Here is a 144,179-nt window from a genome sequence, read left to right as displayed (position 1 = left end):
TATTTTTTTCTTATTTTTTACATACTGCATATTTCACAAAGAAGCTTATTTGAGCGTTTTATCTCAAGTTAATGAAATATGGACTGCAGTCCACCATCTTCAACTTATCCAATGCCCCAGCAATGCACTTTTGCTATGTGTCACTGCTAAGCTCTTCGATGTGTTTACCTTAACAAGGCCCCAACTTAAGTAGCTATTTTAGAATATTTACTTTAATCTAACTGTACTTATGTAATAGCAGTAGTATATATTTCTTTATACTGTGGTTTTCATGATAACAAGAGGTGTTTATACTGACGTATATTTAAAGTAACACTCTGGGCACTGGGGACAGTAAGCAATGGTGCTGGAGAGCCAACTTTGGAGTTAAACTGTAAGTGAATGGTTTCACCTCTATTGGTAAGGACCTCTATTGGCATAGACCTCCTGGCACCAAAACCTACTTTATTTCTGATTGAAGTTGCTATGGTGCCCTGAAAGTTCCTTTAACTATCCTTTTGTGCATGCACCTGTGACAAGAAACAACTGCTACTCAGTGTGAAAAGAAACCCAGAGCTTTCTTAAAAAAATACACATTGAAGAAATCTGGAGGGTGGTCTGGGTGTGCCGGACTTAAATCTATCTTACAGGGTCACACAGTTGGCCCAATTAATGAAATGGAAGTGGAACTCACACTTTGTACACTGAGAAGGGTTTCATCATTGACCATAAATTGAATAAAAGAACACCTTTTAGGAAAGCTGGATATTTTAGGACAACGATGATACAAAGATTCATCTCTAAACATCTTTAGAAAAGTCTTATAAGTATGGAAACCAGTAGGAGACCTGATTTCTAGAATCGATGCCATGCTGCAAACACAGACACAAATAATGGCTGTGTTTTAGGAATTGTGGGAGAGAGACCCAGGCAAAGCCTTTAAGTAAAACCTTTGAATAAGGTACTTGGCCTAACTATGAATCATGACCATAAGTTTTCCCTCTTAAATGGCGTTTTATCTGTTTTGAGATTGTGTCACAGGTCCCAGGCTTCGATATGTCCTGGGCTGACTACCCTCTCATAATAGGGTTTGGCATTGCTGGGCAGAATACTAAACCCATCAAAGGTCAATTAATAAAGGATGCACCACTTCGTTGTCTCCTTGGTTGTGGACACCTTCTAGCTTATTTTAGATCACTATTTAACTCATTTGCCCCCATCTGTGGTCCCTCTGACCCCTTACCCCACGCTATTTTTTCTTCTTTCCTCATTGTTTTATATTTGCTTATGATATTATTTCCATGCAATTGTCATGTTTGTTTTCTCCAATTGTTTAGCCAAGTGCATTTGAACAGTTTTGTAATTGTGTATGTGTTCTTTTTATGTGTACGTAAGCATTAACTTTTTCATAGTAATTTTTTAAAACCACACCAATAATTGTTTGGTGCATGGCTATTGCCCTTTGAAACATAACATAGAAAGAGGGGGTATGACTCAGTGCTATTATTATTTCTCCGCTACATTTTTGTAAAGTGTTAGTGTTATTATAATTGATTTTATAAGGATTGCTTTGAGACTGCTTTTTAGATTTTTTCTGGATTCTTCATTACATGATTGCCAATTTGTATGACGTTTTTTTTTCCCAATGGAATTGTTTGTCTCCATTTCTCTTTCTTAATAAAATATTTACAACAAAAACAAACATTCTGACGAAGGTCTATTGTCGAAAAACATTGACTATTCTTGATTTGGATTGTACGCAAAAATACCTTTTACTATATAATTGTGTGGCTGTATTTTTTTGTGTTCAGTTAGTCATTTTAATTAATTACCAGGGATGTGCAACGTAGCTTTAAAGGAACACTGTGGGCACCAAACCACTTCAATACATTGTGCCTGGAGTCTGCATGTGAAGTGGTTATGGTGCCTGGGGTCTGCATGTGCTAAACTGTTTACTCACCATTTAGCAGAGCTTACTGGCTCAGTCTCCATTGACGGTATGGCTTGTGCCGTATCAATTCATACAAAGGATTTGGGGGGTGATTATCTGAGAGAGCTCTGCTGACTCTCTAAGCCAATCAGTTGCCACTACCCTTGTTATGGTGAGAAGTGGAGCATTGCTCCACCATTCCACCACTTTGTCACTTCGACCCACTTTGTCACTACCAAGGCAAAGAATCTCTACTAAAAGGTTAGTAATACATTTAGTAGTTATGCAGAACCCAGAATCTGAGGACACCAGGCACTATAACAATTAAATAGCCTGAAGTGGTTATGGTGTCTACGGTATTCCTTTATTATTAGTTATTTTTTGGTACTGACCACAAGAATAAAGCTGGTATTTTTCTAATTACAGGGAGTGCAGAATTATTAGGCAAATGAGTATTTTGACCACATCATCCTCTTTATGCATGTTGTCTTACTCCAAGCTGTATAGGCTCGAAAACCTACTACCAATTAAGCATATTAGGTGATGTGCATCTCTGTAATGAGAAGGGGTGTGGTCTAATGACATCAACACCCTATATCAGGTGTGCATAATTATTAGGCAACTTCCTTTCCTTTGGCAAAATGGGTCAAAAGAAGGACTTGACAGGCTCAGAAAAGTCAAAAATAGTGAGATATCTTGCAGAGGGATGCAGCACTCTTAAAATTGCAAAGCTTCTGAAGCGTGATCATCGAACAATCAAGCGTTTCATTCAAAATAGTCAACAGGGTCGCAAGAAGCGTGTGGAGAAACCAAGGTGCAAAATAACTGCCCATGAACTGAGAAAAGTCAAGCGTGCAGCTGCCAAGATGCCACTTGCCACCAGTTTGGCCATATTTCAGAGCTGCAACATCACTGGAGTGCCCAAAAGCACAAGGTGTGCAATACTCAGAGACATGGCCAAGGTAAGAAAGGCTGAAAGACGACCACCACTGAACAAGACACACAAGCTGAAACGTCACGACTGGGCCAAGAAATATCTCAAGACTGATTTTTCTAAGGTTTTATGGACTGATGAAATGAGAGTGAGTCTTGATGGGCCAGATGGATGGATTGGTAAAGGGCAGAGAGCTCCAGTCCGACTCAGACGCCAGCAAGGTGGAGGTGGAGTACTGGTTTGGGCTGGTATCATCAAAGATGAGCTTGTGGGGCCTTTTCGGGTTGAGGATGGAGTCAAGCTCAACTTCCAGTCCTACTGCCAGTTTCTGGAAGACACCTTCTTCAAGCAGTGGTACAGGAAGAAGTCTGCATCCTTCAAGAAAAACATGATTTTCATGCAGGACAATGCTCCATCACACGCGTCCAAGTACTCCCCAGCGTGGCTGGCAAGAAAGGGTATAAAAGAAGAAAATCTAATGACATGGCCTCCTTGTTCACCTGATCTGAACCCCATTGAGAACCTGTGGTCCATCATCAAATGTGAGATTTACAAGGAGGGAAAACAGTACATCTCTCTGAACAGTGTCTGGGAGGCTGTGGTTGCTTCTGCACGCGATGTTGATGGTGAACAGATCAAAACACTGACAGAATCCATGGATGGCAGGCTTTTGAGTGTCCTTGCAAAGAAAGGTGGCTATATTGGTCACTGATTTGTTTTTGTTTTGTTTTTGAATGTCAGAAATGTATATTTGTGAATGTTGAGATGTTATATTGGTTTCACTGGTAAAAATAAATAATTGAAATGGGTATATATTTGTTTTTTGTTAAGTTGCCTAATAATTATGCACAGTAATAGTCACCTGCACACACAGATATCCCCCTAAAATAGCTAAAACTAAAACCAAACTAAAAACTACTTCCAAAAATATTCAGCTTTGATATTAATGAGTTTTTTGGGTTCATTGAGAACATGGTTGTTGTTCAATAATAAAATTAATCCTCAAAAATACAACTTGCCTAATAATTCTGCACTCCCTGTATGTGTTTGGAGGGGTATTAGACTTCTAAATGAAAAAAAACTTTAAGAAACTTTAAGAAACTATTAAGAAATAAAATCAAACAAAACAATCAATTTAGACTGTCTTTGAAATGGTTGGTTCTGTATAAAAATATATATATAAAAAAAACTACGCTCATAACAATTAAATGAAAAGGTAAAACAGTGGGCAGGTCAAAGCTCCATCTAGAGTTCTCCATCCATCTCTGTCATTCAACTCAAATTGGATATGGCCCACAAAGCAATTACACAAAATATTAGAGATTTATTTTTGTTTTATTTTGAATGTTTTTAACATGACTGTGACTATATGTGGTGCTTGGTTATATAACCCTGCCAGACATTACGCTCTTTTATTCTGCTTAGACCTAAAAATATGGTTGGGGAACAAAAAGTGTTGATACAGAGCACAGAGGCCGGCAAAGGTAGATATCCTCCTTTTCACACTCAGAGTTGTTTACTATACGCTTGATATAGGCCTCTGTGTAGGCCTGAAACGTTGCACTTTTTGTTCCAATCACCCTGCCTTCCTGCAGCAATCCTGACTGCCTAGATATAACTTTTGTTAGCTACTAAACTGGGTTTTGCCGACCCTGGCCCTGATAAGCACCTGGATTCCTAAGTGTGAGTGTGGTATCCGCCGTTTGTGAATAATTAGAGTTATTTACTAAGATTAGAATGGTTGTGAATTCAAAGTTGATTTCACCATGATAGCTGAATTAGACACATTCTCCAAGTCAGGCTTCCAGATCAGTTATTTTGGTGAAAAATGTTACATTCCGAACAATTCTCACTTTAGCAAATAACCCTATAAAACTCTCCCTGATGCTAACTGTGTATTATATAAATACAGAGTATAATTAATAAATAACAAACTGCCAATATATTAGAAGAGCAATATTTTAAATAGTGAAATTATTAAAGATAAAGATGTATTATAAGAATAACAATAACAGATTAATTCTACTACCACGATGTTCATCACTGTCTATGTATTAATACAATCCCTACTTATGGATTGAAAAGATTTATTTGAATTGGCATTATGATGAAAATTTCCATTTTTCATTTTTGTCGGGATACTTCAGCAATGTTTTTTTTTTTTTTGTCAATCTTTGTTTATTAGAATATTTTTCAAAGTATTAAATGGTACAGAAAGTAGAAATAGAATAGCATTTAAACAACACATTAAGGTAAGTACATACATCCTTCAGGCTGCTACCCCCCTCGAAGCGTACACATCAGGGGTTATGTGGCTGGGTATTTACGTGCGTTGGTGGTTGGGCTTCAGTTTGCATGACCCCTAGTTGTCTAATTCGCTAAGGTTTACTGCGCTTCCTTTGGAGGGTCTAGGGGGTATGGAGGTATTACAGTTCTATATTTCATACTTCAGCAATGTTAATGCATTAGAATACAGTGGAACCTCAGAACTCGAATGGTCCCTTACCCAAACAATTCGAAAATGTCTCGGTACACGAACGATCCTCGGTAACTGAACAAAACATGCCACAAACATGTTCAATGATAATGCTATGTCTCACCTTGGACACATTAGAAATGCCAGAAGAACATCTACCTTTCCCCATCCAACCAATAATATTTCTTCTCCTTTCCACTTACACCATCCATTCTCATCATTACAGGTAAAGTGAAGTTAAATATTAATTAAATTTACTGTAAATTGTGTTTATTATTATTATTTTATATATGATTTATGCATATATTATTATTTTTTTTAAATTCTTTATTTTTTCAGTGCATTGAGAGATAACTAGCGGGCATGTGGTACCCCAACGGCAGTCCTCATGCTTTTGGACAAACAGTTATAACATTAGGGTTTAGGTTAGTACTTGCACAATTTTTATATTAAAGGTTAATTTACATCGAAAGCATTGCGTTCTCAGCGCATTTTTATATTTATACAATGGTAAACAAGCTAGGTACATATATCTAACTGCAAATCATTCTTCATGGCTAAGACTTTGTTAATTATTAGTTAAATAGGAACATACGATGTTGCTCTATGCTTGGTACACGTTAAGAAATATGTGATTTAAAGGATACAAGTTTAGTCTAGTTATAGGGTTCAAACATCAGCAATACCGTTTAGTACATGCTTAAATCGTTAACATAGTGAGTGTTAGATATTATAGCGTGGTCAAACTAGTGTGGTTTAGCTCAAAGACATCGGGTAAACTGCATTGCAGAGCATAGTAACCGGTGGCACTAAGGTACAGCCTTCACATTATGTGTTATGGTACGTGTGGGTTGTAGGCTGGCTAGTGTATGTCTAGGGTGAGTGGGTCTTGAGAGTAAGTGTCCATGCAGATGTGGATAGCCGGTGTCCCAGGTAACCTTAGGGTGGGCCTCTTTCCCATAGTGCCGGTCAGCCGATGCCACGTGTGGGCAAAGTATAGTCCTGTGCCAGTTGCTGGAGTTGCTTGCCCCACTTTCTGGGTGTGTAGAGGAGAGGAGCGGCAGAGGCGGTTCCAGGTTCTCCTAGTGAGTATCTGGGGGTCCTGGCAGTGCCTTGTGCTGATCGACGTTGTCGCTGACCTTTGCCGGTTCGCTGTGGCAGTGTTGTGGAATCAGCCTGTGTAGGCTCGGCAATCCACCGTCTACTCGGGCTGTTTGGGTGGGCCATACCCCTCCTGAGTCTGCTTTGGGGTGTTGCTTTCCGACGGGGCTGCCTATAATGTTGTGCCGCGGGAGTCCCCTTATTTTTAGGAGCTTTGTGCAGGCCTTCTGCAGACGCACTGTTGGGTTGGGCCGTGTCGTAGAAGTGGCCATATGGGGAGGGGGGTTTATCCCATCCTTATTTTTGCCTGTATGCTGAGATCCCTGCAGCATACTGCCAGTTGAAGATTCTGCTTGTGGGGGCCACAGTAGAGCCTTTAGCTTCTTCCAGGTGGCCCTGAATATGCGGTCGTACCTGAGCTCCGTCTCTCTCTCGATCGTGTGCACGGCATTATAGCATGGGTCGACCGCCATCTTGCGGGCTCTGGCCGTGGCCCGTGGGCTGTGTGGCCCTGTTGCTTGAGCCTTGCGTGGCCGGTAAGTCACTTGAGCTAGGACCGGGATGTCCCCCACCGGTCCAGAGGAGGGGGGACGGGGGCTCCGAGTCTGTGCTCTCCTTGTCCTCGGCGGCGGGAGAGCGGCCGTCTCCCCCGCGGCCGCCATGCCAGTAGGCCTCAACGGCATGTGGGGGTTTGGTCGGGTCGATCGTCGCTTGGAAGGTACCGTTTTGTGTGTCCCGATTTCCCCCATCGCTTGGGAGCCCCAATCTGGCTGTTAGGTGCCGTTTTAGGAGGGTTATGTCGCTTTGGCTCTGGATGCAGGAGCTGGCAAGGTTTGCTGCTGTTCAGCTCTGCGGTTCGGCCCCCTATGCATATATTATTAAACCGCAAAAATTGTGTTAAAATACTGTAATTTTGGGGGACTGGAACAGATTAATCAAATTTACATTAATTCTTATGTGAAATGTAGATTCGGTTCTCGAACAAATCGGAACTCGAACAGCCTTCTGGAACAGATTAAGTTTGAGTTCCGAGGTTCCACTGTATATGCAGAAAGAAAAAAATTAAATAAGCAAACGTTAAACATACTCACGTTTGAAATTACTGTATTCGCTGTAAAAACCCAGTTGTTGAGGTGGATGTGGCCAAGGTAATTGTGTTGCTCATATACCTTTCTATAGCACGGTTACCCTACCAGAGATGCGATTAATGCTTTGCAGACAAAGAAAGTTAAATTTCTGTTAATTGTAGTTAAATTCCTTCCCATTGTACTGTATAATGCCTTCTACTGTATAAAAGAACTGTAACTGCCACAAGTCATGATATCATGCTTATGTATAAAAAACTCATTAATAAAAATATTGATATAAACTAAATAACATCAATATAATCCCATTAGGTATGCTGCATTGTAATCTAACCTACACAGTGCATCTAACGTGTCGGTGGAATTAACCTGTTTGCACTAAAATCATTTTATTTGATCACCTTGAGATTGTTTCAATGTAAATTTGTAAAAAATACTGTATTATTTATAACTTCTCTGGGGTGTGTTCAATAAATAAGAATAACTTGAAGAATAACTAAATTCCAAATTGTAACAAATTAAAATCTTAATTGTGAAATTGAAGATAACGTAGGTAATCAGTGAATATGGTTAGATACAAGCGCTGCAGAATAAGTATCGGCGCTATTTACATACCGATAATAGTAATAGGAAATGTTTTCAAGATCAGTTATTTTACCCTAAATTTCGCCTTTTGGATTTCATTATCGTTACAAGGCAGAATTTAGTGAATAGCTTTCCACTGTTGCCATTAAATTAAACACTGAGAAATGTTGCTATCTATAACAATAAATTAAAATCCAATGTTGCAAAAGTGGAACAATCACCATAGGAACCAGCGCTGTATTTTGCTCCGTGTCTAAAACTCTCACCAAGAATTGTTCTTTGTACATAACTCTCAGTAACAAATCAACTGAACAGTGAATTGCAAGCCAAATTGTAAAATTCAGATCCACATACAATTCTCCAATTTAACTGGTTTTACAGTTTGACTGTATTAGCCAACATTCTGCATTCTGGTTTTCAATTCACTGTTTAACTAACACATCTTATCATCTTCTTAATTGCTCTTTATTCATCACCTTCAGTAGAATAGGAAAGCAAGGGGGGTTATATCTATTGAAGACTAAATGCTTATTTACTAAATTGAGATTTTTTGTTGGAATTCAAAGTATAGTTCAAATTTAAGGTCAAAGTAGCCGACTTTGAGAATGTGTCCCATTTGGCTATTTTTCTAAATTTCCTTTCATACATAACCTATATGTAGGGGATAATATTCCACATTGTAGCTACAAGTAGCACTGATTGTGCTAAGTCACAATCAGTGATGGGAACCTCTGGGTTCCCGTAGACTGTGAATTATGACTCCATGACCCTCAGCCAACTGGATGGCTGGCTGGATGTCCTCAAGCCATAGTCCACAGCAGCTGGGCAGCTAAACACCATTGATCCCTGCTCTTTCTTCGAAGACAAAAGGTTAAATCTTTATGTTTTTCCCCCCCCTTCTAAAGCAACAGGGCCGTACAATCACATCCCTCCCCCCAATTTAATTTCATTAAAACAAGCCATGAATATTTCTATTAAACCGAAAATGAAATATGAAGCCATTTAGACTCTGCCTGCACCAATCACACAGATTTATGGCTTTTATTCATCACATCAAGAGCTGGGAAAATGAATTTCCCTCACCCAGGAAGGAAATAAAATCCGTGCCTTGGTCATTTCCAGAAAGCTGTTAATTTGATCATGTGGTAATTACTCTCACAATTAAATGAAATACAAATCAACTTGACAAATTGGGCTAGTTTATATATTAATTAGCCGGCCTAAATTTATTCATTATGAAAAGACAATTTAAGAGGACCTTCTGTGTCTGTTTTATTGCAATAAATTATTATTAGAAAATGGGTGTAATAAAATAACTTAATACTTAACCCTTCGAAGAAGGGGAGATGGCCTTCCAAAACACTGCGCACCTCAGAGGCACTTTATGGGTTTCATGGTGTAGTACACGGGATTCTAATTTATACCGATCATATTACACACTTTGTCATAACAGCACAATGTATGAATCATATAACCTCCATGCCGTATCTACCTGTCCGTCTGTCCGTCTGTCCGTCTGTCTGCCCCGTGTAGTCTAGATCTATTTTATCTTAGTAGTGATGCACATTTAGAAATAAAGTGCAGTCACAGCTAAACTCTCTTTATTTCAGCAAAGTAATGCGATCTTGGTAACAATTCCTAGGAGGCCGTGAAATATCCACCTTTTTACTAAATAAATTATACTAATTATACCAACTACAAATGCACCTGATTTTCAGTTGTGTGATACATAAATATACAGATATAGATATATATTAAGACACAATGTTAGAACGATGTTCTTAAGTGGTTGTGAGTGTTATTTTAATGTAACACTTGTTGTAATAATTATGAAATATATTCCAGTCATTTTTACACCGATAGAGTCATTCGCTAAACTGGAAATTGTCAGGAATTAACAAAGGATTAGGAACTTCAAATTTTAAAATAAAAAAAGCTGTTCTGAAACAAATGGTGATATAGTTTGCCTATTCCCATCAGTCCCCGGTTTGATGAATACAACAATGCATTTTATATCAAATAAACTCAGTATTTTGAGATTGCATGAGTTCATCCCAGTCTATATCGTGTAATGAAAGTGACTATCAGACTTAGATCCTTGCACAAAGCTCTTCTCCTGCCTCACTTCAATGCTAGGCCTCACTTACATAGCTCTACACATGTACCAAATCTAGATACGCCCATCATGGTCCTTCTATTTCTATCTGGCTTCCCATCAATGCATCTGTTTATCAGTCTGCCCATCCATTTATTCATCCACACACCATTCCATCCTCTCATCCATCCATCTGTCCGACAATCCGCCAGTCCATCCATAAACCCATCCATCCATCTATCAATTTATCCATCAGTCAGTCCATCCATCTGTCTGTCGGACCATACATCCAGCTATCCATATATACGTCATTTCTCTTTGATAATATGCAGCAATTAAAAAAAAATATTGATAAGTATCAACCTCCAAGCTGGAATCAAAACACGATTTCTCTTGATCCATGTTTATCATATATAAAAGCATTACAATAAACTGATCCACTTCTCCGAACCATATTGTAGGGCCCATGCAAGTTACCGGTTCTCTAGACTGATCCATTTAGGACTGGCTTATTTACACCCCATACAGATCTGAATGTTACCTTTTTACAATTTATATCTGGAGATGATTAGAGAAGGGCATGATCGGACTACTACATGGAGGTGACTAGTACACAAAACTAACTTCTTATGAATTTATTTATTGATGAACAAATGTCACCTAGATCAACAAGTCTAACAACTTGTAATAACAGTGTTTGTTTGTTAATCTATATATAAATAAAAACATATACGAAGGCTAAAGGTTTAATATTGAACAAAAAAAAAAAAGGCAGACGTGTACTATAAAGATATAACATTGCATAAAGTCAACAAGTACATATACTTGTACCTATTAGTAATGCATTTAGCCAACATAGTTACTGAAATTTGTTAATGTCGTCAATGGCCAAATTAAGAAAACGTTGCTCAAACCATTGTTAATTTTGTCAACTAGCAATTTTACTCAAATTTTTGTCGACTAAAATGTTTGAGATTTAGCCAACTAAAACGAAAACAATTCTGATGACAAAATTCAACTAAAATGACATTTTAGTCAAAAGATTATAACTAAAAACTAAATTGAAATTTGCCGCCAAATATTAACACTGCACAGAGGGGCTGTGGAAGGGTTAAAAGAGACAGACCAGGGCTTGGGAGAGAGACACCGAGAGGGGCTGGGAGGACACAAAGAGACACAGAGGGGTTGGGGAAAGGGCAAAAGAGACAGACCAGGGCTTGGGAGAGAAACACCGAGAGGGGCTGGGAGGACACAAAGAGACACAGAGGGGCTGGGGAAAGGGCAAAAGAGACAGACCAGGGCTTGGGAGAGAAACACCGAGAGGGGCTAGGAGGACACAAAGAGACACAGAGGGGCTGGGGAAAGGGCAAAAGAGACAGACCAGGGCTTGGGAGAGAAACACCGAGAGGGGCTAGGAGGACACAAAGAGACACAGAGGGGCTGGGGAAAGGGCAAAAGAGACAGACCAGGGCTTGGGAGAGAAACACCGAGAGGGGCTGGGAGGACACAAAGAGACACAGAGGGGCTGGGGAAAGGGCAAAAGAGACAGACCAGGGCTTGGGAGAGAAACACCGAGAGGGGCTGGGAGGACACAAAGAGACACAGAGGGGCTGGGGAAAGGGCAAAAGAGACAGGTAGAGGCTCTAACTAAACCCATTAGTTTTAAGTCTTGTCGACTAAAGTCTACAGGAGATTTAGTCGACTAAAACTAGACTAAAACAATTCAGATGACTAAAATACAACTAAAACTAAAATGGCTTTTTAGTGAACAGACTACGACTAAAACAAAACTGAAATTTGCTGCCAAAATTAACACTGGCTCAAACAAGATGTCAACACATTTACCAGTAGCTAATATATAAATATATATGTTCATATACAGCCATATCAGAATTTGCTTAAAACATACATGCAATGAGAGATATATATTAAATCTATGAGCTTCGTTTTTATTGGATCAAAGGATTTAAGATTAACTTTGTCATGGATAGCGTCCTTTATATATAATGTTATCACTATTGTCATAAATTAGGCAGCCATTGTGAGCACAGCATTACATTAACCAGTACAGAAAATAGCAGTGGTTATGGTGGCAGGTGACCCTTGGCACTGCCCGACAGTATTCTTTCAAACTGCTTGTGGACATTATGGCACTTATTTTGCTGTGTTTTGCACCTGTAGTCCTTCTAGTCTATATTAAACTAATGAAGTGAAGGTTCGTATTTCCACATTTTCATACCAACTAATATCAACGCTTGGGCTGTCTTCATTAGCTTAGAGTGCTAGTTCTGCTGCCTAAACCTGGTGTAAGGATGTATGATAACGCACAAGTATAGTATCTTTGACTAGAAGGATCCGACACAGCAGGTAAGTGTCAGACCATTTGTTAGCTTACCTATAGACAGGACTTAGGGTGTCCCTTTATGCTTAGACTTTTCCAGTACTGTTTATTCTGCTGAATAAATTGCTGGGGGATTTAGGAAGACGTGAGCAAATTAAATTCCACTTCGATCAACCAGATCCCAGTCATCCACTCTTATTTAGACAGACAGGTTGCACTTGCATCTATTGTTTCCGATTTAAGAAAATGTCGATAGAATCAGTCTATGCCTTTTCAGCTTGCCGTCTTTATGAATGTCTCACTATTAAATTAGAAAATGATTCTCTGCTCATTTAATTGTGTTCTCTCCTTCCTTTCTTCCAATTAATTAGCCCTATCGACGTTGCAATATTTTAGGTGCCTGGAGTCCGTTTACCATTTAAATATATTGGTCAGCTCATCCAGTTTGATACGGCACCACACTGTGTAATGTGGATTTTAAATACTCTTTCTGCTTGTACCAAACACATCAGGCTGGGAAGCTGGATTTTTAAAGGGACAATTTGGGGCCTTCGTTCCATTGTTCTTAAAGGGGATCAGTCACTTCCCAAAATTTGTAACATTATGTTTGCTTATCTCTATATGAAAGAAATATGTATTTCTGAATTGTAAAAAACTAAATTAAATGTAGAAATCAACACCTCCTAATCCTGCAACTGGGCGCCTCCATCTTAGCTCGCCGTCCGTGTTATAATATCTGTATTTTACACCTGGCAGTTAGCATAGAGAAAGCAATTAGAGAAGGGGAGAAATTAAACAATGTATTCTCCTCATTTGCACTTTTTGCCCTCGCTTTGCCTTGTCTGAGCTGGATTATGATATAATTTGCTAATTTTTTAAGACCCTCTACCACACATACTGTGGCGGAGCTCAGACCCCATTAAAGATGGGGTGATAATGTACTCTGTACTCTTAGCACAAATGCCATCAGGATTTTGCTGGTTATAATATTTGGTAATAATGTAATAATTGGCTATATTTCCAGGGACTGTGCTTAACCCCTACTTTGCTGTGCTATATTGAAATTTTAGTAAATAGTGACTTTATTTTGGATATACAATTTCCATTTATTTATTTCCCCTAGAGGTTTTTTCCTCAAGGGAAACTGGCTGATATAATTTGGTGGGCAATAAATTATCATATTAATTAGAAAGCGCCAACATATTTGGTAGCCCCTCCTCCCCATTCTCATCATCGTCTCTATTTCAGTCTGTTGGCAAGTAACATAGAAGGGGCTTTACTGGAGGTGTTAACCACACTGGAGCCCCAAGTGGGGTAGAAAAAAAAGGGTCCCATTTAGACACTCTTTCATTATTAGCCCGGTCATTTTTATTTTTTTCAACTTGAAGTTTATTGTAATTTCAAGATTAGGAGGGAGTGCAAATATTAGGCTTAGGGTGGTTCGTAGAGTAGTGTTGGACAACTTCTGTAGGTCTTTGGGGATCCATATCGTTGCTGCTAAGTCTTTGTTGGTTACCCATTGGTAGACGTATGTTTTGGAGTGCATTCCTATAATGTTTATAAGGTGTGCTGCTTGTAGGTAAGTTTTTAGGTTCGGAAAGTTTAGCCCGCCCTTCTCATTCGCTTTCATAAGTAGGGCTCTTGGCATGCATGGGTGTTTGCCCCCCCAGCTAAATTTGATTAGGATAAATTGGAGTCTTTTGACATAAGTGTGGGGTAGGTGAATGTGTAGCGATCTGAATAGGGAGAGGATTTTAGGTAGTATAGTCATTTTTATCGCCGCAATTCTACTGAACCAGGAGAGGAATTTATTTTGCCAATTGTGTAGTATGTTCTCTATCGCTTTCTGTAATTTGTCATAGTTTTGGCGGTGGAGGTCTTTGTCTTTTTTGGTAATTTTAATCCCTAGAAAGGTGAGGTAGTCGTCCCCAGATGTATCAGAATGTTTATTTTTAGTTCTACTGGTAAGTTTATTCCCATTGCTTGGGTTTTGGTTACGTTCAGTTGGTAGTATAATTGTTTGCCGTCTGCAGTTATTTCACGTTGGAGGTTCGGGAATGAAATCATGGGTTGTGTAAGCGTCAGTAAGATATCATCGGCAAATAAATTTAGTTTGTATTCCTTGTCATTTATTGGTACTCCATGAATATTTGGGTTCTGTCTGATTGCTTCGGCTAGTGGCTCCAAGGCCAGTATATGCAGAAGCGGTGACAGGGGGCAACCCTTGCGGGTTCCGTTCGAGATAGGGAAGGGACCAGAGCAAAACCCTGAATTCAGGACCGTTGCCGTTGGGGCACTGTATAGGGCTTGAATTATGAGATGAAATTTGCGGGGAAGTCCAACTTGGTGAGAACGGATCGTAGGAATTGGCAATTTAGTTTGTCAAACGCTTTTTCAGCATCTAGGGAAAGTAATGTACCCACTTGGATTGGTTGAGAATGTGATGTCTAGGACCATACGTTTATTGCCCTGACCCTGTCTACCCGCCACGAAGCCCACTTGGTCTGTATTGATAAGTGCAGGGAGGATGGATTTCAGTCTTTTTGCATATATTTTTGCATATAATTTTGCATCTGCGTTTAATAGTGAAATGGGATGGAAGTTTTGACATATATTGGGTGGTTTTCCTGGTTTTGGGAGTGTAATTACTTGTGCGGAGAGGAATTCTGTAGTGAAGTAGCCTGCCAGGGTTGCCCCATTAAAGGTCTTCATTAAGTAAGGTGCAATAGCAGTTTTTAAAAGTAGAGTAGTAGAGGTTGATTAAGCCATCTCGCCAGGTGTCTTCTCCTTTGGGCATGGCGTCTATATGTCTTGATTTCGTCCTTTGTGATTGGGCCATTCAGTTGTGTTAAATGTTGTTCACTCAATGTGGGTAGGCGTATGTCGTGCAAGTATGCAGCAATAGAGGCCTGTGTAGGTTGGGTGATGTGTGTCTTTGTTATCTTTTAGATTGTACAATGTGCTATAATAGTGCGCAAACTCATCACATATTTGTTTTGGTTCGTATATTTTTTGTCCTGTTCTGGTTTGGAGGTAAGGAATCCTAGTCTGTGCCTGTCTATCTCTGAGTCTCTGTGCTAGTGTTTTGGTGGCTGTAAGGACCAAGCCAACTTTAGCCGAATTAAGTGGTTTTGGTGTACAGATCATGGCCTTTCAGTCTCACTGCTCCATTATCTGCCATCTAGGAGATAAATCACTTTGTTCATGCAGCCCTCCCCATACTTCCTGAAAAAGAGCTCAATGTTCTAAAACGTCCCATTGTGTTTAATTTGGGAGTTCTTATTTTCTGTAATTGCCTACCAGGGCCTACAGCAGTCACCTGTGTTTGATTAAAGTTCAAGTAACAAAGCAAGAGACAAGAACGTCAGTAGATACATTATGCTGTAAAAATGAAACCTTATATTTTTCATGTAGGCTGCGTGAGTCACCGCAATGGGAGGCGTGGTTAAAATAAGAGTGATTTTAACTCCTAAATGGCAGAGAATTTATCAGTGAGGCTGCAGGGACTTAATCTATACATCAAAATGGCATCAGTAAGCTAAAGTTGTTTTGGTGCTGAATGCTGCGAGTTTTGGGTTAATGCTGTGACTAATACAGCCTGGTGTGAGGTTAATACAGTGGGTGTGAAGTTAATTCATCATGGTGTGGGGTCAATATAGCATCGTGTGGGGGTAATACAGTTGAGTAATCACTACTACAACAGGTGTGGGTTTAATACTCTGATTTAAGTCCATCTTTGGTGTTATGATGTGAATCATAGAACATTAGTGTTTAGAGTAGGACATAGGGTGTAGTTTACGGTGTGGTTTGTGGATGTGGAGGGTCTTATTTCAATGTACATGGTAGGGGCTATAAGAATTACCCTTGGGCTGAAGCCTCTTTTCCATTAGCCATTTAGCATAAGCCCAGTTAATTTCTTACAAAGGAACGGAATTAAATCAGTTACATATTAACAAGCTTCTAGCAATGTATTTAATACACAGTGGATTCCAAGTAGTTTTTTTGCGCTAACATGCATATTAATTACGATCACATTTTATTCTACGACAAGTGAGGCCCCTCGTAAAGCTTCCTATTTGTTTTTATTTTTTATTATGTTTTATTATTTGATTTTACACATAATTTTACTTTGGGGTTTAATCACTAAACACCAAATGTTTTGTGTATTTAAAATTAAATTGAAAACCACGGGCAGCTTGGCTATTCTAGTCTCCATTTTACATTTCACTTAAAATTCACTACAAATTGCTGTTTAGCTAATAAATGTCTTTCTGCTCAGAATGTGCTAGAAAAAGAGGTCTACCTATTGCCCAAATGAATCGCTAGCGGTAAATGATTTCACGTTTATCCCTTCAGTAATGGCCCAAAAGACCTTCTGATGTGCAGTTGTTAAACTATTTTCTACGTTTCCCATCAGTAGATTATTGGAAAGTAAATGAGAAACGGCTCCTTGTTGCTTTTGGCTGCTACGTACAGGCTAATTCTTGGACAACTGGAGATAAGATCACACAAGTGGCTAATTCAGGCTTATTAACCTTCTGAACCCAAAACGGTCCAACATTGGAAGTGGACATGTATAATTATAATAGAAGGAAATCAAACACCTATTCTGAATCCAAATTACAGGCAATAACAAACTGCTATTCACAGAGAAGATGATTCCCCAAGACTGTTTGTTCTTTTGTACAAAATTCCATTTTCTTTTATTGAGTTGTTTCTGACAACAGACCTTTAATATCCTGTCCGATCTCTCCCCAGATTGCATTTTACTAATAGATAAAAAGAGGAGGGGATGCAGAGGGTTTCCCCTTCTTTATGGTATTGAGGGCAAAGGTCCAAATAGGGCAAGTGGCAAATAATGTGGTTTGATTAATTCCTACAAAAATCAGCTAATCAATTTGCTAACACTTGGGTCAGACAGAGCAATCTTTTGTGTTCGTGGGATCTAAGTGTACTGGGCAGAATAGATGGCTTTCCTCGAAAGACATTATCTGCCTCACTGGAAGAGACACATGGCTTTTAATTAGAATTATAAGACAACGCTCGTCAACTAGTGACCCAGATATTAAAGTAAGAGCCATGGGGCATATGTTAGTCAATATTAGATAAATATATATATATATATATATATATATATATATATATATATATATATGTTAACAAACCAAAAACAGAATTCAGTTTCTTGTATAGTTTGTTTACCGGTAGGTTTATTAGGCAAGACATTGAAACTCTGCTACGAAACCTCAAATACAAGAGGTCAATTGATACTTATTGTAGATCTAACAGGGTTGATTCATCAAACACTGAATTGAAGTGATTTGAAATCAGAATTTGAAAATGTAGGCAACAATGGTTGATTTGAAAAGAATCTTCAACCTAGCTATAATCAAAGCAATGGGGTTTAATATCTTAGGAGAAGTGTAGTAGACAGGGCTAACACGTTTCGGAGGATTTGAGATTGGTAAGATTTTAAATTTTACATTTGTTTGGAACAGAGGTGGTTAGGACATGGGGGATTTAAACATTAGAAGACACATCTTGGAGCTAATCGATATAATGGATACATTCTAGAATGGGACACATTTCATCTTCTGTACCCCCCAGTAGTCTCTTTTCAACCAGCAGAATGTGATGTGATTGTATTCTCAGCCTCCAAACCACCAAACAGTTTCCTTCTCTCACTCCAATCTGAATTCTTCATTTCTTGAAGATACAATCTCTTACATACTAAACCATTTACCATGGTGGTCACTAGTCCGTAAACACTTTCTCCTCTACCGTGTGATCGTAAAGATCTTGTTTTTATTACCTGATGAATTTTGCAATCTAAGCCAGTAAAACATTTTGTTTTCTTGCTAGATTGTCTCCAATTACATGAAACCACTCGTACCTTTCACAATTTTACTGTAGTTGCTGTTGGTCTGTCTGCATGCGGCAGTTGGAAATTTAATAGAAAATACATCTCACTATTTAAACTTTTTTATTACTAAACTCACTGTGTCTTTATAAATTGCTAACTTTTCTTTACAATACACATTGTTTTATCAATAAGATTTTTTTTAGACAATTTTCTTGCCTTTCTTCTTCTCAACTATCCTTTTGACAAACAAACCATTTTCTTTCGATGGCTGTTAACATACAAAAACTATGTATAAAGTGAAAAATCTCAACAAGACAAAAATCTCAAAGAAAATATTTGGTGTCTTCCATAGAACAGTCTTGTGGCTCCAATTTTTCTGAATTATTAACTGGAATTCTCAACCACACATCCCAATGTAAAACTGACATAGCTATTTACTAAACTGTGTAAAGTCTGGAAGGTACCAGGGTATTTCAAATTCAGTAAAAGTTTTTGCATCGTCAAAAAAGTGCTTCCATGTCAGTTATTCACCAGAGAAGACCAAAGATAAAATTAAGATCAAAATAATCTAGACTTCTAGATTTTGCCTTTCATTTAGTGAATGCATCTTTAGATTCAGCACAATTCCCTGTTTTGTGAATATACCCCTTACTTTTAGAAAAGATTCAGTTTAGGATTAGACATGAAGAATTCAAATGTATTAATTAGCAGGATTTTAAGTGTTTAAAACATGCATTTATTAGACTTTATTTCTTTTTTTTTTCTTGTGGGATCACATAATGCCTGATATTATTTACTAAGATTTGAGAATGGTTAATAAAAATTGAGAATTGCTTGTTTATGTTCAAAGCCTCACCCATATGGAAAATTGGGGGATTGATGTTTGAACATTTGATGGTAATGGTAAAGTGGTTTAGCTTGGCCCTCTTCATATTGTTAATTGTCACTTATCTGATATTTAAACCATTGAATAAAACATTAAACATTTCCTTTGATTTGTGTTTGCCTTTTTTATGAGATGCTCAATTTTCTTTTAAATTTCTATGAACAATTTGTCAAATTACATTACAATCCATTTCAGACAAGGCACAGACAGGGCACACAATGCAAATGAGGAGAGAAAATAGATACATTGTTTCATTAGTATGCTTTCTCTATGCTGACTGCCAGGTGGTAAGGACAGAGCTTAAAATGGTGCTAAAATGGAGGTATCCTACTTACTGGATAAAGAAATTTTGTTTTCTAAATTTAATTTCATTTAACACACCTCACAAATATATAAATGTTGATTATAGGGAATAAAGAAACATAGTAGGTATAGTATAGCAATTCTGTGACAGTACCCCTTTAAGGTTGGTGCTTGGATTTGAGCCGTAATGGTGGCAAATTTAAGAGATTAAGGTTAGGGTTGAGGTTAAGGTTAGGGTATTGATGATGATGAGGGTCAGGGTTGGGGTTAGGTTTAAAACATTAGTTTGTCTGGTGTATTAATGACTCTTGGGGTTAGTGTTTTAATGACACCAACTAAAAGGGAATAAGGTTAAGTTATTGATGATACTTCAGGTTAAGGTTAGGACATTAATTACACTTCATTTAAGTGACCAAATTTAGGGTTAGGATTAAGCTAATAAGTAATTTTTAAGCTTTTAGGATTTAGGTGAACATTGGGTTTTGGATTAGGGTTAGAATGTGATGTACACCAGATTGACGGAGTTATGGTGGTAAATTTAGTGCACCAAAAGTGCTATGTAGCAGAGTTTAGGGCTTAAACATAATGTTAGAAAGAAACATAATGTTCTGTGCAGTGTGTGGAACTGTGGTAAAATGTATGGGACCTGGTAACATTCAGGCAATGCACTTATTGTGAGATAAATTGTGATACATATCAAGCTCAGTACCAGGTAGCATGCAACAGACCAGATAACATGAAAATGGGGGAGATGCAGGTCTACGGCAAGCATCAGATAACAGGTTAATGATGGAGATGCAGGTCTATGATAAGTGCCAGATAACAGATTAATGGTGGAGATGCAGGTTTATTATAAGTGCCAGATAACAGGTTAATGATGGAGATGCAGGTCTATGGAAAGTACCAGATAACATGTTAATGGTGGAGATGCAGGTCTATGGAAAGTACCAGATAACATGTTAATGGTGGAGATGCAGGTTTATGGTAAATATCAGATAATAGGTTAATGGTGGAGATGCAGGTTTATGGTAAATATCAGATAATAGGTTAATGCTGGAGATGCAGGTCTATGATAAGTGCCAGATAATATGTTAATGGTGGATATGCAGGTCTATGGAAAGTACCAAATAACATGTTAATGGTGGAAATGCAGGTCTATGGTAATTGCCTGATAACAGGCTAATGGTGGCGATGCAGGTTTATGGTAAATACCAGATAATAGGTTAATGGCTGAGATGCAGGTCTATGGTAAATACCAGATTACATGTTAATGGTGGACATGCATGTCTTTGGTAAATACCAGATAATGGGTTAATGGTGTAGGTGCAGGTCTATGCTAAGTATCAGATAACATGTTAATAGTGGATATGCATGTCTTTGGTAAATACCAGATGTAACGGATCACCTGGCACCCTGACTGGGTACCTTCGTTGATGGATGCTCATAGTGCTTCCCGAGGGCTCCAAGCGCTCCACTTGACACCATAAGCACTGCAGACCCCACAAACCGCTGCAGCTTGGTTGGGGTTTCACCCTCTCCTACCCACCCTGGACCTACGACAAGGCTCCAGGCTTCAGGGGGTGAACCTCTCTTCCTTCAGAGAGTGAAGCAGGAACAAGCCAGGGGAGTATACAGCGTGTAGATGCAGCCTTTTCCCCCCACACATGAGACAAGGCTCTATGTTGAGGGTAAAAAAGGAACTCAACAGACTGAGGGTTTATTGTGTCTTTTATACAGGTTTTCCCACAAGGTTACCACCCATGTGGACCTTGTGGAACACAGGATACAAAGTTACAAAAACCAATCAGGACAAGCTTGTACATTTAGACACTCCCAGATAATGCACACAAACCCTCACCTTTGCTTGGGAGATAATTGAGTAAGATACTGTATTAACTCAATTACCCCAAAGCAGAAAAAACACATTTTACACAAAACACATAAAACACCCCAAAACACTACATATCCCCATAAATCCCCGGATAGCCCTGATCTGAGTGAACAACATATCCAAAAATCCCCCATATCGGAGACGGGGGTTCAGGAAATTCCTGGAAGTCATATTTGACCGACCGCAAGCATGGCTTTCATGCCCAAAACAGTTCCACGGATTTAGGCTGTGCGGCCAATCTAGTTCACATAGTTCAAATGCACGAAAGAGGCGTTCATGTAAATATCCAATGTTAAAGTGGCGTTCGAATTGTCGAACACCGTTCGACTCTCGCTGAAGTGTCGAAGTTCCAGTGAAGGTAAGGTTTAGCGGTGTTCGTGCCGTCGTGTGTCTGATTTTAGTTCCATGAGCTCGACGGCAAAACACCGCTGACCGCGTTCGACTAAACAAGATGGCCGCCGCCACGTGTTCGACTATACGAACAGCGACCACCCAGCTGTTCATCAATTAGGTTGCTGTTAACCACCAGCCTGGGAGATAAATTGGCTGTATACTCCACTTATGTGCAGTCCGACTGTTCGTTAATTTGTTTGGTAAATGCCATTTACCGAACCACATAGTAAAAAGGCACGAACAAGGCTTTTTACAGGGAGAAACAAAGTGTTAGCATATGGGCCATAATCCTGGGACAAAAGGCTGCCAAACAGGCCCCTTCTAAACCCAGTGGCGAGGTTATTTTCACCACACCAGATAATAGGTTAACGGTGAAGATGCAGGTCTATGTTAATTACCAGATAACAGGTTATTGGTGGAGATGCAGGTCTATGCTAAGTAGCAAATAACATGTTATTGGTAGAGATGAAGGTCTATAGTAAGTAGCTAATAGCATGACAATGTGTTGAGGTATATCTATATATTATATTTAAATGGGCAGGATGTTATACCTGGAAATGATGTATTAAATAAAGTATCGATAATGCAAATTATAGTCTTTTCTAAAATGTATTTAAACATTGTGATGTTGTTTCCATAAGAAAAACGGGATGAAATTGGAGGATACATTTAATAAGCTGCGATCTCCTTCAGCCTGGTGTGATTACACTGATTATTTTATTAATGTTATTATTCTAAATATCATCGTATAATGTATACGGCTAGCACTTTACATATTTTTCCTTGAAACATTCCTCGACAAATGTAGTGATTTATACTTTGTGATAGTTTATCTTTCACGCCCCAGTAAAGAGCAACCCTTGGATTTGCATGAAATGTGCAGGGGATGGCTGATTTAGGAGATGATTAGATGCTGACACAGAATGTGGACGATCTATGATGTAATGTGAAACGTCTGCTCTAGTTCTGCATATAAATGAGTGAGCGCAAGTGATTTCATTTCATGAAGTACTAGTGATTACAATATTAAAACCTGTGACAAAGTGGCTCATATCCTGATATTTTACATTAAATATGTCACAGGGTAACAAGCCATGAACAATAACACTATATTTTTAGGAGCCAGTGGGTATCCCTTTGGTGACATACCGATTACAGAATTAATTAAACCAATTTTTTTTTTTTATTATAAATATTTTTAAGGAATGCCAACCTTTTATCAGAGAGTGACTCATAAATGGGGCAAAGGTGTGTGAATTCTTTGGTACACTGACAGCCAGGGTTGCCGAAAACAATTGTGGGGCCGATAGCATGGCCCCCTTACAAAAAACATTTTGCAGCCCCCCACCGGCACACACTTCTAGACGTGCACACAAATGCAAACTCACAGACACATTCTAAGGCATAAGTACACAGAGATACACACTTTTAGATAAACATATGCATTTCTCTACAAAGACAGAAACATTTGCAGACAAACATACTGACACACAATTACTCATTGGTAGATACACACAAAGATATATACACGCATTATCAGATATACAAAGCCTCACAGATGCACACTGCCACAGACACACTACCATCTATCACACACACCCTGCTACACACTCACATTGACACACAAACATACATTGTCATACACACTGTGCTACACACATTAACATATACACAATAATTTAATACTTGCATCATATTTTTGCTACCTCCTCTTTCCTTATCTTTTTGGGGGGCAAGTGGAGGGCTCCTGATCTAGTGCAGCTCCTTTACACGGTCTGGTTTTGGGGGATATTTCTATCTCTACAACCAGACCACATAGCGTTAAAAGGCCCAGTGAGTGCTTCTGCACTTGTTCAGGTCCCTAAACACAGTGTGAGTTTTCCCGCACTGATGTCAGCCCTGATGACACCATTGGGTTCATCAAGTTTATTCTTTTGACAGCTATAGCAAAGTGCATCTATGTAATCAATACACGAGATAGCTGCACAAATAGAGCTAACAGATAAGGGAATCCACCGTACGCAAGAAGCCATAAGTTTAACTCCAAACTTCAAATGGATTGAAACCAATTGCATAGTCCAAGGCAGTTCCACTAACCAAAATTTACCATGGATGTTTTCAGTGTTGGTTCCCCAAACCACTTCACTTGCAGCACATAGAAATATAAATTACTAATAGAAAAATAAGAAGAAAAAAAATTGGCTTCTGCAAGTCTCTTTATCAAAGTATTAATACCTGTTAAGACTTCAATAAATGCGCTTGAGTTAGCCACAAGTTTTCACCTTTTACTATCTTTTTTCTGTTTGCAATTTGGGTACAAAAATCGGACTAAATTATAATTTACCAGAGATATACTTATTTCTTACAAAAATATTACAGTTAAAACAAGGAGTTATTAGATTGAGTGCATCATTACAGCAATGTTATATAGGAGAAATATGGAAATGGCGGGATAAATCAGGTAAATATGCCAATATTACGATATTTAGGGAACTAAGGAAATGGTGGGATGAATTGGGAAAAAGGGACAATGTTAGAATGAATATGGTAAATATGTATGTGGTGATATAAATTGGAAGAATATTAAAGCGGTGGGTTTAATTGGAAAAAGTGGGTAAATTTTTAATTTGTCCGGTGTTGACAGTCTTTCTCTAAATTACTCTTAAAAGTTTTCCTAATAAATTAGAGGATGCCGGGCACAAGTGAATGAGTTCAAAATGTACTCAGGTTCACTTACCTCCCAAGGCAACCATTGAAGATCTTCTACTGGCCAAAACTACTCGGGAGTCCCAAAAAATTTAAGATCTTCTACTGGCCAAAACTACTCGGATATCCAAGAAATGTAAGATCTTCTACTGGCCGAAACTAATAGGGAGTCCAAGGATTGTAACCTGTATTTTTTCAAATACTAGCGTCTCCCCAAGGGTACAGGGAAGCAGCGCCTTCTGGTCGTCCTCAAACTTGTATGGTGGTAAGTATGGAAAATATGAGCACAAAAAACAGAATATAGTGTAGTATATTCTATATGTGGTGAGGTAAAATAAGAAAAATGCCACTTACAATTTTCTTTAGCATATGTTCAGCTCCAGACATATGTGCCTGGGCGGTAAGATCACCGCCTGTGGATATGTCGCTCAGCTTGGTTCCTTGTAGATGGCAGGTCAGGATCAAGCGTCAGACTGTTGAGCGTTCACAGGTATTTCCCTCCAAATTGCAGTGTCACAGATATTGAGGTAAGATGAGAAAAATGCCACTTACAATTTTCTGGAGCATAAATTCAGCTCCAGATATATGCGCCTGAGCGGTATGATCCCCGCCTGCGGATATGTCACTCACCTTGGTTCCTTGTAGATGGTAGGTCAAGATCAAGTGTCAGAATGTCACCCACATATAGAATATACTACACTATATTCTGCTTTTTTGTCCTCAGATTTTCCATACCATATATAGAATATACTACACTATATTCAGTTTTTTGTCCTCAGGACACCCAGAAAGCGCTGCTTTCCTGTACCTTTCCTGACCTATACCTAGTTACTGCCAGATAGAAGAGACTCTGGTTTGGGAAGTACCAGCTGCCATACTTGGATCTAACAAGCGCTAGGAACCTCACCATCGAACACAATTGATTTTACAGAGTTAAGATTCTTCCTGATCAGAAATAAAATGATTCAACAGCTATAAAAGAACTGGAGATTTACTGTACGAAGCAGTACTTCATTGAAATAATATTGATAGTACAATGTTTCTGCGGAAAATGTGAGCAAGATCATAAGGTGATTAAAACTGTAAGTGATTTTTTTGGTTTAATTAATAATTTTAGAATTAGTTGATTAAATTCCAGGCTTCTTTAATGATATCCTGTTATTAATGTCCATCTTGCTAAGTTAAGAGCTTTGCAAAATATATGTTAAGATGTTCAGCAATAAAATAACCTATCTGTCCTTTACTATAGCTGTATTAACCTTTACATTAAACTGTATTTCAAATTGTAGACACCGGGAAAATAAAAAGAATAGGGAAAAAAAAATGAAAGAAAAGATGTTCTGACGTCTCACTGACATTTAATATCCCAAAAATGTCATGATGTTGAAATTCTCTTTCCTAAGCAATTTAGATCATTTTTTTTTTCTTTTGAAGAGAAGGGAGATATTTAATATATCTGGTGTATGTGGCCTTGCCACTGTTTAATGTAACAATTTGTTACAGATGTGCAAAAGCCTGAATCGTTCACAACGCAAGAACTGGAGAAGTTATAGGTCTTATGCCACAAGGGTTACTATGATTATGAGATTTTCTAAATTATCTGATAGAGGTTGGATTATCAACTTAATATCATGCAAAAAGAAGGTGATAAAAGGTTGATACTACGACTGTAATTTTTAGCTGTGCTTTTCCAAAGGCGCTGCGCAGCTGCTGCTTATAAATTAGTTTTTAGGCTAATAATTTACAAGGCAATTTAGCATCCCTGTCTCTCCTCGACAAAGGCCAATGATGTCTCCCCTGCAATGCTTGTGAACACATTTAACCATGATGCTCTGCGAGACTCCGGTCCTCCTTTGTCTTATGTCCAACCAAAAGCCCATATTCCTCCTGCTTATTCCATATTGTCATATTTCCCCTAGTCGACTTGTGATGCTTATATCCTCCTGCTTAACGTAACTCCCATTGTTATATTCTACCACACCATTATTGTCATATCACCCATGTTTACCCCACAATTGGCATATTTTCACAAATAATGCCCCAATAATATATTGCTCCATTGCCGTATTCCTCCATTTTAAATATTGGCAGTATAGCGAATATAGTAAAGCGGGTGTTACCTTACCAAAAATGCTTTTTTTATGCATAAAAATGGGGGTCATCTCCAGTGTGGAATGTGCCCTACACACTTAAAGTGGGTGACTGATGCCTTCGGAATCCTACACACAAGGGTAGACATGGGGTTAATACATAGTTTATTGTGTGAAACCCTTCTCTAATTGTCAAAGTCAGAGCATGCAGTCAAAAGGTCATTGGCCCCTTGGCCTCCTTTCACCTCAATCTACTTATATGGTTTGTTTTTTTATTCAGAAATAGAAATGCTTTTACTATATTACCCAAAAGCAATACATTAATCGTATAAATCTAAATCTGCATTCCTGGATACTTTTTGGTGATAATTTAATGATCTCGGGTTAGCAGTGAACTTGTTTTATTTCTCTCCATTCCATTGAACTTTGATCTGGTTGATTGAGGCATCCAATTTAGTGTATGCACATCTCGTGCATGCAAGTCCATTTACTGTGTGAGATTTGCAAACTATTGTATTATCGATGGCTACACAAAGATATGTATATACAGCCACTTTGGTGACATCTTATGGTAAGCCTGACTGTACTACGGACTTGTCATATTTTTTTTATTTTGGAGAGAAGGGCGGCATTTAATGTTATGTTAATACGGACTTGTAATAATATCTTATCCATCCCATCTCTTCGGCCTGATATCAAGCATTGTATCTCCCACATTTCTTTTATTGAAGTCTATCAGCTTTACGTACAGTGACACCTAATGAAGGCATCCCATGATGCTCTTGGTTAGCCACCACTCTCCCTCCCCATCAATCTGTGCACTGGCTCGCATTAGTGTTTAGAGTTTAATTTAGAAAAAGTCTTCATAAACATACTGTAATTCACTTGTCTTCCCAACCAGGCCTCTCCACTCTTCCAAAAATATTCAGTTGGCCTCTATTCTACTCGTACCTCCTACGTTCACCTACAGTATTTCTCAAGAGCTACACAGAATTGTCTCCCACAGCCACAGGCAACTAGACACCCCCAGGCAACCCTTCATAATCCCTTATAACAATTACGGTAGTTACAATCGTCCCCCTTGATCTTCACCAAACCCTGTTTTTTTCTTCTCTTTTTATATAATACTTACAGGCGTATTTATACACTTTTATTCAATTTTTAGTTCAATTAGATTATTAGAATATACTTAACACTACCTTTTATGTGGTTTACCTTCCCTTCTATAACCCAGGAAGTTCTGCTTGCCATATTCAAATTACATGTTTGTCTTGTCCGTCCATCGTACAGAGCTATGAGATATGTAGATGTTTTATAAAGGACAATATCAACAGTAATGTTCCTATTTGTTCTATGTAAAGAATGTTTACTTTATCTTTAGAATTTTAGTCCTTGTACAATAACGTAGCATATAATGGTTTTCTTTCACCAATACTGGGTGCAATGAAATCCTTTCAGGTCAAGTATCGTTTATTATTTTTTCTATGTTTGTAATATTATTGTGCATTTATTGACATAATTAAATGGATTATATTAAAAATAATAATAATTAAAAAAAAACTACAAAACCTCTGGATACTGTGTAGCAAATGTGAGGTTCAGAAAATGATATATAAAGGGATACTATGTAGGTGTTGTTTTTAAATTAGTTATTTTCCACCCTCTTCTTGCAACGGGCAAAGCTTAAGCAAAGTTCCAGCTAATTTGTCCACAATTCATTAGTCAAAAGAATCCTGTAGAAGGGCAAACTGCAGGCATCATGGGCAGAGGATAACAAAATAGAAGCACCCGGGTATTAAGAACCTGTAAACGCTCTTAATCTCATCTTCACTAATCTCGGTACGGCCTCTAATTGCTCTGATATTCAATTTCCAAAGACTACCTAGACCTTTAGTATCAGCATAACCCATACCCAGCTTTTAATGCCTAATGCACATCAGTCTCAGAAAAACCTCCTCTATCTTATCTCCAAACTCTCCTTCTAGCCATCTCAAACCTTATCTGCCCTAGCTTTGCAACCTTCCTCTACAACTCCATCCTCTCCTCTGAATTAGACAACATGGCACTTCTTACATTTAAACACCTTAAGACACCCCAATTACAACCTTGGCATACTACGCTAACCTGATACCTCCAAGTATTCCCCAGAACTGCTAAACCTGGCTGTAGAAAGTCTCATTCCGCATCTTATTTTCTCCACTATAAATTTATGCTAAGCTCCTACAGATTGGCTCTTTCCTCTGTTAATATTGGGAATTGACCATGAAATTGCAAATGTTTGTAGCCAAGATGGAAAATTTCTAATTTTCAACTATTTTGCTATTTGGTTAAGTTATCTGAAATTTCATGGTTTCCACAATTCCAAATGTAGCGAATTACCTTGAAGAAACATTACCCTCACCCATAAGATTCCCTAGTCTAACCTAAAATAAATATATACGTGTACGTGTACGTGAGGGTCAGAGCTGCTTATAGTTTTTGTATTTCGCAGTGCAGTTCAGAATTTAGTCTCAATGCTGAAATCTCTGTAGAAATTTGTATTCACCGCAATGTCTCCAAATCATACGTGTACCGTATTTGCAGTCAAACTAAGGCAAGGCAAAGTCTAGGTATTAAACTGCAAAGAAGTCAACCAAATGTCATTTTAGCAATAAAACATCCTGTCTAAACATTTCTGCATAATTAATTCCTCTGATGCATTAAGGGACATTATACACAATATTCATCAAGTGTAGTGCCAATAAAATTGTTATTTATGTGTGGGTATTAGTTAATTCATTCCATAGGTTTGTTGAAAGTCTTTACAAGTTTTTCGCTGGACGTAAAATAGATGACTTTGCTTTCCAGAATGGCTCCGAGATTAATATATGGCCTCAAAGCAAACACGTCAAGATGTCACAGTAGATCAAATCCTGGCTTTCAAATATACCCTGGAGGTACCCCCAAATGTCAACCCTTATAACTTGGTGTAAGTGTTGTAAATGACATATTTAACTGTGTTGTTCAGACACTTTAGCTTTGTTTTTACAGTAACGCTTCTATCAAGACACAACTATTGAGTGATAAAGAATGCTCAAAATATATCACCTCTCACTAAATCACCGGTTAAGTGAGAAACTAAGGGATGATTTAAAGAAAGACTTCGTCTTCATACAACATGGCTGCTTTAGTGGTTTTGACCTTGAGTGATACTGAACATATCTTAAATGTAATTTAAAAAAATAATAATAAATATATATATAGAGAGAGAGAGAAAATGAAATCGAGCTTGAATTGCATTTTTGTAACATGTTCAAGTCATTCATTATTGTTATTGCTCTGAGAACAATAAAGATTTGGAATTCAATGCCTAAAGAGGTTGTGCTGTACTGTCTAAGAAGTGCCAGATGCTTTTTAAGCAAAACACAGAAGGGACAAAATAATCAAAGAAACAGTGCAAGCATCATAACCACTACAATTTACTATAGTGGATCTGGAGCTAGCAATGCCCTAGAACACCCCCCCTCATCCCCCCCCCCTATTGTAAGTAATCAAACTGGATCTCACTCCCCACCTCTACTATGATCTCCCAAGAGATCAGTAGATGCCCTCAGCCAATGAGCTAAGCCCTGCATTAAAAATAAATATTGGAATTACACCTCCGACAGCAATATAAAATGTCTCATACTCAATATGCAATACTGAAACATTACACATACAGAGGCCTTGCGCCATAATCCATTCAAAACACCAAACCCACGATGGTCCATGACATTTGATTAGTTGTACAACCTCCTATTCAATCCAAATTTACTTGAGAATATTTGGAAATATTGGTTGACAGCAGAAATAGAGATATGTGGAACTTGACAGACATGAGTCCATATTTAGTGGTTATAGTGTCTGGAGTCCCCTGGTGTCATCCTTCCATTCAGTCTTTTTTTAAATGTTTTAATACTAAATGAGAGTCTCCAGCAGCCTATCCCCTCCGTGCTGTTTTGGCTGATGAGGAAGCATTCGCCTAAGAAGCAACGGCTGGCTGTCATTGACTGAGAGTGCCAGCTGACTGCTTTCAGCCTATCACAGTGCCCACTGCATGTATTAATTGGTATGGCATAAAGGAAGTGTGTAAATTCTGCCGTAGCCAGACCTCTAGTAGGGGCCGGGCTGTGGATGGCCAGAAACCCTTATTTAGTTGAAACTGCTTGAAAATAATTCAAACACTGAATGGAGGGAGAGTGCAGGGGACTCCAGGCACTAAAATGAATTCAATGAGACATGTTTACAGTGTCTACAGTGCCTACAGCGTCCCTTTAATCTTTTATCATAATACTATACAATGTATCCCTAGACCAAGTCTGAGAAATCTTGCTACAATGAGTCATACATATTCATTTTCTGTTTTATATATAGTTTATATCAGTAAATAATATTTAAACGAGCAGTCATCATCTCATTAAAAATTAATCTGATATGTACTAAGCTTCGATCCTGTGTGATAAGCTCATAAAACCATACTTATCGTCTTACAAATGTCACCTGCTGGCAGATTGCGTTATGTGTGTCTTAGTGGCCAATAAAAAAACTAAATGGAACGCTTCCGTCTTGCCAACATAGATCCTGCCATTTTTTTATTGCACCTCAATGCTGTGTAAGAGGAAATGGTTGATTGACAAAAAAAAGGATGATTGCTGCGGAGTGCAGTAAGTCAGTGGTTATTCAGAACGCCTGATCCTCTATATGTATATTAATTGGATTTGTACTTGAAGGAACTCGTTATTGATGAGATCAGCAGTCGCTTTGTGATTGCTTGTTTAATAACTTTAACCTTAAACTGCCACATTGGTGTCTACACAGTTCCAGCGCAATTAGGATGCTTAGAGTAATTAACTTAACTCGGGTATTCAACGCCTCCCTACATATAAAAATCCAGGCAATCGTTAAATCCTGGATCCAAAGAGCTTCCACTTCTTCAAACTGTTAGACTGGGCTGTTTTTTAAAATCTTTATACATATTGAACTTTATATCCCAGAGATACCACTGGGTATCTCATCCATGATCAGGGACGTTCCTTTATCGAGAATTCACCATCTACTACTATTCTCACATTTCACTGACTGATAAAATATATTTCCACCTTGTTTGGTGGCTGTCACCCTTGCTTCCCTGTTGTGTATTTGTACCCCACCTCCTCTAGACTGTAAGCTAGTTTGAGCAGGGCCCTCATCTACCTATTGTTATGTGACACTGTGTAATTGTCTTTATTGTAAATTTACCCCCATTTCATAATAATGTAAAGTGCTGCGGAATTAGTTGGTGCTATATAAATACCAATAATAATAATAATAATAATCCCCATTCACAGTTGTCAGGAATAGTCTGGTTCCCAGTGGATATAAACTCAGGTGGCAATATTTATTTTCTCTTCTCCCCCTTGCACACTCCAGTTTAGATGGTGCGAGTCATTAATCTGTCAAGGTAAAGACGTAAAATGTATCCAAAGTGAAATATATTCTTATTTACTCATTTTTGGATTTATGTTAACATATAACATAGACTGCCTCTCTTGGAAAACGTATTACCTCTTTTGGATTCCACTACCACCGGGATGCTGATGACACCCAGATATACCTCTCCCCTGCCGTCCTGCAACGTGTCACTGCTTGCCTTTCTTCCATCTATGACTGGATGTCCTCCCGCTTTCTGAAACTCAGTCTCTCAAAAACTGAGCTCCTTGTCTTTCCTCCTCAAAATACTGATCCTCCTCTCTCGCTCTCTCTTCAAATTAGTAACATCCACATCAGCCCATCCTTGAAAGCGCGCTGTCTTGGCGACTTGATTCTGGCCTCACCTTTGAGCCTCACATCCAGTATGTTGCCAAATCCTGTAGATTCCACCTTACAAACATAGCCCGCATCCGCCCCTTTCTTACGCAAGATGCTACCAAGGAGCTTGTCCATGCTCTAGTAATTTCCAGCATGGGCTATTGTAACCCTCTCCTAATTGGTCTTCCCAAAAAACGTATTGACCCGCTACAGTCTGTAATGAATGCTGCCGCCAGACTGATTTTCCTTTCCTGTCGGTCCTCTCACACCTCACCCCTCTGTTAGTCCTTACATTTGCTTCCTGTATTCTATAGGAGTCAATTCAAGGTACTAACCCACATCTATAAAGCACTGAACAATTCTAGCCCCTCTTATATCTCCTCACAGATCCATAGGTCTGCCCCTTCTCGGTCTCTCCACTCTGCCCGTGACCTTCTCCTGACCGCTGCTCGCACCCGTACGGCCAACTCACGCTTGCAGGACTTCTCGCCGGCGGCTCCCTTCCTATGGAATAGCCTGCCTACCGCCATCAGACTCTCCCTTAGTCTTCAATCATTTAAGAAGTGCCTTAAAACCCATCTCTTTAGGATAGCTTATGGCCTCCCACAGTAACCTCTACCTCACATACCTGTCTCTTGCTCTCTCCTAAAGGGCAGCACTCTACTCTTGTCAGGGTCCCGCGGGCGGCTGTGAGGGGAGGCTGCAAGCCGCTCGCAGCACTCACCCTTGGTTCTTCGCCGCCCGCGGTCTCCCCTTCCTATGCCTGTTGGCAAGCGGCGTCCTCACAGCCTCGGACGCCGCTCGCATCCTCCTTCTCATCTCCCGGCGGCAGCGTGTATAATGCTGCACGCTGGGAGACCGCACATTTATGCAAACGCCGGGGTCAGCCACGTGACCCGGCGTTAAAGTCACAGTATGACAATCACAGTGGGAGGTATAGATATCTCTCACGTGTGATTGTTAATTCTGATTGGAAGTTATCCAATCAGAATTAACCACAGGGTTTAAATACTTACCTTTCCTGTCCCTCAGTGCCCTGTTGTGGTCTTTGGTTACCTGTATTGATGTTTGCTTGTGTTTCTCTCTGGTTACCGATTATTTGGCTTGTTCCTCCGACTCTCCTGTATTCTCCATCCCTTTGACCTCGGCTTGTTTCACGTTCTGCTGTTTTCTGGCTCCCCTTACTTGGCTTGTCTCCTGACTATTCTTGGTGTGCTTAACCCGGCCATTCTAAGGACCGGTACTGCACCTTTTCCTCTTTGTGACCTGTTAGTGTGTTAGGTTCCCCGAATCGTGACAACTCTCTCCTCCAGCTCTGCTTCACTCCCACCTTATTTGGTTGCTATTTCCTGTCCTAATGTGTTTTATTCCCCACCTCCCATAGACTGTCAGCTCGTTTGAGCAGTGTCCTCTTCAACCCATCGTTCCTGTAAGTTTTCTTGTAATTGTCCTATTTATAGTTAAATCCCCCCTCTTAAAATATTGTAAAGCGCTACGGAATCTGTTGGCGGTATATAAATGGCAATAATAATAACAACAATAAGTAAACCTCAATTGTAATCTCTATAGCTTTACACTGAAATAGCACTTCTTCTTTAGCTAATAAAATTATCATGTGTCTTTGAGAGTATGACAGACTGCTCATCACGCCACTGACCCTGTCCTGTAAGTAAGTGCCACAGTGGCTAAATATATAAAAAACTATTGAGCCCAGGAATCCATAGTTTTATCCACAGATAAGTTCCATCAACGTGGATAAAAGCAGCCCTAGCCAAGCAGCTGATGATGTTTCTGGTATTTGCTGATCACTAAAATGTCGGTTTCATATTAAAATGTAAGCTATATATTGTGCTAGAAAACCTACAGCCATATATACAGTATATAAACTATACTTATCTGAAGTTGTCTTTGCAATATTACTGAGATGGCTGCCATTGGAATTGCTACATCTTATCACTCACAAATGCTTAATGTAGCATTCTCTAGAGCCAAGGTAGGAAACCTTCGTCACTCCAGATGTTGTAGAGACGACATCTCCCATAAGGCCCTTACAGTCATAATGCTGGCAAAGCATCAATGACGATGTAGTCCACAATCTCTTGATTGTTAAAGGTTGCCAACCCCTGTTCAAGGACAAAGGGGTACCAATTGGGACTAAGGCACACCATATTTATCATTACAGGAGGAAGTAGATGCATTCACATCGGCTGTAGTGACATTCGTAGTTTATCTAAGTATTTGCTAGTAATTTGTCTAGCACAATTAATACATTTCATGTCGCGCTTTATGTCATAGTTGCCATTAAAGCCTGTTTTATAAAACCCAAGTTTGAGGAGATATTTGAATAGCTAATTTGTGCAATTTAAATTCCCATCATGCTTTGCCATGGTTGCCATTTTGAATTGCAACCATTGGACTGCTCCAGAGACTGCAGACCAAAATGGAACCTACAGGATTAAACGCAGTAAAACGTTGTAATTTGAAAATAATAATAAATGAATAATAACCGGATATGAAAATTTATGTTATAGGAATAAAATTGCAAATGACATCCATCTGTGTTCCATAAAGAAATCACAGCTAAATGCAATTTTTAAAAGAATAATGCAACTTTTATGACTTACTTCACTTAAAGCCAACATTAACTAATGGCAATAATATGTACCATGTCAGGGCTTTTGAATAATGTCTTAGAGAAAAAAAAAATCACATAAGATTAAGTACTTTGAAACTACAGTCCCTTCTGATAGGAAAAGTGAATTCAGGGCAGAGATATTTGAATAGGTTGTGTGAAATTGATGTATGGCTTTTAGTTAATAAGGCAGGTCTAAGTGTGTTTGAATACTTATTTGTACAATTAGGCAAAGATTCAATGCACAAAGACACATATATACTTTGAACCCCACTCAGCTATTTGTGTCCCTTTCTTTGTATTTAAAATTATCTAGTCATAAAATAAGAATAACAGACATGGAAAAGGCGATTTGCACAGAAAATATATATACTTGATGAATCTCATTTTTTTTTTCAACTTAATCTGTCATAAGAATATATGAGTGTTTATTTAAAGCATAATTTTAATTTATAAGTAATTGCATAATTAATTTACATAATTGCATATTCTACATTGTTACATCAGTCTGAGCGAGTATGTTGTAGCTATGGTACCTTACGCAGATTATCGTGACGTGACAATGACAAATTATGACGGTTATTCAGTAAAGCATTGTCAGGAATTCAAAGTGGAAAAAAATTAAGAAAAATAAACTCCAAGTCAATGTTTTCAGTTCATTTAGCCTACATTTTAAAATAACTTTCGATTCACTTTGAATTTCTGACAATTCTGTGTGTAAATTAAATTGTGCCACTGGCTCATTATGTAAATTAGCATATTGTTGCTGTGGCACATTATATCAATTAACAAGTTGTGAGTCACAGCCAAGAGAGGTGTGTCTAGGACTGCAAAAACAGAGTGAGTTAAAAAGACACGACAATGCCCAAATAAAATAGATGTAAAAGCACCATTTAGTAGATACACCCCACTGGTATAGCTACAAGCAGCTTGCAAATCTGCAGATGTCTTGTCTGCAGCCTTTGCAAACCCTCCCCTTCTGACTCAGCTCAGACTTCCTGTGGCTGTCCAATCACAGACTGCCCAATGCAGCTCAATGAGAAGTCTTTGCAAGGCAGGTGCTCTGAGCAATTGTTGCCTCTTGAGACTTGCTCGATTGAGTAACAGAATCAATTGTATGAGTGATAACCAGACCTTGGGTAAATTATTTCTACAAAAATCTGCACTTTTTACAAAATAAAAAAAGTGGTAATTCTCTTCACACAAAAAAAAAAATTCAGCAAGTTGAAGTGCTTTAGAGGCTAGGAGTATCCCTTTAGCTCCTAAATGGAAGAGAATTAGAAAATTGAGCAATGAGACTGACGGAGCTACACACCAAAACTGCTGAATTAAAGGGAAAATACAGGGCCAAACTGGCTGCTGTACAAATACCAGCCAAATAAACCTGATGCATTGGAAGTTCTTGACGTGGCAGGTAAGCTTCACTGAGGAAGCTCAAGATGTGCCCACAAATTCATGGATATTACGATGGATCTATGACAACCCGGCAACACTTTATTTTCCTGGTGGTCAAGTGAGGGATCTACCAACCTCACATGTGTAACTCCCTCAGTCATGCCTAGTGCACGTTTCCAGCATTCCTAGGAATAGTACACTGATTGGCTAGATCAGTCTCTCCCTGGAGTTGGCGTGGAAAACCTATAAATGAAGAAGAAACAGGTACATATACGAAAAAAATATACATATAAAAAAACAAAAACATATTTACCTGCTTTTTCAGAAGTGAGGCATCTCTTTCATTCAAGGTTAAAGCTTTTGAATAAGACAGTTGTTACAAAGTGATGCATGTCCCTTTAAGCAGGAAAGAGATAACTGTAACACACTGCAGGACTTTTAATATTCGACCTCTATGTAGGGAACTCTCTATCTCTCCTACAAAGATACATAACAGGGTAGGAATGGGGAAATATGAGGTGGTGGAAGGGCCCCAAAAATGGTCATGCTTTGTTTTGTTCCTTTTTATTGCACGTACTTGCTCACAATACTCTACTGCAACCTCTTATTAATTTGTTTGTAGCTTTGGAATGATGCACAGGTAGTTTTTTGTGGTTTTTTTCTGTTTCTGTTTGTTAATGTAGATACAGATTAAAGGATTAACACATCCATAAAAGCAAACAATGCTCCTGATAGATGATAAACTGACCTTATCCCTGGCGGGTTACCGAGCCAAGAGTCCTTCATCATATCAGCCTGACTGATCAATACCTATAAGTTAATTCTGAAATGTTAACGAAAGCATCAGTGGTAGATTGACCTAACAAATCAACACCTAATTAACCCACAATGACAGCAGTGTCGTGCCTTTCAGTCACTTCTAAAAGTGTTGCCGACATTTAGAGGAACCAGAGATAATGGATGGAATAAAAGGATGTAATATATGTGGCATTCTTTGTACTGGGCTTTAATATGTTTACAGATTGTTTCCCAACATTGGTATTTGTTCAAAGCACAGAGAGCTCTTTAACTAGTCAAGATATTGTCTAAACTGTATCGAGCATTGGTAGTTTGCTGGCTCTCCTGTTCAGAGAAGACCTGTTTAACAGTATGTTAAAATCCTACTTGACTTCAGTGTTCTATGCAATTTTGATGGGGGGAACTATTGAGGTTCCCGGTAACAAAGCTGAACACTGAAGAGTGGGAGTAAGAGAAAAGATTGGAAGGGTAAGGAGAACAAGACGTATAAGTAGAATGAAAGAGAATTATTGTAGGATATGTACAGTAAAAGAGAATTAGCTTGTGAGGGACACAATGTGACATTGAGAAGGGAATAAAATAAGACCATTAAATGGACAAGAAGACAGGAAGGAAAGAGAAGACTGAGATGTATAATGTAGCAGAACAATGGATACCAGAATATTTAGCACCACATAAATCTCTTTTCTATTATATCAACACCTTGTCTTTGAATGCCTGTGGCTTAAACTGTCAAATGTCATCTGCTCTTAGAGAAGAACCCAACCCAAAAAGTCCAGGAACTGGGGGGGGGGAGGAGTGCCAAAAGACAGTTGGACAGATGGTGACAGGCAAGATGTATTAGGGGATTGCACACAAGTTGGACCAATTGGAACGTTTGCATGCTAGGAAGGCAAACAGAGGCAGCATGAAGACAAAAATGTGCAACTTGCAAAAATGACTATGGAACCCCTGACTTATTTAGCTTTTAGAACATATGAAACATTGGCAGATGTTTACCAGACCAGTACTAAGACATGCTATGGTCTTTGTGGATTCAAACTAATATCCATTATTTATTTATTTGATGTATGACATCAATTTCATTAAAGGATCCCATTGCAGGTCAGGACTTGGACTGAGAAGTCATCCGATTTCCTTTAAACACTGTGACATGCGGTGCCCACAGAGGTTTTACAGAAATTCAACAAATAACTGATCTGTTAGAGCCTCTATTGTAAAAAGTTACACAAGCTTACGTAACAATGAGAGCTGAACAAGGAGAGCTGAAGTGTTTAGGACATAATAAGAATGTATTCTTGGTGGCAAAACTCACTACTGAATGTCAAGCTGGAAGCAACCTTAGCATTTGGCAGGAATTTCATGAAATGGATTTCCATATCTGAGCAACAACAAAATGTAGCACAAACAGCATTACTTTTATTAATTTGTTTGTAGCTTTGGAATGGTGGACAGGTAGTTTTTTTTCCCTTCATATTTCTGTTTGTTATTTGCAGACACAGATTAAAGGATTAACAGATTCATAAAAGCAAACCAGTCTCCCGGTAGATGATAAACTGACCCTATCCCAGCCGGGTGTCCCTCACACCCAACTTACACGTGCCTTTTCCTGCCATCCTGATTGTGGCGAAACCAACTTCGCCACTGTGAACTGGAGAAGCCTGGTTGCTAGCCTCCTGCCCTGCGACTATGGCCCCTGGACATATTGTACTGGAAAAACTATATTTGGGCATGTAATAATGTATATTACTGCTACTGGGCCTTTAAGGGCCATCCGTGGATCTATGGGGACTTTTGGGATACTGTACCTTTAAGACTGTGGAGCGTAGTACAGTAATCCTGCCTTTAATACTTTAATGTCATGTATGTATTTTTGTATGCAGTTAACCTGGGTTATATATATATATATGCAGCATTCATCTGATTGTTCGGTAGAATCACTCCATTCATTGTATTGAGGAAACTACCGAACAACCAGACCACCCAGGACTAAGTGTGCCTCCAATTACCGTTTGCAACAATGTTGCAAACGGGTAATTGGCAATCAGTGTAGTGTGGTCTTTGTCCTCTGGGTGGCCGCCATTCGGGAAACAAACACGTGGCGGCGGCCATCTTAAACTACCGAACAGCGGTGTTTTGCCGTCGAGTGTCTGGAACTAAAATCGGACACTTGACTAGGCAAACACCGCTGAGACCTCCATACTTCCAGAAATTCGTATAGGAACTACCGAATGACCCGCCGTTCGGTAGAAAGAAAAATACGAACTAGGGGATTCATGCGAATCCCCCTTAGTCTCTATAACCCAAGTAATTCGTCTGTTTCATTCACTTGTTTGTGACCGACCGCAGGGCCAAAATGCATGGAAGTGTTTTCGGATACTTTACCCATGCGGTCGGTCAAATCTTTGGAACCTCATATCTCCCGAACCATTCATCCGAATGACCTGATTCTTGAATATGTTGTCCCCCTGAATAAGGGCTATCAGGGGATACCTGTTTTGGAGGTGTAGCATATGTATTTGGGGTACATCCAGGAATTGGGGAAAAGGGTGTACGGTATAATTATATTAAGTGCTAATCTAAGGGGAGGAAATGTGTGGGAGGTACATCCCTGTGATTGGTTAATTTCATCCTCCCCCTGGGAGTGTCCTGTATGTACTTGTTTGTAATAAAAGCCAGACTGGGTGTCCCAGTCCAGAGTTCCTGCTTAACCCTCAAAATGAAGTGTCGTCTCGTTCTTGGGGGGAATTGGATTGTAAGCTGACTGCCAAGAGTGTAAGCGGATTGTATGCTTTTCTTGTTCAGCTGTTCCAGTTCGGAGTGTTATTTCGTATCCAGATCGGAAGTTTGGTGTTCTGCAGTAGCTGTGCCTGTCGCTAGAAAAGGGGATTATCGCCTAAACTGGGTTTTACCCTCGTGTAAGTGAAACGGTCCGTTACAATTGGTGGCAAGCGGCGGGATCGTTCCTACAACCAGAGGGACAGCTACAGACAACACCATTCCTGGATTACAAAGTGAGGGCAACGCCAGTACTCGTACAGCGCCCCTATCTACAAAGGAAACCAACTTCAGCAGAGCAAGCATGGCACCCAGCTACACTCAGGAGGCGTTTGACAAAGAGTATGCCTCGCGGATGGCTTTCGTTACATTTGTCCCCTCTGAGAAATTCATGCAGTGGGTAAGGAGCCAGGTCGACGAGTACCTGCGGTTCATGGCAGATCCAGCCAAAGGTATTGGTCGCCCTATACAGCGGCAGTGTATACCCCAGGGAGCTGATGGTGTCGTCCATCCTCCCCAGCGGCAGTGTGTGTCCCAGGGAGCAGAAGGTGCAGTCCTTCCTCCCCAGCGGCAGGCTGAGTTACAGGGGGCAGAGGTAGTTGTTCCTGCCCCCCAGCAGCAAAGTGATATGCCAAGAAGGCAGTGTGAAGTGAAGGGAGAGGAGAGCAGCGTCCTCCCTCCCCAGCGGCAGTGTGTACCCCAGGGAGCTGATGGTGTCGTCCATCCTCCCCAGCGGCCGTGTGTGTCCCAGGGAGCCGAAGGTGCAGTCCTTCCTCCCCAGTGGCAGGCTGAGTTACAGGGGGCAGAGGTAGTTGTTCCTGCCCCCCAGCAGCAAAGTGATATGCCAAGAAGGCAGTGTGAAGTGAAGGGAGAGGAGAGCAGCGTCCTCCCTCCCCAGCGGCAGTGTGTACCCCAGGGAGCTGATGGTGTCGTCCATCCTCCCCAGCGGCCGTGTGTGTCCCAGGGAGCCGAAGGTGCAGTCCTTCCTCCCCAGCGGCAGGCTGAGTTACAGGGGGCAGAGGTAGTTGTTCCTGCCCCCCAGCAGCAAAGTGATATGCCAAGAAGGCAGTGCGAAGTGAAGGGAGAGGAGAGCAGCGTCCTCCCTCCCCAGCGGCAGTGTGTACCCCAGGGAGCTGATGGTGTCGTACATCCTCCCCAGCGGCAGTGTGTCCTGCAGGGAGCAGAGACAGTCAGTCTCGCACCCCAGCAGCCGGACAAGAGAATGAAAGGGGAGACAGCTGGTTCCCCTTTCCACCAGCAGAGAGAGTGCCAGGGAGAGGAGCCTGCTAACCCCTCTCCCCAGCGGCAGTTTACCATCCAGAGAGAGGAGCTTGTTACACCCTCTCTCCAGCGGCAGCCTAACCCACCAAGGGGAGATGTTAAGCCCCACAGCTGTGCAGATGGGACCGTAGTCTCTGCACTTACAGCACCAGGGGTAGGGACGGTCGGTCCTGTTCCCCAGCCACAGAGCGATATATCCAAAGGGGAGACAGTCGGTCTCCAGCAACCAGGCTCCAACCAGACTACTCCCGTGGTAGTGCTGGCAACAGGACAGAGTACCGCTGGTCTCTGCCCCCTCAGCAACCCACCAAGGCAGCCTACCAGCCCCCCACACAGCCGTGGTGAGGCACCTGAACCCAGACAAGATCCTCCCTCACCCAGGTGTAGTAACTATTTATTGTGGGTGGGCTGCTCTACTATTTCTGTTTTGTGGGTGGGTTGCTGGACTAACCAGGGCACTGACCGGCAGGAGGTCAGATACCCTGTTAGTCTAATTGGAAAAGGGGAGAATTGTGGCGAAACCAACTTCGCCACTGTGAACTGGAGAAGCCTGGTTGCTAGCCTCCTGCCCTGCGACTATGGCCCCTGGACATATTGTACTGGAAAAACTATATTTGGGCATGTAATAATGTATATTACTGCTACTGGGCCTTTAAGGGCCATCCGTGGATCTATGGGGACTTTTGGGATACTGTACCTTTAAGACTGTGGAGCGTAGTACAGTAATCCTGCCTTTAATACTTTAATGTCATGTATGTATTTTTGTATGCAGTTAACCTGGGTTATATATATATATATGCAGCATTCATCTGATTGTTCGGTAGAATCACTCCATTCATTGTATTGAGGAAACTACCGAACAACCAGACCACCCAGGACTAAGTGTGCCTCCAATTACCGTTTGCAACAATGTTGCAAACGGGTAATTGGCAATCAGTGTAGTGTGGTCTTTGTCCTCTGGGTGGCCGCCATTCGGAAAACAAACACGTGGCGGCGGCCATCTTAAACTACCGAACAGCGGTGTTTTGCCGTCGAGTGTCTGGAACTAAAATCGGACACTTGACTAGGCAAACACCGCTGAGACCTCCATACTTCCAGAAATTCGTATGGAAACTACCGAATGACCCGCCGTTCGGTAGAAAGAAACATACGAACTAGGGGATTCATGCGAATCCCCCTTAGTCTCTATAACCCAAGTAATTCGTCTGTTTCATTCACTTGTTTGTGACCGACCGCAGGGCCAAAATGCATGGAACTGTTTTCGGATACTTTACCCATGCGGTCGGTCAAATCTTTGGAACCTCATATCTCCCGAACCATTCATCCGAATGACCTGATTCTTGAATATGTTGTCCCCCTGAATAAGGGCTATCAGGGGATACCTGTTTTGGAGGTGTAACATATGTATTTGGGGTACATCCAGGAATTGGGGAAAAGGGTGTACGGTATAATTATATTAAGTGCTAATCTAAGGGGAGGAAATGTGTGGGAGGTACATCCCTGTGATTGGTTAATTTCATCCTCCCCCTGGGAGTGTCCTGTATGTACTTGTTTGTAATAAAAGCCAGACTGGGTGTCCCAGTCCAGAGTTCCTGCTTAACCCTCAAAATGAAGTGTCGTCTCGTTCTTGGGGGGAATTGGATTGTAAGCTGACTGCCAAGAGTGTAAGCGGATTGTATGCTTTTCTTGTTCAGCTGTTCCAGTTCGGAGTGTTATTTCGTATCCAGATCGGGAGTTTGGTGTTCTGCAGTAGCTGTGCCTGTCGCTAGAAAAGGGGATTATCGCCTAAACTGGGTTTTACCCTCATGTAAGTGAAACGGTCCGTTACACTGATCTTTGTACGTCATCACACTTGCTTAACCATTGTCGTATGACCACTGAGTACTGTAGTATAGTCGAGTGTTGTAGTGAGGCTGTGCTCGAGCTGAGCTTAGATTTTCATGAACAGAAAGATTTGAAGGGCACAGGAGGTTTTTGTAAAGTTAACTTCGGCCATCTGCAGCACATCTCGGCCTGTCTTTATCTGTGTTTAGTATTCTGGTATTTGACTCGGCTTGTTCTTGAACTTCTTGTCGGCTGGTATTCTTGGCCCCGACTTGGCTTATTTTCTCTGTGTACTGTTATACCACTTTTGACCTTGGTTTATTATTTGACCATTCTCTCTGCCATTTCGCATTCTTTAAGCAAAGTGTTAAGTGAGGCCACCCGAAGTACCGGTATCACGCATCTGTCCTATATCATGTGTCTTTGTATAATACTAGGTTCAAGCTCAGTGTGTAGAATAGTCTACTATACCTTGACAGCCTCCTGTCAGTATGAATACGTTTCTCCAATTACCTTTTACATCTCTAATTAAAAAGGTATGATCAGCCACAAAATTATTGAATATTTTATAAATAATTTTTTGTAAATCCTTCTATGGGAAGTGAAAAATTATAAAAAAATTTACTAAATTGACTATATTTTTTAACATTCTGTATTTGAGCCATGACTTCTGTCCCACCTACCTCATCCTAAAATTCTTCCTTCTTGCTGGTTCCTGTACCTGTTGTCGGTGAGTTCAGATCCCTTTCCGTCATTCCCTCCTAACTAAGAGTGTCAAATAACACAGTTGAACACATCATCAGGAAGCATGGCAAATCTATTTTGGATTGTTCTTTAGGTGACAGCTTTCATAAATAGAAGGGGAATATCTGAACTACGAGTCCCAGAAACGTCAGCTCATAGCCTAACTGAGACTGTGCACAGAGAGCTTTGAAATTGCTAGTCAGCAAAAAGATCTATCCAAGAGGTCATACTCCATTGAACAGGATCAGACGTTTTTGATTGGCTAAGCTACTTCCTGAACTGGGCAAAGCCAAAACCGATGATGTAATGTAATGATGTAAAATTGAGTATTTTTATTTTTTGGATTGTCTTTTTTTTATCTGTACAAAGCATTAAAAAAAAGAATGTTCAGTTCCAATCTGAAGTGACCCTATCCTTGGTCTAGACATTATTATTACCCAGCTAAATAGTATTCAGGTTATTGATCTTGGAAGGATGAAGGGTTGAGCTGATTCTGGTAGGAATCAAACATTTATTTTGACTTTTTACTTGAGCTACTGAAGTGGATATACTTACCTCTAAGATCGCACCAGCGCAAAGAGACTGTTTAGAATTTAGTCACATAAATTATGTGAACATTTTTTTTTTATGCCAAATTAATTGTCAAAATTGCAATAATGGGTGGGATGATGGACATGGTTAAAATGAGGAAGTAGAAATTAGAATGTTGAAAAGTGTCACTAAAACCAGTTACTAAATTGATAGAAATGGTTTTGCTCTTTGCTAACCAAGGCCTCTGTTTTTTTAATTACAGAAGGAGGCAGACCTGTGATATACAACCTGGAGTCGAAAAGTTACACAAAATGAATTTATAAACTGAAGGTTTCAACACTTGGAAGGATTTCAGCAAGATTTGCGTATAAATTGGTAAGAGAGGTGAACTCTCTCTACAAACCTCAGAGGGTAATAAATACAAAAACCATGTGTATTTGTATTTGCCGTTCCGGCAGCTATAACCCGACGCTCCCCTTATCTGTCCAAACCAATTATGACTCTTGGCTGGCCATAGAGAAATTATTTAAACTAAATTGTCATTAGCTCAGCCTAAAAATTAATGGAAGTTTTAATGTACTTTCTTGCAGATCTGTTAATTTGTAGCTAATCTGTTGACAGAGTCACCAAAGTTATTTATGAGATCACAGTGAACAAACATTATCTTTCCAGAGTCTGATTGGAAATACAAATATATATATATATATTTTCAATACGGAACCTCATATAAATGTGCTTTGTCATACGCAGCAAGTCAAAAGGCTAATTGGTTATGTTTAGTGTAGTGAATAATGTGAAGGGTACCAGAAGTCAATTCTTTTTTTGTTTGTTTATTTATTTAGCTTGGAACATTATGATTTGTAAAGAACAAAATGAAATGATAAGGCACTGAACTCGTTACTACGCCTAGACAAATTTCAGAGTTTGACCTCAAAACTCAGTGTCGCGAGGTGAATGGGCAGATTCTTATGCTCACAGACCCCTGAGATAATTTTGTTGATGCCAAAGGAAGATGTAATTCTGCTGACAATTTCCAGTTGCTACAACAATGCCAAGTGCTGTTCATACAACAGACAAAATTAATGTTATGTTTGAAGGATTTTTTGTGTAAAAATAGACTTTACAGATGCTTAAATTTACACAAAACAGAAATATAAGTCCCCCTTCTAAGGGTCAATGATGTCTTGTTTTATGCTTTTTTGGTTCTTTAACGATCAGATTGTCCGTTGTTTTCCCTTATTTTTGTTTGAAAATGTATTTTTATTAATGGTATTTTTTTTGTGTGAGTTAATGATACCACATAGGACTCGCAGGTCCTTCAATTCTGAAGATGTGGACACGCAGGTCCTAATGTGTACATACATTTAACCAGAGTAACTTTAAATTCCCTTTAATCCTTTAGGTAGTATGTCTTAGCACAAGAGGCTCAACATTGGGAATGGACCCTGCCCAAGCACATATTTAGTTTTGTGCTAAAAGGACCGCTTTTCTTTAAATCGGGTTTTGGGATAAGAAGATCAGAATAGAGGTCGGAGGTCTTGAGCTGCACTTTCTATGTCTAGTCAGGTAGAAGAATTATATTGTTATTTTTTGTATTTATAATATTTATACTAATAGCATTTTGCAATGAAATGCAGAACTTATGGAGATAGCCCTTTTGCTGACGGAGGTGTAACTCCACCTTCTGAAGATCATTGGGAAGTCATTAGCCACACCAGAGTAAGAGGTTCTTGGGGGCTAATGTGAATTTTGTGCCAAACTGGTCTCTGAAGTCAGCACATCTTTGCCCCCTCCAGCAAAGGGGAATGACTTCAGATGAGGAAGAGCGGGCTGCAGAGGGAACTTGGCCTTGGTGTTGGAACAGAGGTAAGTTTTCGTTTTTTTTTTTGTTTTCCTTTTGTTTTCCTTTTGTTTTTGTTTGGAGGGGAGAACCAGTATAGAAAGCATTACTCTGACCAAAGCCAGTGTTTTCTTAAAGCAGTGTTTTTCAGTGGAGAGAAACAATTATGTACAATACACTATAACAGAGGTAGGCAACCTTCGGCACTCCAGATGGTGCGAACTACATCCCCCATAATGCTCTTAAACCAATCATGCTGGCGAAGCATCATGGGAGGTGTAGTCCAAAACATCTGGAGTTCCAAAGGTTGCCTATGCCTGCACTTTAACTTTGCTATGGACAAACAATGGATCTTTGTGTAAAATAAATAAATAAAGTCCCTATGGTATGTAGATGGAAAATCTGCAGTGAATGGCTGTTAAACCTAAAGCGTTAAACTGTCAGATAGCCCCATCCTCCCTGGAGGCTCAATGAATACATAGCCTCCTTTACTTCAGCCCAGTGTGTAATGGGGTGGGGGTAATACAGATCAGGTAGGTGCCTGTTAACAGCCTTTCCACCTTTCTCTATGAGTTAATGAATACAATGGATTATGAGTCTCGTAGCTTGTTAGAGAACCAGGGGATGTCCAGTTCGTTTCTAATACTGACTACTGTAGGTAAATATGTAACATCCGAATGTATATCTTCGTGTGAATTATTTTATTCTATCATCACAAGTGGACCGGCCAATCTTTGTCATGTGGGTCTATGAAATAATATATTAATAAATAGTAATACATATTTAAAAAGTAGTATTTCCATTCTATGTGTGTATGTGTACTAACATGGCCATATGTGTTTGGGAGGCTGGTATCACAATTTAGAAAATGATCAGTGCACCTGCCAAGATTTATAGAATGATCTAGACAGAGCACTGTACTCACCTAAAACGGCTGAAGACATCATTACTTGAAACAAAAAGCAAAAATGTTTAACATTAGCTGCTATTGTTTTTCTCAATGATAGTAAAAAAACGGCATACACAATATAAAAATATTTTTCTACTATTTTTCCTGCTCAATTCCCTTTAAGTATGATGCACGAGATCTGAGATTAACAGCTTTCTTTTCTTACTTTTGAAGAATTTCCAAAACTAATTATTCATGACCTTTTCTTATTACAAAATGTATATTAAGAAAAAAAAAAGTTCATTAAAATAATTAAAGCTATTGAAGCACTATATAATGTGCCATTGTTTTATCATCTCGGCTCACTTTAGGACATCGGGTCAAAATCATTCTTATTTTTATCTTATTTAGTGATCATCGTTCGGCAGATGAAAAGCACTCTCTCCTCTCTAAGACACACTTAACCCCCGAAATCAAATGCATTTGCCAAACTGGAAGTGAAATGTCAACTAATTGTTAACACTGCACATTGATTGCTGTGGAGTAATTGATTAATTGGCAGTAGGCTAATTTTTAAATCGCATCCCATAAATCTTTCCTGTTTTGAGCCTGACCACTGAAGTAATAAAAAACCCTTAATAATTAGGAACACTGTGGATTCATCCGGTCATTTTTTCCTTTGTTGTATTTAATACTGGAAATATATGTGTGTCCATTATAAAGCATTGTTCAGGATATGAAACAGTATTTACTGACAATTACAGGCAACGCTCATAGAGCAGATAGAAGGTGAACGAAGGGGGGTAGAAAGATTTGAAAGTCAGTGGCTAAATATTAAAAATAATTACAACAGCTTGAGAACTGAGCGGTGACCGACCGAAGGGCAGGCTATTTCAGTTGCTGCCCGTTCTCAGTATTCTCTTGCGACCAATTTTTTACTAATTACAACACATATATGTTAGACAGCATGCAGAAATTATATTGAAGTGAACACCTTCTTAGTAAGGCATTTAGTAAAATAATTTAGAGTTATTTTTTATTCTTTGGGTGGGAGGGGTGGTGGCAGAAAAGTATAAATGTGATGAAACAAAAACTAAAATAATCTGCAGTGTTTGAAAAATAAGGTTCAAATTTAACACCCACTACAATACATCATAGCTGGAAGCCAATGTGATTAGTTAAGCTGTTCCACTTAAACATATAGCTCACTAGGCATGTGCATGGAGAAAATATTCTGTTCAGTTCGGCATTCCGAAATTCGGGACTTCGTCAATTCGTCACTTTGACACTTCGGAACTTCGGCACTTCGACACTTCAGCACTTCAGAACTTCGCCACTTCGGAACTTCGGCAACTTCAGCACTTAGACACTTCGGAACTTCGGCACTTTGGAACTTCTGCAACTTCGGCACTTCGGAACTCCGGCATTTCGGGACTTCTCTTGCAGCCGCTTGGTAGATAACTCCCTAATTCCCACGGTATTAGGGAGTTATCTACCAAAAGGCTGAAAGACCTAAATTGGTCTTTCAGACAAATTTGCTAATACTAAGTAAAGATTACTTATTATTAGTAAATGTTGCCCCTACTCGCTATACCGCGAGTAGGGGCATGTCTATTAAACACTATTTTGGTTTTTATTTGGTTTTAATTATGGATTTTATTTTTATTTTTATTTTATTATGGATTTTTATTTGGCCTTTTTTGGGGCTGAAAAAAGAAGATTTTAGAAGAAAGAAAACATCAAATGGTAAGTTTATTTTAATTTTTACAGGTACTTAGTTAAAGGTCCCCCCTCATTATTTTTATGGTGAGGGGTGTAGGTAGGGGTTTACTAAATAATCTTTACTTAGCATTAGTACATTTGGCTGAAAGACCAATTTAGGTCTTTCAGCCTTTTAGTAGATAGCTCCCTAATACCGTGGGAATTAGTAAGTTATCTACTTATTCATTCCTGTCATTACATGACTGGCTAAGTAACTTACATTTTATATGAATGTATGTTAATTGATTGTTGTAAGTGTTGCAAATGCTTACAGCTGAATCCTGGCTATGTTTGTATACTTTTTATTTAAAATTGTATACAATGTAACATTCTTCTTCTTTCACTGGGTAAGTATATTAGTACTTAGGCAATACTGTGCTTTGGAACTTCAGAACTTCGGCACTTTGACACCTCGGAACTTTGGCAACTTCGGAACTACGGCACTACTACACTTCGTAAATTCAGTAATTTCGGCACTTCGGCACTTTGGCAATTCAGCTATTACCCGAAATTCGGCCGAATTTTAATTCAGACCGAAATGAATTGCACATGTCTATAGCTCACCGATGGGTAAATTTCTGGGTCCTCAATCTATTAAATCAACACACAAACATGGGGGTATCACTCCAATATATCTCCCAACATTTCAAAAGGACTAAGGGGTACACTTTCCTTTTTGGAGTGTGAGTGGAGGTGTGTCCAGGGATGGGACTATTGCTGTGGAGCACTGTTATACACTCAGACTAACCATCAATATGGGGCTCCAAGAAGAAAGGGCTATTAGGATAGAAAAACAGGGCAGAGGGATTTGGGCCCAAAACAGGGACTGTCCTTCCTACTCTCGCAGTACTTGTTTGGTGACTGGGGTGACTACAACATTAAAATGCTGTTGTTGTGTCCCAGAGGCCTCCATATTTTTAACACTTTTTTTTTTACTATGGATAAGGCAGAGCAGCATTAACCATAAGGAAACCCTAGGTGGCCACCAGGGGTTAGGCGGGGTCCTCAGAACCCTCAATTTACATTTTTACCATGTATATGTGAATAAAGAAGGGGGCCCCAAACTGACAATCTGCCTAGAGCCCACTGGGTTCTTAATTCTTCTCTGGGATAAGGAAAGAGAAGCGAACCAGATCTACATTACTCCTCGTGATTAACTAGCCATGTGAACACCAACAAAAGCAGAGGTACTCACTAAAGTGTTAAGTGAATTGGAAGTGAATGTAAAAGTTTAAGCCATAATACATACCATGGGTGCTGCTAGGTAAGTTTTTCACATATGGCTTCTCCATTTTGGCTTTATTTTTGTTAAATAAATCATGACACGGTTATGTTGTTGTTCATCTGAGGTTTTATTTACCTAATTTTAAGACCTGCTAAGGAACAGGTGATTGTTTTTATGTCATGATTAGTGATGTCCCGAACAGTTCGCCGGGAAACGTTCGCCGGCGAACATAGCGTGTTCGCGGTCGTGAACACGCGCGGTCGTGAACACGCGCGATGTTCGGTCCGCCCCTATTCGTCATGGAGGTGGGAGGGTCTGGGAGGGAGGGTCTGCTGCTGATTGTCTGGAATGTGTCTGCTGACTGTGAGGTACAGGGTCAAAGTTTACTCAATGATGACGAATATGGGGCGTACCGAACATCGCGCGTGTTCGCGACCGCGAACACGCTATGTTCGCCGGTGAACGGTTCCCGGCGAACTGTTCAGGACATCACTAGTCATGATATGTAAAACCATAGAATTCAAAGAGGTCGTACTTTCTTTTACCCATAACTGTACATCATCCAGCACCATAAAAAAAACAGCCTAGCAAACGGGACCCAGATAAGATGGCAAACCATTGACAAACAGTTTGCCCCATTATCGGGAAATAGACCCAGAATACTCCTGGCATCATAACCATTACAGTGGGCTGGGGTGGTCATGATGCTTGGGGTAACTCTTTAAATTCATGGTCCAAACCGACATTCTGGGGATGCATATATCTCAGTGCATTACACAGTAATAAAACCTTCCTGTGTTGATGTTTCACCATTGTCCATCTATTTAAGTTATATAAAACCCACATTTTTGGAAGATTGTCTCCATCTCCAGTAGGACACTATTATCATGTGAAAATGTCCTAACCTACTCTGGTATCAGATTAAACAAATAGCTAAGAAATAGTTAATTTTCAACCCATTCAATCATTTGTAGGCAACAAAATAAATGTTGGTGCTGGTATTATCCTGGCTGTAAGAAGGACAATAGCTGAATTAGAATTGCGACCTTCATTGCCTGGTGTTTCTCTAAAATCGTACAAACTATTAGCAGAATTATAACGATGGACAAATCACTGCATTTGTTTTTCCTTTTAGAGGGCTTTCCAAATTTCTACAAATTTTGTGGACTCTAGCCATCTCCTCCTATAGTTATTATAAGAAATGATTGTTACAATGTTACCATGTTTTTAATATTAATTGGGTTTTGTCCATCTATGTTTTATGGAGGCATGTATGAGATATACTGTTCAAGCATAAAGATAAATATAACAATGGTTATGAGCTGTCCAAGGGAAGGAATTCCTCATAGGTTTTTGGCCAAGGTATGTGGTAACAGACTCGGAATGTGTTGTGGGATTGTTCCATAGTAGTCGGCGTGCCATTCGTTTCTAGTAGCTCATGTAAGATAATATCAACAATATTGACCTGATGTAATTTGGCCCAGAATTGCAGGCAAAGATAGTCGAAAGCCTGTATTAGCGGAACCACAGGAGAGGATGTCACCATAGGGAAAGGCTTTGCAGAAGGCCGCATGGCAGTGGCTCTCTTGAAAGCAAGGCCCTGTACGACTAGCTGGATAGCAAGAGTCTCTATGTGAGGGCAGAGTGTGCGCTCCAGTGGGGACTGGTATAATCCCCTATGGACCAGGGGAGGAGGGGCAGGACACAAATAAATTTCCAGAGCCAGTCCTGAGCAGGGGAGTGGCTACCACCTCCACTACAAACTTGCCCACAGGTCTCAGGCTACAGATCAGAAGGTCTGCGGACTACCTCAGGTGAGTAGAGCAGGTTGTCTACTACAAATAGCAAGGAATCTCGAGTAATATGCTTAAATTTGTTGTTTTCAGAGGAGCTCCTTGCATGCGCAACGTATTCGGTCGCCAGTCAGGCCCCGCCGCCCACTGTTACCGTTTATAAAAAAAATGTCATGATTCCCCTTACCATTTTCAGTCTGATCGGCGTTTACCTGTAAAAGGAAGCCATGGCCACTATCAGATCACTATTCAATCAATTTGTTGCCTAATTGTTGCCACTTGTTAACGGAGTAACTTTGTGTACCGAGTCTCTGATTCTGACTTTGCTGACTTCTCATCTCCCAGACTCGTAACGGACTTAACTACGATTATCTCTACCCTCAAATTACTCTAGTGCACCTCAATCCTCGCCACATCTACAACAAGCAAGCTAAGTTCTCCAGTTTACTGGGATTATTAATTGGTGCATACCTTCAGTTATTTGGATGGATAAAATGGAACTCTTATGTCTGCCCTCTGGGATCCTATATTACTTCTAATACGAATTGCTCTATTTAAAGTAAACCATCTCAGCTGATTAATTTTTGTTAAGTTTATTTCATATATTATTTCTGAAATCTAATGGACTATGTTATAAAGTCCTAATCAGGATCTACATAATTTCACTATTTCTACTGCTACCTTTACTTTATGGAATATTATTAACAATTTATATTGCTAAAGACAATTGTTAAATTGAATATACCTAAAACCAATAAATCAAATCTTCTTAAAGTGACAGTATTAATTTCATTCCTTCACCTGCAGTTGATTTCTAAATGAACATATTGCAACATTTAGGCGAAAGTAGTCAAGCTGTGACTATAGCGGAGCAGGAGACTACTTTCAGAATCAAATATTATGGTTTATAATTTACAACAATTTGCTTTCCACTGAATCAACCCTTAGCATTTTCGTTCTGCACTCTCTTGTTGGTGCTAACCTAAAATTATCATATAATTACCTCTAGATTGAAAGCTTGGCCGAACAGGACCCTCCTCACTCCTTGTGTCTGTTCGCTGCATCCCAGTCCATTTTAGTGTTTATGATGCTAGGAGTATCCAGACGCCAATGCCCGGTAATGGGGAATTTTTTTTGGAATAGTTCACCCTCTTACCTGGGTTCCACTGGGTGCCAGATCTTCTTTGGTGTTGGTGGACTGATATCTGGCTCTGAAGCGCAACACATGCAGACTCCACGCACCATGACCACTTCACATCAGCGCTTATTGTGTTTTTTTGTTTTTTCTTTGTATAGTTTTTTTTAATATTGCTTTTGTACAGTGATGTGTTATATATTGGAGCTATAAAATAAAACAATACATTATATAAATACCTACCTATTCACTGTGCCTTTTGTCACCATTGCTTCTTGTTTTGTTTTTTTCCAGGTTTTTTTTTCCTTTCTCCAAAATAGAAAAATAATACTGGAAAAAAGAATCCGCAGCTCTCTCTCTCTATGTGTATTTTTGGTGTTGCGCTTTACTGCATCAAAGATGGCAGAATTAATTTTTTTTTTTTAAATGCAAGCCTGTAAATCTTATTTTGCCACGGGTTGATTTGTGCGTAAATGTTCATCTGCAAAAAGGGAACTGTGTGCGAAATTGTACATTGAAATAGATCAGAGTGTTTGGCTGTTGACAAGCATGATAGGTGCTGCGGTCCCTCCGCAGCTATAGTTATCAGGTTGTAAAAATCCTAAGCAGCTTGGTGTCCTCTTCTTCTTTTTTTTTTATCCCCCAGAAAAATGACTCCCATCTGAATTTGAAAGAGATAATTAACCTTTATACAGAGGGAGGCTCTTAACACAAGTCCTACGATGCCTTGCAGATCTCTCATTAGCCAAGGACTGTATTCAATTACCTTATAGATTGCAACCACACCTTTGCCCTCCAATCATCTAAATTAGCTCAGCCCTTCACACAGCGCCCAAACCCCAACCATCCTCAATCCTCAACCATCCTGTAATTGGACAAACTCATTAGCTTCAACAGATGATCATGAAATATTGATCTTGACAACAGCACAATTAGGAGACCAGTCATTGGAATAACAGTGCGTTAAAAAAATCTACTGGATGAACACAAGGCTGTCAAGGAACAAATAATTAAATTAAGAAAGGAAATATAGCAAGCGGCCTGCAGTAGACAACCCTTGATCTATGCTTAATCTGTATTATTGCCATGTCTAGCGAGATGGCACTTTTATCTTAATTACCAATTATTATATTGTCCAGAAGTTGGATTTGAATAATGAATGTAATAGGTATAACAAACAGGACTGTGTAAACAGCCCTCCCATATCCCTTCCATCCTGACTCTCGTTTTATTAACATCTAATTTAATGCTAATAACACCACTAATTAAATCAATTTTACTGTTTAAAACAACAGTCTGCTGCATTGTTTTACTAAGGCATTGTTCATTAAGGAACACACATTTTGGTGGTCTTAGCAATTCGTGATTTTAAATGCAACATTACAATAAACACAATTTTTCAGTTTTTTGGGTTTTTATAGATCTAAAAATAACTTTTTTTAATTTTCTAATGAATCCATCACTAACTAATAGAAACAAGGCTTTTTTCCCCACCCACGTCCTTCCCTGCATGTATAGCCCTGTTAATAAAATTACATTGGGGTACCTGCGCCAGAGGAAAGCTGAAGTCACGCATCTCGACAAAAAATACACTTTAAGGGGAGCTACCACAAAATACAATTGTACAGGGAGCCACCATTTTCTCAGGCCATGTGTGAAGTGGTGAAGTATTACTTAAGTGGAAAGTACTCTTAATGGACTGTAGGATGGAGGGTTTATGACAGAGCTACTCTAAGCACCAAAACAACTTTAGCTTAATGAAGCAATTGTGGTGTATAGATCATGTCCCTGCAGTCTCAGTGCTCAATCCTCTACCCTTTAGGAGTTGAATTACTTTTGTTTCTGTCTATACAGCCCTAGCCACACATCCCCTGTCTGTGACATACAGCCTCCCTGAAAAAATTGTTTAATTATCAGATGTGACAGCACATTGTGTTTACTTTAGAAGTTTCCATATCCTGCTTGGTTAAATGAACTTTAATCACACACAGGGGGTTCCTGTAGGCTCTAGCATGCTAATGTTTGAGCAGGAGATAAGAAATTATAAACTTAACAGATTTTGCAATAAATGAAGTTTAAACATTAGATCTCTCTCTACAGGAAATGTGTGTGGGGATACTATGTAGGTCACATACAGATGTGGCTAGGGCTGCATAAACAAGGTGATTCAACTCCTAAATTGCAGAGAATTTAACAGTTAGAATGCAGGATCATGATCTATACACCAAAACCACTCCATTAAGATATTGTTGTTTTGGTGTTTATAGTATCACTTTTAATTCACAGTTTCCACCTTATTGCCCACCCACCCATCGTTATTGGTTATTAGATTTGTGCAAGCCTTTGTTTGGACAAATAGCAAAAATAAAAAATTTCTTACATACTGTGGATGTACTAAAATAGATAGATAAAACTGATCAAATACCTTGGTTATATGAATTCAAAGGACCCTGAAGGGATTGCTAGCAGTACAGCTTACTAAATATTCAAACAGGATATAAAAAGAATGCCTGAATTTGAGCATAATGCCCACATGTAGTATGTACAGTTGTCATATATTTCTAATATAAAAGTATTTAAAACTGCTATAGCACTCTTTATCAATCTCAGGACAGCTAACAGTGAAATGGTAGTGTCCATTCACTGTTACCCTTCCCTTACAGTTGGAATGATATTACCTATTGAAACACCTTTTACTGTTTGAAAGCAGGGGATGAGCAGACATTTTCAGCAAATTTACAGGCATTTTATCAGTGACTTGTGACTTCTGGTAGAGTAATTTGTTCCTTTAATGGGTGGTAAGCATAACTAGAGTAGAAATGAATGTGAGTGAGGCATCATGAACTAAATTTCATTTTGCAAAATACATGAAAAGAAAATGTTTGTATCGATTTTAGATAGTGAAGTTTTTTTTTGTTTTTTTTTAAATTAATAGTTACCTTCAAGGGCATTGTTTTCCAGCTGTGGCTAAAATGTAAAATATGTATTGTTATACTAACTGTAAGTTCTCATCAATAGAATCTGGGAATAAGAGTAGAACCAGTTCCAACTTTGTTTTTTTTTTATTCAAACATTTTGTTGTTTTATAAAAAACAGAACAATGATCGGTGTTGAGTTTACAACACTGAACACCGTAACAAAAATTACAGTCAGGAAAGACGTAAATAAAATGTAATAAATAAAACAATATTTTCATTACTACGGTTTGTCCTAAATAAAATATGCAGAATTAGTTTTTATTGGTGTACAGTACTGATAAATAACCCAATCAGGTTAAAATGAAAAACTCCCACTAAATATTTGTAAAGAGTATCAGGAAGGGGATTGAAGTAATTCACAAATAAGAGCCTTAAGTTGTAGAGTGTATATAATATTCTATTAAAAACATAAATGCATAGAACTAGTAAATAGGTAATACAAGAGCCACTCCGTATGATATTTACATCAGAAAAGCTCCATAGAGAGTACAAAAAAGTAATGGTCACAGGGGGCACCCCTCTCTTGTATCATTTCCAATGTGCAATCTTATACGTTTATGGATAGTTTTCATGTCTAACATCTTAAGTGAGAAGAAAACTGTCTGACATACTTAATGTATGTTTTTTCTTTCTTTTTCTCTCAATTGAACTTATCTCATAATTGATATTCTCTGGACTCCTACACTATTCAACACCCATCATTTCAGGTTCCTCAATAAAAGTTGTGCTTCTTCCTTTTTTAGGTATCTAAGGCGCCAAATGAACCTTAATTTCCTTGAAGCCTTAGAAATCTAGAATTGGTCCAGATGAAGACCAGTCAGTAGTTTGTTGAAACACTTAGCACCAAAAAAGAACTTCCCAACTTCTGTTCTATTTATTTTTTATTTATTTTTTTAAATTTGCTCAGTTCTGGGTAGTAGTTTTTGCTTTTTAGATTTGTCCTGGGTGATGATCAAGATAAATTGGCTGTAGATTTGTCCTGGGTGATAAATTGGCTATAGATTTATTTTTTGTGACCCACGAGAACGAATCTCCACTAAAGGCCCTTATGTGGATAATTTTAGAGGTCAATATAATCAGCAAGTGAGCTGTGCTTCTTCCTTTCGTTCAGTGTCAATGCTGATGTATCTATAGTATCAGTGGGCATAAAGTGACTAAAATAGAACCTTCTATGTAGTTAAAATTAAGAACACTATTGAGTACAATGTAAATTATTGTACAATCAATGTAAAAGACCAATAAGAGACTGCTTGTCTCGAAGTGAATAATTAAATCAATCTGTTTTTACAGAGGCAGTCTTCTAAAGGCAGTCTGATTAAATCTAACAGTTCAGAGACTGGATCTGATAGCCAGGTAATGCCATGGAATTAAAACAAATAGAATCTGGTAGGAAGCCCAACTTGACTATTCAGAATCTCTAATTCAAGAAATAAGGAAATCAATCGTTTGTGCCGTCTCCAAGTCTCTAAAATAAGAAGCTTTATGTGATTTATTTTCCATATCTTTACTTTTAGAGGCTGAACACAGGACGCCCCTAGACCCTGCTTTCACATTGAGCCACGATTGCTGCAAAAGAAAGATGGCTGAAAGTCGGCATGACAAAAAAACGTACCATTAGAAGAAAAGAACATGTTTATTGAATCTTTTCGATATTACCTTTTACCAATGTACATTCCTTTTACTGCAATGTCGAATGTCTTTGTCAACCACAAATCTCAAAATAAATTAAATTATTGTTTTTTTAAACAGAACATGTACTAATTATCCCTTCTCACTGGGTATGATAGGTTAGAAGTATTAAGCATTGAAGTCATATTTTTTGTGCCCACGTGCAGTTGGGCAGGCAGAGTAGGGGTTTTTAATTTGTGAAGGATTGTTCTCTGAGCCTACAGCAAGTGGTGGGGCAAGTGATTATAAGAACTACTGAGATAGATCATCCGTCAACAGTAACGTTTATAAGAGTAACCTGAAAGGAGTTATAGGACCTGATGAAAGATGGAAATACCTTACAGTTTGTTCCAAAGAATACCTTGGGAATATATATTGGAAATGTTTGCAACAAATAAAAAGAAAGCTTAAAAATGTTTATCCTGCAAAGAAAACCAAAGCGGGGCATATGCCAAGATTTTAAGTCTTCGGCTATTGAATTTAGCGAAGGTGGGAAGTTTAAAAAGTTTAGAACCTTTTGAGCAATTCCCTTGTGACTCTGAAATATTCAAGTCGAGGATTAATTGATTTATTTATTTTTAAATTAATTCATTTTTTCCCTTTATTTCGCCTTGATTTTATTATTTTTGCTAATTTATTATTTTTAACTAATTTATCTTAGTTTTACATACGAAAAAGTGGGGACTACGTTTTCTTGTGGAGAGTGTGATCAAGGTCATTATGCACTATGTCAATATCCATGTGAATGTCAGTAGCAGTAAGGCCCCCTGGTGTGAATGTCGAACAAGTACAAATTAAGTTGTTTTTATAATACTTTACTCCTGTGCTTGTACATTTTCCCATGATGAAGATTATGTTAATATGTTGTGGTGCTCGGCCGTTGACAATGGAGACAATTAAACTATGATATCAACTAAATTAGAATGACGTCAGCTTGTAACACATGTAGACTTATCTACAGACAGGCCTTACTTTGTCATATGTTCAAACATTTGTCCTTATGAGATTACAATCAGAGGGGTGGTCTTTGGATGCCGGGAATCCCACAAAATTTTGATAAACCATGTGGCGAAATTAACCTCGCCACTTGTGCCTGGAGAGGACTGCTTGCCGGCCTCTTGCCATGTAATTATGGTCCCTGGGAGGTTTGGCCCTTTAAATACAAGATTTGGGCATAATGGATTTTTGTTGTGCTGCTGCTGGCCCTTTTACTCTCAGAGAAAGGATTTGTACTTTTGAACTGGCACTTCGGATGCAGTCGAAGTGCCGAAGTCGTCGAAGTGGCCGCCATTCGAATACCGAACACGTGGCGGCAGCCATTTTAATTTAGTCGAACGCGGTCAGCGGTGCATGCCACTGAATCTATGGAACTAAAATCGGCTATGCATTTGCACGAACACCGCTGACCCTTACCTTCTCAGGAACTTCGACGCTTCGGCTATAATCGAAGTGCGTTCGACAATTCGAACACACTCTTAGACTGGGCTATTTGCACGAACGGCCTCGTTCGTGCATTCGAATGGGACTTAGACATTTTTCTGTGTGAAATTGACCGACCGCACAGCCCAACTCTATGGAACTCTTTTTGGGCATGAAAATGTGCTTGCGGTCAGTCAAAGGTGACTTAAATGTATCTCCTGAACGGCTGAACGGAGTCAAATGATTTTTGGGTATGTTTGTATTTGAAATGTGCTGATTAATAATATGTGACTTTTATTAATATTGGATGTATAGTTTTAGAGTTATGAAAGTTGGGTAAAAAGTATGTTTAAACTGAACGGCTAATTGTGTTACCTCTCAGGCTAAAGGGAGGAGATGTGTGGGATGTAACCAGTGTGTGATTGGGTAATTCATAATTGTCTATGGGCGTCTCCCTTGCATGGGAGAATTGCATAAAAGCAGAGTGTGTGTCATTAAACCTCAGTTCTTCTTCACCCTCAATCTGAGTCCTGTCTCTTATTGGGGGAATCCACTACAAGGGATTGCTATGCTCGTCATGCTCTCTTGCTATAATCACTGAGCTCTTGTAAGAGCTGTTCTATTCCTGCTACGCTCTCTGGGGAAAGAGAGGTTCACCCACTGGAGCTGGATCCTGGCCTTGGGTCCAGGGTGGGTGGAGACGGCGAGACCCCCGGCGCAGCTGCATCGCTGGAAGTGGGGTCTGCAGTGCTGATGGTGTCGGATGGAGTGCTTGGAGTCCTCGGCGAGCACTAGGAGCATCGATTGGCGGAGGTACTCGGTCGGAGTGCCAGCGGTCCCTCACAAACCATTTTAAGATATTTCTACCCTACCCTAATTTAGGTGATTAATTTCCTGATTTCTGTCTACACTCCCAATTTCCCAATTTCGTTTCCTGGTGTCGTGCATTCAGGAACAACAGAGAATTGTCCCAGGTCAGCATAATTTGAGCACATCACTAGAATGTGCTGAGGGCAAGAGGACCATGAAGAGAGTACCTTACCAGGATGATATGTCCCTTCTCTGTGTGGTCACATCTTTTTTTCTGGGCAAAATCTTCCATTTTGGGCATCACAAGTGGCAAAAGTTGTATCACTTGCCAGCCCCCTTGGAGGTAACCCCCGCGTCTCAATTTCATGCTGTACACTGGCATCCAAAGCTGTAGTGGCTGTCTTGCGCTGTCTGTCCCTTTAAACATTCTGTTATGCCTTTTTCGCATATGAAAAAGAAAGAGTAATTTGATTCAAGATGTGTTTCATTAAAGGCTGAAATTAATCCAACATGAAATGCAATTTTAATGTAGAGCTCTGAAATTAATATATACATAGATGAGTCTTCATTATTGGATATCATAAAATAATCTTTAAAAGCACAATTTATTTAACCGCTTTTAAATAAGTGAATATATTTAATATAGTTAATATCTTGAATTAAGCATTATTTATTTTAAGATGTAATAAAGTATCACATAAACCAGTTTTTTAAGTTTTATATATTTACATTAACAATAAACTGTTTTTAAACTTACCGTTAGCCTTTAAAAGAGAAGTATGAACAATTCGAATACTTCACAATTGTTTATTTTATTCCCTTTTTAATTAACGAATATGTGCATTTTTCGCATTTACTTCTTTTCATGCATTTAATTAACAATCTACCTAATTTTACAGAATAGTTTAATCACATTAGTCTATATTACGTATGGGGATTTGGAAGGCTACAAAGCCAGAAAGAGTTTATATTATTCCATAAAAGGTCATTCGTGCTCATTTCGTCTGATTTAAAGGTCATCTCCAGTGTTGTCAGTAAATTTTACAGACAAGCTGCCACTTGCTAAAATGGTTGCTGCTGTAATGATACTGATGGTGAACAGGGTTTGCAGTCCAGCAGTCAGATCAGCGAAGCTTTCTGCCAGAGGTAACCACTCGTTACCCAGGTGGTTGAGCCCCTGAGCCTTGAATGGCTGTCTGGTTTTAAGCAGAGAATGGGACTTAAAGATGGTAACATAGTAAGGCAAGTCGAGGTCAGTGGAAAAAAGAAGAAGCAAAGCCTAAGTTCAGCAACGGGTTTAACAAACAGGAACACGCTTGATTAGAGAGTTCCAGGAACCATATAAATCTGGCAAATATACAGAGACAGGAAGTGGCTTATATACCTGACCAGACACAGCTGAAGAGAGTTGGCACTAATTTCATGGCATGTAGAGTCAAGGTTATCGAAACTCAGATAACTCTACAAAAGGCAGGCTAGAGAGCTGCTAAGGAAGTGGACCTGCAACATCGAAATCAGGGTTTAAAACAAAACACAGTCAGTAACTCACATCACCCCCACCTCTACAGGTGCAGCCTCCAGACGCCAACTGGCTTCCAATATTATTCCAACTGGCTTTATCCTCCTCACCATAGCCTTGGCAATGATCCAGGTATTGAAGTTTGTTGCAGAAGATCTACAAGTCAAGAATTTTATCCATCTCGTATTCATCTTCACCATCCACCAAGACTGGCAGGTAAGGCTCAGCCAGGCAAAGGATTTTCATGAAAAGGTTTAAGCAATGCAGCATGAAACACTAAGGGCACTTTCATGGTATATGGAAGTTGTAGACGGAAGGTGACAGCATTGATCTGCGACGATATCAATGAGTTTTTGACCCAATTTATGAGAACGTACCCTTAGCTTGAGATTCTTTGTTGAAAGCCCAACCTTGTCACCAATGTGATAAACTGGGGCATGCTTTCTATGCCAGCTCTTTTGGAACATTCCTGAACCTCCAAAAGAGTGTCCTTCAACAGTTTCTGGGATTAACATAAGCCGGTAAGCGGGTCAGTGACTGCTGCAGTGGAAGTAGTAATAGGGAGACTCACTAGAAAAAGCTTGATGGTAACTCTAATTGGCAAAAAATGGGCTCAGAGAAGTGGAGCAGTGTTGAGCATTGTCAGGGGGTGACAACCAACGGTTGTCACGGGCCCGGTGGCCCTGGGGGGCCCGGCCGCTCGGGCCCCACACACTTAGGGCCACCCGATGGGCCCAATATCTTCAGGGGCCCGGTCAGCGCTGTGGCCGTGGTATAGCGCGACCGGGCCCCTTTAAAAAAAAAAAAGCAGCCGCAAGTGCTGCAGGGAGGAAGTGGTCACTTCCTCCCAGCTCACTCCGCGTGGGAGGAGCGCGCACGCCAGTGGAGAGGGAGAGCCAGGCAGTGAAGAGGGAGCCGCGCCGACTCCCATCATCCCAAGCCACCCTCCTGCAAAGAAAAGGTAAGAGACAGGAGGGTGGCTGGAAAATGAGCTGTGTGTGTGTGTCTGTATGCATGTATGCCTGTCTGTATGCATGTATGCTTATGTCTGTCTGTATGCATGTCTGTATGTATGTATGTCTGTCTGTCTGTATGCATGTATGTCTATGTATGTATGTCTGTATGCATGCATGTCTGTATGTATGTATGTCTGTGAGTATGTCTATGTATGTCTGTCTGACTGCATGCATGTATGTCTATGTATGTCTGTATGTCTGTCTGTCTGTGTATGTGTATGTCTGTATGCATGTCTGTCTGTATGTCTGTCTGTCTGTATGCATGTATGTCTATGTATGTATGTATGTATGTGTATGTCTGTCTGTATGTATGTATGTCTGTGTGTATGTCTATGTATGTCTGTCTGTCTGACTGCATGCATGTATGTCTGTGTATGTATGTCAGTGTATGTCTGCATGTATGCATGCATGTATGTCTGTCTGTATGTATGTCTATGTATGTATATGTCTGTATGTCATTATATATGTATATCTGTATGTCAGTATGAATGTATGTCTGCATATCATTATGAATGTATGTCTGTGTGTATGGATGTCTGTATGCATGTATGTCTGTCAGTATGTCTGTATATATGCATGTATGTCAGTCTGTATGTATGTATGTCTGTATGCCATTATGAATGTATGTCTGCCATTATGAATGTATGTGTTTATGGATGTCAGTGTCTGTGTGTCTGTATGTCTGTCAGTATGTATGAATGTATGTATGTGTGTATGCATGTGTGTGTATGTATGTATGTCGGTGTCTGTATGTATGTGTCTTTATGTCCTCATGCATGTGTGTCTGTATGTATATTAGTATGTGTCTGTCTGTCACTATGTATGCCTGTGTGTATGTCTCAGTATGTGTGTGTCAGTATGTATGCCTGTATGCGTGTATGTCTGTTTCAGTATGTGTGTCTGTTAGTATGTATCTGTGTCCTTTTGTATCAGTGTGTGTGTTTGTGTCTGTGTGTGTATTCCTGTGGGCGGTATTTGGAGGCAGACCCAGTGGGCGGTATTTGGAGGCGGGCCCCAGGGGACCCAGACCCTGAGCCGAGTTAGGGGCCCCAAAATTTCTGGTGGCGGCCCTGAGCATTGTTATAAGCAAACTCTGCGTGGATAGAAAATCCAGCCAGTCATCCGGCAGGAAAATAATATAGCACTGCAGATATTGCTTCAAAGTCTGGTTGGTTCATTTTGTAGATGGCAAGCTGATTACAGATTCACATTTATACCTAAATAAGAACAGAAACATTTCACAAAATGTGCAGTAAGCTGCACTCCTCTGTCAGAAATTACTTCATCAGGACCTCCATGTAAGCGAAATATCTCCCGGAGGACAACTGGCTGAAGGGAGACCACGAGCTGGTATGAAGTTACTCATTTTTAGTTAACAGGTTCACAACAACTAGGATGGTCGTATGTTCTTTAGACGGAGGTAGTTCTACAATAACGTCCAGAGGCTGAAGCAAGCCAACTGGGGAAGAGTGAGGACTGAGGAGTCTTATGTCTGGCACATACATCACAAGAGGACAAATACTTCTTAACAGCCTTCTTATATTTAGACCACCAAAAGGATCGGGAAAGTATTTCTTATGTCTTTCAAATTCCTGGATGACCTTTTGAGTCATGGTAGAAATATAAAATGTACAGTCTCACTGATTCTGGAACTAACAGACGTTGTTTTAAAACCCGGAACCCATTAAGCATGGTCATATGAAGTTGGCGAGGAGGATCACAAAAAACTTCAACATAGCCCATTTTAATGCAAGATATTAGGTCAGAGGTGATGGGAATTCTTAAAAATCTACTCTCCGCTAAGATGGTGGTTTCTGTTACTGCTATATGGAGAGGGTCAGCTATCCTAGATAATGCATCAGACTTGCCATTTCTGGAACCAGGGGGTATAAAATCAGAAAATTAAACCTGGAGAAAAATAGGGACCAGCGTGCTTGTCTGAAACCATGAGCATGGCTTATACAGTGTGCGTACATATACCATTACTGTGTATACAGCAACAGGTAATATTGGCAGTGTGGGTGTATATACAGTGACATTCAATATTGGCAGCGTGGGTGTATACAATGATAGGTATATCATATATTGGCAGTCATTGTATATCTCAGTACAGTGATGGGTATATTGGCAGTGTGTATCTCAGTACAGTGATAGGTATATTGGCAGTGTGTATCTCAGTACAGTGATGGGTATATTGGCAGTGTGTATCTCAGTACAGTGATAGGTATATTGGCAGTGTGTATCTCAGTACAGTGATGGATTTATTGGCAGTGTGTATCTCAGTACAGTGATAGGTATATTGGCAGTGTGTATCTCAGTACAGTGATGGGTATATTGGCAGTGTGTGTATCTCAGTACAGTGATGGGTATATTGGCAGTGTGTATCTCAGTACAGTGATGGGTTTATTGGCAGTGTGTATCTCAGTACAGTGATGGGTATATTGGCAGTGTGTATCTCAGTACAGTGATGGGTTTATTGGCAGTGTGTATCTCAGTACAGTGATAGGTATATTGGCAGTGTGTATCTCAGTACAGTGATGGGTATATTGGCAGTGTGTGTATCTCAGTACAGTGATGGGTATATTGGCAGTGTGTATCTCAGTACAGTGATAGGTATATTGGCAGTGTGTATCTCAGTACAGTGATAGGTATATTGGCAGTGTGTATCTCAGTACAGTGATAGGTATATTGGCAGTGTGTATCTCAGTACAGTGATGGGTATAATGGGAGTGTGTATCTCAGTACAGTGATAGGTATATTGGCAGTGTGTATCTCAGTACAGTGATAGGTATATTGGCAGTCAGTGTGTATCTCAGTACAGTGATAGGTATATTGGCAGTGTGTATCTCAGTACAGTGATGGGTATATTGGCAGTGTGTATCTCAGTACAGTGATGGGTATATTGGCAGTGTGTATCTCAGTACAGTGATAGGTATATTGGCAGTGTGTATCTCAGTACAGTGATAGGTTTATTGGCAGTGTATATCTCAGTACAGTGATGGGTATATTGGCAGTGTGTATCTCAGTACAGTGATAGGTATATTGGCAGTGTGTATCTCAATACAGTGATAGGTATATTGGCAGTGTGTATCTCAGTACAGTGATAGGTATAGTGGCAGTGTGTATCTCAGTACAGTGATGGGTTTATTGGCAGTGTGTATCTCAGTACAGTGATAGGTATAGTGGCAGTGTGTATCTCAGTACAGTGATGGGTTTATTGGCAGTGTGTATCTCAGTACAGTGATGGGTATATTGGCAGTGTGTATCTCAGTACAGTGATGGGTATATTGGCAGTGTGTATCTCAGTACAGTTATGGGTATATTGGCAGTGTGCATCTCAGTACAGTGATAGGTATAGTGGCAGTGTGTATCTCAGTACAGTGATGGGTATATTGGCAGTGTGTATCTCAGTACAGTGATAGGTATATTGGCAGTGTGTATCTCAGTACAGTGATAGGTATAGTGGCAGTGTGTATCTCAGTAAAGTGATGGGTATATCGGCAGTGTGTATCTCAGTACAGTGATAGGTATATTGGCAGTGTGTATCTCAGTACAGTGATAGGTATAGTGGCAGTGTGTATCTCAGTACAGTGATGGGTATATTGGCAGTGTGTATCTCAGTACAGTGATAGGTATATTGGCAGTGTGTATCTCAGTACAGTGATAGGTATATTGGCAGTGTGTATCTCAGTACAGTGATAGGTATATTGGCAGTGTGTATCTCAGTACAGTGATAGGTATAGTGGCAGTGTGTATCTCAGTAAAGTGATGGGTATATTGGCAGTGTGTATCTCAGTACAGTGATAGGTATAGTGGCAGTGTGTATCTCAGTACAGTGATAGGTATAGTGGCAGTGTGTATCTCAGTACAGTGATGGGTATATTGGCAGTGTGTATCTCAGATTCTCAGTACAGTGATGGGTATATTGGCAGTGTGTATCTCAGTACAGTGATGGGTATATTGGCAGTGTGTATCTCAGTACAGTGATGGGTATATTGGCAGTGTGTATCTCAGTACAGTGATAGGTATATTGGCAGTGTGTATCTCAGTAAAGTGATGGGTATATTGGCAGTGTGTATCTCAGTACAGTGATAGGTATAGTGGCAGTGTGTATCTCAGTACAGTGATGGGTATATTGGCAGTGTGTATCTCAGTGCAGTGATAGGTATATTGGCAGTGTGTATCTCAGTACAGTGATAGGTATAGTGGCAGTGTGTATCTCAGTACAGTGATGGGTATATTGGCAGTGTGTATCTCAGTACAGTGATAGGTATATTGGCAGTGTGTATCTCAGTACAGTGATAGGTATAGTGGCAGTGTGTATCTCAGTACAGTGATGGGTATATTGGCAGTGTGTATCTCAGTACAGTGATAGGTATATTGGCAGTGTGTATCTCAGTACAGTGATAGGTATATTGGCAGTGTGTATCTCAGTACAGTGATAGGTATATTGGCAGTGTGTATCTCAGTACAGTGATGGGTATATTGGCAGTGTGTATCTCAGTACAGTGATGGGTATATTGGCAGTGTGTATCTCAGTACAGTGATAGGTATAGTGGCAGTGTGTATCTCAGTACAGTGATGGGTATATTGGCAGTGTGTATCTCAGTACAGTGATGGGTATATTGGCAGTGTGTATCTCAGTACAGTGATGGGTATAGTGGCAGTGTGTATCTCAGTACAGTGATGGGTATATTGGCAGTGTGTATCTCAGTACAGTGATGGGTATATTGGCAGTGTGTATCTCAGTACAGTGATAGGTATATTGGCAGTGTGTATCTCAGTACAGTGATGGGTATATTGGCAGTGTGTATCTCAGTACAGTGATGGGTATATTGGCAGTGTGTATCTCAGTACAGTGATAGGTATATTGGCAGTGTGTATCTCAGTACAGTGATAGGTATATTGGCAGTGTATATCTCAGTACAGTGATGGGTATATTGGCAGTGTGTATCTCAGTACAGTGATAGGTATATTGGCAGTGTGTATCTCAATACAGTGATAGGTATATTGGCAGTGTGTATCTCAGTACAGTGATAGGTATAGTGGCAGTGTGTATCTCAGTACAGTGATGGGTTTATTGGCAGTGTGTATCTCAGTACAGTGATAGGTATAGTGGCAGTGTGTATCTCAGTACAGTGATGGGTTTATTGGCAGTGTGTATCTCAGTACAGTGATGGGTATATTGGCAGTGTGTATCTCAGTACAGTGATGGGTATATTGGCAGTGTGTATCTCAGTAAAGTGATGGGTATATAGGCAGTGTGTATCTCAGTACAGTGATAGGTATAGTGGCAGTGTGTATCTCAGTACAGTGATGGGTATATTGGCAGTGTGTATCTCAGTACAGTGATGGGTTTATTGGCAGTGTGTATCTCAGTACAGTGATGGGTATATTGGCAGTGTGTGTATCTCAGTACAGTGATGGGTATATTGGCAGTGTGTATCTCAGTACAGTGATAGGTATATTGGCAGTGTGTATCTCAGTACAGTGATGGGTATATTGGCAGTGTGTATCTCAGTACAGTGATGGGTATATTGGCAGTGTATATCTCAGTACAGCGATGGGTATATTGGCAGTGTAGGTGCTCATTGTTTACAGTTTATGAATAGCTATTGCCAATAGTTCCTTTTTTTTTTCAATGATGCTTTATTTATAATGAACATCCTGACACTGCGTTCCATGTGCCCGCCTCCCTCTGTCACAGCGCCAGCTGTGAGTTTGATTGACAGGCTGTCCTGTCCAATCACGTGGGAAAGGTAAATGCCGGTGGCGACCAATCACCGCGGCGGACGGAGCCGGGTTGCTAAGGCGGTGACTTCCGTTGCCAGGGTAAATGTCCGGAGCGGCTCCTGGTTGTTGTTGGTGAGCGGCGCCCGGTGTGAGATCTCAGGTAATAATGGGGTCAGGGCCCCCCCGGCAGCGCCAGGCTGGGGCCCACACAATGAGCCTGGCCTCGCTGGGCGTGCCCGCAGAGCGGAGGGCGACATATCTCCCACTGTGACAGACAGCTGAGTCATATCAATGGCACTAACACAGGAAGCGTCCGGGGCTGATGACGTCAGACTGCAGGGGCCACTGGTGACGCCATCCTGCCGTGTGTGTCGGTGTGACGTCACTAGTCAGCCCCCCCCTTAGTGCCTGGCTTGTCCTCAGTTTAACACAGGGGGAAGCCAGCCCCAGGGTATAATAAACACCCAGCAATAATAATATATCTACTGCTCAGCAATAATAATAATATGTATTGTTATTATGGGGCACACTGGGCACTGTCTGTATGCCAACACAAGGTAATAGTGATGTCACTACAGTATTATTTGCCTGTACTGATCGTGGGACTGCTAGATTATGTTTAATAAAGATTATGAGCTTATATGTTGATAATTATTTATAAAGCGTCAACGCATTCCGCAGCGCTGTACAATGGGTGGACTGATAGACGTGTGTTTGCGGCAAGACGGGTCGGACGCACAGGAACAGAGCGTGTTGAGGGCCCTGCACAATTGAGCTTACATTCTAGAGCACGCGTTGGCAGCCTTTGGCATTCCGGATACTTTGGCCGACATCTCCCCTAATGCTGGCAAAGCATCAAGAGAGACGTAGTCCAAACCATCTGGAGTGCCGAAGGTTGCCTACCTCTTGTTCTAGAGGGAATAATCACTCTGTATTGAATGCCTTGCACTATGAGTGCATAAGCCAGTGTTTGTTGTCCTTTCTATGCAGGTGTGTGTATTCACTAAACTGGGACCTGTGGGTGTTTCGGAAGAGAATTGTAAATATTAGGCCACATTTGCTGAATTGGAAAAATGATGTGTTTATGCAATTCCTTTTTTCTTTTCTGGCAATTTAAGCTTACATTTAGCATATCTCTGTCAGTTTTCCATTGGATGTCGTAAGCGAATTTGAACAGAAATGTACTTTGATCAGACTACAGCCTATCATAAATTGATAACTTGGCAGCACAAAAGTGGAGCCCCCCTTTGACATAGGAAGAACTTAAAGGATTACACCAATCAAAAAACTGTTTTACGAAAAAACACTTTTTGGTCAGAGTAACAATTGTTATATTGGTCATCCCTGGTCCTGCAAAAAAAAGAGAATTTCTGTAACTTATGTCTGTTCCAGCACTTAAGGCCAAGTTCTACCTGCATTTTGCTTCTCCTCGACGGACGTCAGTCCCACTTGCTGGAGGGATGTGAGAGAGAGCGGGCTGAGTAGGTGGCATAGTGGGTGCGGAGTGATATCATTGGCAGTCTGGCACCACTATGCTGGGTGTTGGTCTCAGATGCCAAATTTGCTCAGAATTCAAACTCTTGTTCCAGACTGGCTAATGATGCCCCAATCGGGAGGTGGAATTACACCTCCGGCAGCAGAGGGGGTTAGATTCTGTATGTGCAGTATCTTATAACGAAAGCTGCACATACAGCCTTCAGGCACCCTGACCATTTCAATTGAGTGCTTGGTGTAACCCTAAAGAGCTGTAATATTTTGGTTTTACTGTTTAAGTAATTAGTGGGTTTTTTATAGTTAATATTACAATAGTAGTTGTTCTCTCTTATTTCAAAAAACAAAACATTTTTTAGATTATCTATTATATTATTTCTCAGAGTGATGAATAAGGGACGCGGGTTATGGAATTGAATGGAATGTCTCTCAGCATTTAACACTTTGCCCCAGAATAGCATCTGCTTTGATAAATATGAACCATATTTCTAAAAATAATTAACCCCATCAAGAAGATCTTTGCCATATTTTTGAAAAACTAGTGGGTCAAATTAAAGGCATGCCATTGACCCTTTTCATATTTCCAATTTTCACTGATTGATTTACTGAGCCATTGTCACCTCTGGGACACAGTAGCCGTCGACAGCATTTTATGGCGCTGTTTGTAAAAGAAGATAACCTGGGCTTTTTTATTTTTTATTTTGCATCTTTTCTTCAGTTTGCACAAAAAATGTAATCTCTGCGCCCTTACTGGAACTTTCATTCTGTGCCTTTTTTGTGTCTGTATTTAAGATAATTAGTGGTGCTGTCCGTGGTAAAAAAAAAAGTCAGGCACAATTCCGCACACTTTTTTGCCGACATTTTGTTATGCCACTGTCAGTCTCTTTGAACCGTAATTTTTTTGTCAGTGTGTAAAGAGTGGAATACGTTTTATTTTGATTTATTGTTGGAGCTCTCAACTTTCATAATCATTGCTTGCCATTCCTGTCTTGTAATAAATGTTAAATAAACAATCTAATTTAACTTGTCTCTTGCTCGTAGATTAGAGCCATGATCTACTAAGGCCGTCGTATATGTTGGTTTTTCACAGTTGTTACTGTAGGCTTATCGTTATCTTCAAAACTGTATTCCATTGAGGTTAGGTTTGTTGTTTTATGTGACAAACAGATGGATATTTTGCAATCCTAGAAGTCATGCTGAATGTATCAAAGTCCATTTTAAATGTGGGGTGGGGAACCTTCGGCTCTCCAGATGTTTTGGACTACACCTCCCATGATGCTTTGCCAGCATTATGTGTGTAAGAGCATTATGGGGGATGTAGTTCACAACATCTGGAGAGCCGAAGGTTGCCTATCCCTCTATGCTAATAATACTTGTAATTTTTTCAAACTATTTTCTCATCACCATGTTGTATTTATACAGTGTCCTCAGATTAGGAAGCGCTGTACAATGTTAACAATAAGCACATGGTATAAAGAACACTTGAGAACGTATAAACTAGTTGTTAATTATACCTAGTGATAACTCATTAAACTATGTTAAAGTGACAATATATGCATCAAAACAATTTTAGCTTAATTAAGCAGTTTGGTGTATAGATCATGCCTCTGCAGTCTCACTACTCAATTCTCTGTCATTTAGGAGTTAGATCACATTGTTTCTCTCCATGCATCCCTAGTCACACCTCCCCAGGCTGCGACTGACCTGGCTTGCGTGACAAAAAAAATGGTTTCATTTTCAATCAGATGTCAACATGCTTATTTCCTGATCTGTAAATTGAACTTTAATCATAATACAGGATACTCCTGCAATGTCTAGAATACAGATTCAGAGATAACTAATTCTGATTTAAACAGGCTTTGCAATAAAGGAAGTATAAACATTAGATCTCACTTTTCCCAAAGTGTTTAGGAAGACATTGTAAGTCACATGGGTCACAAGTATGAACACAGGGATGTAACTCTTAAATGGCAGAGAATTGAGCAGTGAGACTGCAGGGGCTTGATCTATACACCAAAACTGAATTATGAAGCTAACGTTATTGGGTACCTATAATGTCCCTTTAACTAATACCATGCCATTATTTTCATGATCAATATATTAAAACATTTGCACATGCTTTGAAAAAATTAAACCATGTTGTAGTTTAGTAATCGTTTTTTCTTTTCCCCTTCTCTTTATTTAGCCTCCCGTAAGCTTGACCATATCATCTAGATGGGATAAACTGTAACCATGTTTAGCTTCGAAGGAGAATTCAAAACAAAGCCCAAGGTTTCACTGGGAGGAGCGAGTAGAAAGGTAACACACCTTTGTGCACAAGTAAATCCAGTTTGCCTAAAAATCTCCACTCTCCGGAAACTGTTTTAATGGATTATAAGCGAACTTGTGATGGTGGTAGAAATCAGTATGCAGAGAAACACACTGCACATACAGACATATTTGTAATTGTGTGCTGGGGGCCTCAGCACACGTGACATTGGCAGCCCAGAACTCTGTTCATAGCTGCCTAATGTCAATTCTGTGCATATTTAACATCTATTATCAGCACACACTGCACGCTGATAGCAGACAGATATCTTGCGCTCTGACTTAATGCGGAAGCTAGCTCTCTCCTCCCTCTCTGTTGTTGCTCTCTCCCGCCTCCTTACATTCAACATTGCTTGCGCATGAGCCGGTAAAATGGTCCAGTTACAGGCTTTTCTATGAGAAATCTGTGATTGGACAATGCACAGCCCCCGTGAAGTCAGGAGCAGAGTGTGGAAGAGTAATTCATGGGAGCTTCACCCAGCATTAAATTCAAGATAAGTAAAACTTTTTTTTTTTTTTTTTTTACGGATTGACAGCAAATTGAGAGGGAGGGGGGGGGGGGGCTTCCCTATAGTACCCAGTTGGGCATATTACACTAAAAATGTCTCAAAGGTGTTAAAGCAACCCTTTAACGAAATTTGGTTAGACGTTAAAGCAAGATGTGACTTAACACTAAGTACCTGCTATGAGCTACATTTTTGATTCGTATTCTTTTACGTTTTAAAGGGAATTGTAAAATAGTTTGTTTTAAAAGGGCACACTAAACTCCAAAACCACTGCAGCACATTGCAAATAGTCTGTTGATGCAATTCTCCCAATTACTAAGCTGTTTGATGTCTACAGCCTGGCTCCTCTGCTACAGATAGCATGAACTGAACTTCTACCTTAGCCTGTTCAATTTTGGATGGCAAAAGGGTGAGGTGAGACTAGTGCAGCTCTCATCCTATTTTTGCCACCATTTGTCATTATGTATTTTTATTTATGCATCTGATCTCCTTTTCTATATTTTGTTTCCTCTTTTAATATTTGTAAGTTGTAGTTCTATTCATGATGGTCTTTTTATTTGCATAGCATTACAGGAGACATTGTTTCAATGAGTTGAACACGGAGAGACATACATCTAGAAGGTGACAGAAAATTACAAGCTATGCTTAGATTACTCTGTCAGGGAACAGGTGTCCCCAGCTTGAGAAACTCTTCTAGTGTGTTCGGTCATTACTTAATCTTGGATCTCTAAATTGATATGAACACCAAACATAAAAGGAAAGAACACGTAAATGTAATTCATTTCTGTTCTGCATTGTTTAGCCATGTGCTTTGCTGCCCACATTACAAGAGAGAATATAGAATGTCCAATAATCCATGACTTTAGCAGAATGATGGCCAAGTTCACTGCTTCACAATATGCAGCAAATTCTCCCTCGTTCAGCAGCTTGCAGTGCTGGTATTTATGGCCCATGGGTACAGGAGATTGAACTGTAATGCTGTCCGCTTCCAAAATATTCAATCTACTTTGTTTTTTAGCAGATACCTCTTAATATTTAAAGGACCACTATAGTCACCCAGACCACTTCAGCTCAATGAAGTGGTCTGGGTGCCAGGTCTCCCAGGTTTTTACCCTTCAGATGTAAACATAGCAGTTTTAGAGAAACTGCTATGTTTACATTGCAGGGTTAATCCAGCCTCTAGTGGCTGTTTTCCTGACAGCCGCTAGAGGCGCTTCTGCGACGCTCGATGCGAAAATCACATTGAACATGCAGAACGTCCATAGGAAAGCATTGAGAAATGCTTTCCTATGGGTGTTTTTAATGCCCGCGCGGCTCTGGACGCGCATGCACCTTCTGCTCCACTCGGAAGCTGACGTTGGAGGGGGAGGAGAGGTCACCGGAGCTGGATAAAGGTAAGTGGCTGAAGGGGATGGGGGGACCTAATGATCCATAAAACAATCCCTTACTATAACATTAGTGTTGTAATGATTAAAAGAACGCTAAAGGGTGAGGAATACAAACATGTATTCATGACCCTATAGTGTTAAAAAGACCATCTGGCCCCCTAAATATAGTAAAATCTAAAAACTTTTTTCCAGTCTGGTGCTGCTGGCTCTGCCTTTTATTTGCCTTCTTGGCGGATATCATCAGAAGTGGTGATCTGAGCCAATCACAATGCTTTCCCATTGGATTGGCTGAGATTGCCAAGGGGAAAGTTCAGGGGCAGAGCCAGCACAAGTCAAACATAGCCCTGGCCAATCGGCATCTCCTTATAGAGATGCATTGAATCAATATTTCTCTATGAGGAGAGTTTAGTGTCTTCTATCAGAGGGTGGAAACAGTAAATGTCAGTGCTGCACACTGTGCAGCTCTAGCAGCCTTCTGAGGAGTGGACAGTGGAGGTATCCGTAGGCTGTAATGTAAACACTGCATTTTCTCTGAAAAGACCGTGTTTACTGCAAAAGGCCTGAAGGGATTGATTATACTCACTAGAACAAATACAATAAGCTGTAGTTCTGGTTACTATAGTGTCCCTTTAAGTATTAAAAGAATGGATAATTTTAAACTATAGCTAGCATAATTTGTATTGTTACTCTGGGCGTCACTGCCATGCGCCAAGACATAACATATGGGCCAAGTCTCATCGTTGAAACTGAAGGGCACCAGTCTATTGATGTGCAGAATAATCTATAGAGCAGTTTTAAACAAAATGTGAATACAGCCTTTATTCAGAGCTAGTTGAAGATATGTCCTCTGGCTAGAGCCTTTGCAGTGGACATTTAAATCTTGCTGCACTCTGTATTTTTAGCTGTTGTATAATACATCCTTGACATTTGGAGGAGTTTGTGTCCTTAATTGCTCTGCAAAGTGATACTGTTAATATCATGAAAAATAGTATCCACCAGGCTCACTCGTGCGTAAAATGTTGTTGGCGTTTGGCATTTATGATTTTGATTACAGCTAAGATTCTGTAATTCACTGTGACCTAAAGCTTTTATCCCAACATTGGGAATTTAAGAAATTGGGATAGAGGAGAAATAGGTCTATACTCGTTACACAGTGCATGTTAGTTGTGATATGCTGCTGACGAAAAAGGTATTATTACTTGTTACAGGCCGGCAGCAATCCAGGTCAGTTTTCCGACGTTGGCTGCAACACCCTATATTGGCCCTTGCATATCACATGCCTTTTTAATGATGTTCTCAAGTTGTGCTTTTGGGGAACTTTTGTTCTGCTTTAATGTAGGTTTCTCTTTGCTATCATTGTATAATTGGGTGTTAAGTGAAACCTGAAAGTAGTATTCATTGTTGATAATATTTTAGAAATAAATCTTTTAACAAGGATAAAATGCCTATAGTGCATACAAAGTGCAGCTGATATCACCTTGTGCTTAGTCACTCCTACAAACAAACCTAAAAATCCCAATATATAATACTTGGTGACGCGCACAATATATATATATATATATATATATATATATATATATATATATATATATATATATATATATATATATATATATATATATATAACTTATTACTTTAAAATCCTTAATACATGTATAGATAGATTATGTTTTCCAGTTTGATGTTAATATAGGATTATGAATGAGGGGATTTCCTGGTCATGGTTACACACCTATAAATCTCGATTCTATACCTTGTCCAGACAAGTTCTAGGAAGTGTTGTGAACTGAATAATAAAATGTATTTCAATTTCTCTCTACCTTTCTCTTTACCTTTCTCTCTTTACTGAGCAAAGCACCCCAAATCCCTATGTCTAACTCTATTTAAAGGGACACTGTAGGCAGCCACACCACTTCAGCTCATTGAAGTGGTCTGGGTGCAATGTCCCATCACCCTTAACCCTGAGCATGTAATTATTGCAGTTTTTATAAACGGCAATAAATACCTGCTAGGGTTAACTCCTTCTCTAATGCCTGTCTAACAGACAGCCACTAGAGGGACTTTCAAGCCCAAAGGCGACTTTTGGTCACCTAAATGACGCTGGACGTCCTCACGCTATGCAGCGTCACTTTCATTTCACTTTCAGCATTATTCAATGCTTTCCTATGGGGAAATCCTAATGCGAGCATGGCCATTGCGGCGCATGTGCATTAGGTCTCCACCGAGTCAACGCTGAGGGACATTGGCGCTGGACCCAGGTAAGTGACAAGAAGGGGTTATTAACCCCTTCTACACCATAGGGGAAGGCCTTGACAAAGGGGGAAGCTATAGTGCCAGGAACACGAATTTGTTTTCCTGGCACTATATTATACTTTTAAAACTTCTAAAACGGAATTTGCAATATGGTATCATGACTCAATTAATACTATGCTCTATGAAAATATAATTTTAAAAATAATAGTCATCAAACTGTGCAAGTTTGTTGACAATTTTCTAGTCAAATTCTTTGCATACAGGGTTATTCCATAATTGTTAATTCAAAGAGAATTTCAAATTTTAAAGGAATTCCTGACCCTATAGTGTTAAAATACCCCCCCCCCCCCTTAAAACTAAAGAAAGCTCACCTTAATCCCAGCTATACTTGCAGTTCGGCTGTTTTAGCGAATATCCCTGATAGATTAGCATTGCTTCTCATTAAGAAGAGCTGAATTAGCCAGCTCCAAGCTCTGTAGGAATATAGCTCTGTAGGAAGAGATGAGAACCAGGTTATTAGCAGAGAATAAAGAACACAAACAGAAGTGACATGATGCACCTAAGGCAGATCCTGTTATGCCTGTTTGTGTTTTTTGTTGTCTAGTTCAAGGGTAACTGAGGGGGTTCCCTTTCTCAGTGATTGCTGCTGCAGGTAACCTGTTGTATTAACTAGTGCCTATCCTCTTTATATTTGTTCACTTCTTCTATAAGCAGAGAATGCAGGGACAGTTTAGAGAGCCATAACCATTTTGGTAAGATTAAGTGCTAATAATAAATAGAATGTCTCTTTAAATATAGTTTATACAGTACTACCACGTAGAGGTGGAATGTTGCCATAAGAATTAGAGCTACTGGTGCAAATAGAATTTGTAACCCAAGATCTAGTTTCAAGCATTCATTTTTATCTATATCATTGAGGCTTCCATTAGTTGGGGCTACCCATTCTAGTTGTGATCTCTATAGTAGCAATCTATCTGTGGTTGTTCGCTTCCTTTAGGTCTACTCCATCTGTCGTGGCAAACTTATGTCTGACCTTTTATAGAACTGGCAAGCTTTATCTGTATGGGGTCCCATTAATCTATTGGCACCAGTAAAATGTCAAACTGACAAATGACAAGTAGACAAAACACCTAGCATGTCAGACAGTGTGCTCCAGCACTACCTAAAGACAATTTATTGATGTAATCACCAACTGAACATGTCACACTCCTGGATTGCACGAAATAGGGGAAGCTTGGTGCAGGGATTAGATACAAGTTACAATTAGTAAATAAAAAGTACAATACATCAGAACCAAAAGATCCACAAACCACAACTTCTAGTTCCCTAAACATTGGCAGAAAGGGGTACCTGGGAGGCTTATTGATTGGTTGATTCTACGGATCACTTTGACGTCTGGGTTTCTGTTGAATTGCCAGGGATTTCAAATGCAAGGCAACAGAAGCTGTATTGGAAGCAATCTCCATATAGGCTGGGTTTTTAGTTCGACTATTTGAATCTACAATTTGCATACATACATTTGTCCATATATTTTATTTATGAATGGAGTAACCAATATTGCTGCCTATCATTTTGTATACGTGAAGTGTACCGTAGGCTTTGTTATGGAATTAGACAGTTGTAAGTGTGGGTCAGCTTGGCAGATAATGTTGCCAGCCTGACACCCTGCTGATTTCAATGGGAACTTTGGTTGGTCTTTATAACTTTAAGTTCCAATAAATAGAGCTCTTGAAAAATGTTTTGTTGCTATTGACAGACATTAACTATGTAAATAAAAGTATTTTGAATAAAAAATTTAAGTTTCCGACAGCAGGAATTATTTTGGAGTAAAATACATTAATCTGTGTTTGTTTAAATTAGTTTATTCATTTTATTGCTTTTATTTCACAATGTTAATTTTTCCAGGAAGAAAAGGCTTCCCTCTTGCATCGTACTCAGGAGGAAAGGCGCAAGAGAGAGGTGAGTTCATTTTGCATTTGAAAACATAGGTGAAGTTGAAACCCATCTATTTCACACGTTTAACCCCTTAAGGACCAAACTTCTGGAATAAAAGGGAATCATGACATGTCACACATGTCATGTGTCCTTAAGGGGTTAAAGGGCCATTCCATACCCGCAAAGCCCTTTAGCTTGCTGAAATGCTTTGTGTGAAGAGTGTCTCTCTTTTAAATAGAAATGTGCACTTTTATTAACTAACCTAGTTACACCCCCAGGCTGTCAGTCAGTCAACTGGTCCTGTTACTTGCTGGTAGTTTAGGTCATTGGAATAAAACTCAAGAGCAGCACATTGCCTGTAGCACCTGCCTTGCAAAGACTTGGACAGCCACAGAAATTCTGGTCTGGACACTAGAGATCTTCAGCATTTGCAAGCTATTTGTAGATATATCTTTTAATGGAAAAAAAATGCATAATTAAATACATACATGTTTTCATTGGGGTCTATGTACTAAACAGTGATTTACAAAAAAATACATTTAAATATTTTATATATATATTGGGCAGCGGAGTGTCTCTTTCAAGTGCTTTAGGGGTTAACTGGATTTCTCATCATCCGTTGGTTATTAACAGTTTTTCTGGATTAACGATCTCTGTGATAGTGGTAAATAGTGTGTTTTTAATTGTTGTCATAAAGTTCTTTAATTGAAAAATAAAAAGACTGCTGTAAAATAATGATTCAGTCTTGCTTGCTAGACTGTTTCAAACTGCAAACGATGTGGGTTTTTTAAGCCTTTCTTAAGTACTTAAGTTATTTTTGTACACCATTAAATTTAATTTTTCACTTATATTTTTAATCCATTATAGAAATATTGTAGAGATAAAAAAAAAATTGTAGAGCTTGTGCAGTATACCACTGCGTAAACTCATCAGGTGGGGATAAATAGAAAGCAAAGTGTGCCCCTTTTTGTATTTCTTATATTTTTGTTGCTCTGTGCGGGATTGTATATAAGGTTTTATATTCATTCATTTTGGCATTAGTTTCTCTACCAATAATTTAAAATGTTTTTATGTAATTGGTTTCTAGGAAGAACGAAGAAGGCTAAGAAATGCAATAATCATCCAGTCCTATGTACGAGGATATAAGGACCGAAAACATCAAGTATGTATTTTTATTTTATTTTTTTGTGTCACCCTTTAGTAGGCGACGTATCCAGATCTGCTTTACTGCATTTTATGAATTAGAACACTTTCTTGTAAATTTAAAGTTAATGTAGATTCCTTGATTTTAGTTAGTGTAGACGTTGGGATTTTAAGATCAGTTGAAAGCGATATTTTGTGTAAAGAGTTCTAAATGAGAAGCAGTGACTGAGGAAACAAGTGGAATGTTACTGCAAATTGGTCCTAACGCTGGATTCCAGGTAAGTTTGACTTTTTTTTTTAGTGTTGTCGTTTTTTTTTTATTTTTTTTTTATTTTTTTTTAACGGAGGGGAATAAAAATAAGTGCTAATGAAAAAGCAAGCCACTGGTAAGTGAAAAATCATAACACTATCATTATTGGTGTAGGCCTTTAGAAATAAATGAATTTCTTTTATATACTAGCGTACGAATGTGTATTTAGATTTACAAAAGGCAAAAAATCACAACATTATGGGGGACCTATGGTGCAATCTATGGTAAGCATTGAATTAGACAGAGTGTAAGTATTGATCTTGGTCATCATCCTTGGAGACTTTTGTCCGAGCTATTTTGCTTCTCATTGAGAAACATTGGGGACGTCTGGTAACCACACTCCTCCAGGTGGATATTTCTCTGAGCACTGAGTTCATTAAAATGCTCGGCGTGGCAGGGCATAGCATCTTTTTTAAAGATCATTATGAGGAAGTGCCTTTTTTTCTGACAATTTACATTTTATTACAAAAACAAAATATCCAGATTATGGTAATAAAACTGCAGAAAGTGTATTTATTGTATACAGAGTGTTTTTTGGCAACGTACGGAGCATCATATAAGCTTCTATGTGTATATCTTTTAGACACAAGTGAAAACCTGTTTTCCTTGTGCAAGTGACGGTGAGGTATCCTCGAATCTTTGATAGTCTAAAAAAAAACCTGCTTCTTACTCATACATGTTTACAGGTTCTCCGAATATATTGTATATTTTTTAAAGTCTCCCTATTTTTGTTCTTTTTGTAGTACGCCATACAAAGAAATGAATTTGACTACTGCGTCAATTCCGCTGCTTCCAGTGGGGGTACAAGTAATGGAAGCAATCTTAACCTTTTAGTACGAAAACTACTGTTTTTTTACAGGCAAAGTGAGGATTCCAAAAGATTGGTATGTTGTTAGTTTGTTTATTTTTGTGTTTGTTTGTTTTTAAATTTTGTAAAAAAAGTAATTGTCTGCATACCTTTGTAAACAGTGATGCCCTGTGTTTTCCTATCTTACCTGTATTGCCTGTACCATGAAAAATAAAGAATTCAAAAAATATATATAATGCATTAAAGAGAGAGTGATAATGTAAAGTCAATGATGATGAACTGTGGCACTCTCGCTACATTTCCCATTACGCTCACCCAGGTATTGGTCTGTCTGAGGATCGTATAATTATGGTTCTTGATCTTGTGCAGTGCCAGATCTAGTTATCACTATAGTAAGGTGTGATAGGGCTGAGGAATGTGTTGGTACAGCATAGATACTTTACAGAAGTGGAAGACAGGAGAGTTGACTGAATTAAAGGAACACTATAGTCACCTAAATTACTTTAGCTAAATAAAGCAGTTTTAGTGTATAGATCATTCCCCTGCAGTCTCACTGCAGTAAATCACTTTGTTTCTGTTTATGCAGCCCTAGCCACACCTCCCCTGGCTATGATTGACAGAGCCTGCATGAAAAAAAAACTGGCTTTACTTTCAAACAGATGTAATTTACCTTAAATAATTGTATCTCAATCTCTAAATTGAACTTTAATAACATACAGGAGGCTCTTGCAGGGTCTAGCAAGCTATTAACATAGCAGGGGATAAGAAAATCTTAATTAAACAGAACTTGCAATAAATAAAGCCTAAATAGGGCTCTCTTTACAGGAAGTGTTTATGGAAGGCTGTGCAAGTCACATGCAGGGAGGTGTGTGACTAGGGTTCATAAACAAAGGGATTTAACTCCTAAATGGCAGAGGATTGAGCAGTGAGGCTGCAGGGGCATGTTCTATACCCCAAAACTGCTTCATTAAGCTAAAGTTGTTCAGGTGACTATAGTGTCCCTATAATGCAGTGCAACAAAAACAAACTTGCATGTTCTGCATGAGCACAGTAGTAGGTGGTGTCACCTTGGCATATTTTTTTTGTCGCACAATGTAGGACAGTATTTATGGCTTATTTAATGTGAAACTTGGTTTTCCAATTAAGTCTGCATTTCCCAGCTGTATAGTGCTCCACTGCCGTACTTTGGATTATTTGCATTGAGGAGGTTTATGTACTTTGGGAGTGCAATCTCCTCTACTGGAAATGTGTGTATACTGCTTACCCAACAGAGATGTGGTGTCTCTTGAAATGGCTTTATCAATATGATCAGATTTATTTTGGCTAAAGACCAAGTTGTTTTGTAATTGGCTATTTATTATTATGGTCCATTCGTTATATTTTTTTTTCTAGATATGGATATGTCAGAACATGATCAAACAGAGTTCCCAATTTGTAAAACAGCTACTGGGTCCAGACCGACTCACCTGTCTTTATCAAATCAAGAGACTCTTGGGGCTGTGTTGCAGGTAAGGCTTTCTGACTGTCCCATGCATTTCTATTGATTTCTATTGTTTAGTTGGTTATTTATTCCTTTATTTTTATACAAGGTGGCATACCCATTTTGCCTATTTATGTGCTCCCATGTTTTTCTTTCTTTCTCATTCTTTCAATGTGAATACGGCTAGCTGCCCACAGTCATTTTTAGTGCTTCTCTTTAAAAATGACGCTCTTACTGCAGTAGGCATCAAAGACGGTCATCTTCTGAGTTGGTGCCTGCTGACACATGCTGTATTTCACTGGTTGTAGCTTCACAGTTCTTCATCAGAGAAGGCTGCTGGTGTAATTAATTCTCTTTTCTTATGTGGGGGTTCTGTTTCCATTCAAGCAATTACTCAGGGTAAAATATGCCGTGGAGTTAAACGGATACTCGAAGCACCAAAACAACTTTAGCTTAATGAAGCAGTTTTGGTGTAAAAATCATGCACCTGCAGTCTCACTGCTCAGTTCTCTGTTGTTTAAGAGTTAAACACCTTTTGTTTATGCAATCCTACTCACACGTCCCCTGAATGTGACATACAAAGTTTCCATGGAAAAAAAACTTTCATTTCTCTGCACCGTGTATTTACTTTAGAGGTTTTATCTTTTTTTCTGTTAAGTGAATTTTAATCGTACGGGAGGTTGCTGCGGGCTTCAGCAGGCATTTCATAGAGTAGGAGATAAGAGATTCTAAATTAAACAGTGTGCATTAGGAGAAGTTAGAAAATTAGATCTTCCTTTTTCATAAAGAGTCACAGCCTGGGGAAATGTGGCTACAGTTGCATAACCAATTATCTACATCCTAATTGGCAGACTATTGAGCAGTAGTACTGCAGGTACATGATCTACACACCAAAACCACTTTATTAAGCTAAAGTTGTTTTGAGTGTTTTTGGATGTGATGCTAGGCTGTGTCAGAACAGCATTGGCTTTTTTTTTTTTTAAAGAAACCCTAAGGTACAACCGAATGCAACAGGTGAGTACAGATTTATCTGTTTGGGAACCAAAATGTTCAGCTATTTAAGCAACATATGTACATCCACTGTAACTGTAAATGACATTGTCCAAAGTTAATATTCATAAAGCTCCTTTTTGAATATTGTCCCTTGAAGCGTTGAGTGTGTTATTTTATAAGGTTTTCTAGGGGTCCCTCTTTCATGTGTCCATTGCCAGCTAACTGTGATGGGTTGGCTCACTGTGTGTTTAGCGGTTTCTCTCTTATCTTTTGTCCGTAATGCACAGCGTCCATTGTTTTTGGTTGTGTGCAGGTTGTTACAGTATTGCTATGATGACAGCCTGAATGTTGCATTACCCATGAGAATGGTTGAAGTGTTTTCTTCAGAGAATACGTATTTGCCTGTTCTTCAAGACAACACATACGTGGCTTCAATAATTGAACAAATTTTGCACTACATGATTCAAAAAGGTCAGTGTGTGTTTGCTTTTTTTTTTTTACATTTGTATGTGTGTGCGTGTTTAATGAGTGGACTGTCAAATTCATAAAGCACATTCTGGACGCTCTGGACAGCTCATTGTATCAGTGATGTTAGAAGTCTATGTGCACTATCCCAGAGTGTTTTTGTTTTCCTCACACCATCTTGGAGTGGTTGATCTTAAACTGTGGTGCTTCCTAGAATTTATACCAGTTTGCTCAACTAATAAAGAAATTAAACTTTTGAATTACAAAAGGCAATTCAATCCGAACTAGATGCCAGTAATAGGCTTGGTACATTTGTGCTGGTTTACCCTGTATGCCTATCATTGCTTTTCAGGTTGAACTGACTTGTGCTTGAAAATACAGAAATGTGGATTCCACCTAAAAAGTGTAGATGAAGTGGGGGTGAACTATGGATGCTAGGCAGAACCTCTGTTTTTTTGTTTTTTTTGTCTAATTGCTCCAAAAATGATTTGACAAAATCTTTGGGATGGCACCCCTATATGTTAATACCACAATGTGCTGTACTGCTGTAAAGTGTCCCATTTTATTATTCTAGCGTATATTGAGGTTATATATAGCAGATTCTTATTGCTGTTTTGTTAATTTGAATATTGGAAAACATAAAATTAACTTCTCAACTACAAGTTTACTTTGTCTTGTTTTGGTAGATGTTACAGACTCAAAAGTACCTCTGAAATGTTTTAGCTTACTTGTGCCATCGAATGGAATAGATTTCCATGCTATTTTATTTGTGGTGTTTTAATGTTTGATAGTGTGCTAATTGTCTTGTTCGTATTTATAAACTTTGCCCAAGAATTCAGCATTTTCACTGATGTACAAACCTTACTCACAGGGCAACATTGTTAGAAACACAGACCATGATAGAGAGGAGCCCTCTCCATTTTCATTTACATTTATTATTTGCTCAAAGGGAGATGTGTAGCCTAATGTTTTTGCATTTTTAAGTACAATTTACATTTAATATTTTTTATTTATTTTTTCTTTATCTCAATTTCAGGATTCTACCAATCCCTGTATATTTTAATTAAACACAAACTTCCATCAAGCATTGAATACACCGATGTCTCCAGAGTAACGATAGCAAAAGTACTACTGGAAAATCTTTTGAAACCATTGCACTTTACCTATAGCTCCTGCTCTGACTGTGCGAGGTAGGGCGATCTGGATTTTGTTTTATCAATAGAATTAGAAAATATAGCATTTGAATATGGGATTTCAACTTGATGTAAATACCAATCAGTATGCCACTAATCTATAGGCATTTCAGTAACACTGGGTATTGTCCTGTCTTATTAGGAATTATAAGGTAATGTATTATCATAGTATCTTATATGCAGAAAAATGGAAGGTGAGGAACATAGTTCACAACAACTGCATTTTGCCATCGCTCATCCTTAAATCTTTATGTGGAAAATATGTCCTAAGTGTTCTGTAGATAAGAGGAGTTGCTATCTTAAAGAGACAAGCACTGTATGCCTTATTGCTTCCATAATATTATTAGATGTAAAAAACAGATACAATTCGTAACTTGTAATACCTTTTTTATTGGACTAACATCATTTTTTAACCCCTTAAGGACCAAACTTCTGGAATAAAAGGGAATCATGACATGTCACACATGTCATGTGTCCTTAAGGGGTTAATGACAAGCTTTCGGGAGAACCTCCCTTTCTCAAGTCTGAAGCATTTCTGAGCAAGACGACACATAGAATTCAAGGCTGAGTTGTGATACAGGGGTTAAAGCGACATGAGTGTAGATAAGACACAGGTTTGTTAGAAAATAGACACCATTTTTGCAGAGAGTCATTCTTGTGTTGGATTTTCATCAGAGGAACCTTGATTTCTGGATTTATGTAGCATTCTAAAGTACCTTTAGGACAGGATACATAGATGACCACAGTAAATGATTAATTTATGCTTGTAACCTATGTCTCCCAGGCACCAGGTTTTTAGTGCCTTTACGGAGGAGTTCCTATCTGCACCTTACACGGATCAGATATTCCATTTCATCATTCCTGCACTCGCAGACTTGCAAACATCTTTCCCGTATGAGCTTTTTCTGCACTCGCTGCTGACAGATGAGACCCAACATGCCGGATCACGTGACCGTGCGCCGTGGCTCTTCTACTTCGTGCTGACAGTTGGTGAAACCTACTTGGGTATGGAATGCAAATATTTAGATTTATTCTCTTTATTTTCTTTTCTTGGCTTAAAGGGACTCTACAACCCAAAATAAATCAATATCATTGTTTAGTATATATACCCTCTGTGAAACGTGCTTTTTTCCATTGGGGATGTATCTAAAAGCAGATTTCAGATCTCTTGTCTGCAGCCTTTCCAAGCACTCCCCTTGTAAACTGGCCCACTTCCTGTGGCTGTCCAATCACAGACTTCCCAATGCAGCTCAATGAGCAGTCTTTGCAAGGCAGGTGCTCTGAGCAATTGCTGCCTTTTGAGTTTTTCTCCACTGAGTTAAATGACCAAGAAGTAACAAATCCAGTTTTTGGACAGTTAGGGGGTTAATTTATAAAAAGAGCCAATTTCTACAGAAATTGTCACTTTTAGTAAAATGTAAAAGAGCACATATTCTTCAGTTATAAAGTACTTAAGCAAGATAAAGTACTTTAGGGTCTGGAGTGTCCCTTTCAGTCATCATTGCACTTTGAATACTTGGTACAACCATTATGTTTGCTTAGTTATAACATTTAACTCTTTTTAATATTTATAATTTTGAACTGCTCACATGACAGTTTAAAGGGTTAATAAAGCCAGTTGAAATGTTTCCACAATATTTGAAACTTGCACCCAAAATGTCAATTGAACATTTACAATGTTTTATGTATCTACTGTAAATAAAAAAATAATCGGTCCAGGCACTCAGCATTGCTGCAGGAAGGCAGGTTTATTGGAATATAAAGGTCTCCGTGTAGGCCAAAACTTTGTACTTTTTGTTCCAATAAACCTGCCTTTCTGCAGCAATCCTGAGTGCCTGGACCTGATTTATATTATCTGCTAAACTGGGTTTTGCCGACCCTGGTCATGATACGCACCTGGACTCCTAAGAGTGCGGCATCCTCCATTTGTGAATTATATATCTACTGTGTCATTGTGTGTGTGTATATGTGTTTATATATTTTATGTTGTGTATGATTTTTCAGTGTATTTTATTGCCTCGTACCTACGCCTTTTTTAGGAAGTCTATCAGAAGAAGGAATGCTGGTATATCTAAGGGTTCTTCAGACTTTCCTTACTCGGCTGCCTGTTTCCTCATCAAATACAAACCATCAGGGACTTGCCAGCGACTCAGAAGATGAGGATGAAGATCTGGGAAAAATGGTCACCTCTATTGTAAGACTTTGTTCTCATGATCATTACATAACATGTTTATTTTATATAAGATCAGTAATTTATTCAGGGCTCCATACGTTATTATTAGCTGTATTCCTGGCACTACTGATCCCTCTGCCACCCCCCTCCTCAGTACATAAAAATCCTTTATTTACCTATCCCAGCGCCGATGTCCCTCGTTGCTGGGTCGAAGCTCCACTCTGTCCCCCGACAAGCAGGGTATAATGCGCATGCACGGCAAATGCTGCGCGCGCATTAGACCTCCCCATAGGAAAGTATTGAATCAAATCTGTCCTATGGGAAAAATCTGATGCTCGAGGTCCTCATGGGCTTGGGCTTGTGCTTGGGCTTGTCACCAGTGGGGTACCGCAGGGATCTGTACTTAGACCTATTTTCTTTAATATTTTTATTAGTGATATTGGAGACGGTCTTGATGGTAAAGTCTTTTTGCTGATAATACTAAGATATGCAACAGGGTTGATGTTCCAGGAGGGAGAAGCCCAATGGCAAATGATTTAGGTAAACTAGAAAAATGGTCAGAGTTGTAGCAACTGACATGTAATGTGGATAAGTGCAAGATAATGCATCTTGGACGTTAAAACGGGCAGAGTACAGAATATTTGATACAGTACTAACCTCAACATCTGAGGAAAGGGATTTAGGGGTTATTATTTCTGATGACTTAAAGATAGGCAGACAATGTAATAGAGCAGCAGAATGCTTGGTTGTATAGGGAGAGGTATTGGCAGTTGTACAGAACACTGGTGAGACTTCACTTGGAGTATTGTACGCAGTACTGGAGACCGTTTCTAAGGCATAAGGCTATCCTAACTATACGATAAGGCCAGGGACTAATGAAAGTATTTAGAAAATTGGACAGACTAGATGGGCTGAATGGTTCTTATCTGCCGTCACCTTCTATGTTTCTCATGCAGAGCGTGAGGACGTCCAGCGTCAGATAACGGTCCAAAACTCTATTACGATTCCGGAAGCACCCCTCCCAGTGGCTGTCTGGTAGACAGTCACTGATGACAATCCATAGTTACCCCCCTTAAACGGAGAGATGTGTGTAACAATAAGTGCTTAAACGTGAACAAAACCCTTAAAAGCAGTTCTATACACTCGTGTGGAAATATCCTCTTTTCCACAAGACAATCGTATGAAATACAGTGCGGTGTAAGTGAAAAAGACCTACACCTATAAGTGGAGCGCTAAAACAAATACAAAGCTTACCAAACGTAACTTGATACAAAGTATGGTGTGAAGTACATGTAAAAGGGCATACAAAACAAAATGTACAATATAGTGCAGATGGTATTTTAAAAGTGGAATCCAATGAATAATAGAGCAGACCGAACACTCCCATTTTAAGGTGCCTGTGTATAGATACTGGCTCCGTACTCAGGCCTGTGTGCTTATTTTGGTAGCACCACCCTTCCGCTTCGGCTTGGAGTAGTTCTCATAGATAAAACATAAGGGGAGAGCGAATCAATGTGCAGACTGTAATAGTAAAGTAAAAGAGTATAAAATAGTAAATGTGGTGCTCACCTAGTCCTGAGCCTGTTGGTCCCGGCTCTGAGGTGTAAAGGTATGGTGCCAATTTAAATAGGGATGGCACTGCCCATAAAAAGGACTTAAGCAGGATATCTTAAGTAAAATAACAAATTTATTGATGTACAATGACAAATAAAAAGATAATATTAAAAAGTCCTTTAAAATTGCCAAAAAGGACTTTTTATTATTCTCTTTGTATTTGTTTTAGCGCTCCACTAGGTGTAGGTCTTTTTCACTTACACCGCACTGTATTTCAGCCACTGAGGGTAGACTTAGAGCTGCAATGTAAACATTGCGGTTTCTATGGAACTGATATCTGCTCTCGTGTTGTGTTGCCCATTTGTGGCACATTTTGCATTTGAAACCATCCAATAGAATAAACAGGTGAAATGTTTGTGATTTGACACAGTTTTCTGTGTACTTAATGGACTTCTGTCACCTCAAAACTGTTTTACTATAATAATAATACCGGTCACCCCGTTTTGAAAAGAAATAGATTTTTATAAAATGAAGTATATGTAAATAAAAAGTGAAAAATGAATCCCAGCTTGAAAAATTAAGTTTATGTAACAAGTGGGAAAAAACCCTTATCCTTACCTTTCAGAATATGACGGATCATTGAGCCATGTACATAGACCTTGGGTCGGACAGTGTTTGAAAATCGCCAGTTATTCTCTGTCTTTTTTCAAACATTGTCCGACGCAAGGTGTCTTTATATGGCTAAAGCATCCCGTCATATACTAAAGAAAGGGTTGAGGTTTTTTTCTCTAAAACTAAATTTAAAAAAAAAAAAAAAAAAAATCTCTTTACTTTCAAAACTTATTGATAGCATTCTTGTACTAAAAAATCTTTTAGGTGACCGGTGTCCTTCTAATTGAATTGTGAATACAATATTTATCTTTTCGGTAAAGTGCTTAAATTGACCTTATATCAATATATCTGTTGGGTCCAACAAGGCTTGTTTTCAGTTTAAAGCGCATGCAACGTAAATGGTTACTCTAAGCAGCATGACCACTTTAGTGATTTGAAGTAGTCATGGTACCTGGAGTCTGTATGTGCAGCGTTTCACATAAACGTTTCAAATAAACACTGTATATGGAAAGCTAGAGCCCTTTGTTGCTGAAGACGTCCATTGTTAGCCAAAAAATTAGAGCATAGCATTAAAGATTAAATGTAAGGGAATCCAAAGAACCCAAATGCATACATCTCCATGCTGGGAAGCATGGGATTTAAATTACATAATTTGGGGGTGAGGTGTTACATGTTACATGTTACATGTGCAGCCACTCTATCTAGTCTTAGGAAACGGTTTTTAGCTAAGTAAACTTTCAAGTGATACATTTTGCTTGAGATTTTATAGATTATATGTATACAAACCTGAATACACAGTTTAAATGAAAATGCTTTTTTTTTTTTTTTTTTATTGGTGTCTGAATTTAATTTGAATTCTTCTAATACACGCTTTGAATAACCCTGTGTTTTGTTCTCCATGTTAGGGTGACGGTAAGCTATCTGTGCAATATATCACAGAGGAGTGTCTGAAGAAACTGGACACTAAACAGCAGACCAACACTTTACTCAACATGGTGTGGAGAGATTCGGCCAGTGAGGAGGTCTTCACGTTAATGGCCTCTATTTGCCATACACTAATGGTGCAGCATCGCATGATGGTGCCAAAAGTCAGGCAAGTATCAAATCACACACAATATTTGATCATTTTCACATTTTGTATGCAACCTTTGTGATATATTGATTTTTTTTTAAAATATTTTTTTATTGGTGAATACGTTCTTCCAAACACAATGTCTAACTTCCGTGCGTCATACCTCTTCTCATTTTTACCAATTTAAGAATGGTCTACACTCTACAATTATAATTAGTAACAGAAAAGCAAAGGTGCAGAAATATGAAAGGGTTGCTAATAGAAAATGCTAATAGAAACGTGGCTACTCATTTGTAAATGTGTAGCCATCGTGTAAAAAATTTTTGTTTTTTTTAAAACAGAGTTTCTCACCTCTCTGGGTGGTTTTGTTAAATTTTTTTTGTTTTGTTTTGGTATTCCTCATTTTCGGGTCTTCTACCAGAGGCCTTGGATTGTGAGGGTTCTGTGCAGTGTCTTAGCTGGTCCTAGAACTACACTCTTCTGAACAGTGATCTCAGATGTCCCAGAAGTCCAAAATGCTATCTGCTAAAGCCACTTACTGAACTTGGGGGTACCAGCTCTTCTCTCTGACATTTTATTATTCCAGCTGGGTACCTGATGACTGATAGGGCATATGTATTGATGGCTTCGATTTTGTTCTTGCCATTGAGCTGGGACTTCAGGACATATCTCTACCTCTTCCTAATGGTTGCCATGTGTTCTGGAAGTCAGAACTCCTTTAGCAGCAGTAAAATGCAGCCATTTTTAAGGCATTGGATGTAATCCGATTCCATGGCAGGGCAAGCATCGCTACAGCAAACTCATTAGGTGGTGTCTTGGCCCACTGGTTTTTATGGCTGTCAGGAAGTAAAATAGCCTTGAAACTGCTATCTCTCAATTAGAGAGGTTAGTTTTTTTTTCATAGCATAATTGCATTAAAGCAGGATGTGAGATGTTAAAACATAGTTACTGCATTAGGATTCTTCGTTTTATTGTTAAAAAATTTGGATAGCAATTAGTGAGTTTAATGCATCGGTGCTTTGTCTGCGTTTACGATGGTTTCTACTTTCATGAGGAAACAGGGGGAAGGGGGGGATTATATCTTTTAATTGTATACGCAGAAAATTAATTTCCTACCTGCATAAGCAGCACAAGTCCTTTCCAGCTTTTAGAAAGGACCTCGTGTTCTTTGATGTAGTTTATAGAGCAGCATAGGCATAAATTTTACTTGGCTATTCCTGGGCAATTTAATGGTGGACAGTGCTGGAACACCATCCAAATGAACACTAATGCACATAATTATATTTAATTAAAACTCATAATATTAAGAACATCTTGGAATCTCTTGGTCCATTCAATACACTCTGTCAGATGTAAAATTAATGGATTTAATTTTAATTCTGCTTAGAGCAAATGGTAGTCTGTGGATAACGTACGCGATGAAGGTACTGACCATTCTTTGGCAATAAATATACTGGTAATTCCGTGTTGTTTCTTGACCCACAACGCAGTGTGCAATATTGTTTCGTTTTTTATGGCAGAAGTATAAAAAAAAAAAACCCACAAAATTAATGTCTAAGCAATGTTTTTTCATATTCTTTTACTGTTTATGTTTTGCTTTTTTGGCAATTGATGTCCATATCTAGAGGGTGTGTTTTGAAACCTTCCATGGGATCCATTGGTCGTATTGTCAAATTGTGCCACGGGATTTATTATTAACCTATACGGGCAGTGTCATGTTGGTGAATGTGTTCCGTTGAGGATGTATTGAGAAGAGAAGCAGAAGTTTGGCTTAGACATTGGTTGACAAGGACAGGTCAAAGTATACCTTTTTTTAAATTTATTTTTTATAGGAACTGGAAGTGCCCAAGACAATATATGTAAATGTGTACTCTACTAATATAGATCAGAGCTTTGCAGCTTTAACTTTCCCATAGCAATAAAACAAATAAGGAAGCCATAAGCTCATGTAGATAAACTGACAATTTACAAGGAAAAAACATGTATTATCAGCTTCTGTTGTTCCTTCTATCTCCAGTAATTGTGTAAAGAATGAAGCCATCCTAGTTACTTGTGTTAAGTTGTACATAATCAATATTATTAGATTTTCAATAGGAGAATGCCTCAAGGTTATTTGTCTGCAATTTATGGGGCAAAAAAAAAAAGACTTTTTTTAAAACAGGAAAAAAAATAGTTCAGGCTCTTAGCTCATTTATTTCTACTTACATGTTATTGATTTTTATTATAAGTGAAGGAAAGAGGAATGTGTGTTTTGGAACATTACTTAAAGATTTCAGGGTGCCGATAATTTGTATTACCTAAGCAAATGTTGCAGGAAAAAAAACTAGGCTCTATTACAGGCAAACGTTTAGTCCTTGAGCACAAGATTTAGTGTTTGATTCAATTTAGAAGTTAATTTAACCTTGGTTTTTCATGGCTGCAAACGAGCAATATTTGTTGTAGTTCCCTAGGGCATGTTAGCGTTTAGTATATTGATTCCTCTAATCTTTAAAGTGCATTACAATCTACTGGTTCTTAACTGATCTATTAATTTGTGGCTGTATAAGAAAAAAACCTATTTATTCAGATCATTTCTGTGTTGATTTCGTGCTGAAACACTGATTTGTGAAATGCTAGTATTTTCAATTCTTTCATTAAGAAATAATAGAAGTGGTTTCAGTACTAAAAAAACAATCCATGTTCGTAGGGAGTGGAGGCTGAGAATTCTCTGCCTTTTTATTTTTTGGACTTGAAAACTGGATTACTGTGGGAATATCCCCCAAACAGTGACTTTTTTATTTTTTATTTAGGAAGTAATATGTGAGCCTTGGTGATCTTTGCACATTTCAGAGATGAACAGGAAGTGGTATTCTTAATATGTTGAGGTATTTTACTGAGCTATAAATATGTGACAAAATAGATTGGCATTATGAGGGTTGATTAACCAAGGCATTTCACATTTTTAGATATATCATTGAAGTGTATTAAAATTTACTCTAACCAACAAAGGCCTCGACTTCATAAGCTTTCCAAATGTTTCAATATTGGTAGAAAATGTTTACAGTTATTTATCTACAAAACTTCTCATGGATTTCAGTGGTGATTTCTGTAGATAAATAATTTGTAAAGTTTTTTTTAAATGAAAGGCATAGTCTGTAAAAATTAGCTTGTTCATTCTCTTAGCAATAGCCAAAATGATAGACTTGTTAAATGTAATCATACGAATTAAATAATGCTTCTGGGTATTTTAATTGGAGTTTACTTGTACAAAATATTAAGCCCAGAATCTTTACACAGTCCCTGTATTTATTTATTTTGTGCCATAAGGTATTGAGAGAGAAATAATTCAGCGCTTACAGCTTGCTGTTAAAATGTACATGAATGTGTAATTAGTAACCACAATCCCCTTTATATCATTGGATTGCTTAGTGCTGAATGGTTAGCTTTTCTTATTACACCTATAGCTGTTCATTCACTTACCTTCTATTTCAAATTGTTGCCTAAGCTTTTCCAATTATTTAATATTCTTGGATAAACGTTTCTGAACTACTGCATGGGTCACTGCTGGAAAGGGGTTTCAGTGTTACCGTACATAGGAGAACATAGAGCAGGGACCCTACATTCCTGGAAGAATTTCCCAATACTATCTGTAATTTCAATGACCTCCCTTGTGATAAGCAAACAAATTGGGTATTTTCTTTCCTTGTAATTTCCCTTTGATTGTATTTGCTTTGAGATGCACCATTGTATTTTAGATATGTTGCACCTTTGGTGTTTATCATTGAGTTACTATCTTTTGTTGAATGTGATGTTGATAGGTACAAGGTACTGTTCATTTACACCTCCCTAGTCAAACTCCTTTTTTTTTTTTTTTCTTCTTCTGTAAGGGGACCTTGTTGTGTGGGTTTTTAAAGGATGTGTCAAAATGTCCTGTTTTCACATTTATTATGGTGTGAACCCATTGTCTCCATTAACCCAAATTATCTTAGTGGAAGAATAGGTCTCAATTTATGGCCTATGATAAATAACGTTTAATAATATAACAACCTTTACCTCATTCATTTTTACTGTTGTTTCTGCTAAATAAAGCTTTAATGGGTCGTTTAATCCTTGTGTGTGTGTGTGGAATTTCACACTTTGTTTTATACGTTTCTAAAATCCTTATGCAAACACACATCAACTGGTGTGTCCTTTGGGCTGAACATTTAGAGGAAAGCGGGTTAGTGGATTGAGTCACTGTGCCATTTTTAAGGATTTAGTGACCTTGCTCCAAAGTGTCATTAAAGAGGTTATGTGACCTTACACATGTTAAATCATCCGTAAAACCTTCTACATGTTCCTTTTAAAATGTGTAAATCAGTTAAGCAAATTTGTAAAGTGTGTTGTTTTTCTGTTATTTTATTATTATTATTATATTTATACTTTTATTAAATCTCTTTTGCTAATTTGTAGAAGTGGAAATGGAGTGTTAAGTGTCCTAAATACTCCTAGATAATCGGTGTAAAAAGCAGTTTCCTTCTGTATGTTGACACTTGTAACTTGTGTGTTCTTGGGTGTATTTTTTTTGTGTTTGTTTAAAAATATATATTTTTTTGCAATGAAAATGCGAACTCACTCCAATGCTGACAGACTATCGTGCAGTTTAAAGCCAGGGTGATTATGCCAATAATGTGGAAGTGTACCGTCTGTCTTCCCTCTGGCGGTAGTGTGGGTGCGCTATGAGAGCATGGAATAGCTTCTTCTATAGCTAGAAAACCAGGGGCTGCTGACATCGACTCATAGCACCATAATTACTACAAAGAGCTATAGAGACTGTGATGCTCAATGTGTTCATTAACCCCTTAAGGACACATGACATGTGTGACATGTCATGATTCCCTTTTATTCCAGAAGTTTGGTACTTAAGGGGTTAAAGGCCTTTTAGAATAACTTGCTTTAATCCAGCTCAGTCTAGAGTCCCCTTCACATTTTTTAAAAAAACTATATAGATAATGTGTTAAACACTTGAAAAATAAAATGGGCTGGTCTTTAAAAAAATAATAATAATTTTAGCTTGAATAAAAGACACTAGTAAAAAAACAAAAAACAAAGGAAAAGCCTTTATTGCAATGCCTGTAATATCTGGTTTGTGTTTTCTCCGTTGAATAAGTCTTTTATATATAGATATATCTTCTTTGGTTAAAGGCCCACCAGGTTAAAATACATCTATATTAACCAAAAAGTACTAATATGCAATCTGACGTTCTTTATAAAAAATATGCATTTATTCTACTTTAAAAGCAAACAATAATATACTTAATAGATGGTATTTCTTAACGACGTTACAGAGAGTGAGAAATCTTAAGTAGTCGTCTTAATATAAGCAAGTCAGCGACACACCAGGAGAGGAGAGTGGATCATAGGAGAGACAGAGAGAATGTGGTCTTCTGTCCTCAGTTCTTAGGCAAAATTATGTCATAACTTTTAATTTAGACTCTCCCCATATAAGGATCCTACCCCCAATCTCCATATACAGCACATTCCAGAGTCCTCGTGGTACAGAATAGCAAACACCATGTATGTAATATTCTACAGTGCCCAAAAGGTAAATCCCCAGATATTGTAGAACAACAAATTCCATGATGCCTTTCGAATGCCATGGCAAAGTATCATGGAAATTGTTATTTTAAAACATCTGGGGATCGATCTACCTTTTGGGCACCCCTGCTTTACTGAAACAATAAAAATTACCATCATTATCAGAATAATTTGTGCTAAGAATTCTAATTTTACACAAAGTAAGCTAATTCAATACTACCTCTTTAAATCCCACATTCAAATATATTGGATTAAGTAAACAAGTCTTTATGTCCGCTAGTACCCAGGCCTTAAACAAAAATGACTCGCCAGTGCAAGCCTGGAGATTTATTTTCTACTCCCCAGGAGTGAATTTCAATATCATTGTCTGAATTATATACTCATGCTAAAAATAAATGTTTAATGAATTTTTCATTCTCTACTTGGCAACTGACATTGTTACCAATTCATATTGTGTCTAGTTCAGGGCTATGCAACACTGACGTCCCTGGTGTTGTATTTAAACGCAAAACGCATTTCACACCACAATCAGCCACGCTAAAGGAAAATGTAGCACACACACATCTGTTATCTAATGGTTAGACATTGCTGTTCTTTACCGACATTTCTATTACTATTATTTTTGGATTTATTTTTAAATGTAACTTTCTGGTTTAATTTCTTACACTATTCCACTATTTCTGTAGGAGATAAGCCAATGTCCGGCCTCCATTACATGTTTGTTGCTGTTCTTTATCTAATCACATTTTATTATGTTTTATTATGTAGGAAACCCACATTAACACTTTTTTTTTATTTATTTATTTTTTATTAACCACCAGTATTATTGATTTCTTTTTTCTGTTAAGAGATAATTGCAGGTTTAATGCCATCAATTGCTGTGACCAGTGGTGTATTTTGGATTTGTGCTGCCCTAGGCACGGCTAAATTCGGGCACCCCCAAAATCTAAATTTGACCCCTCAAATTTGACAAGGCAAGCAATGCATTTGTCTGGGAGCTTGGGGTGGCATTTTTTGGCGCCCCCTCTGAAAGTGCCGCCCTAGGCAAATGCCTTGTTTGCCTTGTGGTAAATACATATCTGGCTGTGACCACATTTGTACAATGCAACTATATAAATATTGAATTGCAAAAATAAAAATACGGCTTTGGGTTCTTTATTAGGCGTTCACGTTCGTTACACAATCTGTTCTTTTAGTAAATTAACATATCTTGCTTTTGGAATGATATTTTTGAAGAGCAAGAGATATGCCTGTGAACATGTAAAAACCACTTTCATTTTTCAAAGGGATAAAATGTTGGTTTGCAAAGCTTCAGAGGAAATGACTTCTTTTATTGCACCTACTGTTTGTCTATTTCACGTAATCACTATAAGGGCTATAATTGGTGTTTGTGCTTGCACAGCTTGATGTTTTTTGTTTTATAGTTGTATTTAGAGTCTTTATGCTTTCTGCCAGCGAGTATTGTTCGTTTGTGCATTTCACAAGAGTGAGATGGCAGTAAGTAATGGCAAAGGGTGTGGAGGCAGCGATGGTCACTGGGTAATTTCCTCTGCAGTTAAATTAGGAATGCCAGGGATGCTTTTTGTTTTATTCTGAGATTGGTATTCACACCAAGGAAAGGTGTAGATAAAATATATACTTCTTTTTTTCTTCAGGATATTTTCATACGTTTTCTCATTCACAGAGAGAGAGAGCAAAGAGGCCTTAACGTTAAAAAGAAAAAGTGTGTATAGAGTGCAGTTATTTGGATATAAATATATATCTATCTCTAACATTGTTTTTTCATACTGACACCACATTTTCCACGTTGTAAGTCCAAAAGAGCATTTTAATTAGCATTTTGCAATCACCAGAAAATGTATGGATTATAAAATATCTTTCCCTATGGATGCACCCACATCCACTGCAGCAGTGAATAAAAAAGATAAATGGGAAATTGCATACAGGGATGCTGACACCTTTCAATATATTTGGTCAGTTCGGGATTGTATCGAGTAATTGGGAAGCATGTTTGCTCATACACTAATTAGTTGTCAGAAATAAACCTACATAGCAATAGAATCCAAACCTCGACCTGTTTTTATTTATTTATTACAAAGTGCGAATACACTATTTGTTACATGCGCTTATGATTTTGTTCATAAAATAGTTTTGTCGTGTCTTAAATTTTTTTTTCCTCTTGTGTGTGTTTTTCTAGGCTTCTTTACAGTCTAGCGTTTAATGCAAGATTTTTAAGGCATCTTTGGCATTTAATTTCTTCAATGACGACAAAAATGATTACAGGGTATGTATCCATTAGATGATCATTGAAAGCCTCATTGATTGTACTGGTGTCTGTCACGTCTAGGTACTGGCTTATCTGTTTATATCTATATGGAAAAATATGTATTTGATGTTGTGCAGCTGAATATTACTTTGGGGAGAGAGAGAGTGAGTGTGTACGTCTACAAATAGTGAGGGTTAAAAGATTTTGAACGTTTGAACACTGACAAAGAAATGATCAGTCTATAATTTTAATGGTGGGTGTATTTTAACATTTGAGAGACAGAATAACAAAAAAATAAATCCAGAAAAATACATGTCAAAAAAGTTTTATAAATTGATTTCCATGTTTTTGGTTTTTTAATTTTGTTATTCTGTCTCTCACTGTTAAAATACACCTACCATTAAAATTATAGACTGATCATTTCTTTGTCAGTGGGCAAACGTTCAAAATCAACAGGTGATCAAATACTTTTCTCCTCTCACCGTGTATATAATATAAAAATATATATATTTTTTAAATGTAATGTTTTTCATTACTAATGCTTGATAAACCAAATACGTATCTACGTATTGCCCTTGCGTCAGAGAGCTCCAGCCATCCAGTAATAATATCTGTTGCACAGTCCACTCTAATGGTCTATGGTGACAAATTCCTAGAGTAAAATGCATTGGAGGATTTTTTTTATTGTTTTGTGTTAATTTTTAATGAGATGTTCCTATTGCTCTAAAGTGATAAACATCGATTTTCCTGTATTTCCTCCTATGACAGGTCCATGGTACCACTCATACAAGTGATCTCAAGAGGCTCACCAATGTCACTAGAAGATTCAAATCGTATCATCCCTCTGTTTTATCTGTTTAGTTCTTTATTTAGCCATTCCCTTATTTCAATACACGACAATGAATTCTTTGGTGATCCAATAGAAGGTAAGGCTTGTTGTAAGTGAATATATTTACTCCCTCAAGGTGTGTGTTTTTGTTTTTAAAGGAATTGAGGGGCAGAAAATACATTCTCCTGATACCCAGCTCAGTGCAGATTAAAGAAGCAATTATTAGTCTAGTGTTGGTAACCTCCGACTCGGTTCCATAATCCTGTTAGTGTAAACGGACTAATAAATCCTGAAACACTGTTTAAAGAAAAACACTATACATTACTCACTGATAAAGTGCAGTGTATCATTGGCACTCACTGTGTGGGATTTGATGCCACAAAGTGGCTAACTTACTTACGGTAAAGAAAAAAACATTTCCGAAAAACCAATACACTTCTGGCACCAAACTCTTTCTGAAAAGGAAAAGCTAGAAATAGCTACACATTCTCAGACACCAAGCCTGTGGCAGATGATGTGCTTGTACTCCATTGCTGTAACCATCTTGGAGGAGAAGACCTGCTATTCATGTATTTATGCACCTTTAACTTCATTTGCAAAAATCTGCACACAGATCAGATTTACCAAAGTGTTCTGTTCTAAAAAAAAAAAAAAAATATGGTGCAAAAAATGTAAAAGAGAAGCAGTCACAGTGAAATGTTCCTGCTGCGTCTAATGGTGAATCCATGGTGATTGCTGCACTTTTTGGACCCAATGAATTTAATGTTGTAACAGGTTGAATGTAGTCCTTAAAGGAACACAGCCCAAATACAAATAAAAATTCATGAAAATCACTGTTTGGGGGGCGGGGCCTGACCGGGGAGCCGAGCAGACACGCTTTCTGTGAACTCCCGAGCCTGGGCCCGATTTTCAGCGACAAACAGAGGAATACTCACCCGAATCGGTCCTTCAAACTACCGCAACTGACACTGTGCAAGCAGGGGTACAGAAGGACACCTCGCAAGCCTGTAAATACGCTGGGAATCCGGGCCGGGAACTTGGGGCCTACAACACATGGTGGATGGGAGAGACGGCCGCTCTCCCGACCCGCCAAAACAAGCGACACCCGAAGCATCGGGCCTTCCTACCCCCCCTCCCCCCCAGGACCAGAGGGGGTTATCCTGGTCCACACAAGCGTGAACCTTAAGCCTAAACTGAATGCAATGGCTGAAGACAGCCGACAGCGTGAAACAAATACTCAAGCGGACGCTCCTAAAATGGCGACCTCAGGCCACACTACAGAGCATACCTATGCCCAGCCACTACACGAGCGCCTAGATGCACTGTTCAACCGGTTCTGGGAGATGCTGGACAGGCGGGTGGCACATCAAACCTCTAAACGTAAAGAAGAGGTGAGGCAGTCCCAAGCTGTAAGGCGGAGCGGGCAGACCCCGGGTACAGCCGCCGCGCACCGACGGGCGGAATACCCACCCAGGCAGGGGAACATTAGGAGACTCCCTCCTATCCACCGACCACATCGCAGGAGAGCCGCCCGCCGCTGGCGGCGGATGACCACCAGGACCCTCCACAGCGCCCATCACGGGAAAGACCCGGCCCCGAGAGGCAACCGAGTCTGTGGACACACGGTGCCAACCCTACAAGATGCCCGGAAAAAGGGAGAAGCCCCCTGCAACGGCCACTTCCACTCCTCGCTGACCCACCTGCACACGCTGCCGGTAATCCTACCCAAAGGGGGCCTGTGCGGCGTACGCCTACCCTGTCTCACATGCAGAGCCGCCAGAACGGGCGTCGGGTGAAGTAACCCGGACCCCAGCAAGCCGCGGCCCGCAGACAACACTCCAGCCCGCAACGCAGAAACTAAATATATGGCCATACGAACTATGAACTCTAAAACATGTCACCTACCATGGTAAACTGACCCAGTCACACAGTTAAGCATTTATTTCGTCCAGTGTACATTGTAACGTTAACATGCATGTTAATCATTCACTCAATGTTCCTTTGGCCTGTTGGCGCAAATTTGGGCTCCCTATGTGACCCACGTATACTCACTACTGCACTACTAGGCAATACTACCTGAGTTAATCAATACCTAACGTGGTTTAGCGCTGTATGATAACCAATCTGCCACTCTTCATTTATACGTAAAATATGCTAACCTGTCAGCACAGTCACCATTGTATGCATGTAGTTAAGTTTGAATAACCTTAATTTAACCTCATACCGTACTAACGACTGGTTTCTTGTTCTGGTTGTCTAGGCACACAGCACATCAGGCTCACATATTGCAGTCACACTGACTTAACTAACCAAGCTTCGTAGCTTTTTGTGTACCTAACTCGCTTGGACGTAGGCTATGCCATTTTTGCTACCCTTATTTGCTACGGTTTTGCGTATGTTCCTACTCATGCTTTTTCTCCTATAAAAAAGAAAAAAGAGAGGCATTACTAATCTGGAAATGTGACACATTACTGTTGTATTAATCCGAAGCTGTAACCCATTTGCACATTTTCCCTGTTTTCTTTTTCTGTACCCTATCTCACGTGCCTTCAATAAAAAAATCAGATTGACAAAAAAAAAAGAAAATCACTGTTTGGTATACATACCTCGAATGAAAACACGCATGCATTTATTCCAGCATTTTTTTTTCATTGGGGTTATATTTTAAACCAGCTTGCAAAAGCTGCAGATCTTTTGTCTGCAGTCTTTGTACGTTCTCCTACTCTAACCCATCCTGGATTAGCTATGGCTTTCCAATCACAGACCTGATGCAGATTAATAAGAAGTGTTTGCAGGTGCTCTGGGCAATTGCTGCCTTTTGATTTGAGCTCCACTGAACTCAACAAATCAGGAATTCACAGGACCGATAGTCTGAGTGATAGCCAGGGGGTGTGTAACAAGGTTAATTTATAAAAGTGCCAATTTCCATTGAAATCTGCACTTTTGGTAAAATGAAAAAAAACACACAAGCTAAAGTGCTCTAGTAGTTAGGGGTTTTCATTTATGTTTAAAAATAAATTTAAAAAAACATAAAATGTTCCTGTTATTCAGAGCGGAGACAGTTTACTATATTATCTGTCTACAGTGAGACCATCAAGATTGATGATCTCTGGTCAGGTACGTCTCATTAAGAATGTCTCTTTATAATATTGTGATTGCAATTAATTAAAACTAGTAAATCAATTTAGCTACATATTGCAATTCATGATGCATATCTTTCTAATAAGGCTGCAAGATAATGTGATGTTTGTAAAGGGGGTGATCAAGGTAAACAAATGTAAGTGTGCTTTGGAAATGATTATTTCATTGAAATGTACATTGGGAAACACTGCTCTAGAGATTACAATTGCATACTTATATGTTGGGGTAATTTAGCACCCAGCAGTGTATCTTTATTTATCCATGTGTCAGGTATAGAAGTAATCTTGTTTCGTACCAGAGAAACATGAATTGAAGCGCCCTCAAAGTGTAAAACTGTTATTTGAAATGTCTGAAGGGTGCCAGATTTGTGTGCCAATTAAATGATTTAGCCTCTAAACATAAATATAGTTTGCATTACAAGGAAAGGTTAAATTACAAGGAAAGGTTAAATGATCTTAACATGTATAGCTTGGAGGAAAGACGAGACAGGGGGGATATGATACATGATACATATGAAACATTTAAATACATAAAGGGAATCAGCACAGTAAAGGAGGAGACTATATTTAAAAGAAGAAAAACTACCACAACAAGAGGACTTAGTCTTAAATTAGAGGGGCAAAGGTTTAAAAATAATATCAGGAAGTATTACTTTACTGAGAGGGTAGTGGATGCATGGAATAGCCTTCCAGCTGAAGTGGTAGAGGTTAACACAGTGAGGGAGTTTAAGCATGCGTGGGATAGGCATAAGGCTATCCTAACTATAAGATAAGGCCAGGAACTAATTAAAGTATTCAGAAAATTGGGCAGACTAGATAGGCCGAATGGCTCTTATCTGCTGTCACATGTGTTTCTATTGATAAAAAATAGTTTTAGACTTAAACACTTTTTGTTTTTATTAAAAACTAAGAAAACATGTACTATGTCCTTTCCTAGTTGCAGGCCAGAGGCAGTCATCGATGATGCCTTTCACGTTAGAAGAATTGATAGTACTATCACGCTGCCTTCGAGACGCTTGTTTAGGAATCATCAAGCTGGCTTATCCGGAAACAAAGCCGGAAGTTCGTGAAGAATATATTGCAGCTTTTAAAAGCATTGGCGTGACCACCAATGTCGAAATGCAACAACGCATCCAAACAGAACAAAAACGATGGATCCAGTTGTTTAAGGTATTGTGCAAGTAATCAATGCTTAATGGTCTACCTCCAAAAACATATCGTAAGCTATGTTCATTAGGCACACAGTAAAGATAAAGAAGGGTACGGTGTTGTCAGTTTATGGATCTCTTCCTGGAAGATGCGTACGGATGCTCTTATTGGTTCAATCGTAACTGATTGTGTCATTTTATGAACTCTATAGTGCTTGTCATTGATTTGCAGCATTTCATTTTGTAACTATATATGACATTCATTCTGGCAGCCATCTTGGCAAAGGTAGATGAAGAATTCAGGTAAGTATGTCTTTTAATTGTACACTTGCTGGTGACTTCACCTGCTCAATAATTTGTATTCCTTCTTAGGGGATTAAAAAAAGAAAAGCTTTTCTTACATAGATATTATTGAGGACACTGTCCCTTTAAATTTACCAGCTCTGCAACTGCTTGTATATTTTTATTCCAACTATACAGTCTACAATTAAATAGAAATGTATATTTTCTTAATTACAACTCACTAAATATTTAACAACGGGCAGAAGCCCAAACGTTGCTTTTGCAATATTTGATGCGGCAGAAGCAGCCGTAATATTTGGAGCCATGTTTAATTAAAAGCACATCTTGGTTTGTTTAATGCTAAGGTTAATGGAGCAGACAAAAAGCAAATCGGCTCACTGTGACAACACAACCAAAATAAATCCTGTTCCTTGTTTTACCTGTGTCAGCACTCAGCGCTTCGAATAACAATCAAACCACAAACAGATCTACTGCAGGACGGAACAGTACTTGACTTACCAAGTCTTTTTTTGTGTCATGAAGCAAACAGATCTAGTCAGCTAAAATTACTCATTAAAGAGGCACGAGCAGGATAAATGCATTTTCCAAATTGAATGCTAGATTTACAGTCCATATAATACCAGCGACCTCTCGCACAGTAATGTTCAGTTCGAGTCATCAGCAGTCCCTCCAGGTCATTTATCACTGCTTTTGTCAAGCTATCTATTTAATTGAAAGAAGTTAATTGAATGAAAATGATCAACTAAGCTTGTATTAATATTGCTAATGGAACTTCCTTCTTGGCCATGTTTGGAGAGAGATGTCACGTTAGACTTTAGGAAGGACCCATTAATGCCTGCACTTAACCTGATGGGCTAATTAAGCAATGAGTATTCATTGTACAAGTGCACAATAGCTTCTATCCAGCCCATTCTGTCTGATTTTACAACGCATTTCACTTACGATCATCAGACTCATGAACATTAGCCGAAGTGAGACTAAATGATAATGTTTTGATAGCAGGCGACACAGCGCTAATGTGTCATAATACGTTGGGTTTTGTGATGCACTTTCACTCAAGTTTCACTTAAAAGTCTTAAAAAGGACCAAATGATTTTGTTAATGCAATTGCCAAATGAATCTATTTAAGGAAAATAACTGACTTGATGCTTTCCAGAACAGTTTTAGTTACTGGCTAATAGAAATTGTCCAACACGTATTTCTCGCATCTTAAATTTGTAATGTAAAACATAAGGTTGTCTTTATAGCAAAATTTGGTAAAAATATAGTTTTATATATTTTAGTGTCTGTATGTGTATATATAATTATTCTAATATATTCTACATCTTGTGTGTGTTTATTTGTTGTGGTATTGTGTTTTTGTTAAGGAAGTGCAGTTGTATGTCTCTACCTCTAGGAGGCAAAGGTGTTTTCTGTCGACTTTCTGAGGGTCTGGATTGTCGTGGCACGTCAATCTGGCTGTCAATCCAAATATATTTCCCCTTTAATGTAGAAGTGGAAGTAGATCAGATCTTAACAAAAAGCTAACTCCAGCTGAGTCCATCTTCAATCTACTCAATTTCTTACTTACCAGGTCATCAGTATAGCAAACCATGGCGGAAATTGGGTTGGATACAATGGATGTTTTTATTTTTAAAAAAGATAAATGAGAGCGAGAAATTCATGGACAATAAGTGAAATATTGAACAGTGACCTGTGGAGTGTTTCTGATTGCCCCATCAGAATTTACTTTTATATTTAGTGAAATGCACGTAACTTCAAATTGGATGTTTTATTGTATTATTTCTGTTTTTAAAAAAATATTTAAAAATAATAAATATATATATATATATATATATATATATATATATATATATATATAATGTTCTTTGTTGAGCTAATTTGCATATGCCTACCCAGAATCCCTTGCAGTAGTGAGAGCACCCGGTAAAGTGAGATTTCTGTGGGAATAGCAAGTCTTATGACTTGACTGGTGTGTGTATTTGTGTTTAGCAACGTATTATTTATATATATGTCAAAAACTTACAAAAAAAATTGGGTCAGTACATTTTAGTTTTAATTTTGCATCACAACATTTTGTGCTAAATCAAATGACATTTTGTTGTGCAGGTAATAACAAACTTGGTAAAAATGTTGAAGGCTCGAGACACCAGGAGACATTTCTGTCCGCTAAATCACTGGTTATCAGAACAGGAAAGCATTAAGGCTGATAAGGTGAGATTCGTATGAAGTGACCGTTGTTGTAAAAAGTATATGTTTTAGAAATTCTTTAGTTCTAATTGAATTGAAAATATCTGCTTATAGCAGCTTCTTTGCCTTGGTCAGATATAAGTAATAACACTGTCCTATGAATGTTTTCATATCTGTATTCTGACTGTGTTTTTGAATGTTCTCTGCTTGTCATCATAGGCTAATGTCATCCCCATTCTTAATAGAATGCAGGCAAAAAATAGTGGATTTCCATAACTTTATATACCTACGTAATTTCCTCCTAAAATATTCCTTTTCTTTCTGTAAATCAACTTCAGTTTAAATAGGTTGGTTTTGATGTAAAAATTCTGACTCTTTCTGTATGTTTTTTTTTTGTTTGTTTTTTTTATACTTCTAATGTACCCTTTAAAACAATAACTTTTTATTCTTGAAAACAGACCGTTAGAACGGGGTGAAAGCAGGCCATAAGAGTCGTGTGGAATCGGACAGTCGTGTAAAAGTTGTTTAAACAGTTTTTTATTATTATGTTTGCGTGATGTTTTATGAGTTAAAATCTGACCTCTGCCATGAAGAGAAGCCCATAAAAGTGAAACAACTTCTATATTTATACATCAATAACTTGAACAGAGACAAAATCAAATATTATTATTATAAGCAAAGCAAACTTGTAGTGTTAGTTTTATAGTACAATTGATTGTATTTTTTAACCTTAGATTACCCAGCTGTATGTACCTTCTGCTAGACATGTGTGGCGAAGAATGGGAGTCCGTGGAATGGGAAGAATTGGACCCTTACAGTCAACATTAGATGGTGAGTCTAAATTCACATTGTATGTTTTCTAATTACTGTGAAGCGTGAATCCAATGAGTTTAAATATAATTTGCTTGAAATAGATTTTTCTCAATTAATGTTTAACTTAAAGGGGCACTTCAGATCCCAAAGCACTTTAGCTTGCTGAAAAGCTTTATGTGTGAAGAGTGTGTCTTGGGTTTTTTTATTGCAAAAAGTGCAGATTTTAATAGAAATTTACAATTTTATAAATGAATCTGGTTACACCCCCTTGGCTTTCAAGCAGACAACAGATCCTGTTACTTCCTATTTGTAAGCGCAGTGGAGCTAAACTCCACTGCGTTTAGCCCAGAGCACCTGCCTTGCAAAGCTCATTGAGCTGCATTTGGGAAGTCTGTGATTGGACAGCCACAGAGAGTCTGGGCGGGGTTAGAAGAGGAGGACTTGCAAAGGCAGCAGACACAGGAACTGCAGGTTTTGCAAGCTGTTTTTCTTTGTTTATATACCTCCAATGAAAAAATACATTATTAAATGTGTTCAAGTTTTCATTTTTTTTAAAGTATTACATTGTTATTATTGCAGACCACTCAACCTGTTTTTAATTTTTATTTATTTTATGTTATATTATTATTATTATTATTGTATTATTTATATAGCGCCAACAAATTCCGTAGCGCTGTACAATGGGTGGAATAACAGACACATAATTGAGATCAGACCACTGGACGTACAGGAACAAAGTTATACACCTTTACTACATTAGTATTTTAAAATGATGAGGGTCATACAATGTATGATAGCTTCACAGATGCTTGTGATCCACTTTTTACTACTCTATATGTTGTACTCAACTGCATAATGAAGATATTTTATTTTGAAACCAAGGAGTGCGAAAAATTAATGCAAATTTCGCACACATACATGGGTATATCATGTAATCCGGTAAAGGAAGACTGTTTACACATTTAATTTTATAACTTACATGAGGCACTCCTCAACACATGCACATTTGTTGATGACTGGTCCACTTTAAAGCTTACCAATAATCATAATGAATTAACTGTTGCACATCGTAAGAGACAGCCGTTAATGATGTGTCTGGTTGGGAGGTAGGAGGGGGACAGTTTGACTCGCTGCGAGTATTGAGCCAATTACTTGGGAAGCACAGCTGTCTTTGTTTGTTTGTGATCCTTCATTCCCTAAATGGCATACCTTTGGGCTTTAAACGCTGTGTGTATTGACATCTTCTAACCATAATTCTCCCCAGAAATTGAGGTCTTGATGTACATAAGCAGGGATAATTGAGCAGAATAATTGAACTATAGTTCTTGCTTAGTGGTTTGTCTTTGCTGTACATGCATTTTTTCCCTCATTTAAACGGCTTTTTACCCTTGGATTAAGACTGCCTGCATCGACATTGTAATGGGAAATGTCAACAAGTTAAAACTGCCTATAAATTAAAGCTAGACTTTGTAATTTATTTATTTAAAGCGTAAACCTCCATTTTGATAGAACTCCTAATTCTCAGAAGAAAATGCTTTTTGTACATTTTGTTATATGTAGGTTTCAAGAAAACTAAACATTTTGTAGGTAGCAGTGGTAGACGTAACATAAATTGCCGTTCATTAACATGTTTTTTTTCTTCACTTTAATAACATAAATGCCTAAATAATGCATGTGCTGTATATCAAACAAAATAAAATAATTAAGGAGTAGTCAAAGGAGCCAAATTAATTGCAATGGGCTTTTAAATTATTTTGTGTCTTAAAGTGGCATTGTCATGCCGAACTTACCTTTCCCCAATCGATTCCTCTTCTCTCCCTCTGTCAGTATCTGTTCTTCATTTCTTCCTGTCTGTTCTAGATTTCTTTAAAACATTAGACAAAGTAGGGACTATTTTGTCTTATGGAGGTTTCCTACGCATGACCATCTCTGACCAGCGGAGGAGCAAAGTGTGCTTCATTTCTGGTGGTCTGCAAAATTTTCCCACAATTCTTACCTTTCCTCCGTGATCTCTCGATGCTTCCTGTCAATATTCCCGAACGTTCTGTCATTTAGGCAGAACGCCGGCAAAACTATCGAATTTCATCCTAACCGGATGAGATCAGTTTGTTCATTCATCTTAGGATGCAATTTGGGACTTTGTTTGGATCGGGTTTTTTTATTCAAATGAATGAAATTCCGATCCGATTCGTGGCATGGCTAATTCCCACGGTATCAGGGAGCTATCTACCAAAAGGCTGAAAGACCTAAATTGGTCTTTCAGACAAATTTACTAATGCTAAGTAAAGATTACTTATATTGCGAGTAGGGGCATGTCTACTAAACAGTGTCTGTGGCTGCTCACAGATGTAAAGCCCCTCCCCCCCACCCCCACAAAAAACTCCAGTGTCCCCCCCCCCCCCCTCACGAGCCAGTACCCATACCGTTCGAGTGGGGACTATTAAACTGAAGGGGGGACCTAGTTTTGCAATTTGAAAGCAACCGATCAGTGTTATGAGTCAAATTACACAGCATGTGGAAAATTCCTAAGAACTAGGGGTTACTAGGTTCTTGGTGATCCCTAGTCACCTGGGAGGGGTTTAAATGTAGCCCCACCCGTCGCCCATGAATAGATTAAATTCCCGTTCGCATGCCAAGTGTTTAACTGGGCATGCGCGGGAATTTCACATCGCTATCTAGTGTGGGCACATGATGTGTCCCACACAAACTTCATTTACCCACACAAAGATGACGCCCAGGACCTAAGCAGGACCTAAGTCCGGGCTGAAAATAAAGATTAAAAAAATAGGTAACATGGGGGGCTTAGGGGCATTTGGAGCTGACTAGGGGGACAATTAGACGTAGTGGAGTCGGGAGGGGGTTTAAAAAACAAAAACAAAAGAGGATTCGGCCATGACAGTGCCACTTTAACCCTCTTAGCTAGGTCTTTGTATTGCTTGTTACATGTTACAAATCTATGAAATCATTTGGAGACTACTGCTCTTACAAAACTGCAATGGTTAACCTATGTTTTCAGGAGACCTATACCTACATTTTAATTTCTTCTAACGCCTTTCTAGTGCACCAACCTAGTATGGAAACGTGTTTATGGGGCACACAATTATGTTGTTAACAAATGGTGGTGGTATATAACATGGCTGGCCCATGGAGGTTCCCCATTGGTTATAAAACTGCAACTCCCACTATGCGTTTTCCATGTTAAAGCTGTTCTGTAGTAATGGTGTGTATATATATATTTTTGGATTGCAGTTTAGAATGCAACAGAGCTAGGGCACACGCCATTTACTTTATAAGTGCCTTGTAAGATGCCTCCTCTGTAATTACAGCCCATAAACTAGCTTGGACGCTAGCTTTCTGCATTTTCCTGTCAGATATAACAAATTTAGCCAGCCCATTCCTTATCCACGTTAACCCTCTGCTCCGGATCTGGCCATTAAACCGACAAATAGCTTTGTCCATTTCTAAATTAATATGTCTCAATGGTGAAGGCAAATCACAGTTGGGTTATTAAATAAAAATCTCTCAGATTTGCATCCCTAAATTGTATTTTGAGAAGCAGCCAAGCCAGACATCATTCATCACCCATGATAAATAAGCAACGGCAATGTTAAATGGACATTTTCATTGAAAACCTAGGAATTAGCACTTAGTTGCAGCTATCTACCTAGCAACATGGGCTGTTATTGTGGCGTTTTTAAATGTTTTGGGCAGTGAAGGAGGTTATAAAATATAAGGATATAAGAAGCTATACCTAGAAAATGTATTTATGCTGGTGTTGGCAAAATTACCTCAATTTATATAAATTAAAGAAGGGTTCCGTGCCCCAAAATGTCTTCAATGAAAACGTAGAGAGCTGGTCACATCATATGGCCATACTGTGTTAATCCCCATTTTAATGTTTGTATTTTATGCATCTTAGAGGCTGTTATAAAACCTCTTCGAACCCTTGTTCTATGTTAACAATCCTCAGATTTATATTTTCTTGTAGCAGCCGATTCCGCTTTTGCCTCTCTTTGTTCTCAGACAGTTGCAGCCACACAAAGCCTGTCAGGGAGGCTTAAACATTCTGCATTACGTTTTTAATTAACTGTGATGGCAAACCTTGCATGGCAGTGGCTGAACCACTCCGAACAGGAACTACTGGCATAATACATTTGGGTTTAATCACAGAGGCGGGCTTTGTGCAGAGTGACATATGTTAAACTAGTCTCATTGGGAACATTGTCTAACAAATCTTAATTTGCATCATGTTATTATTGATATTATCTTGCATAGGCTTTCATGACTTTCTTATGTTTAATAATTTAGTCATTAAATATCCCCTTTCTTCCAGTGGGCCTGGAACCAGCACCCCTGTCTGTTTCAGAGGAAAGGCAGTTGGCGATATTGACTGAGCTGCCCTTTGTGGTACCCTTTGAAGAAAGAGTAAAGGTATGTTGTGCAACATTGTAGTAGCCACTCTCTTTTACATTGCCCACTTAACATCTAACTCCAAATGGGACCCCCTCTGCATTTCCTGTCTTCTCTTAAATGAAGACTACATTTCAAATCCTTTGGAAATGAGGCCAGAATAATGAAATGCAAATGTTCTCAATCTCCGCTTATAAATAACTTTGAATTAATTTAGCTGGTACCTCATTGGGAATTTTGATTTCTAGATCTTCCAAAGACTTATCTATGCGGACAAGCAAGACGTCCAAGGAGATGGGCCTTTTCTGGATGGAATTAACGTGACTATTAGAAGGAACTATATATATGAGGATGCCTATGACAAATTGTCTCCAGAAAATGGTGTGTATCTTAATGATTCGTTTTTAGTCTGGAAACTCTGGATGTTGTTCATAAGCAAAATTATCCTGTTATTGTTTAGCACCAGTTAGAAGCTATTTGGTACAGTTCAGTTTCCATTTTTATCCTTTTCCATTTAAAAGGAATTAAGATATTGTTTTTGCTAACATTGAAGAAATGTGATCTATTATACATGCTAATCCCTTGATGCTCCACTCTCCTATGTTGCCTTATTTTTTATTTTTGGCACACTGCATGCATTGGTGGTTATGCATGCTTGTCATTTTGTTAAAGACTTTATATGAGGCAGTGCAATGGGTCTTCTGGTGGACAAGGGATGGTTCATGGGAAAAATGAATTAAGTAGTGTATTTCCACGGTTCAGTTTAGGTGTAAATTCAAATGCTATTGCTTTTTTTTTTTTTTTTTTTTTTAGAACCATTTTAGTAACTTTAAGTGATGATCTTTATTTCAGAGCCTGATTTGAAGAAGCGAATACGTGTCCATCTTTTGAACACCCATGGCTTGGATGAGGCTGGGATTGATGGTGGTGGAATATTTAGAGAATTTTTAAATGAGCTGCTCAAATCTGGATTTAATCCTAACCAGGGATTTTTTAAGACCACTAATGAAGGGCTCCTGTACCCCAATCCCGCAGCACAGATGTTGGTCAGTGATTCATTTGCAAGGCATTACTACTTCCTAGGACGAATGCTTGGAAAGGTGAGGGGAACAGCCATCATTTCATTTTGACGTCCTTCCTTTACCCTGTCTTTAGACAACAAATGGGGTGATTTTATTTTAAAACTTTGTGAAAACTACAAAATTGAAACTCACAAAGCATAAACACAATTTTGTTTGTATGTTCTTGTCCTTCAAACTTGACCGCTTTGCCCAATTCACTGTATAGCAAAAGGTGATGCCTATTAACCCGAGAGCCTGACAGGAGAAGTTTTTAATTGTCTCTTTTCTGATCTTCCCCAGCAGTGAAGTTCACATTGATTTTAAACATTGGATTTAGGTGCTCGGCTTTGGCGAAATTGCACCTGCTCTAGGTTCTTTGCACGGTCTCCTAATTTAATAACACAGGGAATATTTATTTGTGTGTTGTGTAGGCTTTTCCAGGGCAGAAGTTTGCAAGGGATCCTGGTGAGGTTTAATCTGGAAATGGAGAGGCAAATGGTGAACTTCTTATTTCACTGGTTTTATGTATATTAGTATGGACCATACCCCAGAGTTTAGCAGACATTCTAACCCACAGGCTCCACATTAACGTAACGCTCCTTAAATGTGTTTTGGGTTGTTTTTTTTGTTTGTTTGTTTTTTAACAATATAATAGAAAATGTATTTAGTTTTTTGTGTGGGTGTATAAAACTGTCTGTGTTATTTGTAAGCCCTCCATTCTTTACTCACAGATACTTTCAGTCTGTGCTGGTGAATTGACCAATCGGAGGATTCACATTGAGAAGCCTCTGTGTTGGAATTGCAAATGCGGCTTTCTGATGCTTCTCAGTCAGCTGTAGTGCTCGTTGACGAGGGAGGAAGGCAGGCATGTGCTAGACCAATGCGCCTGCTGCTTACTTTAGGGCAGCTGGGAATGCTTTATTTCACTTCCATTTGCACCACAGGCCTGATTGACAGCTTGGGAGGCAGTTTGTTGACCTTTAAAAAACAAAAAAAAAAAAATCTGATTTCTATTGAAATGTTACAGACTCCACACACGTAAAGCATTTCAGCAAGCTGAAGTGCTTTATGTGTCTGTCTTTGGGCATTCTTAAAGGAACTCTCCAAATATAAATTGGGAATTTAGTATCAAACTTCACGGGAAGGACTTTGGTCCAATTTATGTATTACATATTAGAAGATTTCTGTCCATTCTGCCGTCTTTTGTAAAGTTAGTTAGGGCCCAACGAGATTCTGAATCTTTGGCATAGTTCTTTGCTATAAATGCAATGGTTATATATACACTCACACACTCACTGACAAAATAATTTGTGAGATACAGGGCTGACAAAATAATGTGAGGTTGAACGAAACATTCAACTACAATGATATTTAGATTGAATATGAGCACTATTATTTCTCTAAAAGAGATCTGATAGCACTTCTTTTTGTTTTAGGAGTATCCGGTTTCAAGTATGTCAAATTGTACTTAAAGGTGTCTAGAGGCGCTTTTTTTTTTTTTTTTTTTTTTTTGTGATTTTATTTTCCTTTCCAGACTATCAAAAGTGCTGGTATTGTCATTCTTACTAAGTGATAATGGTTTTATTTTAAAGACATCATAATTCTCATTTACTCGCAATGATAAATAGTTTAGCAAGATTTAATGGTGCAAAGAATTGTGTTCAAATTGATTTGATTTTAGGATCTACATTTAATCCATAACTGGCCTCCTGAGCATTATATAAGAGTTAAAGCATCATTGTGCCAAATGTATATGTGAAATAGATTCAAATAGCAGGAGCAAAGATAATTAAAATGAGTTCAGAAATGGGAATTTCATTTCAGCCACATCCAGTCATATTTTGATATAGTGTAAAACTAATGGTTATCGTTGGGAGCTCAGGATATATTAGGCAGAATAGTTTGAAAAGGAATGGTAATTTATACGTTCGTCCTCTTCACAATCACAAAATTAATATCTTTTTCTTCAAATGACTATTTCAAGGGTAGAAAAAAATACTTTATTCCATAATAAAGCATTATGGAATTAGTCTTTCAAGTCCATGCCAGAAAATGATCTATAATAAGAAGCCGCTCTCTAATATATACAGTCCATATCAACTGTAGTATTATTTACAGTTTCTTTCTAATGTTTAAATTAATCTTATACAATTTTCATTTTTTTCCCCTTGATCTTTTGTGTCTTTCCTCATCAATAGAAATTAAATGGTTCCTCACCCATCTCAAGTACAAATATATATATATATATATATATATGTATATAAACGTCTTGCTGTACACCAGTAGGGTACGTGTAAAGACTTTAATATATGACAACTGCCAACAGCAAAATAAAACAAATACATTCTCATAATAAGGAAGATAATTTAGTCTGTTTCTGTGATGCTTATTTGACGAGTACATAAATATTGAAACAAAGAGACAAGAAATCTAGTGGTCTCTGTGTTCTGTGTGTACAACTATTGATGTGGCTAAAACGTGAGAGCTGTATCATTGATGAGGATTCAAAGCATCCAGAGCAGAGGTCTGGCTCACTGCAATTTCAATTCCATTTTTAGCTTAATGTAATAGTTTTGGTGTTTCGATCATACCCCTGCAGTGTCACTGCTCCATCCCCTGCCATTTAGGAGATAAAATCGTGTTGCTTATGCATTGTCACAGCTCCCTGAGAGATATAATGTTTACACTTCCTTTATTGCACATTCTGTTTTAATTTCTTATCTCATGCTCTGTCGGTAGCCTTCTTTACCCTCCAGAAGCATCCTGTGTGTAATTAAAGTCCGATTTACAGAGCAGGTGATTACAACTTCTAAAGCAAGCTAACATCTGATTGAAAGTTTTTTTTCCATTCAGGCTGTATGAGTCATAGCCAGTGGAGGTGTGTCTAGGGCTGCATGTAACAGAGAGAAAAGTGACTTAAAGGGACACTATAGTCACCTGAACAACTTCAGCTTAATGAGGTTGTTCAGGTGAGAACTATAGCTCCCTGCAGCCTTTCTCATGTAAACACTGTATTTTATGAGAAAATACAGTGTTTACATTGAAAGCTAGGAACACCTCCAGTTGCAGTCACTCAGAGTGAACCAGAGGGACTTCTGAGTTGATGGAGGCATAATATGCCTCCATCCACTCAGATCTGCTGTGCACGAGCATCCTATGACTCAGTATCTCCTCCCACTGCATGCAGACACTGAACTTTCCTCATAGAGATTCATTGATTCAATTCATCTCTATGAGGAGATGCTGATTGGCCAGGGCTGTGTTTGAATCATGCTGGCTCTGCCCCTGATCTGCCTCCTTGTCAGTCTCAGCCAATCCTATGGGGAAGCACTGTGATTGGATCAGGCTATCACATGTCAGCAGACTGCTTGTTTTTTATGAGTCTAACAGCATGCAGATTTACAGCTTCTGGCTTGAATACAGTAATTTTTTTGCTATATTTATGGAGGCATGAGGGGCCCAGGGGGGCTAGATGGTCATGTTAACACTATAGGGTCAAGAATACATGTAGTTGCACTGGTGACTATAGTGTCCCTTTAATGCCTAAATTGTATAGTATTGTAACTGAAGGGGCATGATCTAAACACCAAAACTGTTTTGTTAAGCAAAATATTTTTGATGCCTATAGTGTCCCTTTAAAACATACAGTGTTATTCACTAAAACCTAGACAAAATTTTGTGAAAACGACCGAATTCCGATTGATATGACAATTCTCGTTTACTAAACCCAATCCCAGTCAGAATTTGGGTGGCTCGAACAAATTTAAAAACAATTGCTCATATGCAGTCGGTGTCCAGATTGCTTTCACATCTGTATCCTATACAAAGCACAGGTTTCACTAACATTTAGAATCAAATGCCTTCAGTAGAATGCACTTTCACAAATTATCGTTCTCTTTTTTGAAAGTAAATGGTAATTTTAAGTACTATTTGCGGCAGGTACCATGTGACAGGTGGGGCCATATCTGCTTAAGCCTTCATTATAGTACTATTGGAGTCTTATTGGGCCTCTGAGGGATTTTATTTGTATTTATTTGCTGGCTAGCATATGCTGACCGGACGCCAGATGACTGACCCTTGCAGTGCCGAGGGCTTTAAACTATTTGTCCACTGGCAGCAAACAGTTTGTATTTTTAAAATCCGTTCTTGGATTTGAAGAATTTTGTGTCCAAATATCAGCTGTCCAGCAGTGTTTCTCCCTCCCCCCCATTCTGTACAGGGTCATTTGGACTTGAGTAAATAACCCCAATACAATACACTATACCCTAATAATCAAGACCTGCTGAGCTTGACCATATTTTGAAGCAAGAATGCATCTCTCTTTACAAAGTGGTGCTGTAAATTCTCTCCCTCACTGTCCCTTTATTTATAGCTTTTGTATCTTAAAGGAGCAATCCCAGCCTACTATTGGTGCTTGAAGTTGCATCAAAAGTATTTAGTTGTATGTTTGCAGTACAACACATAGATGCTAAAAAAAAAAAAAATCTTTAATAAGGCATACACACATAGCGTAAGCCAGAATAGCTTGGTTAGCTTGATACAAATGACTTAACGGTCTCTCTTGGTTAACTCTTCATTTTATTTTATTTATAATTTTTTTGCCAATTCCATCAAATATTTGTTGCATGTGCACCTAGCAAATCACAGTTGAATTTGAATTAGTTTTTTTACCTTTGTTGCACTCCTCACCCCCTGTATACATTTCAGTAGTGTTTACGGGGGTGAGAAAAAAGCAATGGCCCCAACAAAAAGATGACCATTCCTGTTTAAAAAGGGGGTTGTCATCAAAAAATGATTTTGTTCCCAACATTTTAATATTATTATTTTTGGTTTATTTTATTCCTCCTTTCCCGTTTAATCTTTACAGCCATCTTCCCTTCCTATGAACCCCCAAATTTGTACCTGGAAATTGTGTTTTGAGTGAGAGGTTTCTTGGAGCCAATCCCCATGGAGAGCAAGCTTTGCTTCAAATTGAATTTTTAATGCCTTTTAAACACTGTAGCAAACACTGAGCGAGTTTTTTGGTACTGTACAAATAAATGATGACGATCATAATGATGTCTACATGCTGACCCTCTCTTTGAATATATATTGTGCTCATTTTGACCTGCTGCATAGTAAATTAAATCAGATTTTCAATGTGCATTACCCAAAGTCATATTTGTTCCAGCAGTGGAATGAATTCTTAAGAATTTAAAGAGTAGTAAAGTGCGGTCTATTAACGCTAAATAGCGTATTGATTGCAAACAATATTTATGGGGTCGTAATGTATTTAAATTTTGCTTAATGCATACATTAGTGATTGTTTACCGTGATAAAGTCTAAACAGGTCTCTGCACGTAAGTGTATTTGAGAAGAATTACCTTCTGCCAGTGGTCACTTTTCCGTTAAACGTTCCATTAGCGAATGATGCTTGCTTTTGGTTTGTGTAGTGATTGCATTTTATTGCCTGTAAATCAGGAAACTGGGCTGTTTGGAATAAATAACCCATTAAACCATTGTATACGGTAATAACTTCTTGATCCTTTTGAAAAAGAATATTATTAGAATTAATTCTACTTTATAATGAAACTCACTGTGTAATTCTTGGTTATTTATTTTTTTGGGTTGCTTAATTTTAAAAATATTACCACTTAATACCTATAAGCATAACTTTTTAAAAACGATTTTGTCAGGGGAACATTTAAAACCAGTTAAAACTTTGTTTTTAAAGTAGCCTAAAAAAACCAAGTTGTGTACACTACATAATTTCACGTGCAATGAAGGCACTTTCAGTAGTAGCAGGCAAAATCCCGAGAATCGTGGAATAAATATCCAGTAATAATAATAAGCGTGGAATAAATATTCTGTTCCATCCTATTCAGTAGTTTACGTGCTGAACTGTGCATTAGGCTAAAGCATTCAAGACGGGATTGTAAGAGAGGCAGAGATTTTCACATTTGAACTAAAACTGAGCGACTCTCCATACCTGCAGATATTAATGGGTCAATGGTGTATATGGATCCCACTCCTTCTTGATTGTCCCCCGCACATATTTACTGCTCAGCCTTGCCCCTAAACTGTTCACTTGTTTAACTATCATTACCATTTGTTTACTTGAGCAATATGGGTGAAAGATCTTCTATTTAATACCATTAAAGGGACACTGTAAGCACTATAGGTGCTTCTTTTTGTTGAAGTGGTTATAGTGTCTGGAGTACCCTGGCACTGTCCTTCCTTTCACATTAAACTGCTTTTAATGCTAAAAAAAAGTATCCCCAGCAACCCATCCACTCTGGGGAAGCATTACCCAGAGCAGCAATCTGCATCTCCGAGAGTGTCAGCTGACCTCTTTTAGCCTATCACAGTGCCATTGCAGATGGAATCGGTGTTGCTAAAAGGATGGGTGTAATCTCTGCTTTAGCCACACCTCCAGCAGGCTTGGGGCTAAAGGAAGCCAGGGACTCTCATTCCATGTTAAACTTTTCAGAATGGAGGGACAGTGCCAGTGGACACCAGGCACTATAACTGATGCAATGTGGTTATAGTGCCTACAGGGTCCCTTAAGCTCACTGTACACTAAGATGAGTGATTTATAACAAACCTATATACAGTACAAGATTAGCACAAAAACAAATCCCTAAAAGTTCTCTTCTTATCAGACAGTTTACCATTGCGTATTCTGACCAATGTGTATTGGAATCTGGCAGAATCCTTCTATATCTTAGTTATTCAGAGATGTGTAATACACACACATTCAAATATTCAAAGTTACCGTATGAAAATGTTTTAGATAAAGAAAATTAGAAAATATATTAAATCACATTTTAAAAAGGTACATTTTGTTATTTTTTGTTTACTTATATTCTTTATGTAACAAAAAATGTACATATGTTCAATGGGAACAATATCTTCACCTGAACATCTACAGCTTATTGTAGGGCAATGTTGACATTGCTCCCTAGAGACACCAACAATGGCAGTCACTCTGATGGCCATTAGAGGTGGCTCTGCATGGAGTAGCTGAACGTTCCCCGTAAAGAAGCATTGAGTCAATGCATATCTATGGGGAGATGCTAATTGGCCAGCACAGCGTTTTGCAGCACATGCGCAATAGCCTCCCACTTTTTTTCTGTGGGAAATGATTGGATTGGCAGAGATCATCAATTCTGATTATCTCAGCCAAGGAGACGGATTGGGTCCGGCGCCGGTGGACCATCGCGGCGCTGGAATAAAGATTAAGCGTTCTACTTATTTAAGGGGAGCTAGGGGGGCTGGTAAACGAAAGTGTTTTTAACACTATAGGGTGAAGAATACATGTTTTTATTCCTGACACGATGGTGTTCCTTTAAGAATTAAAACCTTGATTATGTATTTGTGCTATTTATGGTGCCTCTGAAATTTGGTGGTGAAAGTAATTAGAAAATATATTATTATATATTTAAAAATTTTCCTTTATCCAGAAATCTTTTTTTGTTTTTAGTTATTCTGGCTCGGCTTGTTAAAGCATCAATTGTGGAATCTTTTCAGGATGTAGCTGTCCCCCACCTGGCAAGGTCACCTTAACTAGTCTGCTTTCTGAGGTCAATACAAAATTATATAATACAAATGTTTATAATCTATACTCCAATACATATATATATATATACTCTTCCTAGTTCATAAGATTTGGGGGACAAAACCTTATGCACGGAAGTGTGTTTATAAGTGCTCCGTGACGAACTATTCTCCATTAGACATCAAATCCCCATACGTTTTGATTATAAACCATTATGAAATATAACATATGACTGGATGTTTTACAATAATCATAAAATGTACATATCCCTTGAACCTTTAATAAGAAAGGAAGTTGTCTAGAAATCCAGTAACAGGGTTTATATAGTTTTTAGATGTAGAAATAAATGTTCACTTTGTAACTAGCTTGAGATTGATAGTGATGCATTTGAAAAGCATTATTTTTTTATTCATTCTTAATGCAGTAAATTACTAAAAGTTACTTGGCAGCAAACCGAAATGGCCTGCGATGTTTGTTCCCATTTATTCTCCTGATAGCAACACAATTTGCGTTAATCACATCCCAGCTCACTCACTTATATTAAAAGGCTTCTACCATAATTAATCCATTTTATTTCAAATCATTTTGGCACAATGTCTGGCCATAAACACTCCTAGAAGACAGACAGCTAAAAAATAACATTCACGTTTCTGCAATATACCTATTGCCATTTCATCGAGACGCCGTTATTGATAGTCGCGGAGGGGCATATGATGCAAGATCCTTGGAATTAAGGACCCTGTGACAAATGCTAAATGGATTATTTTGCATAAAAAATAGACAGTTTGTAAAGTTGCACAATTAACCTGTGTTTAGAAACCACCTTGATTTATGTCTGTGTTGATATTTCTCTTGCATACGTTATGGAAATTTAATTTATAACCCATTTAGCTGATGTGGTCATGGGTTTTTAACGCCATCATTTATTTGAGTTTTAATACAGAATGGCTTTAAAGATTTGAACCTGCTGGGGGGAGGGGAGTATATTGCATTTATCGTTTTATGAGTCAATAAAGGAATGTATTGTTGGGAACAGGTAGCTTTGGTATGTACAATCAATTGACAATTGAATTGAGTATAGCAAACCGTCGTGACCTTACACTGAAAAGACATTGTTACACCCATAGTTTGTTTGAAGGAGCACACAACAAAGGGCACATTTTGAAATCCACACCTTAAATAAATTTAGGTTTTCCGACATGAGTGGTTTCACTTTGAACCATTGCTGCTTTTCAAATACAATTACCAGCAGTGGGAAAAGTCAAGAATTAACGTGGATTTTGCCAGCGATACATGATCTTATGCCAGGCTGGGTGTCAAATACCTGGCCTAGGAGGGCTGCAAAAAATATAAAATATTCTCTAGCTATACCTGTTTAAAAATGTCTGTGTTTCTGCATGTTTTTAAATGCAAATTGTAGCTTTGCGAGTGCAAGTAAATTAGCAAACGATTGAGTCTGGCTCCATATCTATGTGGGTATCAGCGAATTTTAAGTGGCATAGAAGTATGATTTTTTTTTCCTATAATTTGGCACAAAATGCTCACTGACAGAGAGTAGGTATAATGTGGATAGAAATACTTGCCTTGTGTATAAATTGTTCCAATCTCATTGAGATACACTAGTGTACAATTTAATGTACCGGTACTTTTTACGGCCTCTTCTTGACTATACTAATCAGGCTTTTTTTTTAGTAATTGTGGGAGCAATTCTGTAGCTTAATCGGAGCCTGCTAGCAGAAATACAGAAATCCTTAACGAACGAAGAATAAAAATCTATATTCATACATTAATGTCAATATCACAATGTACCCGACAGTAAGTTAGGACAAAGTGCATATGCACACAACAAAATGTAAGCAAAACACAATGTTTTTATATTTTTATAATGATATGCAATTTGGGTAAATGCACTTTGAAGTGCACATATGTCCTGTTTCCTATGAGAAGCTTCAAGTGCTCAAACATTGTGGGGTCATCTAAAGTTTGGAGTCATTGAGTAGTGAATGGGACTGAGATTGCTGAGCAGTCCCAAAGTAATTAAAGCCTGGCCCTGCAGTCATTAAATAGCCCAATCTTTCTTCAATGTGTAAAATAATCCAGATAAAGAGGTGTGAAAATGCTTTATCTACAGCTAACAAGGTAATTCGATCAGATAAAACTTGAATACAAGCAGAGGGATACAAGTTTCTTTCAATTGCTGCTTTTATTTAACTGGCACAGTGTGAAAGCATTTTCTCATATAATTATTTTCACTATTGCCTTTCCTAGTATTTTTATGGAATGCAAAATCAGTCCTTAAAACCTGTAGATCCCTCTGGGGAAATAATTTTCACTATTAAATTAGCTTACAATTGTGTGACACATGGGATGCATAGGAAAACATGAGATAAAAAGCATAATGTGACACATACTGTACATATGGGCATTTTAGGAATGTAGCTTCCCATAAATACCAGAAGGCAAAACGTCTGCCCTGGCCTTTAGGAATGTAGCTTCCCATAAATACCAGAAGGCAAAACGTCTGCATGCAGAATTTGCTCCAGTGATTTAAAGAGAGAATACAGTTTGTTACTCAGAAATATTATCTTGGTCATACTTTTGCTAACAATGGGATTAGCATGATGTATAGATTGCCTGCAGATCTCATACATACATTTCTCTAGTTATTTCCTTTTCAAAATTGCAATTTACTTCCAGAGAGGAAATAACCTTTGAAACATTAAGCGATGGCTAAAGTCGTGCTCTGTTTCCCCACAAGGCCAAGCCAAATATTTAGCTGGTACCCTTGCACAGTGTTAAAGAGAACTTTAAACATGACAATAAACAAAATGAAAAACTAAAAGCCCTTGCCATAAATGGTGCTTTAGGTTGGTAGCACACCCCCTGGGGAGATGATTTGAGGCTGAGCAGGTAAGTACTCCACGGTTACACCTGAACTTAGTTTTCAAAACAAAGTGCAAGTCTAAGAGAAAATATGGATTACTGCCAACTGCACATGCACTTAAGGGCCAACCTCCCAGAACCAAAGTGTGATGGCTCTAGTTAGTACGAGTATACAATCGTTGATAAATAGCTGAAATAACACTTTATTTAATATATCACCCATTTTCATATTACTTTGTTTCTTTGCATGTATAATTACAGTAAGCAAATTGAACTATTTAAAAATGTGTAACGGTGTGTAGGCGCTACAAATAAAAATAAAGCTAATAAGTGTATCCCCAACACTTAAAAATACAGACCAATAGATCAAAATACTACACCGAGTAAATGCATATCAAAATGTTCTGAATGTAGACAGAGACTGGAACAATCTACAAAACAGAAAAACATACATAGTGCAAACTGTATAAAATACAAAGGTAAATATGTTTTAGTTAAATTTTATGCAAGCACTCACCTGTTATTTGTATTGTATGCACAGTTTAACTATTTAGCATGTTAAGAGTATTATCCATTGATGTCAAAGCTGTTCATAATAAGTATTACAATATAAATATCTTGTTCAGTATTCAATATATGTGGACCCGCAAGCACCGGATTCACATTTTTTTCCCACCAATTGTTTAGCGAATGTGTTTGAGAGTCGTTGACTGTCCATGATTTTCCTCTAGTTACAACCCTAGCAGGTTTATGACGTGGCTTTTTGTCACATTATATTTTGCAGGCTTTGTATGAAAACATGCTTGTGGAATTGCCTTTTGCTAGCTTCTTCCTCTCCAAATTACTGGGAACGAGTGCCGATGTCGATATCCATCACCTAGCGTCCTTGGATCCCGAAATGTACCGGAATTTGCTTTTCTTAAAGAGTTACGAAGGAGATGTGGAAGAACTGGGTTTAAACTTTACAGTGGTGAATAATGACCTCGGTGAGGCTCAGGTAAGATTCATTTATTCTTACCAGTTTATTTTGTAGTACTGTAACAAGTGATAATGGGAATGGCTGACAGAGCTACTAGGCATTTCATTAGAGCAAACCTGCCATCATCAATTGTATTGAAAGTGCAAAATTTGTTATAAAATGTTTTGCTTATTAACCCCTTAAGGACCAAACTTCTGGAATAAAAGGGAATCATGACGTGTCACACATGTCATGTGTCCTTAAGGGGTTAAGGTTCTTTTTTTTTTATTTATTTTTTATTAAAACAAATACAGTAACATGTCTGTCTTATCAGCTTGCTAACCTCAGTCAGAGATACTCAGGCCGTTTATATTCCCCATAACTCTTCTCTAGGTGTTAAACACCCGAATTGGGAATAATCAGATTGAAGGCTAATTATATAAACCACAATCCCTGCTGTTAGCCATCAAACCTTGAAATCTGGGGTAATCAAGTGAGCTACAGTCCATATTCCTTGGCTTAAACTAAGTATTAATGGTTGGTAATCAGATAAAAGTACAATCATCATAATTCTTTTTACCCTTCAGATCTCCAAATCAGAGGTAACAACCTGTAGTTCCCCTGTGTCTGATGATTTACAATAGATCATCCACCAGCATCCCGCCCTGTAGTTTAGGCAGGCTGGGCATACAGCCTAATGGAACGGTAATGGTAATGCAGGATTATTGCACTAGATTTGGGATTTTCCAGCTCTGCACCCACTAGAAGAATCATCGGTGTGATGATGGAGGCAGAATTTTGTAGAAGTCACAGAACGGGCCGTTCACAGGAAATTTACATCTGGCCATAAATGTTTGCTCCTGAGACCCTTTTCTCAGTAGATTTGATATTTTTCACTGGCAGCAAAAGAAGTGTGGGTGAGGGTGTAAAGCACAAGGTAGTATAAATAGACTGTACAGATACCAGGGAAAGGGGCATCACATGCCAGAAAAATTAGTTGAAGCACATATAAACAGTTAATTTCTTCTAGATACAGACAAGATATGCGCATACGTATTTGTATGTCCATCTGTTTTCTGTTGACTAGTATTTCATTGTAAACATGGGCTTTCTAATTTGTAGAGTATAACAAAACAAAACAAGGTCACCTTCCCTCTAAAAGGAGGTAAATCAAAATTTGTCACTAGCCTGAAATCCACCACAGCCCCCCTCCTCCCTCAAAAAAAGTGGGCTACCCTTATATACTTAAACAGACACAGATAGGAAGTGAGCCAACGTCACACAGCGTGAGACCATGAGGCAGAATAAGGGAAATAAATTATAACTCTTTATTGTATATCCGGTACTTTGCACACATCTGTATTACTTGAAGTAGAAACCCATTTTCCTACTATAGGCTTGGCTGCCTGCAATGTTTCTTTCACCTTGGTTTTAATATGTCCATATGTCAGCTTTTATAGTGGTTACCAATAAAGCGTTATATTTATTTTCCCTCATCCCGTCTTGTGAACTCGCACTGTGCGGCATTGGTTCACTTCCTATAGTTGTCTGTAATTTGACCAGTAGTTGAGTAAATTTCTTTTGAACCATACATCTAATGGGTGCTCCTTATACTCAAAAATATGCTGCATTTATGTTTGAGAGCAAAAATAGATTTGACATATAGTGCCATCTAGTGTCGGACAGTGAAGGTGACACAGCAAATCTGTAGGCATTCATTTCAGCAAATTAGGTTTGTCTGTCGTCGTAACTGTTGCTTAAATTACTGCCGAAACATGAAATTCTAAAGAAGAATTGAAAATGTAATTATAGCATGCAACCTTGGCAACTAGTAAATATTATGCAATCCTTGTCTCTGGGTTGTTGTGTTTTTGTTTTTTGTTTTTTTTATACTTTACTATCTTAACATTTTATTTCATGGTTTTTGTTTTGTTTCTTGTTCAGGTAGTAGAATTAAAAATGGGAGGTAAAGATATCCCAGTGACCAGTGCAAACAGAATAGCCTATATCCATCTCGTAGCCGACTACAGGCTAAATAAGCAGATTCGTCAGCACTGCCTGGCTTTCAGACAAGGCCTTGCCAATGTGGTCAATCTAGAATGGCTACGGATGTTTGACCAGCAGGAGATTCAGGTATGTGTTCTCCACACATTGGTGTATCACTGCCTGCACTTTGCAATAGTGGATTTATGTGTTCTAAATCAGCGACTTTGTTTTTATATGTGTTTGTGTTTTGTGTTTTTTGTTTTTTTAAAATAGAACTCAATATGAATTTTATTTTTTTGTAATGTATGTATAGAAGAACTCTCAATTGAATATAAGCCTTTATTGCATTAGTACAAAATGTTTGGATTTTAATTAATCTTTTCACAATGATATATATTTGTAGGTGTTGATTTCTGGTGCTCAGATTCCTATCTGCCTTGATGACCTAAAAGCCTTCACAAACTATTCAGGTAAAATTGATCTCCCTTCAGTCAGTCGGATCTGTTATTTATTGGGAATTGGGTGTAAAAGTCTTTATATTGTACTAGCCAATTTATTAGAAGTATATATCAATGGATACTTTTCATCTATAGGTTTATTTTATTTTTATTCTGCACCAGTCAGTTGGATGTTTACCCCCAAAATGCAATATGAGCGATACACTCAATGTCATTTTTGTTAAAAAAAAATAAAAAAAATGTATGATTTGATCTACACATGCTTTCATGTTTGCTAGCCCAGTGTTTATTATTTATTACTGGTACAATTACGTGAGAACGTACAATATACTGGGACAAATACAAAAGGCAGAGAGGGCCCTACATGTGAGCTATTGAAGCTCTTTTTTTACAAAGTGCTTAGCTAGATAGCCAGTGAGCTTAAAGTCTAAAGGATACAATGGCGATTTGAGACAAGAGGTAGCAGGGGGAATTTGGAAGTGATGGCTAAACGAAGTTCACAGAGAATTGCAGCTATAGGTAAAACATAAAGGGAATGAGGAGGTAATTGAGTGAGACTCTCAAACAGCTGGAGAAGCATTCTAGATATTTCTGAGGAACCTGGGTGGGTGGGTAGTGCTGAGAAAAATGGAGAGATTCAGTATTGTTTGTTCTGGGAGTGTGAGGTGAGGCCTGAAGAACAGAGATGGCGATGGAACAGTAGAGGTTGGTGGTTGCTTTTAGCCCCTGCCACCCCCCCTCCCCCCAGCGGTGATTATGCAAGTCAGATATAACAAACAGCTGGAATATCATTTTAGTTTTTCAGCATTGGTTTTATGCAACAGATGGAAATTATTTGCTATGCTATGTTTGCAATTTGTGTTTTAATGATATATATTTATATATATATATAGCATAGCAATATATATATATTTTTTTTTGTTCTTTCAAATACTGTGTGTTTGATAAAAGTTCAAATAAACTTAATAAAATAATGATACCTACTGAACCAGTTGCATGCTCTGCCCATGATTACAATTTAAATGTCACAATAGATGAGACTCAGGACATTAACACTAGGCCAGTCCGGTGCAGCTGTACTTCTAGCGTTGGATTTCATGTGGTTCCCTCCACCCACCATAGTTACAAACTTCTCAAGGGTTTATAAAAGTCAGGATCCAAAATGATTGTTTTATCTTCTGAAATGTCTGAGCATTGTTTAACCTTTTATTGTGCACACATTCTTTTTTTAGGAGGATATTCTGCTGAACATCCAGTGATTAACATTTTCTGGCGAGTGGTGGAAAATTTTACAGATGAGGAAAAGCGAAAATTATTGAAGTTTGTTACCAGCTGTTCCCGTCCTCCATTATTAGGTTTTAAAGTAAGTGTGGTATATTTCATGTCAGAGGGAGGGTGTGTTTGTGTACACTAAAACGAGGAACCAATAGAATGTTTTTGCAGATTGATTAATAATTCGGATCTTGATGCAGAATACCTCTATGTATCTGTGACTCGCTGGCTTTTATCAGTACTGAAACAAATTTTAAATTTCTCAACTAATTATGTAATCCTTTAACGACATTAAGCAGGTTCCATGCCATCCTATCAGTGAGCATTAACTGCGTTAGGACGGCATATTATTATTATTATTTTTGGCATTTATACAGGGCCAACATATTTCACATCGCTTTACAATATTATAGGAGGGGGGAATTTAACAATAAATGAGACAAGTATAAAATGTTACAGGAACAGTAGGTTGATGAGGACCCTGCACAAACGAGCTTACATATTAATCATTAGCTAGTGCTTCGCTCTGTCTGTCTGGGGACACTAAATATGGTCACACCAGACAGATGTGCTGCATTCAGTGGTCAAAGAAAGTCCTGCATAGAGCTCTTCAAATCCTCCTAAATCCCCTCAGCTGTGAGAGAGAGAGACACCAATGGTCTGAAAAGGCCCTGATGAATATGATCTGCGCCGGGCTTTACCAGCTGCACAGCACCGATCGCAGTGTGATTGGCAGGAGGAGCAGCTGGAGCTGCAGCGTTAACGGCAGATCTCTCTCTTTCTCTCTCTCTCATGCTGCAACCACCCGACAGGAAGTGCTTACAGAGCATTCTCTACTGTGTGAGTTGGGAAATCAATCTGGATGTCAGAATCTTTGAGTTACTGTTAGTGTTCTGTTCGGTGTAGGGTTCGTGTTGGGATAAGTACCCGTTAGGATTAATGCTGTTTTAGGGTTAGAGATAGAGTACAGGTTAGGTTAGGGTAGCTGTGTGTTTAGTAGTTAGTGTAAGTGTAGGAGTAAGGTTAGTAAAGGGTTAGCATTAACTACCAAAAAGCATCGTGAAAATGCAAGAAGCGCTTCTAGTGGCTCGGAAACTGCAGTGTTTTACATTGCAGGGTTAAATGGACAAGAACACTGCACCCACACCAGTTCATTGAGATCAAGTGGTCTGGTTTTCCTGGCACTATAGCTCCCTATAGTGCCTCCTCCCCCTCTTCAGTGCAGAAGGTGTTAAAAAACTCTTCTATCACTTACCTGAGTCCAGTGTCCATGTCCCTCGGCGATGGCTCGGGTCTGCCTTTGCTCTCATTAGGATTTCCCCAGGTTTTTGGTGACACTGAATGTCCTCATGCAGAAGGAAGTCCCTCTAGTGGCGGTCTGTTGGGTATCTTAGATATTAATAAATCAAGTAATATTTATCCTAAACGCTTGACCTTTCCATTGAAAGGTAATTAGAGGTTTTTCTCCACTGCTGTCTGGGTGTGAACTTATTATTGCAGGATAAATACAAATGGCTAAACCCAGTGCAAACATACACAAGATCTACAGGAAATATTGAAAGGGAACATGAAAGCATTCACTTGTTAGTCTTAGATTACTAAATAATTATCCATTTTCCTTTCAGTAAAGGGTGTGATAGGGATTTATTTTTTCATGCTATTTCAATAATGTTTGTTTTACCTCAATGCATTATTTGTTTAAATCGTTTTTAAATGGCCCCTGAATCACACATGTAAGATTACTATCAGTTACGTTCAATCAATTCTAACTCCCCCCTCCCCCCTGTATTAATACGGACATAGAAGATGTAAAACCAGTGAAAATCATGGCACTGTTTATCTTCCATAAATGTAAGCTGTACAAGGGTTCTATAGAAGTATTCCGTGTTCATATAACTGTAAATAAAATATTGTTTGCTCGTTCAATAACCATTTGTTCAATATTCTTTCAAGAAACATAATTAATGTGTGAAATGCGTTGTAGTGTGTGTGTTTTTTTTTTTCTTTGACAAACTGGGCTGATTAAAGCTATTCCCCATACTTGCTGAAAACATGCAACGGAACCGCACCTAGCTATTTATTTGACATTCATCTTCCAAGGGAAATGCCAAGTTATTTTGCCCAGGACACTTTCTCAAAAGCCAAGGACACAGAAAGTCTGGCATTTCTTAAATGATTGATAATAATCACATAAATACCGGTACATCATATTCCATTATCCTACATCCATACCTCTATAAACTGGCAGGTAGACTTAGTAGCAGTACTGGGACAATAATAAGTCCAGACATATTATTTAGCAGTCAGGTAGATGAACACCGTTTGTGGGGCTATAGAGGCTTCGGCCACTTATTCCTCAGCTGTTGATAATTCAGTTCTGTTTTGCAGTGTGAAGTCTTGTGTGGTAAAACTGAATTTTGTTCCCACTCGAGCACATTTAATTTTTGCTGGAACTGTATCACATAATGGCTATTAAGATGCAGCAGAAAGTATAGTAGAAAACCACAGATGGTTAATACAGCTAGCTGACGGTTTATATACGGTACCTTTCTGATTGACTGGGTTGGATTGCATTATTCCCTAATTACCCCAACCGGCGCTCAGCACTGCCCAGTGACCGGTCTGGACTTGCTCAGCGGAGTAGATTTTGGTGAATTGTTCCTTTTTTTTTTTTAAATCCATATTCTGTGGCCATGCCAGTAACTAAATCAATACAATGATGTATTTCAAAATGAATTGTACGGTCATACTGTAATTACTTGACTCAAAGTACAAAGTTTTTTTGTTTTGTTTTTTGTTTGTTTTTTAAAGTTGTCTTCAGAAACCACCATGTCCATTGATCAAATATACACCAAGAAGTGTATGCAGCAATTGTATAATTGTAAAACAGGGCTAAATAAATCTATGCACTCAGTGTGTTATGGTAGCTTCAAGCAATGCTATTCCAGACTCCCACCAGCTATAATGCTGCCACAACATATGGATAGCAACTTACAGATTAATACCCCCTATTAATCGGCATCTTACTGCCCTATTCACAGATTTTACTATTATCATGACTTAGTCATGATTTTATTGAAGACACGGAGGCTCCTATTATGCTGCACTCTTTCTTTAATTCCCTCAGCAGCAAAGAAATAACAAATGCAAATCAATAGAAAAAACAGGTATAAACATCACAATGACAATATCCGCCTAGTTACATAAACATCCAATCAGCAACATCCTTATCCTAAAGTAGGCGCAACATAGGCGAACACTTGCTCTTTGTTGCGAATCCCGAAGTAGAACTTAACACCACAAGCTGGAAAACAAACAAGCTGGAACAGGGAATATGATCCAGAAGGGTGTTGCAAGCAAGTTCACGCTAAAAGAAACAAGAAAAATATTGTAATATCGTGTAATTATGGAATGGCAACATACTAGAAGCACAATCGTTTGACTTATCAATGACTCATGGAATTGTAATATCATAAAAAAACAAAAGTCTTAGGATACTAAAGAAACTGCACCCTATAGATGTGAAGGCAAATGATATAACAGCAATACCGCTAAAGTCTAGACTTACCACTGAAGACCGGTCACTCGATTAGTAAGGAAAGGATAGTAACTTACCTTGACATATACCAGAGCCGCCCAAGGGTGGGTGGGATAATACTCGCCTCTGTGTCTTTTTATAAAATCATGACTTTACGTCATGATAATGGTAAAATCTCTGAATTTTAGACACGGAGACTCCTATTATGCTACCTTAAAGCTACGAAATCACGGCTTCTGCAAAATGCTGGATTGGTTTAAAGTAGAAATTACGGAAAGTAGATTTCGAGGACCAATCAGCCGCTTTTAAAGTAGCCTCTAAACGACAGCCAGCAAAGGTGGCCTTAGAAGCCATAGCACTGCAAATCGAATGAGGAGAAAAAAATGGATTGATCAACACCTGCCAAGGACATGAGCCATTTGACCCAGTGAGCCAAGATAGGAGGGGATACTGGAGCATGCGAATGACGAAAGGAAATGAAAAGTTGAGGATCTGATCCTGTCCGAAGGGGGGCAGTAAGTGCTTCGTAAACACGTAGACAAGCCACCGGACAGAGTTGTGGTTTAAAGGGAAAAGCCGGGTATAAAACCGACCGAAAAGCCGATTTTGTCCTCCGTGAAATGTAAAAAAAAAAACCCGTCTGGGGAGAAAGAGCGAGCATCGTCATCGAGTGCCCTAACATCTGATACTCTCTTGCACGAAATTAAACAAAGCAGCATAACTAGTTTAGCCGAGATTTGTTTCATGGATAAAGTCTCATTATCTGGCCAGTCGCGAGGAAGAGGCGGTCTTGCAAAACGAATGCCGCAGAGAAGATCACAAACAAATGGGTGACGTCCAATCGGGACACCATCAATACCGGCATGACCAGCCAAAATAGCTGAACAGTAGAGGTTGACCGCCCGATATGCCTTCCCGTTATCATAAAGGGAAGTCAAAAATTGGAGGACAGTTGTCACAGAAGTTGATAGGGGATCCACACCCCGTTCCACGCACCAATCATTTCATGTGCGCTAAGCAGACTTGTAAGACTGTCTCGTGCCGGGTGCCCATGCGCCCTCAAGAAGTCTGAGAGTCGATTGCGAAACTCCCTCGATGGGCCAGATTTCCTGGAAATTAGCCACGCCATGAGGTGGAGGAGACCCTGAATGATGAAGAGGTGGAGGGTCCCGTAAGAGAGATTGCAAATTCGGAAGAAGACGGGGGTGGTCTACCGCCATCTCCAGGAGAGGTGGAAACCAAGGTTGTGACGGCCACAAGTTGGTCACTATCACTAGAAAGCCAGATTAATGCCAAAGATGGAGGAGGCAGCGAATGATGAGGGCAAATGGAAGGAAATGCATAATTACTGGCGCAGGACCACTCCTGGGAAAATGCATTCGTAGCCAATGCCGCAGGAACCAGCCTCCAACTGAAAAGGTTAGGAAGTTAGATATTCAAGCGAGACGCGAACAAGTTTATTTCCAAAGGACCCCAACGATCCCAAATGTACTGAAAGATTTGGGAATCAAGGCGCCAGTCGCTGGAATCTCGAAAATGGCCAGAGTACCAATCCGCCATAATGTTGGATAGACCTGGGATGTATTCCGCCCTGACTGCAATATTGTGTTGAAGACAAAAATGCTAGAAATCTTTGGGCAAATTCACCAGCACTTTGGATTTTGTGCCTCCGAGATGATTGATATAATGAACAGCTGAGATGTGATCCTGCTAGGAGTTCGAAGCAGTTTATATGTAACATTGATTCCAGTTCGACCATCTTCCGCCTGTGGAGATATCTCCGCAGCATGCACCCCAGCCGTACAAACTCGCGTTGGATTCTATGACGTCTGGATTCAAACTGAAAATGACCCAGCCAATCCACACCTTATTGTTCAGGAGCAATCAGTGGAGTTCCTCCTTTGCTTCCGCATCCAATGTCACGATATCCTCGTATGAGGCGCCACCTCTGACGTAGGATGCTTGTAGGCGTTGTAGGGCCCTGTAGTGAAGGAGCCCCAGGATAATGGCTTGTATGGAGGCAGCCAGGAGCCCGATAACACGGGCCAGGTGTTTGAGCGAAAATTTGTGAAGTGACAAATTTTCTTTTTCATGTCCTTCAGTTTCGATATAGGCAGGAGTCTGCAGAGATAAGTCTACAAGAAGACCCAGAAACTCTGTTGCGTGGGAATGAGTATGGACTTTTCCCAATTTTTAATGAAGCCCAGGTTTTGCAGCAAGGTTGTGGTCCAACCGAGATGAGTATGAAGTAGAGGGACCTACTGGAATAGCAGAAAGATATCGATCCCATGACTGCGGAGGAGAGCGATAACCGGCTTCATGAGCTTGGTGAAGATAGGCCGAAGGGAAGGCAGTGGAACCGCCATTTCCTTCCATGCCACGTGAATTGCAGGAAATCTAATCTTGATGAACGTCTGCGATGGGTACAGTGAGATATGCATCTCTGGGCCTAGCTTGAAATTATGGCACGTCACATAAGCGTTTAGTTGTTTCAAATTGATCACGGGGTGGGGGACTTTTATGGGGACCTGAAACAAATTGCTCATGAAACTCTGAGTCTGCATTGGGACTTCGTGGATGGCACCTTTGTGTGCCAATTCTCGTATCTCTTCGGAAACGAGGATCATATCGAGTGGGGGAAAAAAACAATCTCCCTGGGTAGGAAGGGACACAAAATCTATCCGATAACCATTGGCAACCCTAAGTACCCAAGCATCTGAAGTAATAAGAGCCCAGACATGGAAAACATGGGTGAGTCTGCCCCCCCACTACCACTAGGGAAGAAAGGTGATTTGTAGTATCTTACCGTAAGGACGTCGTCCCAAAGGAGCACCTTGCATGCCTCTTGACATCCAGGATCTGCCTCGTTGAGGGAAAAAGGTTAGTGTTGACTCTGTTCTGGAAAGGGGGTTCTCCCCATTTAGCAGCCTCGGTTCGGACGTTGTGACCCTCTACTACCTCTGCCGGTCCCTTGTTCTGTCAGCCCAGCAAAAACCTTAGGGTGGAACACCCTCCTCATTTGTCTGTGCCTTGTCTAAGGCAGGGAATGTTTGGACATACCAGGTCTTTCACAAAAGACTCACCGAACAGGAAGCCTTTCGCCTGAGGGCCTGGCTCTGTAATTGCCAGATTAACTAGTTTTGGTTTCATTTTTAAGAGGATTGATTTACAATGTTCTGTGGCAAGCGTAGTGTTTGCATTGCCAATCAAGCAGATCAACCTCTTTATCCAACCCCTAATGGTGAGACGATCTAGTACAGGCATAGGCAACCTTCGGCACCCCAGGTGTTTTGGACTACACCTCCCATGATGCTTTGCCAGCATTACGGGTGTAAGAGCATTATGGGGGATGTAGTCCACAACACTGGAGTGCCGAAGGTTGCCTATCCCTGATCTAGTACATCGTCCTCAACCAAAGATTCTGCTACAGCCTTGAAGATCTTGGTGGCTGGACGCAAAATATCTAAAACTTTTGTCCTTGCTGTTGCACAGGGAAAAGTCCAAACCCGTCTTGCCCAATAATTGAGGGTCTTGGGGTCGACCTGGGGAGTCTTTCATACATCGTCCGGTACAGTAGGACGTGGGCATTCTGCCCGCTATTTATTACCGGTCTCCTTATCAAGATGCTTGCGGACTCGGGCAGCAATGTAGCATGCCACCTGTTCGGCTGGCTACCATTCGGCCCAGTGGAGGTGGCGTAAGTCAAAGGTAAAACAAAGGTTCGACCTGCGGGTCAATTATTTTTTCCCTCCTTGGATATTGCTGGATGAGATAACTCAGTGCCAGAGGTATCAGTGGCATTTATGCCATGAGTTGTGGTTTGATCCTCCTCAAATTTATAATCTGAATAAGGTCGGATAAATCATCAGAATGGTCCGAATCAGAGTCTAGAGCTCATTGAAATAGTCTGAGTGCCATGCGTTTCCTGTTGTAATCCTGTAGAACGGCAATGTTTCAGTATTGCAGGGTTTAAGTGCCTCAACTTGCTGTCAATCAAACAGCCACAATAGGCGCTTCTGGGGAAATAACAGAATAATACTCTATTTCTATCAGATGGCCTGAGACCGACCATCTGATTGACGCAGCATTTTGCCACACTTGCGCACTTGCCTCCCAATGCTTTCCTATGGGATCTTGATCTGAGTCAAGGAGGTGAGATTCAAGCAGCGAAAGAGAAAGTAAAAGTACTTTTTGCTCCCTGCAGGTTGGGGCTGGTCACCTAAACCAGTGTTCCCCAACCCCCGGGCCACGGACCGGTACCGGTCCGTGGATCAAACGGTACCGGGCCGCCCAGGGGTGTGCGAGTTGCCGGCTCATGCAGGGCTGGCATTGCCCAAGTGCCAGCCCTGCAATGTGCCTGCGGACCGGAGGGGAGATCAGAGATCTCCCTCCCCGGTCCGCAGGCACTGTGCTGATAGCCGTCAGGGGAGGGAGTGAGAGAGGACCCGGGAGCTCTTACCTGCAGCTCCTCCGGGTCCTCCTCTTGCGAGATTTGGAGCGTTGCCGCGGTAACCACGGCAACGCTCCAAATCTCGCGAGAGTGAACTCTAGCCCTGTAACTGGGCTAGAGTTCATCTCACCACCACCGGACCACCAGGGAATCCCCACCGGACCACCAGGGACTAAGAAATGTCCCCCCTCCTCACAGTAAAGGTAAGAAGGGAGGGGGGACATGAATATATTAATTTTAATTAAATAAATAAATTTTAAAAAAGCCTCCCTACCCTCCTTACCCCCCATACAAACACTGCCCCCATGCACACACTACACACACTGCCCCACAAACACTGCCCACTACACACACTGCCCCACAAACACTGCCTCCATACACACACTACACACACTGCCCCATACACACACTACACACACTGCCCCACAAACACTGCCCCATACACACACTACACACACTGCCCCACAAACACTGCCCCATACACACACTACACACACTGCCCCACAAACACTGCCCCATACACACACTACACACACTGCCCCACAAACACTGCCCCATACACACACTGCCCCACAAACACTGCCCCATACACACACTACACACACTGCCCCACAAACACTGCCTCCATACACACACTACACACACTGCCCCATACACACACTGCCCCATACACACACTACACACACTGCCCCACAAACACTGCCTCCATACACACACTACACACACTGCCCCATACACACACTACACACACTGCCCCACAAACACTGCCCCATACACACACTGCCCCACAAACACTGCCCCATACACACACTACACACACTGCCCCACAAACACTGCCCCATACACACACTACACACACTGCCCCACAAACACTGCCCCATACACACACTACACACACTGCCCCTTACACACACTACACACATTGCCCCATACACACACTGCACACACTGCCCCACAAACACTGCCCCATACACACACACACTGCCCCACAAACACTGCCCCATACACACACTACACACATTGCCCCATACACACACTACACACACTGCCCCACAAACACTGCCCCCATACACACACTACACACACTGCCCCACAAACACTGCCCCCATACACACACTACACACACTGCCCCATACACACACTACACACACTGCCCCATACACACACTACACACATTGCCCCACACACACTACACACACTGCCCCCATACACACACTACACACACTGCGTTGCAAACACTGCCCCCATAGACACACTGCACACACTAACCCACAAACACTGCCCCTATACACACACTGCCCCGCAAACACTGCCCCCATAGACACACTGCACACACTGCCCCACAAACACTGCCCCCATACACACACTACACACACTGCCCCACAAACACTGCCCCCCATACACACACCGCCCCAAACACACACACACTGCAACTCTCACACACACTGCTACCCTCACATACACACTGCACCGCTCACACACACATACACACAATTTTGAGTCTATGTCTTTATGTGACTGTGTTTGTGATTTTCTGACTATGTATGTGTCTGCGTGTTTTTTTTAATATATGTGACTGGTTTTTTTTTTGTCTTATTAAATCAAAACAAGCGGGCCACGGAAAAATTATCAAACGTTTACCGGTCCGCGACGATAAAAAGGTTGGGGAGCACTGACCTAAACGACAAGCACCAAACTATAAAGTTAGCAAAAAACATTTGCATAGCTAATGCTATAGTGTTTCTCTCAGTATGTATGTGGTTAATGAGGTGTGCGCAGCCTGTTTTTTGTGTTAATGGCTGATCTGATGTTTGATAAATTGTGGTGGTGGTGGTGGTGATGGGGGGAGGGGTGCAATTATATGACCCGATCTAGTGCTGCCTAAAATGTATATATAGCGCTGGTTTTAGTAAATGCGAGGTAAGATAGGAAGACGGTTTCTGATCATGTTCCAGAACCCCAAAGTGACTAATTATAATCTGCTTTACCTGGTCTTTTATTATATGTAAAATCTTTTCATTAAATAGGATTGTAAAGTAGCTGAACGCGGCCACCACTTTAAGCTTCTGTAATGTTGCTATCCTCGCCATTTCCAGACATTATTTACCGTTTGTAGACTCTGGGTAGCAGAAGGTTACACCATTAACAAATTAAGAGCCCATTTGGAGCCAGATTAAATGTTACGAGATAGCATTTTCTGAAACTAATTAAAGCTTAATAACTTTAATAAATTAAGTTGCTGTAGATACAGAAAAAAAAACATTTGTATAAGAGTGGCTAAAATTGTTAAGTTCCCGTCAGGTCAAAATAATAAATTGATTCTCCTTTACTTGTGATTCACACAGAGGCGTAATTTATTTAATTATGCGGTGCGCATGTTGGACAGCCGCACAGTTTTACTGCATCACTTTATTTTTCATATTACTAAAGCCTTAAAGTGGAATAAGCCTTTAACCTATTTAAAGATACCTAGCAAACAGTCCATGCAATGCATTTAAATACCTGCTTTTAAATGTTTAGTACACGAAATGTGACATTTTTCCGCTCTCTGGAAATTAAGATTATCAAATACTTCGGGTTGAACGTGAAACTTTCTTATAGATATTGCATTTAAAATATACACTAAATCTAATAATACGCATCTACACATTGTGACGTTATTTAATTTGCTGATCAGTTTTGTAGCTTCTGCAGTAAGTTCTCACCAAAGTTCTCACTAAACCAGGAAGTTACTTAACCAATTGTAATGCTCACCTAATTTGCTATAGCACTGCTGAGCTTATCCCATAAGCATTGCCTTGTGAGCAGATTAGAGTTTCTGGGAGGTGTAATTCAATTCCCAGCTTTCTGTTATATAGTTATGTCATGACATCATGTACTGTAGAATATTTAGAGCAAAACAAACACTGTTTGGGAAGGAGGACAGTAAGCATAGTATTTACTGCACAACCAGTTCTAATGCCTGACTAATCTTGGAGAGAAATATATTAAAGCATTGGTTTCATTTGGAGTAACCTTTTTTTGGTCTGGCCCCTTTGTTTGTTTTTTTTTAAGAGAATTGATATTAGCCAACCTGGAAACACTAATTTCAGACTGGCTGATGTCACCTTTATGTTGCTGTCAGAAATGTAGTTACACCTCCGACAGAAGAGGCGTTAATCTTTGTATGTGCTGCGTTTCATAGTGATTACAGACTACAGGCACCATGACCACTTCAAATAACTGAAGTGGTCATGGTGCTTGGAGTATCCTCACTGTTGGAAGAATATGAATTTTGATAAAATGACATTGTCAGTACCTGTACATTGTATCACTTTAGAAGTTAAGTCTCGATCATTAAACTTCTCCGTTCTCCCTTTTTCAGGAATTGTATCCTGCATTCTGTATCCACAACGGAGGCTCTGATCTAGAAAGGCTACCTACCGCCAGTACCTGTATGAACCTTCTAAAACTGCCAGAGTTTTACGATGAAAATCTGATGAGAAGCAAGCTGCTTTATGCCATTGAATGTGCTGCGGGCTTTGAGTTGAGCTGAGTAAGAGAGATACAAAATGGCTCCAACATGGAACTAGTATCTGGTGTCTACTTGCAACGCACCATCATATGGAACTGTTTATGGAGATATAGAGTGTTGTTATGTGAAGAAGCCATTTTAATATCTGCCCGGGATGGCCATCATAGAGTAATCTAGAATCAAGTTTTTGAACAACAGACGCCACTTTCCCTTGGTGCCTTCTTTTGAGGAAGAGCACTTTTGAAGCAAAATGGCATCTCTGTGAAATTAACCAAAGATATAAATCTTGGCTTTGTGCTGTTTGGATCTAAGTAACTCCAGAAGTTGGCAATACCTTTCTACAATTAAAGAAAAAAAAAAAAGCATCTGGTCGCTTTATGGTCTCAAACAGGGTTCTAGATTTTCTAGAATGAAAAAAATAACTAAAAACAACAAATGTCTGCATATAATGAACAAAAGGGGATAATTATGATAAGTTGCAACAAATCATCATTTATTTCTCCTGCATCAGAATGTTAAATTAAAAGAAAGAAATAATAAAATTTTAACTGTTTCCGCTAAACGTATTTGTTCACTACCTTCCCTGCAAGATAAGCATCAAAGGAGTCATTTCTAGTATTTTATTTGATCTTTCTATTGAAAAGAAAATACCCTTTTCGGGGGTTGGACTGTCCATTTTAAGTGCTTCTGTACAATGTACACCATGATGAAAATATACTCTGTTGTGAATGTAATTTCTTTTGCGTGTCTTTGGGTTTCATTTCTGTACAGATTAATTTTTTATTTTATTTTTTTTGTACTTTTTTTTTTTTTGGTCATGCAAAGTCCAGTCCTGTTATGGAAAAGGTTATACAGTAACATCTATTAAATATTATTTCAAACAAATTTATCTGGCTTTGTCTTGCTTTACAAACAAAATTATATTGTTCACAAAGGGGATTGTCAGTACTTTAACGTAGCAAGGTGGGGCCTAAGGGACGGTCTATGGACTTTGCCCTGCTCACATGGCAAGAAGGGGTTCGGAATCTGGGGAAGCAAACGGGCCACCTTCACTAGTCTTATTTTGTGGACTTGGCCTTCATCTACAGCCCATTCAGGTTTCCTTGCCTAGGTATAGGCTGACATATCACTTCCTCCTGTTTATAAAGTTTAAGCTCCCACACTTAGATGGAAGCTTTACAGACACCGTAATGTTTTTTTTGTTTTGTTTCCTAATATAATCTGTTTGCTCTCAGTTAATCTGATTTACCCTCGTTGGAGGGTGTGGGAGACAGACAGGGACGATGCTTCAGCAGTTATTTCGTTATTTTAATACAGCCACCCTCTCTACTAGACTTTAAATTGGATGCTAGACGCTTAGTTAGATTTAACTTTTCTAACAACAGTTTTTATTCAGATAGCGTTAGGAGTTGGGGGAATTGAGTCATTGGTGATATTGGGTGATAGGAGTGGGGTGTTAACGTTGGGCTATTTGGCTCCATTTATGATTCAACCCATTTTTCCCTAATCACCTGTGCCATTATTTGATATAACTGGCACGGTCTGACCTATTTCTTTATTACTCTCTCTCCTTTTGCTACTCAATTTTGGATATATAGTGATTGTCATAGGCGTGCGCACGGGGTGTGCCGGGTGTGCCTGGGCACACCCTAATCCCCGCGGCACGCCTATGGATTGAGTCCTGCAGGAACGGAGTTCCTGCACTTTTTTTGTGCAGGAACGCCGTTCCTGCAGGCACTCAGCGCCCCCCTTCCTCCCCCCATGTCCCCCCTGTCATGGATGGGAGGGGGGGGGGGCAAGAGGTTATGGACCCCCCCCCCCCCCCCCCCCAGTCGGCTCTCTCAATATCAGCCGCGGCGAGGGAGCTGTGAGCTTTCTGCTCCCTCTCGCCGCGCGCTGCTTGCTGATGCTGGGAGCCGGAATATGACGTCATATTCCGGCTCCCAGCTACAGCAGACAGCCCACGCGGCGAGAGGGAGCAGAGAGCTCACAGCTCCCTCACCGCGTCTGAGATGGACACAGGCATCCGACCCACTGGACCCCAGGGACAAGTCCACGCCAGCACTCCAGGTAGGGAGGCTGGGTGGACATTTTTTTAATTAAAAAAATAATCATTTGTGTGTGTGTGTGTGTGTGAATGTGTGTGTCTGTGACTGTGTTTGTGTCTGTGTGTGTGTGTCTGTTTGTGTGTGTGTGTGTGTCTGTTTGTGTGTGTGTGTGTGTGTGTGTCTGTGTGTGTGTGTGTGTGTGTGTGTGTGTGTCTGTTTGTGTGTGTGTCTGACTGTGTGTGTGTGTGTGTGTCTGTTTGTGTGTGTCTGTTTGTGTGTGTGTGTGTGTGTGTTTGTGTGTGTGTGTGTCTGTGTGTGTTTGTGTCTGTGTGTGTGTGTCTTTGACTGTGTATGTGTGTGTGTATGTCTGTGAATGTGTGTGTGTGTCTGTGAATGTGTGTGTGAATGTGCATCTGTGAATGTGCGTCTGTGAATGTGTATGTGTGTCAGTGTATGTGAATGTGTGTGTCTGTGAATGTATGAGTGTGTCTGTGAATGTATGAGTGTGTCTGTGAATGTGTGTGTGTTTGAGTATGCGTGTCAGTGTGTGTATATATATATATATATATATATAATAAGTAATAAATGTAGGCTCGCACTCACGGTCTGTAGATAGATAAAATTTCTTGTTTATTTCAATTCATTAAAATATAGTCGCTGCCATCATCATCAACGTTTCAGCCACTCCTGTGGCTTTCATCAGGACCAATTCAGCATAAAAACATTTCATTTACAAATTACTGCTTATATACAGCTAACTTGATTTAAAAACAATGCTTACCACCTGTGTTCTCGAGTACCCGGCGTCTATCCCGATCCTGTGCGCATGTGCGAGCACGTCAAACCGGAAGTGGCGTGCTCGCGTCACCGGTCCGTCGCCATGGCAACCAGAAACATAAACTGATACCACGGCAACGATGTCCTGCTGCACAGCGCCCGGGTATTCACATGGTGGAAGAATATCAACATAAAATCACACAATCACTACACATTTCATCTCTACATGGGGCAACATTACTATACATAGCTCATTAGTTCTCAGACATTGTGAGTTATATAATATAATAGGAGGGCTTATCGATCATAATGATCTGCTGTTCTTGAAAATCACAATACATCCCATTCTTCATATAGGTTATAGTATGAACTCTACTTTCTCTATGTGTCCAATGCTTTATATATAGTATCTACTAACTTAGTGGAGATATCTATCACATAACCTGATTCCTACATGTATAAGCAGTACCATTAACTTATTCTTATTTGTTCCAATTTAAACACCAAAATTATATATCAAAAAATATATCAAAAAATATGCATCAATAACTATATTATACTAGAAAGTGCTTCCTAGAGATAACTCAATATTATATCATACCCTAAAGAGTCTTCCGGTGTCATATATCAAAGTGCTCACATCATATCCCGACTCTATCATTTCCACTACTCATCTATATTATTTAAAGTGATCCTTATTGCATTTATATACATCAAAGTGGAACCGATTGCATTTATATACATTAAAGTGATACTAATTGCCTTTATATACATTAAAGTGATACTAATTGCCTTTATATACATTAAAGTGCTCACCAACGTTAATAAAGTGAAACTGTGTGCTATTTGTGAGCAATCATATGCTATCTGCCAATCTCTTATTAAAGTGATACTTCTTGCTTTTATATACATGAAAGTGTTGCTTATTGCATTTATATACATTAAAGTGCTCTTTCTCATCTATAAAGTGAACATCCGTGTTATTATATACAATAAAGTGCTTACTGCCAACATAACATGGGTATCCACCAATATCTATCTATCCACATCTCACATTAAAGTGATACTTATTGCTTTTATATACATTAAAGTGATACTCATTGCATTTATATACACCAAAGTGTCATATGTAATCGATAAAGTGAGACTACGTGTTTATATGCGCCCAACCATACTTCTATACTATGTTGCCATCAAAGATAAACATATATATATTAAAACATAGCTTTACTCAAGAAGATAGTTAGCCAGTTCGGCCTTATTTAGATAAAGGGGGCATATGATAATTGCTCATTTAAGCCCCTTGGTGCAACCGTATCCAGTTCATAGATCCAGAAGGCTTCCTTGCGTACCAACATATTGCCCCTGTTGCCGCCTCTTGTTGGTAAGGGAACGTGGTCTATAGCCACGAACTTTAAGGTGGTTAAGGCATGTCCATTGTCCAAAAAATGTTTGGCAACCGGCTTGTCTGTGGTTCCATCTCTGAAGGCCGTTCTGATGTTGGACCTATGTCCCCTGATTCGTTCACAAAGTTGGGTTTCCGTCTTCCCAATATAGCACAATCCGCAGGGGCATGATAGTTTATATATAATAAACGTGGATCTGCAGGTAATAGTGTACCTTATTTTGTACGTCTTATTACTGTGTGGATGCGTGAATATGCGTGCCGGTACCATATGGCCACACGTCACGCATCCAAGACAGCGCACACTCCCTCGTATCTGCACCTTCTGGGGTATAGTATAGCTTTGTACCGGGTCTGTTCGTATCAACATATCTCTCAGGTTTTTATTCCTACGGAAACAAATTCTTGGAGGTTGCCTAAATTCACTGGGTAAGGACTCCTCAAGCGCCAACATATTCCAATTCTTTTTGACAATATTGGATATTTTCTGAGCTTTATTATGGAATGTGATAGGAAAGACCAATCTCGGTCCTTCTGTTGGGTCCTGTGGCTTGGTCGCTTTCTCTCGTGCTTTTTCCAATGCCGAATCTAGGACTCTCTTGTCATATCCTCGTTCCAAAAATTTTTCTCTCATTTGTTCCAGTTGTCTTTGTCTGGCTTCATCTGTCGAGTTATTTCTTATAACCCTAAGAAATTGTGCTTGAGGGATAGAATTCTTCAGGTTTCTGGGGTGTGCGCTGGTGTAATGTAGGATCGTGTTACGATCCGTAGGTTTGGAGTATAAACTAAATTCAACTTGCTGATTTACAACAGAGAGTTCTATATCCAGAAAATGGACTTTCTCCTTGCTGATATCCGCCGTCATCCTTACAGGTGTAGGTAGCATGTTAATTGATTCAACCATCTGTTGAGCTTGTTGGACTGTCCCCCTCCATAGGATTAGCACATCATCGATAAAACGGAAATATTTGATGATATGGTGTTGGTATGGCTTCAATATGTGCTCCTCTTCAAATCTATACATGTATGTGTTAGCATACATGGGCGCCATAGGCGCACCCATCGAGGTTCCTGAGACCTGCATAAACCACTGTTGTTCAAACCTGAAGTAATTGTTCTTCAGTACCGTTTCCAATATCTCCAATGTGTACTCAACCGGTGGGCCTCTGTAAACTGTTGAAGTGCATAGGACTTGTCTCATAGCCTCTATACCATCATCATGTGGGATGATGGTATAGAGGCTGCTAACATCCATAGTAATCAAGACAGGATCAGATACATCAATCTGCAGATGTCGCAAAACTTCCAAGAGTGAAGGGGTATCCTTTACACACGTATGTAGATTAACTACTGTCTCCTTGAACTGTGCATCCAGCCACTTGCCTATGGGTTCAAGTACTCCCCCAACCGCCGATACTATCGGTCTTCCCGGTGGTGAGGTTTGGTCCTTGTGAATTTTGGGTATTGTGTACATGACCGGAGTCCTTGGTGATTTTTGTATGAGATAAGCATATAGCTTTAGGTCTATATAATTGGCTCTTAGTCCCATATTCAATATCTCCTCTATTCTGGCTTGTACCATAGCAGTAGGATCCCCATCAAGTTCTTTGTATGTATTCCTGTCTCTCAGTTGTCTTTTGATTTCATTAGCATACTTGTCATAGTCCATTATGACTATACCACCGCCTTTGTCGGCGGGACGTATAACTATGGATGAGTCCC

General features: G+C 39.1%; 1 protein-coding gene across 1 annotated transcript; it reads left to right on the top strand.

Moving 5' to 3' along the window:
* The first annotated feature begins 68,302 nt into the window (after nt 1-68,302).
* UBE3C (ubiquitin protein ligase E3C) lies at nt 68,303-139,050 on the top strand. Its single transcript, XM_063452667.1, has 24 exons — nt 68,303-68,392; nt 71,909-72,021; nt 78,083-78,136; nt 79,200-79,274; nt 80,309-80,449; nt 81,766-81,881; nt 83,160-83,317; nt 84,348-84,501; nt 85,289-85,509; nt 86,544-86,698; nt 89,749-89,936; nt 97,669-97,755; nt 98,506-98,663; nt 102,644-102,876; nt 105,267-105,371; nt 106,082-106,178; nt 110,494-110,591; nt 110,819-110,951; nt 111,423-111,670; nt 122,836-123,048; nt 124,954-125,142; nt 125,399-125,465; nt 126,686-126,816; nt 138,078-139,050. Exons 2-24 carry the CDS (start codon nt 71,956-71,958, stop codon nt 138,246-138,248), a joined length of 3,258 nt encoding a protein of 1,085 aa, XP_063308737.1. The 5' UTR covers nt 68,303-68,392; nt 71,909-71,955; the 3' UTR covers nt 138,249-139,050.
* Nucleotides 139,051-144,179: the final 5,129 nt, after the last annotated feature.

The sequence above is a fragment of the Pelobates fuscus genome, chromosome 4, assembly GCF_036172605.1.
Source record: "Pelobates fuscus isolate aPelFus1 chromosome 4, aPelFus1.pri, whole genome shotgun sequence".
NCBI lineage: Eukaryota > Metazoa > Chordata > Amphibia > Anura > Pelobatidae > Pelobates > Pelobates fuscus.
This window is presented reverse-complemented; position numbering and strand designations above follow the sequence as displayed.

Coding starts and splice junctions, on each gene's coding strand:
- UBE3C (XM_063452667.1), top strand. CDS start 71,956: ATGTTTAGCTTCGAAGGAGAATTCAAAACAAAGCCCAAGGTTTCACTG. Junction 79,275..80,308: donor ATAAGGACCGAAAACATCAA/GTATGTATTTTT, acceptor TTCTTTTTGTAG/TACGCCATACAAAGAAATGA. Junction 81,882..83,159: donor CTCTTGGGGCTGTGTTGCAG/GTAAGGCTTTCT, acceptor GGTTGTGTGCAG/GTTGTTACAGTATTGCTATG.